Here is a 144,179-nt window from a genome sequence, read left to right as displayed (position 1 = left end):
GGGTACTGGCTCTCCTTAAAGAGACCAGCCCCATGTGGAGACTTGCTGGAAATCCATGGTATGGAAACTTATTGGCAATATCCCATGGGAAAACTATATGCAAAGAGGTGTTGCTTGATGACTCTAGTATACAAGAACTGGTTAGGACGCCTTCCCTAAGTTATGTTCCTAATCGCATTATACAAAAATTGCATGTACGATGAATAATTGTGAGGTCATTGCTTTACTGGGGAGCACTTGACATCTGCAACTCTGGAGTTTCCATAATAGTTACAGCCATATACAGAAGGTTTGCTGGTACAAATGATGGATGGTGTACATGTAGCTGAGAGTCAATGGATTATGAGCAAATGCCGGAACTCAAAACCTGAAACCAAAGCACTGATGTACAGTAGTCTAAGAGAGCCTAGAGAGTTTTATGTTTGTATCTATAGGCAGTGTATAACCCTGGTATTCTTTATTTGCAGAGCCTAAATAACACCTACAATGTCCTCATAAATGTTTTTAAGATCTTCCCTCAATTCTGTTTTGGATATGGGTTGATTTTACTGTCTCAGGAACAAGCAATAGCAGATCAATTAAAAATCTATGGAACTTATACTAAGCCGGATGTTTTTGGAATGGATATTTTGGGATATATGTATGTAGCCCTGGTTGTCCAGGGGACATTCTGCTTCATACTACGGTTACTGATTAATGATGAGATCATCTACAGTTTAAAGTAAGTATCTCTGATGAGTATTCCTATAATTGACAAAAAATTTGTTTTTTATGTGGTCTGTTACAAATATTATTCTTACATGGGAGACTATGTACAATGACACCAACAGTGTTCTATAGCAATATCACATACATCGGTTTTCCTTTACCTTCCATCAGAACCAGATACACTGGTGACTTATGAAGTAAACCAACCGTCAGAACGCTCCTTTTATGATTGTCAGTCAAGTCAGCCATTGCAGAGTCTGGTGGTCTGAACTGAACATAATAGACCACTATACTATAGCAACTTTGACTATTTCCACTTACTATTCATAAAGTAAAGTATTATAAGTCATAGTAAATATTTTGTGCTATTATGAACTCTTACACGAGATGACCTTCATATGTTAACCTTTTTTATGAAAAATATCATGTTTTCAAGTAAGATTCTTTTACAAATAAAGAGAGTTCCAGTAAGATTCTTTGAAGAATACTGATCAGGTTTGAAAATAAAAAAAACTCATTACTCACCTACACTGATCCCTGGTACTTCTGCTCCAATGCTGCTTCAGTCCCTTCTGCTCTTCACTTCCTATTTCTGGCTCTGTATGCCAGAAATGCCAGGGCCGCAGATAAGGTATGTGATTGACTGAGTGGGCCTTTCCTGGAATATTTGGTGTGTGAAGCTAGGACCAGGAAGAAAAGAGCAACGGGACTAATACAGCAATAAAAATCAACAGATGTGGAGATCGGTGGAGGTGAGGAATGATTTTTTGTTTACTCATTTTGATCAGTATTCTCGAACAAATTCTTACTGGAAAATCCCTTTAACATGTGAGAGAAGACATCATTTTAGGAAGAGTATGCAGCAATCTCAAGGATGAAGTGGGGGACTGAAAACCAGTACAAATGGGCAGCTGCATGCTTATTCAACCAGCCTGCCCTACTCATTTTGACTGGAAAACCTTTATAAGATTAAAGGGCCATGTGAGGAGGGCGGAATTCGATCCGAATTTCAGGATAAATTCGATTCGCCTCGAAGCCGAATTTCCGCTTTGTGTAAGCGAATTGACCAAACCTGAAATAGTGTAAAAAACAAAAAATGGAGGCGGTAAATTTGATTTATTTTTTTTTTATGTTAATTTTACACTGTTTTTACACTCATACAGGATCGCGGCATCTTAGGGGTACAATGACGGGGGCGGCACTATCGCTGCTCCCTGTCATTGCACCCACTACTTACAAAAGAATGTGTTTGTGACGAAGTAGATCGCCACAAAGCAAATTTTTTGGTAAAATTCGGCGAATCAGCCGAATCAAACTTTTTAAAAATTCATTCATCACTAGGAATAATGTTTAGATCATATTTCAGTTTGAAATAATACTTTATTATTTTAATGCACCAGGACATTCGTTAAGAAGACCTGCCTGAAGAGATACAATAGGATTCCATTAAAGAACCCTGAAGAGGATGAAGATGTAAGAGCAGAAAGAGAGCGGGTCGACTTTGGCAATGCTAATGATGATCTTTTGGTTGCGCAAGGCCTCACCAAAATTTTCCATCAAGTCAAGAGAAATTTGATTGCTGTAAACAACATGACCCTGGGTATTCCACCTGGAGAGGTAAATAGCAATGTTCTATGCAGTGATATAGAATATTCAGTAGAGTGGGTAATGCATGTACATACTTCAGAGATTGCCAGTAATCAGTTGGTTCATAGATACTTTCAAAAGTATGTCAGAACATATCAATAAAACTTTAAAATGTTGAATGGATATTAATATATTTTTTCTTCTTAGTGTTTTGGGCTCCTTGGTGTGAATGGTGCAGGGAAGACAACAACATTCAAAATGTTGACCGGAGAAATATCACCATCAAGTGGAAACATCCAAGTCAGAAATCATTTTGGGTATGTATCATTTGCCGGTGGAATACTTGCCAATATTCCACAGTTCCACCATAGGATCTTTGCTGACTGGCCAAAATAACATAATACCACATTGCTTACCAGCTTCTTATATCTTTCACACAGGAATCTGGTGAAGGTTTTAGGGTTCAACACAGACTGGTCTTCTTTTGGGTACTGCCCACAAGAAGATGCACTGGATGAATTGATGACAGGAGAAGAGCATTTATATTATTATGCCAGAATACACGGAATTCCAGAAAAAGAAATCAAGCGTGTAAGCAAGCAGTTTAAAAAAAAAAAAAATACTACTATTAAACAAGTGTTAAATAAGAGTTCTATGAGATGTCCTGATGTCAGACTGACCAACCCCTATCGAGGGACACCAAATTTTTTTTTTTTGCCGAAACATTTTTACTGTGCATTTTCATACCTTTTTTTACAAGCATTTTTTGGGTTGTGTCTTTTTTTTTGTCGCACATGGTTTTATTAGATTTTTTCATACATTTCTTTTTCATATAGAGAATACTTGGAAAAAATGCCACATCCAGAGCATGCTGCAATGCCTAGAAACTATCTTAAAACAAAACTACAAAAAAACTAAAACCTGCAGTGTTTGCAGGGTATTTAGTAATTTTCTATCGACCATGTGCTGATATAATTCTTTGCTTAAAATTTTAAAAAATTATGGAGTTTTTGAAAAAAAAATCCAGTGTCAAACAAACCTAACATTTGCTGAGGAGTAAAGAAATTTTGTGTGCGGATACCTTATATCGGGGTTTGTCACATTGATAACTTCTATTTGCTTGGCCTCCCAGCGTGAAGAGCATCTATGATCCACTTGTCTCTGAGGCTGGGTTCACACCTGAGCGTTTTACAGCGCGTTCCCACGCGCTGTAAAACGCTCAACAGGCAAAAACCAATGTTTCCCTATGGGCATGGTTCTCACCTGAGCGTTTTACAGCGCGTACGAAAGCGCTGTAAAACACCCTACACCCAAGAAGTACAGGAGCTTCTTTGGGGTGTATTGTCGCGCATAAGTCATTGTAGTCAATAGCAAGAACGCGTGTGCGACGCGCGTTTCCAAAATACAAAAACGCCCCAAAATACGCCTGATAAAAACGCCTGTAAACAGCGCATATCAAATACGCTCAGGTCTGAGCCCAGCCTAATGTGCTAGCAGAAATGGCATTGCTAAACCCTTTAATACTTGCATTTATATTTGTATCTTTTGTCTGTTGTTACAGGTAGCCAATCAGCTTCTTCAAAAACTACAACTGGTAAAATACAAAAACAGAATAACTGCCAGTTACAGCTGTGGCACTAGGAGGAAACTGTCTACAGCTCTAGCCCTTGTCGGGAAGCCTTCCATTCTTCTTCTGGTAAATATAATATATAAATGTCCTCTGGGTTATTTCATAGGTTGCTCAACAAATACGTTTTCCATTTCCAACTACATATTACTAACGGGACCTTATTGTTCACCTAATATTAATCTGTATATGATATTAACCACCTCAGCCCCCAGTGCTTAAACACCCTGAAAGACCAGGCCACTTTTTACACCTCTGACCTACACTACTTTCACCGTTTATTGCTCGGTCATGCAACTTACCACCCAAATGAATTTTACCTCCTTTTCTTCTCACTAATAGAGCTTTCATTTGGTGGTATTTCATTGCTGCTGACATTTTTACTTTTTTTGTTATTAATCGAAATTTAACGATTTTTTTGCAAAAAAATGACATTTTTCACTTTCAGTTGTAAAATTTTGCAAAAAAAACGAGATCCATATAGAAATTTTGCTCTAAATTTATTGTTCTACATGTCTTTGATAAAAAAAAAATGTTTGGGTAAAAAAAAAATGGTTTGGGTAAAAGTTATAGCGTTTACAAACTATGGTACAAAAATGTGAATTTCCGCTTTTTGAAGCAGCTCTGACTTTCTGAGCACCTGTCATGTTTCCTGAGGTTCTACAATGCCCAGACAGTACAAACACCCCACAAATGACCCCATTTCGGAAAGTAGACACCCTAAGGTATTCGCTGATGGGCATAGTGAGTTCATAGAACTTTTTATTTTTTGTCACAAGTTAGCGGAAAATGATGTGTTTTTTTTTTTTCTTACAAAGTCTCATATTCCACTAACTTGTGACAAAAAATAAAAAGTTCTATGAACTCACTATGCCCATCACGAAATACCTTGGGGTCTCTTCTTTCCAAAATGGGGTCACTTGTGGGGTAGTTATACTGCCCTGGCATTCTAGGGGCCCAAATGTGTGGTAAGGAGTTTGAAATCAAATTCTGTAAAAAATGACCTGTGAAATCCGAAAGGTGCTCTTTGGAATATGGGCCCCTTTGCCCACCTAGGCTGCAAAAAAGTGTCACACATCTGGTATCTCTGTATTCAGTAGAAGTTGAGGAATGTGTTTTGGGGTGTCTTTTTACATATACCCATGCTGGGTGAGATAAATATCTTGGTCAAATGCCAACTTTGTATAAAAAAATGGGAAAAGTTGTCTTTTGCCAAGATATTTCTCTCACCCAGCATGGGTATATGTAAAATGACACCCCAAAACACATTCCCCACCTTCTCCTGAGTACGGAGATACCAGATGTGTGACACTTTTTTGCAGCCTAGGTGGGCAAAGGGGCCCATATTCCAAAGAACACCTTTCGGATTTCACAGGTCATTTTTTACAGAATTTGATTTCAAACTCCTTACCACACATTTGGGCCCCTAGAATGCCAGGGCAGTATAACTACCCCACAAGTGACCCCATTTTGGAAAGAAGACACCCCAAGGTATTCCGTGAGGGGCATGGCGAGTTCCTAGAATTTTTTATTTTTTGTCACAAGTTAGTGGAAAATGATGATTTTTTTTTATTTTTATTTTTTTCATACAAAGTCTCATATTCCACTAACTTGTGACAAAAAATAAAAACTTCCATGAACTCACTATGCCCATCAGCGAATACCTTGGGGTCTCTTCTTTCCAAAATGGGGACACTTGTGGGGTAGTTATACTGCCCTGGCATTCTAGGGGCCCAAATGTGTGGTAAGGAGTTTGAAATCAAATTCTGTAAAAAATGACCTGTGAAATCCAAAAGGTGCTCTTTGGAATATGGGCCCCTTTGCCCACCTAGGCTGCAAAAAAGTGTCACACATCTGGTATCTCTGTATTCAGGAGAAGTTGAGGAATGTGTTTTTGGGTGTCTTTTTACATATACCCATGCTGGGTGAGATAAATATCTTGGTCAAATGCCAACTTTGTATAAAAAAATGGGAAAAGTTGTCTTTTGCCAAGATATTTCTCTCACCCAGCATGGGTATATGTAAAATGACACCCCAACACACATTCCCCACCTTCTCCTGAGTACGGAGATACCAGATGTGTGACACTTTTTTGCAGCCTAGGTGGGCAAAGGGGCCCATATTCCAAAGAGCACCTTTCGGATTTCACAGGTCATTTTTTACAGAATTTGATTTCAAACTCCTTACCACACATTTGGGCCCCTAGAATGCCAGGGCAGTATAACTACCCCACAAGTGACCCCATTTTGGAAAGAAGACACCCCAAGGTATTCGCTGATGGGCATAGTGAGTTCATGGAAGTTTTTATTTTTTGTCACAAGTTAGTGGAATATGAGACTTTGTATGAAAAAAAAAAAATCATCATTTTCCACTAACTTGTGACAAAAAATAAAAAAATTCTAGGAACTTGCCATGCCCCTCACGGAATACCTTGGGGTGTCTTCTTTCCAAAATGGGGTCACTTGTGGGGTAGTTATACTGCCCTGGCATTTTCCAGGGGCCCTAATGTGTGGTAAGTAGGTAAATGACCTGTGAAATCCTAAAGGTGCTCTTTGGAATGTGGGCCCCTTTGCCCACCTAGGCTGCAAAAAAGTGTCACACATCTAGTATCTCCGTACTCAGGAGAAGGTGGGGAATGTGTTTTGGGGTGTCATTTTACATATACCCATGCTGGGTGAGAGAAATATCTTGGCAAAAGACAACTTTTCCCATTTTTTTATACAAAGCTGGCATTTGACCAAGATATTTATCTCACCCAGCATGGGTATATGTAAAAAGACACCCCAAAACACATTCCTCAACTTCTCCTGAATACAGAGATACCAGATGTGTGACACTTTTTTGCAGCCTAGGTGGGCAAAGGTGCCCAAATTCCTTTTAGGAGGGCATTTTTAGACATTTGGATACCAGACTTCTTCTCACGCTTTGGGGCCCCTAAAATGCCAGGGCAGTATAAATACCCCACATGTGACCCCATTTTGGAAAGAAGACACCCCAAGGTATTCAATGAGGGGCATGGCGAGTTCATAGAAAAAAAATAATTTTGGCACAAGTTAGCGGAAATTGATTTTTTTGATTTTGTTCTCACAAAGTCTCCCTTTCCGCTAACTTGGGACAAAAATTTCAATCTTTCATGGACTCAATATGCCCCTCAGCGAATACCTTGGGGTGTCTTCTTTCCAAAATGGTGTTATTTGTGGGGTGTTTGTACTGCCCTGGCATTTGAGGGTCTCCACAATCATTACATGTATGCCCAGCATTAGGAGTTTCTGCTATTCTCCTTATATTGAGCATACGGGTAATGAGATTTTTTTTTCCGTTCAGCCTCTGAAAAAAAAAAATGAACGGCACAGATTTCTTCATTCGCATCGATCAATGTGGATGAAAAAATCTCTGCCAAAAAAAAAAAAGGAAGGGAAAGGCGTCTGCCAGGACATAGGAGCTCCGCCCAACATCCATACCCACTTAGCTCGTATGCCCTGGCAAACCCGATTTCTCCATTCACATCAATCGATGTGGATGAATAAATCATTGCCGGGATTTTTTTTTTTATATATACAAAGTGTTTGCCAAAGTATATGAACACCGCCACCTCCTCAGCTCATATGCCTCGGCAAACGTATCTTTTACTGCAGAGGAGAAATCTCGTCTTGCAGCGCCGCATACACCAACTTGCGTGTAATCTGAGAGCAGCGCAATGCTTCTGTCAGAATGCACATCAGTGCTGCAGCTAGTCGATCGGTTGGTCCACCTGAAAGGTAAAAAAAACAAAACAAAAAAGAAAAAACCAGGCCGCAACGCAATAAATTTATTAACTGTTGAACAGAACATAGAAACTTTTTTTTAACTTCTTTAACTGAACGTTTAACTTTTTTACTTACCGGTAATTTTTTTTTTGTTTAGTTTTTTTTACCTTTATAGAACAAACCTCTCCTTCCCCATGGGACAATGTGCAAAGCGCAAATCGCCCAAAGATGTGGCGAAGTACGTTATGCACTTTATCCCAGGTGAAAGGAGAGGTTTGCACCAGCTGTGAGTAAAAGGGCCCTAATAGCCCTGTGTGCCTGTCCTGTGAGATGCAATCCCTATGCTAGGTGTACCTGTGTGTGGTACTTCCGGAAACACTCACCAAAGCATAGGGCAGGGTGGTCAGGACAGTCAGGACAGAAATAGCGGGTGTCACGCCTTATTCCACTCCTGCTACAGACACGACATTTTTTTCGGGGTGGCGGTTGGGTTGAGGTACCAGCAACGACACTGGGGAAATGTCGCTCGTGTAGACGGCTAACTACACTGGTGGATGGGGCCACGGAACCTCCTGGGTAAAGGAGGTTCTCGATGATCTCTTCCTGGAATTTGAGGAAGGATCCTGTTCTCCCAGCCTTACTGTAGAGAACAAAACTATTATAGGCAGCCAATTGAATTAAATATACAGACACCTTCTTATACCAGCGTCTGGTTCTGCGGGAAACTAAATAGGAAGCCAACATCTGGTCATTGAAGTCCACCCCTCCCATGAGCGCATTATAGTCGTGGACTGAGAGGAGCTTTTCAATGACACGGGTTGCCCTTTCAATTTGGATTGTCGTGTCTGCGTGAATGGAGGAGAGCATGTAAACGTCACGCTTGTCTCTCCATTTCACCGCGAGCAGTTCTTCATTACACAAGGCAGCCCTCTCCCCCCTTGCAAGACGGGTGGTTACAAGCCATGGGGGAAGCCCACGCGACTAGTTCACGCGGTGCCACAGGCGCAAATCCGTTCTAGAAACAAATGCCTAAAGAGGGCCACACTTGTGTAGAAATTGTCCACATAAAGATGGTACCCCTTGCCGAATAAGGGTGACACCAAGTCCCAGACTGTCTTCCCACTGCTCCCCAGGTAGTCAGGGCAACCGACCGGCTCCAGGGTCTGATCTTTTCCCTCATAGATCTGTGGCCCTTTCACAGAGCTTATACAATTTGACCCCATACTGGGCACGCTTGCTTGGGATGTATTGTTTGAAGCCAAGGCGCCCGGTAAAATGTATTAGGGACTCGTCTACGCAGATGTTTTGCTCGGGGGTATACAAATCTGCAAATTTCTGGTTGAAATGGTCTATGAGGGGCCGAATTTTGTGGAGCCGGTCAAAAGCTGGGTGGCCTCTGGGACGGGAGGTGGTGTTGTCGCTAAAATGCAGAAAACGTAGGATGGTCTCAAATCGTGTCCTGGACATAGCAGCAGAGAACATGGGCATGTGATGAATTGGGTTCGTGGACCAATATGACCGCAATTCATGCTTTTTAGTTAGACCCATGTTGAGGAGAAGGCCCAAAAAAAATTTAAGTTCGGAAACTTGGACTGGTTTCCACCGGAAAGACTGGGCATAAGAGCTTCCCGGGTTGGCGGATATAAATTGTGTGGCATACCGATTTGTTTCTGCCACGACTAAGTCCAAGAGTTCCGCAGTCAAGAACAGCTCAAAAAATCCCAGGGCCGAACCGATTTGAGCCGTCTCAACCCGAACTCCAGACTGGGCGGTGAAAGGGGGAACTACTGGTGCGGCTGAAGTTGGTGACTGCCAATCAGGGTTTGCCAGCACCTCAGGGATTCTAGGGGCTCTACGGGCCTGTCTGCGCGGTGGCTGCGACGGGGTAACTAGTGCACGTGCCACCGTACCAGCTTCAACTGCCCTTCTGGTGCTCGCCACGTCACCATGTTGTACGGCAGTGCTGGTACTAGGTCCAGGAAGGGCTGCGCTGCTGGTGTATGCCTCACCACGTGATCCGGCAGAGACAGCCCCACTCTGCTGCTCTTGAAACGGATCCTGCGTAACCTGTGGTCTAGCGACACGGGGCCGGGTACGCCTGGTGCTGCCAGGGACCTCCACCTCCTCGTCCGAACTTTGGGTCAGAGAGCAACTGCTTTCCACAGGTTCATATTCTGACCCGCTAGATTCGTCAGATGAGGGTTCCCACTCCTCATCCGACTGGGTCAGAATCCTGTAGGCCTCTTCAGAAGAATACCCCCTGTTTGCCATTTGGACTACTAAATTTAGGGGTATTCCCTGAGACTACCCAAGAAAAAAAGCAAACTTGTTTTACAAAGGGGAGGCTAGCGAAGTACCGGAGGCTGCTGCGGTTGATAAAAAATATCAAAACTGATTTTTTTTATCGCCGCAGTGCGTGTAAAGTGAATGTGCAGTGATCAAAAAACAAAAAATTTTTTGTCACTGCGGTGGGGCGGGCGTGGGTGAACGCACGTGTGGGCGACCGATCAGGCCTGATCGGGCAAACACTGCGTTTTGGGTGGAGGGCGAACTAAAGTGACACTAATACTATTATAGATCTGACCGTGATCAGTTTTGATCACTTACAGATACTATAAAAGTACAAATGCTGATTAGCGATACGCTAATCAGCGAATAAAAGTGACTGCGGTGCGGTGGGGTGGGCGCTAACTGACGCTAACTACCTAACCAAGGGGCCTAAACTATCCCTAAAACCTAACAGCCAATACTAGTGAAAAAAAAAAAGTGACAGTTTACACTGATCACTTTTTTTCCTTTCAATAGTGATTGACAGGGGCGAGCAAAGGGGTGATCAAAGGGTTAATTGGGGTGCAGGGGGGTGATCTGGGGCTAAGGTGTGCTGTTTGGTGTACTCACTGTGAAGTCTGCTCCTCTGCTGGATCCAACCGACGAAAAGGACCAGCAGAGGAGCAGAGAAGCCATATAACAGATCATATTTACTAATATGATCTGTTATCTGGCTTGTGATTCGATTTTTTGAAAATCGCCAGCCTGCCAGCCAATGATCGTTGCTGGCAGGCTGGTGACGAAATACTTCTTTAACTTTTGCCGGCCCGCGATGCGCATGCGCGGGCCGGCAATGCACGAAATCTCGCGTCTCGCGAGAGGACGCACCGGCGCGTCCACCCAGAACAACAGGACCGCCGCAAAGACGCAATCCTGCATACGGCGGTCCTGAGGAGGTTAATAGCTGAAGGACCCGGCTTCCCTCGGGTATATTTCATCTTTTCCATTTAATGTTTGTGTGTGTTGTTAAAATATATCGACAGTATCCACTATAACAGTGACCTCCACAGCCACCCACCCCTTAATACTGACCCCCTCACAGTGCCCTGTCTCTTTAAAATGGGAGCTCCACAGCAGCCCACCCCCTTAACTTTGACCTTCACAGCATCCTGCCCCTTTAGAAATGAGTTCCACAGCACCACACCCTCTTGCCTGCCCCCTAAACAGTGACCTCTACAGCACTCACCCCTCAACACTGACCATAGATTACAGTCCCCTTAACTGTGACTTTCACCATTCCTGGCCCCCTTAACAGAGACCTCCTAAGCGACTGCCCCTTTAACAGTGACTGCCACAGTACCCCACTCCCTTACCAGTGACCATGGCCGGCAGATCTCTGCTGTTTCAAACAGCAGAGACCTGCGGCTAATTACCTTAATCGGCAATAATGCCGATTGTGGTAATTAAATGCTTTAGTTGCCGTGACCAAGTGAGATCACGGCATCTAAATGCACAAAAACCCGGAAGCGCGCTTCCTACCGATGCCCTGTTTAGCCAATTGTGGCATCGGTAGTTGCGCTGAACACTTTCAGCCTCACTGACGAGGCTGAAAGTGTTCATGCTGAAATTCTTATTGTGGCCACCAGATGGCAGGCCAGGATAAGAAATGAGCAATATTGAGTTTAAATGGCATTTTAAAAATCCCTGAAAGAACAAAATGAAAAATTCAAAAACATAATTTATAGGCTCATATATGAGACACAAAATCATCACAAAAAATAAAAAAAGAAATGTTAAAAAATATATAAAAAAATATAAAAGTTTAAATCACCTCCCTTTCCATATAATGAAAAAATAAATACCTAAATAACAAATATAAACATCATGACTGAATCACCGTGACTGAAAACGCCCATACTATTGAAATAGAAAAAAACATTTACAATACGGTGAATGGAGTAACGGAAAAAAGGGTCAAAATAGCCTATTTGCCCTTTTTTCATTGCTTCTCTTACCCCAATTTTTTAAATAAAATGTGATCAAAAAGTCACGCACACTCAAAAATGGTATCAATAAAAACTACATATTGTTCCGCAAAATATGAGACCCTAAACAGTTCAGTAGACATAAGTATAAAAAAGAAATAGGGGTCAGAATATAGTTAAATAATTTTTTTTTAAATCAAAGTTTGCATTGATTTTTACACTAATTAGAAATAAAGAACCTATACATAAGAGGTATCGTTGTAATTGTACTGACCCAGAGAATGAAGGGCATAGGTGTAACACACCAAGTTGATCAGTTAGGATCTCAACTGCGGAGGCAATGGACATCCACTATTATCCCACCGCCCTTGTTTTGGCTGTGAGAATCGCGGTTACTCAATATGTACCCCAGGCGGCTCTCTCAGTCTTGAGCGGAGAGTTTGGGGTAGCAAAATCATTTACCGCTATCTATCTAATTAATTTTACTGATGGAAAGGAAGAACTCCCAGTATTGCAGGAGTTACAAGTTAGTATATAGCTTCTCCTCAGTTCAGAGTTAGTATATAGTATGCCCTCAGTTCAGAGTTAGTATATAGCATGTCCTCAGTTCAGAGTTAGTATATAGTATGCTCTCAGTTCAGAGTTAGTACATAGCATGTCCTCAGTTCAGGTTAGTTTGGAAATACCGACTCTCACCAGCAGGGGACCTCCCCACTCTGAGTTCCAGGATGGTAATCAACCAGGTAACAGGTGTATACTTGCGGTTAGTTGTTCCAGGCTTGGGAGCCAGCAGTGGGGGAGCCAGTGGCACGAAGGTAGGCAGTCCTTCACGGCGTTGTTAGGGTTCCTGGTCTGGATATGGGGACGGAGTCCTCAGCTACAATGGAGCTAGAAGGGTGCGCACTCCATTAGTGGAACACCCTGCTTAGCTCCTGTCTCCTATTTAAGAGCCGGACGGTAAGTGGGCGGAGCCACAGGACGGCCCGGCGGCCACTGCGTTCCACGCTTGAGCGCAAGCCAGCGTAACAACACAGGTGGCCGCTGCATTCCACGCTGGAGCGTAAGCCAGCGTATCATCACAGACGGCCGCTGCGTTCCACGCTGGAGCGCAAGCGAGCGTATCGTCACAGGGAGCCGCTGCGTTCCACGCTGGAGCGCAAACCAGCGTACTGTTACAATAGGTCAGTTTTGCCGTAAACGAAATGCCGTGGGAACAAAATCCGTAAAATGTGTTTTTTTTCCAATTCCAACCCATTTGAAATTTTTTTACAGCTTCCCACTACAATTTATGCCATATTTATTGGCGGCACTAGAAAGTATAACCTGTCACACAAAAAATAAGCCCTCAAACGGCTATGTTACTGGAAATATAAAAAAGTTATTGCTCAAGGAAAATAGGGAAGAAAAAACAACAACTCCGGTATCCTAAGGGTTAACATGCCCACCCCTTTAATATTGACCTCCACAGTGGCCTGCCCCCTTAACAGTAACATCCACAACGTCCTCCCCTTTAAAAGTGACCTCCACAGCAGCCGCCCCTTTATTATTGACCTCTACAGTACCCCGTCTCCTTAACAGTGATTTACACAATAACCCGCTCCCTTAACAGTAGCCTCTACAGCAATCTGCCCCTTAACACTGACCTCCATAGTGGACCGTCCCCTTAATTGTGACCTCCACAGCAGCCTGCCCCTAGGTTGGCCAGAGGTCCGGTTTTAGGCCGAATAGTCCGGCTTTCAGACTCCCTGTCCTCCGTCCGGCGCAGGGCCTGGACGGACACAGGGATGTTTTTTTGAACAGCTCATTCTCAGACAGCAGCACTGTGCTGTCTGAGAGTGAGCTGCAGGAAGAAAGTCACCCTCCCTCTCACCCCTGCAGCTGACAGAAGTTGATTTTTACATCCCCGTGGGAGGGGCGTTGCCTAACCGGGTCAGGGGCGTGTCTTATCGGGACCTGGGGCAGGGTTTTTAAGTCTGTCTTTTGAGGGTGGCCTGAATGGCGATTAACTATGAGCTCCACAGCACTCCGCTCCCTTAACAGTGTCATCCACAGCGCCCTGCCCCTTTAACGGAAATCTGTCACCAGGATAATCGCTATTGAAGTAAAGCTATAGCCTAATAGCACTTAGTACCTTATTTCCAGATGTGCCTTTGTTTCAGCAATAGACGTTTTCTATTTTCTGAAAATCCAGTTTATTTGGTATGCAAATGAGCCAGTAAGGTGCCCAGAGTGGCGTCACTCTTGCAGGAAGGAGCCCAAGCCCACCCTCATTCTGGGAGCAGGGAAAAGGGGTGGGTGGACACATTGTGGCAGGAGGCGTGCCTGGGCTCCTTTCTGCAAGAATGACGCCAATTTACTGGCTTATTTGCATACTCAATAAACTGAATTTTCAGAAGATAGAAAACATCTATTCCTGAAACAAAGGCACATCTGGAAATAAGGTACTAAGTGCTATTAGGCTATGGCTTTACTTCAATAGCGATTATCCTGGTGACAGATTTCCTTTAAAGCTGACCTACAGCAGTGAAGAAAAATGGCTGGGTCGTTATGGAAACCTGGAGTAAAACTATGAGTATGTGGAGACTAAGGGCCTGCGAGCTTCTATTGGCTGATACGGGTCATGTGAACAGGCTTCTATTGGCTAATGCATTTTTTGGGAATATCTCAGAAACGGTATGTGCTAGAGAGCTGAGACCCAGTCTAAAACTTTCCCGGAAACCTGATGGACCTGTGTGCCAAATTTCGTGATTATAAATGCAACAGGGTGGATTACTTTAGCAGACATACACACTATGGGGTTTTGCTCTGGTAGACAGGATTAGCGGACGCAGTATAGAGGCAACAAGTTCTTTGGATCAAACAGTTCAGTGTTTTATTCGCACTTTAGGCAAGTGACAAAACAAGCAGTCATAATCAAACAAAAAGTCACCTTGCGGTGTTGGTGGTAATTCACACCATGCGGCAATTCTGCCTCAAAGAGTCCTTGACCATAGCAGCACCAACCTGTTTTCACGCCAAACAGGTAGCAAGCCTTCACCCAGACACAAGGCTCCCAGATCCCAACACAGAGACCTGGCTTCTGAGCCCAGCTGCCTATTTAAGGACAGCCAGGTGCTGCCAAAACCCAGATCGGCACTTAACCACTTCAGCCCCCAGTGCTTAAACACCCTGAAAGACCAGGCCACTTTTTACACTTCTGACCTACACTACTTTCACCGTTTATTGCTCGGTCATGCAACTTACCACCCAAATGAATTTTACCTCCTTTTCTTCTCACTAATAGAGCTTTCATTTGGTGGTATTTCATTGCTGCTGACATTTTTACTTTTTTTGTTATTAATCGAAATTTAACGATTTTTTTGCAAAAAAATGACATTTTTCACTTTCAGTTGTAAAATTTTGCAAAAAAAACGAGATCCATATAGAAATTTTGCTCTAAATTTATAGTTCTACATGTCTTTGATAAAAAAATAATGTTTGGGTAAAAAAAAAATGGTTTGGGTAAAAGTTATAGCGTTTACAAACTATGGTACAAAAATGTGAATTTCCGCTTTTTGAAGCAGCTCTGACTTTCTGAGCACCTGTCATGTTTCCTGAGGTTCTACAATGGCCAGACAGTACAAACACCCCACAAATGACCCCATTTCGGAAAGTACACACCCTAAGGTATTCCGTGAGGGGCATAGTGAGTTCATAGAACTTTTTATTTTTTGTCACAAGTTAGCGGAAAATGATGATTTTTTTTTTTTCTTACAAAGTCTCATATTCCACTAACTTGTGACAAAAAATAAAAACTTCTATGAACTCACTATGCCCATCACGAAATACCTTGGGGTCTCTTCTTTCCAAAATGGGGTCCCTTGTGGGGTAGTTATACTGCCCTGGCATTCTAGGGGCCCAAATGTGTGGTAAGGAGTTTGAAATCAAATTCTGTAAAAAATGACCTGTGAAATCCGAAAGGTGCTCTTTGGAATATGGGCCCCTTTGCCCACCTAGGCTGCAAAAAAGTGTCACACATCTGGTATCTCTGTATTCAGGAGAAGTTGAGGAATGTGTTTTGGGGTGTCTTTTTACATATACCCATGCTGGGTGAGATAAATATCTTGGTCAAATGCCAACTTTGTATAAAAAAATGGGAAAAGTTGTCTTTTGCCAAGATATTTCTCTCACCCAGCATGGGTATATGTAAAATGACACCCCAAAACACATTCCCCACCTTCTCCTGAGTACGGCAATACCAGATGTGTGACACTTTTTTGCAGCCTAGGTGGGCAAAGGGGCCCATATTCCAAAGAGCACCTTTCGGATTTCACAGGTCATTTTTTACAGAATTTGATTTCAAACTCCTTACCACACATTTGGGCCCCTAGAATGCCAGGGCAGTATAACTACCCCACAAGTGACCCCATTTTGGAAAGAAGACACCCCAAGGTATTCCGTGAGGGGCATGGCAAGTTCCTAGAATTTTTTATTTTTTGTCACAAGTTAGTGGAAAATGATGATTTTTTTTTTTTTCATACAAAGTCTCATATTCCACTAACTTGTGACAAAAAATAAAAACTTCCATGAACTCACTATGCCCATCAGCGAATACCTTGGGGTGTCTTCTTTCCAAAATGGGGTCACTTGTGGGGTAGTTATACTGCCCTGGCATTCTAGGGGCCCAAATGTGTGGTAAGGAGTTTGAAATCAAATTGTGTAAAAAATGACCTGTGAAATCCGAAAGGTGCTCTTTGGAATATGGGCCCCTTTGCCCACCTAGGCTGCAAAAAAGTGTCACACATCTGGTATCTCCGTACTCAGGAGAAGGTGGGGAATGTGTTTTGGGGTGTCATTTTACATATACCCATGCTGGGTGAGATAAATATCTTGGTCAAATGCCAACTTTGTATAAAAAAATGGGAAAAGTTGTCTTTTGCCAAGATATTTCTCTCACCCAGCAGGTAAATGACCTGTGAAATCCTAAAGGTGCTCTTTGGAATATGGGCCCCTTTGCCCACCTAGGCTGCAAAAAAGTGTCACACATGTGGTATCGCCGTATTCAGGAGAAGTTGGGGAATGTGTTTTGGGGTGTCATTTTACATATACCCTTGCTGGGTGAGAGAAATATCTTGGCAAAAGACAACTTTTCCCATTTTTTTATACAAAGTTGGCATTTGACCAAGATATTTCTCTCACCCAGCATGGGTATATGTAAAATGACACCCCAAAACACATTCCCCAACTTCTCCTGAGTACGGCGATACCAGATGTGTGACACTTTTTTGCAGCCTAGATGCGCAAAGGTGCCCAAATTCCTTTTAGGAGGGCATTTTTAGACATTTGGATACCAGACTTCTTCTCACGCTTTGGGGCCCCTAGAATGCCAGGGCAGTATAAATACCCCACATGTGACCCCATTTTGGAAAGAAGACACCCCAAGGTATTCAATGAGGGGCATGGCGAGTTCATAGAAATTTTATTTTTTTGGCACAAGTTAGCGGAAATTGATATTTTTAATTTTTTTCTCACAAAGTCTCCCTTTCCGCTAACTTGGGACAAAAATTTCAATCTTTCATGGACTCAATATGCCCCTCACGGAATACCTGGGGGTGTCTTCTTTCCGAAATGGGGTCACATGTGGGGTATTTATACTGCCCTGGCATTCTAGGGGCCCTAAAGCGTGAGAAGAAGTCTGGAATATAAATGTCTAAAAAATTTTACGCATTTGGTTTCCGTGAGGGGTATGGTGAGTTCATGTGAGATTTTATTTTTTGACACAAGTTAGTGGAATATGAGACTTTGTAAGAAAAAAAAAAAAAAATTCCGCTAACTTGGGCCAAAAATATGTCTGAATGGAGCCTTACAGGGGGGTGATCAATGACAGGGGGGGTGATCAATGACAGGGGTGTGATCAATGACAGGGGGGTGATCAATGACAGGGGGGGTGATCAATGACAGGGGGTTGATCAATGACAGGGGGTTGATCAGCGAGTCTATATGGGGTGATAACCACAGTCATTGATCACGCCCCTGTAAGGCTTCATTCAGACGTCCGGATGCGTTTTGCGGATCCGATCCATCTATCAGTGGATCCGTAAAAATCATGCGGACGTCTGAATGGAGCTTTACAGGGGGGTAATCAATGACAGGGGGGTAATCAATGACAGGGGGGTGATCAGGGAGTCTATATGGGGTGATCACCACAGTCATTGATCATGCCCCTGTAAGGCTTCATTCAGACGTCCGGATGCGTTTTGCGGATCCGATCCATCTATCAGTGCATCCGTAAAAATCATGCGGACATCTGAATGGAGCTTTACAGGGGGGTAATCAATGACAGGGGGGTGATCACCACAGTCATTGATCATGCCCCTGTAAGGCTTCATTCAGACGTCCGGATGCGTTTTGCGGATCGGATCCATCTATCAGTGCATCCGTAAAAATCATGCGGACATCTGAGTGGAGCTTTACAGGGGGGTGATCAGGGAGTCTATATGGGGTGATCACCACAGTCATTGATCATGCCCCTGTAAGGCTTCATTCAGACGTCCGGATGCGTTTTGCGGATCGGATCCATCTATCAGTGCATCCGTAAAAATCATGCGGACATCTGAATGGAGCTTTACAGGGGGGTGATCAGGGAGTCTATATGGGGTGATCACCACAGTCATTGATCATGCCCCTGTAAGGCTTCATTCAGACGTCCGGATGCGTTTTGCGAATCGGATCCATCTATCAGTGCATCCGTAAAAATCATGCGGACATCTGAATGGAGCTTTACAGGGGGGTGATCAGGGAGTCTATATGGGGTGATCACCACAGTCATTGATCATGCCCCTGTAAGGCTTCATTCAGACGTCCGGATGCGTTTTGCGGATCCATCTATCAGTGCATCCGTAAAAATCATGCGGACATCTGAATGGAGCTTTACAGGGGGGTGATCAGGGAGTCTATATGGGGTGATCACCACAGTCATTGATCATGCCCCTGTAAGGCTTCATTCAGACGTCCGGATGCGTTTTGCGGATCCGATCCATCTATCAGTGCATCCGTAAAAATCATGCGGACATCTGAATGGAGCTTTACAGGGGGGTGATCAGGGAGTCTATATGGGGTGATCACCACAGTCATTGATCATGCCCCTGTAAGGCTTCATTCAGACGTCCGGATGCGTTTTGCGGATCGGATCCATCTATCAGTGCATCCGTAAAAATCATGCGGACATCTGAATGGAGCTTTACAGGGGGGTGATCAGGGAGTCTATATGGGGTGATCACCACAGTCATTGATCATGCCCCTGTAAGGCTTCATTCAGACATCCGGATGCGTTTTGCGGATCCGATCCATCTATCAGTGGATCCGTAAAAATCATGCGGATGTCTGAATGGAGCTTTACAGGGGGGTAATCAATGACAGGGGGGTAATCAATGACAGGGGGGTGATCAGGGAGTCTATATGGGGTGATCACCACAGTCATTGATCACGCCCCTGTAAGGCTTCATTCAGACGTCCGGATGCGTTTTGCGGATCCGATCCATCTATCAGTGGATCCGTAAAAATCATGCGGACATCTGAATGGAGCTTTACAGGGGGGTGATCAATGACAGGGGGGTAATCAATGACAGGGGGGTGATCAGGGAGTCTATATGGGGTGATCAGGGGTGATCAGGGGCTAATAAGGGGTTAATAAGTGACGGGGGGGGGGTGTAGTGTAGTGTAGTGGTGCTTGGTGCTACTTTACTGAGCTACCTGTGTCCTCTGGTGGTCGATCCAAACAAAGGGGACCACCAGAGGACCAGGTAGCAGGTATATTAGACGCTGTTATCAAAACAGCGTCTAATATACCTGTTAGGGGTTAAAAAAAACACATCTCCAGCCTGCCAGCGAACGATCGCCGCTGGCAGGCTGGAGATCAACTCTCTTACCTTCCGTTCCTGTGAGCGCGCGCGCCTGTGTGCGCGCGTTCACAGGAAGTCTCGGCCATCGCGAGATGACGCATATATGCGTGACTCTGCGCAGGGCTGCCACCTCCGGAACGCGATCCTGCGTTAGGCGGTCCGGAGGTGGTTAAAATCTAGTCCGGTATTTGACCTCACCTGGCTGTAAATCAGCCCAGCAGCACATGCTGGGAGGAAAATACCTGCTTTCCCAGACAAAACCTCACTGTGTCACAACACACACATACCTACTGTCAGCTTTATATATTAGATTATGTGACAAACTAATAGGAATAATGTACCTGTACTATAAATTCTATTAAACTTTCCAGGTGGTCTCATGCAAATATTCTTATATAGTAAGTTACAATAGGGCAGCATTATCTCATATACAGTCAGGTCCTTAAATATTGGGACATCGACACAATTCTAAAATTTTTGGCTTTATACACCACCACAATGGATTTAAAATGAAACGAACAAAATGTGCTTTAACTGCAGACTCTCAGCTTTAATTTGAGGGTATTTACATCCAAATCAGGTTAACGGTGTAGGAATTAAAACAGTTTTCATATGTGCCTCCCACTTGTTAATGGGCAAAAAGTAATAGGACAATTGGCTTCTCGGCTGTTCCATGGCCAGGTGTGTGTTATTCCCTCATTATCCCAATTACAATGAGCAGATAAAAGGTCCAGAGTTCATTTCAAGTGTGCTATCTGCATTTGGAATCTGTCGCTGTCAACTCTCAAGATGAGATCCAAAGAGCTGTCACTATCAGTGAAGCAAGCCATCATTAGGCTGAAAAAACAAAACAAACCCATCAGAGAGATAGCAAAAACATTAGGCGTGGCCAAAACAACTGTTTGGAACATTCTTAAAAAGAAGAAACGCAGCAGTGAGCTCATCAACACCAAAAGACCCGGAAGACCGTGAGAAACAACTGTGGTGGATGACCGAAAAATTATTCTCCTGGTGAACAAAACACCCTTCACAACAGTTGTCAAGATCAAGAACACTCTCCAGTAGGAGAGAAAACTTCACCAGAGTGAATACAGAGGGTTCACCACAAGATGTAAACCATTGCCTCAAAAACAGGAAGGCCAGATTAGAGTTTGCCAAACGACATCTAAAAAAGCCTTCACAGTTCTGGAACAACATCCTATGGACAGATGAGACCAAGATCAACTTGTACTAGAGTGATGGGAAGAGAAGAGTATGAGGAAGGAAAGGAACTGCTCATGATCTTAAGCATACCACCTCATCAGTGAAGCATGGTGGTGGTAGTGTCATGGCGTGGGCATGTATGGGTGCCAATGGAACTGGTTCTCTTGTATTTATTGATGATGTGACTGCTGAAAAAAGCAGGAGGATGAATTCTGAAGTGTTTCGGGCAATATTATCTGCTCATCTTCAGCCAAATCCTTCAGAACTCATTGGACCCAAAGCATACTGCAAAAGCAACCAAAGAGTTTTTTAAGGGAAAGAAGTGGAATGTTATGCAATGGCCAAGTGAATCACCTGACCTGAATCCGATTGAGCATGCATTTCACTTGCTGAAGACAAAACTGAAGGGAAAATGCCCCAAGAACAAGCAGGAACTGAAGACAGTTGCAGTAGAGGCCTGGCAGAGCATCACCAGGGATGAAACCCAGAGTCTGGTGATGTCTATGCATTCCAGACTTCAGGCTGTAATTGACTGCAAAGGATTTGCAACCAAGTATTGAAAAGTGAAAGTTTTATTTATGATTATTTTGTCCCATTACTTTTGGTCCCTTAACAAGTGGGAGGCACATATGCAAACTGTTGTATTTCCTACACCGTTCATCTGATTTGGATGTAAATACCCTCAAATTAAAGCTTACAGTCTGCAGTTAAAGCACATCTTGCTCGTTTCATTTTAAATCCATTGTGGTGGTGTATAGAGCCAAAAATGTTAGAATTGTGTCAGTGTCCCAATATTTATGGACCTGGCTGTATAATCCAGCACTAGAAATAGAGAAGTACAGTAACCAAAAGGTTCACAAGGTCGGGGTGCAAAATTCTTTCATGGCTAGACTAAGTTCCTTTCCTTTAGATCGAATATACCATATAAAAAGTAGCAGCATTCTACACAATCAAGGCAAAGATGTACCTATAAGAACATGGCTGAATAAATCTACAATTCATCTGATTCTGTTGAGTGCTGCTTCGCTTTTATATATTAAATCTCATATATATAAATGGAGCTGCATATGTTCAAGCTTACAGGACCGGAGCACAAAACTTAGTTTTAGTATCTTTTCAGTACTGCAAATAACTTAAAATTAATTAAAAAACGTACATAGTTGTTATATACCGTAGTTGTTTTTTATTGTCCCTAGGATGAGCCAAGTTCAGGAATGGACCCAAAAACAAAAAGACATCTATGGAAAATTATCTCTGAAGAAGTCCGGGACAAATGTGCAGTCATACTGACATCTCACAGGTGAGAAGCCATATATGTGTACAAGTCCTTCATATAGCTTTTGTCAAAAGAATCATTATCTGCAAAATTCATAGGAAAATATGAATAATTGACTCGGTCTCACCGATGAAATTATAAGATATGTAAAGATATCTACAATTATTTCCAGTATACATCATTTTGGCTAATAGATGGTACCATAACATAAAAAACTTGAGCAATGTAATCCACTTTAAAAATATTAGTCAGGTTCTCTCAGGATTGATTTGACCTCCTTTCCCCCTGCCAAAAAGAAAATATCTAACAATCACTTTACAGAGCTTAGGAGCTGTAGCCATGTCCGAGTGCTGGTGGTACATATCGGTAGACACCATTATGTCTCACCATTATGTTAGGGTACTCCAACGACCCAAACATATTTGTATCTTGAATTTAGCGCAATTTGTTATTCGATAAAGGGGTAGTTATCCTAGCAATTCATGACAGCTATACCAGATCCATTTCTGGAAATCCTAGAAGGCCTGACTTTTTAAAGGGGTTGCCCAGTTGAGGAAAAATCTTTAGAAAGGGCTCAAAGAAGGGATATTGAACCTCACTGATCCCCCTGTCTCTCCTGTTCGAAAGTATAATGGCTCCCTGCTGGTCTCTACTTCCTGTTCCCATCTCAACACACAGGAAGTCCCTGGAGATGCTTGCTCAGCCAATCATTGTGGTGCCCCGCCTCAGCCAGTGATCGGCTGAGCAGGCATCTCCAGGCATTTCCTGTGTGTCTAGAGCAGATTGGGAAGCAGAGAACAGAGAGAACGGAAGAGGCGGGGGGATCTGTAAGAGTACCCCCTTCTTTTATTATTTTTTTTATCCTGCTTTGAGCCCTAGTCTAAAGAACTTTCTATCCCTAGTCATCCCTTTAATGAAGTCTGCTGTTGCAATATCCAAGCATAAAACTTTAAAAATAACTTTTCTAGATACGTGCCACAATAATGAATACATCCATATCAAATAGCAACTATCTGATTACTAGCTGCAATACGCACGGCACGCGGTGAATGGGGATATTTTTAAAACAAACAGTGCAGCTATTTATGAAGACGTGCCATTGATACAGTACAATGATGCATCAGTGGTTTTGTTTCAGATCTTAACATTATTAGTTATTGTGAGAACTGTGGATGCAGTGGAAACGAAATAATACCATTTTTTTTAAAAGTATATTTCTTTGTTAATCTTTTCTATATGGTTCTGATTCAGCTGCTTCTCGCTTTTTCTTATCTCTTGATTTTCATTTTATCACCTAATAAGCCTCTCCAGAATCTGAAATTAAAGATCTGGGATTGCATAGCCGATGTCTTCTGAGAGGATATGGAAGAGTATGTACAAGTGATAATAAATCAGATGGACCCAGCGCACCAGCTCTGTTTGATTTAGTGCTGTGATTCCATCACATAATGACTGCACATGTCTTAGTTTTCCCAGTATTTTGTGCGCCATATAAAATCCCTCTTGCTCTTTACTATAATATGACATATTGAGGTGCACATGTCAAGCTTAAGAAATAGAAAAGTGAAGCAGGAAGGCATCGCTAGGCTGTGTCAATAAATTAAGAGGTTTGCTTCAATTTGCTTTTTATTCTGCGTATGAGAGAATAGGTGGGAGAGCAATTCTTTGATCGGAGGTGAGGGCTACGGCACAAGGGAGAATACGAGACTGTGTGCACTGTAATAGCCTCTCATAACATGGGGCAATAGGCAGGGTAATTGGTTTTAAAAATGTGAAAGAATAGGATATGTGAAACGGCCATGAAGAAATAAGAGAGAGGTTAAGGGATTGTTTATGGAGGCAGTGTTGTACAGACAAAATAGAAATATATGGGCAAACACAAAATTTTGGTGCAAATAAAGTGTTATTTTCTGGAATAGTCTTTAGGTAAAATCTGTGCTCTCCAAGTAGTAGGTTGGCAAGTACACTGATGAATGCACAATGCTCATCTCCAGAATCGTGCATCTAACAGATAGAAATATACAGGCCTATTGTTAAAGGGCTTGTCTCATCTTTGACTTTTTTGGCATATCGTTAGTATATACCACCAATGCCAGATAGGTGCGAGTCCCACCTCTGGGACCTGCACCTATCTCCAGGACGGGTCCCCGAAAGTGAAGGAGAGTGTATGCACGGTGCGCTTTCGATTCTTTTCTATGAGAGTTCCAAAAATAGCGGAACGAGCCAACTCGGCTATTTTCGGACGTTCCATAGAAGTGAATGGAGAGAGCACCGTGCAAGCGTCGCCACCGCCTCATTCACTTCTATAGGACTGCCGTAGATAGCCTTCTAATTTCCAGGACAAGTTTAGTGTTTAGATCTTTTTTTATGACGCATTTACTATGTGCCACTTTTGCAAAAGTACCTCCATACCAGGCAACCCCATAGAGTATTTTCACTGACAGTGCCAAATTTAATAAAACCGAGCACCACTTCATAAATTTAGTGCAGCAACACAAACCAAAGATAGACACCAAAAACACTGCCAATGATAATTTCCCCTCCTTGGTGCGTTAATAAAGGAGTAGTCATTATTAAAGGAGTTGGCCCACAAACAATATTTATTACCTATCCACAGGATAGGTGATGAATGTATGATCGCTGGATGTCCAGCCCTTGGAATCCCCACTGATCATGAGATTGGGGGTCTCCGACTCCCTTGTGTGAATGGAATAGTAGTGCGCATGCGAGACCACCACTCCATTCACTTCTATGGGACTGAGATAGCCGAGCACTGGATTTGGCAGTCTCATTTTAGTCTGGTTGTTGGACCCCCAGAGATCATGTATGCTAATAGATTTGTATCATTTAACTCTATGTTTATTCAAATTTATCAGCACAGAATTTTGGGCATCTTGAGATTAAGAAACAAAATATGCTCTTCAAGGGTGGACGGCTACTGTTAAATATCTATATGCTGTATACACATGTCCTTATATACTGTATTTCAATGGTTTTCATATGCATAAGATAGTTATATGCATGGGGAGATTAAATGGCCCAAAGGCCCTGGGCTGTTTTTCAACCTTGGGCCCCACAGGTAAAAAAAAATGTATACTACACAGTACACCCCCCAGCACTACTGCTAATGCTGAAGACATATTGTAGTTAGATGAACATTATATTCAGCGCTATCACAAATCCAGGAGAATTCAACACTACATGCATCCCGTGATTTCTCCTCTGATTTAGATGTTCCATACCTTCTTCATTGGGATAAGACCATAATGACGACATCATTCACGTCTATTCTCTGCAGGGTTTATCACACAGACATCTTAGGTTTCCTGCTGCTACTCCCAAAACTGTGCCCGCTGTGCTCCCCAATCGCCCCAAATACTATACTGTAGAAATAATAGTGCCATATAGATAGTCCCCCCATAGAAATAGTGCTTCCATAAGTCCAATTAATAGTAATTCTCTCCCAGAATGGCTTCTTTAGTAATAGTGTCCGCTACAGTGATAATTCTCTCCAAGAGTGACCTTGTTAGTAGTGCCCTCCATATTGTGTACACTATTAATAATGCCCCACAGTACTGTCAGTACTCATAAGGCCCCTCTTTAGTGCCCTCAGTAGCTGTTATAATATACCCCCAGTAGCTGTTATAATATACCCCCAGTAGCTGTTAGAATAAGTTGCAAGTAGTTACAGTATGTGCCCCCACTAGTGGTGATTAAAAAAATCTAAATACTCACCTCACTCCAGTCCTATGCCACCATCTGCAATGCAGGCCACAGGCTTCTTCCGGCATGTGGCATGAGTTGCCACGGAGCCCACAGGCAATGTGACTGCTTGCGCCTCTCTAGTGTCTCATTGGCTTCAAGCCATTGACTCCCAAACCCTGCCGCTGTATTGAGATGCAGGGCCCAGGAACATTGATGATGCTTTGGGCAGCCATGGGCTCTTTAGGAGCCTCGGGCTCCAGGCAGCCGCCCAAAATGCCCTATTATAATCCACCACTGGTTATATGTCTATTATATATTAGACAGTTTGTGATGGTATTTTTTTTTAAATCATACTAATGTAACTCAATCCAAAATGTAATAACATATTGCAAATACTAATTTTCTTTCTATTATGTATTCCCAGCATGGAGGAGTGTGAAGCTCTATGCACCAGACTGGCAATCATGGTGAAAGGAAAGTTTCAATGTATTGGCTCTTTGCAACACATAAAGAGCAGGTCAGTGTATTTTAAGCTTATTTTACAGTCGCAATATAGATTTAGTTTAGGCATAATTGCCATTTGATAATGTCAGCAATGCTATAAAACTTTGTCTAAGTGCTATATTCAGTGAAAATGGGCAATGCATGTGTAACATGGACCCTTCTTCAATGGGAGCTAACACAGAACTGCCATTACCTAGGTTAGTGTTTAAGTATGTTACATTTGGTTTAGACATGAAGCAGATGACTTCAGAAGTCTTTCTAACCTCTTTATGCTCAGCATGGTACTATTATGTCGCTGAGTGTAGTAAGTTAATGCTTAGTGCCATAAGATTACAGAGCTGTGATGGTTTGGGCTTAGGAGCTGTGTCCGCCCATCACTTGAAGGTGCCATTTTGATTATACACTTGGCATCCTTTTCTCACTGCCAGGATTGGAGTTAACGAAGATCCTGGCAGTTTAGGTCCTTAGATACTGCTGACAATGGCTTTTAAGTGGATAAAGAGAGGGGGCTCCCTCTCTCACCCCATAGTACCGCCTGCAATCGAAACTGAGGGATTGCTATGGCAGCTAGAATCCTAAAAATCACATTTATGACTGCCATGTATGGATGCTATGCATGCCATGCCAAACAGGTATTATTTCAGTCTTCCTGTAACTGACACAATACACAAAAGTATTGCTGTGTGTGATATGAGCGATGAAAGGATCGTATGTCCAAGTTCCCTAGTTGGACACAAAGAATCATTTAAAAAAAGTGTTTGGTAAAATAAAAAAATAAAAATAAACAAAGTTGTATTTTCGATGCTTGAAAACATATTTACAGTACAGACCAAAAGTTTGGACACACCTTCTCATTCAAAGAGTTTTCTTTATTTTCATGACTATGAAAATTGTAGATTCACACTGAAGGCATCAAAACTATAAATTAACACATGTGGAATTATATACATAACAAACAAGTGTGAAACAACTGAAAATATGTCATATTCTAGGTTCTTCAAAGTAGCCACCTTTTGCTTTGATTACTGCTTTGCACACTCTTGGCATTCTCTTGATGAGCTTCAAGAGGTAGTCCCCTGAAATGGTTTTTACTTCACAGGTGTGCCCTGTCAGGTTTAATAAGTGGGATTTCTTGCCTTATAAATGGGGTTGGGACCATCAGTTGCGTTGAGGAGAAGTCAGGTGGATACACAGCTGATAGTCCTACTGAATAGACTGTTAGAATTTGTATTATGGCAAGAAAAAAGCAGCTAAGTAAAGAAAAACGAGTGGCCATCATTACTTTAAGAAATGAAGGTCAGTCAGTCAGCCGAAAAATTGGGAAAACTTTGAAAGTAAGGGCTATTTGACCATGAAGGAGGGTGATGGGGTGCTGCGCCAGATGACCTGGCCTCCACAGTCACCGGACCTGAACCCAATCGAGATGGTTTGGGGTGAGCTGGACCGCAGAGTGAAGGTAAAAGGGCCAACAAGTGCTAAGCATCTCTGGGAACTCCTTCAAGACTGTTGGAAGACCATTTCAGGGGACTACCTCTTGAAGCTCATCAAGAGAATGCCAAGAGTGTGCAAAGCAGTAATCAAAGCAAAAGGTGGCTACTTTGAAGAACCTAGATTATGACATATTTTCAGTTGTTTCACACTTGTTTGTTATGTATATAATTCCACATGTGTTAATTCATAGTTTTGATGCCTTCATAGTCCTAAAAAATAAAGAAAACTCTTTGAATGAGAAGGTGTGTCCAAACTTTTGGTCTGTACTGTATGTAAGTAAAAATTTATTCAAAACCATACATAATTGGTATTGTCTCATCTGTAATCACCCGTATGGTAAACAACGTAAAAAAAAAAATAATGAAATTTTAACAAAATGCTAAAATTGCTGTTGCTCATTCTACCTGACAATAAAGCAATAAAAAGTTATCAAAAGTTCATATGTACCGTAAAATGGCCCAAATAAACACTACAATTTGTCCTGTAAAACATAAGCCCTCACACAGCTCCATTGATGAAAAATAAAAATTTTATGGTATTTTAAATGCAGCAACACAAAATAAATAAACTTTCAAGAAAAAGTTTTAGCAAAAGTAGAGAAACATAAAAAACTATGTAAATTTTGTATTGGCGTACACGTAATGACCCACAGAATGCAATTTTTATGTTACTTATACTGCATAGTGAATGTCATAAAAATAAAACACCAATAAAAACCAATGGTAGAATTGCTGTTCTTTCCACTCTAACACTCCAAAAAAAGATATACCCCAAAATGGTGCTATTAACAAAACAACTTGTCCTGCTAAAATCTTTGGCTTTTGGAAACAAAAAAAATAATTGTCATGCCTTAAGAGCCAAACTAGGCTGCACCCTTAAGGGGTAAAGCATGCTCTCAGTTAGGCCTCCTTCACACATACATGATGTTATCCATGACAAGGTGGTCAGTGTCAGAGAAAGCCGCGTTTGGTCCTTGTGTCCGTTATTTGCCCTCCGTGTGTCATCTGTATTCTATGGACACTGATTCCATGGACAACTGAAAATTTGTTTCCAGAGCATCTCTTACCAATTGTCTGTGAAAACACCAAACCAAACACGGACGGCATCCGTGTTGTGTTTGTGGTTTTAATGGACCCATAGACTGTAATGTGGGTGAGGGACACGTGGTCACTGACAAAATAGGTCATGCTTTCGTGGTGTCACTATGGACCTATGGTCTGTGGAAAATCACGGATGTGAGAATACACACATCAAAGTCAATGGGTTCATGTGGTCTCTGCGGAGAACATGGACAGTACACGTCTGTGATTCACTGATGTGTTAAAGAGGCCTTAGGCATTTTTGGGCCAAATGTAGAAAAAGTTTTTGTGGCAAATTCATGCAGCATTCTATCAGAACAAAAAATGTACCCTTAACATGTCCGTACAATACATTTAAAAACATTAGCATCCACTGTGAGCAAGTAACTTTTCAATGACATGCAAATATACTGCCCACTTATTATGCTAGTGAGAAGTCTTCATAATCCACATGTAACTACGATTCACGGCAGGAGTGTGCGGGGCTTTGTAGAGGTCACAGTAGCTTATATTCATATTTATGATGAAGTGCTGGATGTTACAGTATTTCACTCACAAGGATATCCAGGAAATCCTTCATGTTTTTTTTTCTACTATTAAACTTTTCAACCTGAATTAGGCATCTGTGAAGGTCTCAAATTGAAAACACAAGAAAAAGACATGATTTTGATAATTCAGTAATTTAATTTTAAGATTTCAGCAAAATATTCCGTAAAAATAAGCATGTTGCATTTAAAAAACACCACTGCCCTAAAAAATGCTACAGTTGTATATGTTGCAAAATGCTGTATATGTGGAAATTTTAATCAGTTTCTTGCTGCCCAAATCATGGGAGCATGAAATCCCAACATCCTCCCGCACTACAGAGAGCTTCTGAGCGGTCTTACAGTTAGACCTTTTTTTTTACAGGCGTAGAAAATTATGAATGAGACGGGCCCACAATTTTAGACCTGGATCGAGCAGGGTGAAATCGCACACGATTAATTTAGGCGTATTTCAGCATAGTAAATAACCCCCATAGTTTAAAAAATTTGCCAGGCACAAGGAGAAGAGTCCAATATGCAGATTCCTCCTATCATATTTGGCTTAAGGAACTACTTGCATTTTCCAAGTGATAACAATTCTGGAGAATCCCTTCAAATAACTATATTGTGCCATTCCTTTATGCAAGGTTTGCAATGAAAGTCCTCATGGGTGTTACCAGTTGGGTTGACACTGGCAGCACTGATTGGATAGTGTCAGAACGTACAGGACACACCACCAATTGGTAACGCCCATCTAGACCTTCTGTAAAATGTAGTTGTTTGTAATGAGGGAACCTATCAGGATGTTATTCCGCCCATAGTCTGAGGAAGCCTGTCAGGATTTCAGATGACAGGTTCCTTTAAAACGAACATCTGGCACAGCTTTTATTAGAAATACAAAGTGCAAAATAACAGCACCCCAAACCCTTCAAAGCAAATTTTGCCTGGTGTTTTTTTACCAGTAAACAAACACCAAAATGCATGAGTTTTTGTGCGTCCTTCTTTCTGCCGTTTATTTTTTACAATACTGGGTTCGCCCAGAGAAGGTGATGTGAAAATTCCTGAAAAAAATGCCAAGAGCTGTTTTTCAAAAGAAGCTAGAAAGACATAAAAATGGCACCTAATGAACAAAACGGAAGTAGCCAAAAAACACTTGTGTGGCCTGGGTCCCATATTTTCCATAAACCTTCAGCTAACATCTGGAGCTGGCATTTTTATTGCAAAAAACTCTACAGTGCAGAAAAACTCCAGCAAAAATCTGTGTGAACCTGGCCTAATGGAGTTGTCCCATCACACTTGCTTTTCAATCTAGGAATTTATTGTTCATAAACCACAAACTCAATACTGCTAAATGGTTGTGGATGTATTGCGCAACTTAGTAAAATGCTTGAGGCAGTAGACAATATGACGTTATTAGGGGACGCACTGTGACCATTATGTGAACTCTTGACATTTTCAATTGTGGCTGTGACGTTCCCGTCACTCAGTTCTCTCTACAGGACTGGACTTGTTTCCTAGCTACAGAAAGCTCAGGCTGCTATAGGAACGAGTGAATAGTGCACGCTTTGATATGGTACAATCCGGTGATCCTCTTATTATATTTTCAGGTTTGGAAGTGGGTTCACGGTGAAGATGCATTTGAAGGACTCCTCCATCAGCATTGAGAAAATTACGAGCTTTATGCACTCACACTTTCCAAACACGTTTTTAAAGGTAGAGTTTAAGCAAACTTCATACTTTGGCTTATATTTTATTTGTTTACTGTGTTTAGTTGGCTATGTCAAAATATAAATCGCTGTGATATGTTGTAATTATACATATGAGTAAAGGGGTTAGCCCAATTTCTTTTCAGACCTCATATAGTGATAGTGGTGATCATACTTGCCTATTCCCTGCTGCTGGGTTCCGGCATCATCATTCCACCGCCGGCTATGCAGTTGCCATCTCTCTTGGCATTAACATCCTGCCAACTGGGGGGAACGGGACCTCTGCAGCCAATCACTGGTCGCAACAGTGACATGTCACTCGTGTGGCACGTGACCCAGTGACATGCTACATGGGTGACAGGTCCCTGCTACGTTCAGTGATTAGCTGCAGCGTTCATGTGCCCACGATCCACAGGATCCGTGAAGGAGAAGAAGAAAAGGGAACCTCTATATCGGCGCTGTCAGCAGGAGTCAGATACCAGGTAAGTTTTGGTGAAAGCAAATAGTAATTTTTATTTACAGTCGACACATTTCAAGGGCAGGGCGCCCTCTTCACCAGGACTGTCCTGATGAAGAGGGCGCTCCGTCCTTGAAACGTGTCGACTGTAAATAGAAAATTACTATTTGCTTTTACCAAAACTTACCTGGTATCTGACTCCTGCTGACAGCGCCGATATAGAGGTTCCCTTTTCTTCTTCTCCTTCTTCATGGATTAATTCATCTCGACGACCGCATCCACGGCAGCAGCGCAGGCACCCCGAATGCTGATCGGGCAATATTAGCCGTGCTCAACACAGCCGTTGTGACTTGTCACAACTAAATTTGGTAAGCGCAACTTATTTTATGTTATCCTTCTAAATGAAACAGCACCACACATGAGGCGCTGCCTCCTGTCTTTTTCTTTTGTTTGCACGATCCACAGGATGGGAGCTGCAGAGCCTCTTTGTTTCCTGACTATGAGTTCTGACTGATCTCTCAGTACATCAAGACTATTCCAAGAAGCAGTGGCCTGGTGGCTCCCCTGTAGTGAAGTTCAGATCCCTGTAACACCCTTAGGTCTAGCCCAAAGTTAAACCGGTTGGTTGGCGCTGTAGTTCCACACCCACTTCCCGTAACAATTCTGACACTAGATTATCAATATGTACTCTTATCTGTTCAGTTACAAGTCCCCAAGCGCTCATCTGGCAGAGGATCATGGGTGTTACAGCCCAACAATAGCCAGATACCGCTAGGATGTTGGACTGTTCAGCGCTTTTCTTTAGCTACTTCTCGTATTGATGCTCTCCAAGCACTTGCGGCCAAAACAAATATCCTACTTTGCTATCGCCTAGGGCTGTTTCTGTGCAGCAAAAGAGCAAAGTGAAAAAACCCTCTGCTGTGATACATCTTAATAATTCTGGATAGGTTTCAAAAGCTGATCGCTTAATTAATCACCCCTGATGTGGTTTTATTTGCTTTATATACCTATTAACATTCAGGAGAACTCTTGGATATCGGGCCCCATGCGGTTAAATGATTCATTATAGAAAAAGAGAATTGTAACATTATTTTTTTTTTTTGGAAAAAACATCTTACAATTACTCTTTTGAAACGTTAAGCTTTTTTTTTTTTTTTCTGCTGGTGGGTCGGTCTCTATTTTCAAGGACTAAAAGTCCTGGAAGGAAACAAGTTGAAAAAGAGTAACATTTTAATGTTCTGAATGTAAAAATGGGAAAGTATAGGGTTGTGATTCCTGGGAATGCAAATGGGTTATTGAGAATAAAAGATGATTGTTTGCTTTAAGCGTACTGATTCTCTGCTGTGTAAATAACATTTGTATGGAAGATGCTCTATTGTGTGTAAAGCAGTGGACTGTGAGAGCAGAGTATATGAGATGGAGCTGAAAGCACAGAGAAAAATGACATTTATTTGGAGTGGTCCCTCTAGCTGCATCTAATGCACTTTTCTCTGAAAATGTATCAATAAAGCCCAGTTCTTAACCACCCAATGCAACTTGTTTGCACTTCTAGGGCACTGGTACTGATGGGCATTAGATAGCTGCTTCAGCAGCATCTCTCTATGTCTAATGTCAGATTGGAAATGAGGGAAAGACTCTGGACAATCCCTTTAAGTTTTAATATAAGGGCATTTCTACTTGCCCTTCTTAGACACGGGCATGGCTCCTCATCTCCTTACCAGACCTAGAAACAACCCTCATCTGACACTTTACATAACATTACTGGAGATCATCGAGGAGGGCAGGTAACGGATTTGGGGGAGAGATGAGGAGCAGATGATAATGCATATACCGAGGAGCTTGAAGTGGGTAGGGTGGCCTCTTCAGGACAGGAGCGAAGGCTGGAGGAGGGAGTAACATCATTTAATGGTTCCTCCTGTTCTCATGTCATCTGCTGCCTTCTCTCACACTAAATGTGTGTCAGCTGTCTACTAGACCATCACAAATGTTCTGCTCTATTAAACAGCCCAGAGCCATAGAAGAGGGCCACACAAGCCATGGGTTGGGGACTCCTGCCCTAAAAGTCTTCTTGCTGTGAAGGGTTTTAATACTTTCCCAAAGTCTATAGGGTTCATGTAACTTTTCAGCCTGGTTTGAAGTTGCCCTACAGACATATCATCATATATACTTAAAGGGAACCTGTCATCAACTTTGTGCTGCCCATACTAACAGCAGAATAAAGTAGAGACCGGTGAGTTGATTTTAGCGGTCTGTCATTTAAGGCTACTTTCACACTCGTGTTTTGGGCGGATCCTGCAAAAATGGACCCGTTACAATAATACAACTGCATGCATCCGTCATGAACGGATCCGTTTGCATTATCTGTAACATAGCCAATATGGATCCGTCATGAACTCCATTGAAAGTCAATGGGAGACGGATCCGTTTTCTATTGTGCCAGATTGTGTCAGAGAAAACTGATCTGTCCCCATTGACTTACATTGTGTGCCAGGACGGATCCGTTTGGCTCAGTTTCGTCAAGCGGAAAGCAAAACGCTGCAGGCAACGTTTTGGTGTCCGCCTCCAGAGCAGAATGGAGACTGATCGGAGGCAAACTGATGAATTCTGAGCGGATCCTTTTGCATTCAGAATGCATTAGGGCAAAACTGATCCGTTTTGGACCGCTTGTGAGAGCCCTGAACGGATTTCATAAACGGAAAGCCAAAACGAGAGTGTGAAAGTAGCCTTAATGTTAAAAGTAAGTGGTTGCTGAGAACCAACATCACAATCATTGCAGACTGGGCCTGGAAAAGAGTCATGGCCACCTGAGAAGAGTCCTGGTTATTGATGAATTCCTGCTCTCCTGCCCACCTGCTGATGATTGACAGTCTTTCTTCGACCTAGTTTTCTCAGTTTCTCTCTAGGAGAGAACTGCCAATCATCAGCAGATGGACAGGAGAGCAGGAGATTAGGAATAACCATGACTCTTCTCAACTAGATTTGATTCTTTTCAAGGCCTGAGCTGCAATGATTATGATGCTGGTTCTCAGCAACCACTTACCTTTAGCTCAGGAGTGACACACCGCTGACATCAGCATTTCTGTCACTATTTTATGCTGCCCTCAGTGAGGTCAGCGAAACTTTGATGACAGGTTCCCTTTAAATGGATTGCATGAGATTAGAAAAACATGGCTGCTTTCTTCCAGAAGCAGTGTCACTCTTGTCCGTGGCTGTGTCTGGTTTTGTAGCTCAGTCCGATTCACATGCGGCAAAGCTATAATGTTTCTCCATTTCCAATACACAATATAGAAATAGACCTACCGATGTAGGATATACCCAAGGCAGCGGTCTACTTTACAGCAGGAGGAGCTGAGAAGATTGATATATAGTTCTGTGGGCAAAGATTCAGCAACTTGTATTTCATTCATTTAAATTCCTGCTCATTCTGGGCTTTGAAGTCCGGGAGGCGGTCCTATCAGTAAATGACAGCTATCTGTGTATACACAGTGATAGAGTGAAGGCTGTCAATCACTGATAGGACCGCCTCCTGGACTTCAAAGCCCAGAATGAGCAGGAATTTAAATGAATGAAATACAAGTTGCTGAATCTTTGCCCACAGAACTATATATCAATCTTCTCAGCTCCTCCTGCTGTAAAGTAGACCGCTGCCTTGGGTATATCCTACATCGGTAGGTCTATTTCTATATTGTGTATTGGAAATGGAGAAACATTATAGCTTTGCCGCATGTGAATCGGACTGAGCTACAAAACCAGACACAGCCACGGACAAGAGTGACACTGCTTCTGGAAGAAAGCAGCCATGTTTTTCTAATCTCATGCAATCCATTTAAAGGGAACCTGTCATCAAAGTTTCGCTGACCTCACTGAGGGCAGCATAAAATAGTGACAGAAATGCTGATGTCAGCGGTGTGTCACTCCTGAGCTAAAGGTAAGTGGTTGCTGAGAACCAGCATCATAATCATTGCAGCTCAGGCCTTGAAAAGAATCAAATCTAGTTGAGAAGAGTCATGGTTATTCCTAATCTCCTGCTCTCCTGTCCATCTGCTGATGATTGGCAGTTCTCTCCTAGAGAGAAACTGAGAAAACTAGGTCGAAGAAAGACTGTAAATCATCAGCAGGTGGGCAGGAGAGCAGGAATTCATCAATAACCAGGACTCTTCTCAGGTGGCCATGACTCTTTTCCAGGCCCAGTCTGCAATGATTGTGATGTTGGTTCTCAGCAACCACTTACTTTTAACATTAAGGCTACTTTCACACTCTCGTTTTGGCTTTCCGTTTATGAAATCCGTTCAGGGCTCTCACAAGCGGTCCAAAACGGATCAGTTTTGCCCTAATGCATTCTGAATGCAAAAGGATCCGCTCAGAATTCATCAGTTTGCCTCCGATCAGTCTCCATTCTGCTCTGGAGGCGGACACCAAAACGTTGCCTGCAGCGTTTTGCTTTCCGCTTGACGAAACTGAGCCAAACGGATCCGTCCTGGCACACAATGTAAGTCAATGGGGACAGATCAGTTTTCTCTGACACAATCTGGCACAATAGAAAACGGATCCGTCTCCCATTGACTTTAGCTCAGGAGTGACACACCGCTGACATCAGCATTTCTGTCACTATTTTATGCTGCCCTCAGTGAGGTCAGCGAAACTTTGATGACAGGTTCCCTTTAAATGGATTGCATGAGATTAGAAAAACATGGCTGCTTTCTTCCAGAAGCAGTGTCACTCTTGTCCGTGGCTGTGTCTGGTTTTGTAGCTCAGTCCGATTCACATGCGGCAAAGCTATAATGTTTCTCCATTTCCAATACACAATATAGAAATAGACCTACCGATGTAGGATATACCCAAGGCAGCGGTCTACTTTACAGCAGGAGGAGCTGAGAAGATTGATATATAGTTCTGTGGGCAAAGATTCAGCAACTTGTATTTCATTCATTTAAATTCCTGCTCATTCTGGGCTTTGAAGTCCGGGAGGCGGTCCTATCAGTAAATGACAGCTATCTGTGTATACACAGTGATAGAGTGAAGGCTGTCAATCACTGATAGGACCGCCTCCTGGACTTCAAAGCCCAGAATGAGCAGGAATTTAAATGAATGAAATACAAGTTGCTGAATCTTTGCCCACAGAACTATATATCAATCTGCTCAGCTCCTCCTGCTCTATATTATGCTGACTGCAGATCACACAGCATTTTCATGGTGACGGGTTCCTTTTAACTGTGAAAGTTGAGTTGCTAAAAGGATAAAATCTCTTTAACAAGTATTCTGTTTTTTTAAATGTTTACTGTGTATTTCTCTGCCTATAGAACATTGTGAAGCATTTCACAATACAAGATCTCAAAAGTGACCCAAATGAAGCTGAATGCCCTATGGACTAGAACTAGAAAAAAATAGTGCCCATTATTGAAATCTATTTGTCAATTGAAACTGTTTAAGGTCATATCTTAGCTCTACTAGCTCTTCAAGAGGGGCCTGGATGTATTTCTGGAGTGTAATAATATTACAGGATATAGCTACTAAAGAGGGGTCGTTGATCCAGGGAGTTATTCTGATTGCCTGATTGGAGTCGGGAAGGAATTTTTTATTCCCCTAAAGTGAGGAAAATTGGCTTCTACCTCACAGTTTTTTTTTGCCTTCCTCTGGATCAACTTGCAGGATAACAGGCCGAAGTGGATGGACAAATGTCTTTTTTCGGCCTTATGTACTATGTTACTATGTATGTTACTATGTTACTAACACAAGCACAAGTACACTGAATACTCATCTACAATATTCCTTTACAGGAGCAGCATTTCACTATGGCAGAATACCACGTTCCTCTTTCTGCTGGAGGAGTTGCCAGTATATTTGACCTGCTTGAATCTCAGAAGAACCACTTGAATATTATTCACTTTTCAGTCAGTCAGACGACTCTTGATGAGGTACTTAAAAAGATTTTGACATTATTTTTTTAACGCTTTATTGGCCTGAAAGGGGTATGCGACCAAAGTCTGATAGATGCAAGTCCCACCTCTTGGACCTATTCCTATCTGAAGAATGGAGCCCCAAAGAGAACAGTGATCACACCGCCTATGTGCAGCGTCATCTCCATTCACTGCTATAGGACATCTAAAAAAATAGCTGACCCAGCGCTCAGGTGTTTTTGGAAGCCCCATAGTGGTGAATGGAGGGTGACCAGGCATGACAGCTTGTTCTGCATTACACTTGTGGGCCCTGTTATTGACATAGGATTGGGTCCCAGAAATTGGACCCACACTTATAGGACATTTATGGCATATCCTATTGATATGTCATAAATGTCCCAAATGGGAATATCTTTTTACTTGCATTATCTCCATCTTTATGACTGTAATGAATACACTGACGAGCAAAAGGATAACAATATTTTGAACTTTTGATTTTCAGGCTCTATATCTCACCATCCACTACAGTTTCGAACGTGAGACTACCATCATTTTATAGACAATCATCTTGGTTATCTCATTACATAAATTGGACTTGCAACTATTTAGCATATGACCAGTTTTGCAGATTCTTTTATGTAACTGCATTGTTACTGTTTTGCTCCTAAAATTCTACATTTCAATTTTTATTATTTTGTATATTCACCTTTGGCTTTCAACACTGCCTGAATACTTCTGGGCATGCTTTCGATCAGATTCAAGCATGTCTTAACTTAAATCTGTTCCCAGGTCTCTTCTACATCTAATATTGGTGCATACTGGTCGACTCACAAGTGTTCGATTGGGTGGAGGTCTGGGGACTGTGGGGGCCAATTGAGCACCTCTACTTCATTTAACCATTTCTTCGCCAATCTCGACGCCAGAAGAGGCCAGTAGCACAAAGGTTAAGAAATGACAAGCTCAGAGTCTTGTCTACAAATGGTCGCAGTCTAGGGAATAAGATCAATGAGCTTGAGGCTATAATGGCATCTGAGAATATAGATGTAGTGGCTGTTACTGAGACGTGGTTCAAGGGGAGTAATGACTGGTATATATCAATACCAGGGTTCTCTCTATACAGGAAAGACAGAGAAGACAAGAAGGGGGAGGGGTGGCCCTGTATGTGAAAGATAGCATAAAATCTAATTTGATACAAGTTAGCGAGAACAATTTAGAGTCAGTTTGGGTTACCTTGCAGCTTGATAATCATAAGGTAACTCGTGTAGGTGTGATATATAGACCACCTAGCCAAGTCAAAGAATTAGATGATCTACTAGTTGAGGAAATAGCTAAAATGACATTGAAGGGGGAAGTTATCATTATGGGAGACTTCAATCTTCCAGATGTAAACTGGAAAACCAAAATAGCTAGTTCTGCCAAGAGTACAGATATTCTAAATTCCCTACTGGGATTACTCTACAGCAGGTAGTGGAGGAGCCAACCCGGAAGGAGGCCATTTTAGATTTAGTATTCACAAATGGGAATTTGGTATATGATATTACTGTAGGGGAAAGCTTAGGATCTAGTGATCACCAGTCAGTGTGGTTTACTATAAGTACAGTGACTGAGTCACACCACACAAAAACAAAAGTTTTAGATTTTAGAAAAACTGACTTTTCTAAAATTAGATTAGTGGTATACGAGTCCCTATCAGACTGGAACAGTTTAATTGGAGTCCAGGAGAAATGGGACTACTTAAAAGTGGCACTATTGAAGGCAACAGAAGATTGCATTAGGCTTGTCAGTAAAAGCAAAAAAAGGAAGAGACCACTGTGGTACTCAGCCGAAGTGGCCAAAATCATTAAAAACAAAAAGATAGCATTTAGGAATTATAAAAAAAAAAAAAACGAGGATGACAGACAAATTTATAAGATTAGGCAGAGAGAGGCCAAACAAGTTATGAGAGCTTCTAAAGCACAGGCAGAAGAGAAATTAGCTCAGTCAGGGAAAAAAGGCGATAAGGCATTCTTCAGATACATAAATGAAAAAAAGAAACTAAAACAAGGAATTACCAAATTAAAAACTAAAGAAGGAAGGTATATGGAAGAAGATAAAGAACTAGCTGACTGCCTCAATGAATACTTCTGTTCAGTTTTTACAAAGGAAAATGAAGGAGAAGGACCTCAGTTGGCAAAGAAGACTAATGAATCTTTTGACGCATGTGTCTTTACAGAGGAAGAGGTTCTAAGTCAACTGTCTAAAATTAATACAAATAAGTCACAGGGGCCTGATGGGATACACCCAAAGCTATTAAAAGAGCTCAGCGGTGAACTAGCAGAACCATTAACAGATTTATTTAACCAATCACTGGCAACAGGAGTCGTCCCAGAAGATTGGAAATTATCAAATGTTGTGCCCATTCACAAGAAAGGTAGTGGGGAGGAATCGGGCAACTATAGGCCAGTAAGCCTGACATCAATAGTGGGGAAATTAATGGAAACCATACTTAAGGAGAGGATTGTGGACCATCTAAAATCCCATGGATTGAAAGATGAAAAACAGCATGGGTTTACTTCAGGGAGATCATGTCAAACTAATCTTATTGATTTTTTTGATTGGGTGACTAAAATAATAGATGGAGGAGGTGCAGTAGACATCGCTTATCTAGACTTTAGTAAGGCTTTTGATACTGTCCCACATAGAAGGCTTATCAATAAAGTGCAGTCATTGGGCTTGGACTCCCATATTGTTGAATGGATTAGGCAGTGGCTGAGGGACAGGCAACAGAGGGTTGTAGTCAATGGAGTATATTCAGACCAAGGTCTTGTTACCAGTGGGGTACCTCAGGGATCTGTTCTGGGACCCATATTGTTTAATATCTTTATCAGCGAAATTGCAGAAGGCCTCAATGGTAAGGTGTGTCTTTTTGCTGATGACACAAAGATTTGTAACAGGGTTGATGTTCCTGGAGGAATACACCAAATGGAAAAGGACTTAGGAAAACTAGAGGAATGGTCAAAAATCTGGCAACTAAAATTTAATGTTGATAAGTGCAAGATAATACACCTGGGACGTAAAAACCCAAGAGCAGAATATAAAATCAGTGATACAGTCCTAACCTCAGTATCTGAGGAAAGGGATTTAGGTATCATTATTTCAGAAGACTTAAAGGTAGGCAGACAATGTCACAGAGCAGCAGGAAATGCTAGCAGAATGCTTGGGTGTATAGCAAGAGGAATTACCAGTAGAAAGAGGGAGGTGCTCATGCCGCTCTACAGAGCACTAGTGAGACCTCATTTGGAGTATTGTGCTCAGTACTGGAGACCATATCTCCAGAAGGATATTGATACTTTGGAGAGAGTTCAGAGAAGAGCTACTAAACTGGTACATGGATTGCAGGATAAAACTTACCAGGAAATATTAAAGGACCTTAACATGTATAGCTTGGAAGAAAGACGAGACAGAGGGGATATGATAGAAACTTTTAAATACATAAAGGGAATCAACAAGGTAAAAGAGGAAAGAATATTTAAAAGAAGAAAAACTGCTACAAAAGGACATAGTTTTAAATTAGAGGGGCAAAGGTTTAAAAGTAATATCAGGAAGTATTACTTTACTGAGAGAGTAGTGGATGCATGGAATAGCCTTCCTGCAGAAGTGGCAGCTGCAAATACAGTGGAGGAGTTTAAGCATGCATGGGATAGGCATAAGGCCATCCTTCATATAAGATAGGGCCAGGGGCTATCCATAGTATTTAGTATATTGGGCAGACTAGATGGGCCAAATGGTTCTTATCTGCCGACACATTCTATGTTTCTATGTATGCTTCAGGTTGTTGTCCTGCTGGAACACTATGTCATCCTTTTCATACCCGTAGTACTTGAGTGTACGAAGTAACTCGTCTTGTAGGATACTCACATATAGCTCAACATTGAGACCACCATTGATTCTGGTCAAGTATCCAATGCCTTTGGCTATGAAACAACCCCATATAATTAGGCGTCCCTCACCGAACTTGACAGTTCCTTCAAGTTCTCAATCTGTTAGCCCCCTTTTCCCTTGTTTCTTCCAGGCCCATTTAATCACTCCATATCACCCATTTCCAATCTTCTACTGTCCACTGTTTTTTTTTTTTGCAAACACGAGCTGAAGCTTCTTATGGCGATATTGAAGTTGAGGTTTCTTCACCTTTTTTTGGGCCACCATTTCAGGCTTTTGTAACATGCGTCGCACAGTGCTTGCATGAACGTCTGTGATCTCACTATTACGAAGCATACGAGCCACATCCACAGCCGTGTTTGTCGAACCAGAACTCATAGACCTGATGAGCTGACTGGTTGATTCAGATATTTTGCCTGGACGTCCACCTCTTGGCTTTGGAATGAATGGATGGACTTTATTTAGTATTCTTCCAACTGTCATGGCACTCACATGATGAAGTTTGGCAATTCTCTTAGCCGAGATACCACTATTGATGAGCTGGATGATGCTGTTCCCTTTTCTTGACAAATCTTCGTAATGACTGCTCCTGAATTCAAACCAGTGACCTTTCTCTTGGGAATCAACCTAATAACACATTGAGCAATTAGGGAATGTGAGAAAAGGTTGTAATTTGTAGTATACAAGAAGAAAAAGATTGTTCCACCACCAGGAGCAAAACAGTAACAATGCAGTTACATGACAAGAATCTGTATAACTGATCATATGCTAAATAGTTGCAAGTCTAATTTATGTATGAGATAGCCAAGATGATTGTCTATAAAATGATGGTAGTCTCACGTTCGAAGCAGTAGTGGAGCCTGAAAGTCAAAAGTTCCAAACATTGTTACCCTTTTGCTTGTCAGTGTATGTGTTTGTCCATCTGGCTATACGTTTTTCTGCAGAAGACACTCTTGTATAATGGCTCTGTGTCCTGGCTTATAGACAGGGCTTCTGAGTGGGCAGCTCCCCCAATGATGTCTAGATTCTATTATAATAAAATCATGACACAACTTCTTTCATAGTATCTAAGTACTGTACTTATGTGGTTTTGCTAAATTTTGCCTTCTTTTCAAATTAAACAGCAGTATTGTTGAGATTTTGCTGTGCTTCTTCTCCAGGTTTTCATCAACTTTGCCCAATCTAATTCAAGTCCTGACAACTCCAGGGAAAGTGGTCAAGAAACTCCACAACTGGTGGCTATCTAAAGAATTTGCCTTTGCTTTATTGTTTCTTCATTTCCAAGCACTTTTGAATACCTGATTACTTTAAAGGGGACTATATACTGTACAACATCGACACGAGGGTCAACACATTGTGTCAACAAGCAAAACAAGTGATACTTGTACTTCTTGCACTTTTATACCTCATAGTTATAAAGTAGGTTGAATAGGTCTGTGATGTTTTTTTTATTTACTGAAACTACCATAGATAATATGAGTAGCAATTCTTTCTATGATAGTGCCACAGGCAAACGACACCCAAACATATTCAAACACACACACACAATGCTTGCACCTAGCATGCAAGATGCCGAATCCACATTTAGTATGAATTTAGAATTTTCAGTGGCCAAAACATAGAGTTTTAAAAAATTAGCTAAACCCTAAATTCTGAAGACCATTAACACAAGACCTTGCTGCAAGACAAAAAAGTTTATGTATGTTTATACACATTTAATATATTAATAAAGGTAATGAACACATTTTACTATGTGCTGGCAACCACTAAAGCTGCTTTTCAAGTTCCGTTCTCTATAGCTGTGTGTGTGCATGCCTCTGTAACGTTCAGTACTACGCTGAAAAAAACTGCAAATTTTATTCTTGACTGCAGGAGGAAATATATGTGAATATTATGGAGGCCTGAATTACCTGTGCATATTACAATGCTAACGTCATTTAAAGGGTTGTCCCAAAAAAAGATATTCTACAGTTTTAAAACCAGCATCTGTATCTGAATACTTTAGTAATTGTGTGCAATTATTTAATGTAGCCAATGGGTTATTCAATGAAATTTATCTGTATAGTGCCACCTGCTGGTTGTTGTTTTTTCTAATTTCCCCTTTAACCTACAGAAGGAAACAATAATTTTCAAGCAAAACCATTTTTACAGCAATTACTCATTTTATGTCCACCTCCTATCAATGGATGCTCTTAAAGTTTACACTTAGTAGTTTAATATATTCATGCGCAAATGTCAAATTTATCTTTGTTGTATGGAAAGACTAATAATTGTGACCCTAAATTAAATTGGTGGACAAAGGATATGTCTGCTCTTGATGTTATACTGTGAAACCATAGAAGATCTTGTCAGCTTAGACAACCTCTTTGCCTATGCTCTGTTCTACTCAGGACCCTTTTATTGCCAATAGTCTCTAAATATTGCTTTACTTAGCAAAAACGTTATGAAGTTTCACTGTTACGCTACAGACCTTGTTTAATTTATGGTTGTATGTATGAGTTAATTTTTTCTGGCCTGTTAATTTCAATGGTTTGATGAACTGCCTGTAGAAGAAGAATGTTAGCATCTTATATGTGTACTCACTATTCTAGATGCTAACACTGCACTGTAAACTTATACTGACTACCCAGATTTCAAGTAACTCAAGATATTATTGCAACTGTTTCCAAAGAAAATATAAATTATTATTAGTTCGGTAGAGTGGAAGGACAGACCTGATTTAAGTGGACTTGTTTGTTAGAGTATTAGAACCTTTTTTTAGACATGAAAAGGGAACCATGCATGTGCGTTTTAACCATTATTTTTACTTCATTTGTAAATGATAAATGCGCTTATGGAAGGAATCTTTATGCGAGCTGCAACAAAACTTTTTACATAGGCGGTTATTTGATTATTTATGTTACTAGTGCTATTGTAACAAATCTGTTGCTGAAAAAGTGATTTTATGAACCAAAATGTTTACAATAAATCTTTACTATTTTTTATTTGGTGTGCTTGTGATCATTTTATGGACAATTTTGTTTAAACTCTATGGTCAGGATCACACAGGGCTTGTGTTTTAATGTCTTTTTTTAAACCAATGCTGTAGGAGTGGATCTATAGAGAGGATGCATATAAAGAAAGAAGTTCGCTTCTCCTGGTTCAGAATAAACATTACTTCTGTAGAATCTTTTTAAGTCTCTAACCCATTTCTTATAGTGTTAAATAGTTTCCAAGAAGAGCACTCAGTGACCTTGCAGTTTTTCTGGGTCACAGACCAACTGTTGACCTATTGACTGATAGATGATACATTTCTGCCATAAATTCTGAAAGTGTAGTTAAATGAGGAGAGGAAGATAATTTGCACTGCTGGTCAGCCTACTTTGCTTGGTAGGTATATATCATCATATCAGGGGTGTAACTTCATTAGTAGGAAATATTACAGTACAGTATGTACACAAATTCAGCTAGGCTCTGATAAAGATAACATCAGTGACGACACAAACATAGCAACATCAACTAGAAAAGCTACAATTTCTGGGGAAATTGTGTGAAGTGTTCTTGCCTCCACCAGTAGTCTACAACTCGAGTGGGTGGAGTGGCTTGAGTAACTGTTGTGTGGTTGGAGTGGCTGGCGTAACTGTGGAAAGGTTGGACTGGGCAGAGTAACTTTATGGAGTGGGCAGAGTAACTGTGTGGAGTGTTTGGAGTGAGTAAAGATAGTAAACATTACACTAACCAATTGATCAAATTTAAAAAGTGCACATGACAAGCTTGATAGAGTGAGAAATGCATTTCAACTTTTATTTATTTATATAGCACATTTAATTGCAATGTTGTTGCCCAAAGTGCTTCACAGTTACATTAAAACATACATTTATAAAAACATTAGCAGCCTAGCAGATGAAGGTATGACCACATGCATTTGGGGAGGTCTCAGCATCTTGACGTAGAATGAAGGTGATGGTGTGCTATCTGTTTGATGATAATCAGTGTTCACAACCACTGCTTCCTGGCAACGCTCATGCCCCGTTCATGCAGGCTCTAAGCGTGTTCACAACCATTGCTCAAAACACAATACACAGGATCATGATAGCTGTAATAACTGTGCAGTACTCCTGACTGGAGACAGTGCTGCACCCTGGAGATGTAAATGTGATCCAACAGTGAGTTTTTTCTGTGGTGGCTGCCCAGACCAGTTGGGTATATCCTCTTGAGTGAAGAAGGTCAGATATTGGCTTCTTTGCTCTGGACAGAAAATCTTCATTGAAATCTCCACAGAGTATTATAGGTTGGCAATCCATTCTTTCCAAAGATTTCAAGAGGCCTAGCAGGTTAGTAAGGAATTGGCCAATACTCTAATATTGCCCTTCAAATTTGAGGTGGCTAGAGTGGAGTTTCAATGAATGTCAATGGGCGGCGTGACTTGCAAACAAATGGTCATATTGTGAAAACTATCAGGACTATGGCTTAAGGATAGCTGAACGTTTTGATATAAGATTTGTGTAGGTGGTCTTGAAAATGAGGGAGTGGTGGCAGTTTAGAAATCATGTCCTGATTTTTCAGCTCACACTCTAGCTTTTGTCAGCTGCCACTCTAGTTTTGAACATTCCGCCATTCATTCATATGGGACCAATTTCACCACAAAAACACTGATATTTCGTGAACCATTCGGCAAAATGTTCCATAAAGTAATAGCACACCATCGGGAACAATCCGCACGTTTCGGTATATTACTGTCTATGTAGTGTAAAAACTGTGGGAGGAGTTAGGGTGGTAAATTTGGCTATAATAATAAGAATATATATGTGAGATAACAGTAAGTGGCCTTGCCATGCAAGAACACTTAATAAAATCCATCCTTCTCCTCCAGGCCTTTGATTCTCTGTTGGGCTCCCTCAGTCTACATCCGGTTCGACATGCCGCAGCCAATCACAGGCCGTGGTGGAGACAGGATGCCCTTGTGTCATGTGACCATTTGTTATGATGTAAGGGGAGCAAGTCGGCACCGCAGCCAGTGATTGAACGCAGCAATGCCAAACCGGATGTTGACATCAAGGGAGCCCAGCAGAACATCATAGGCCTGGAGGAGAAGGAGCAGGGAGCTAGCACCAGGAAGCAGGTAAGTAATCTTTCCTTTATAGGTATGGCCATGCTCATTGCACCTGAAGTTCCTTTCTATTCCATGCCATGTCCCCACCACTTTGGCTGACAGGACCATGCAGTGAAGATGTACTACAGGCTAGGGGATAACTATTATATTGGTGGGGGTTCTACCACTGGACGGCCACCAATCACGAGAACGGGGACCCCATACCCCACTGAGCCACCAGAAATAAGAGAAAGAAAGAGTGGCTGGTCGGGCATGCGTGCAGCTGCCCACTGATTTCTATGGGTGTTCCAGATATAGCTAAGAGCTATAGTATTTAAATTATATAAATGAATAGTATGGCTGTGCGCATACCCGACCGGTCACTCTGTTAATTTCAGTAGGCTCCAGAAAGTACTGGGTCCCAGTTCTTGTGTTTAACCACCTCCGGACCGCCTAACGCAGATTTGCGTTCCGGAGGTGGCAGCGCTGCGCACAGTCACGCATATACGCGTCATCTCGCGAGACGCGAGATTTCGCTCAAAGCCGGCCCGCGCATGCGCATCGCGGGCCGGCAAAAGTTAAAGAACAAGTTCGTCACCAGCCTGCCAGCAACGATCATTGGCTGGCAGGCTGGCGATGTTCAAAAAATCCAATCACAAGCCATATAACAGATCATATTAGTAAATATGATCTGTTATATGGCTTCTCTGCTCCTCTGCTGGTCCTTTTCGTCGGTTGGATCCAGCAGAGGAGCAGACTGAACTGTGAGTAGCACCAAACACCTCACTGTAGCCCCAGATCACCCCCCTGCACCCCAATTAACCCTTTGATCGCCCCTGTCAATCACTAGTGAAAGGAAAAAAAGTGATCAGTGTAAACTGTCACTTTTTTTTTTTCACTGGTATTGACTGTTAGGTTTTAGGGATAGTTTAGGCCCCTTGGTTAGGTAGTTTAGCGTGAGTTAGCGCCCAGCCCACCACACCGCAGTCACTTATTCGCTGTTTACCGTATCGCTAATCAGCATTTGTACTTTTATAGTATCTGTAAGTGATCAAAACTGATCACGGTCAGATCTATAATTGTATTAGTGTCACCTTAGCTCGCCCTCCACCCAAAACGCAGTGTTTGCCCGATCAGTCGCCCACACGTGCGTTCACCCACGCCCGCCCCACCGCAGTGACAAAAAATATATATTTTTTTGATCACTGCACATTCATTTCACACGCACTGCGGCGATAAAAAAATCAGTTTTGATATTTTTTATCAATCGCAGCGGCCTCCGGTACTTCGCTAGCCTCCCCTTTGTAAGACAGGCTTGCTTTTTTTCTTGGGTAGTCTCAGGGAATACCCCTAAATTTAGTAGTCCAAAATGTCAAACAGGGGGTATTCTTCTGAAGAGGCCTACAGGATTCTGACCCAGTCGGATGAGGAATGGGAACCCTCATCTGACGAATCTAGCGGGTCAGAATATGAACCTGTAGAAAGCAGTGGCTCTCTGACCCAAAGTTCGGACGAGGAGGTCCCTGATAGAACCAGGCGTACCCGGCCCCGTGTCGCTAGACCACAGGTTGTGCAGGATCCGCTTCAAGAGCAGCAGAGTGGGGCTGTCGCTGCCGGATCACGTGGTGAGGCATACACCAGCAGCGCAGCCCTCCTTGGACCTAGTACCAGCACTGCCATACAACATGGTGACGTGGCGAGCACCAGAAGGGCAGTTGAAGCTGGTACGGTGGCACGTGCAGTAGTTACCCCGTCGCAGCCACCGCACAGACAGGCCCGTAGAGCCCCTAGAATCTCTGAGGTGCTGGCAAACCCTGATTGGCAGTCACCAACTTCAGCCGCACCATTAGTTCCCCCTTTCACCGCCCAGTCTGGAGTTCGGGTTGAGACGGCTCAAATCGGTTCGGCCCTGGGATTTTTTGAGCTGTTCTTGACTGCGGAGCTCTTGGACTTAGTCGTGGCAGAGACAAATCGGTATGCCACACAATTTATATCCGCCAACCCGGGAAGCTTTTATGCCCAGCCGTTCCGGTGGAAACCAGTCCAAGTTTCCGAACTTAAATTTTTTTTGGGCCTTCTCCTCAACATGGGTCTAACTAAAAAGCATGAATTGGGGTCATATTGGTCCACGAACCCGATTCATCACATGCCCATGTTCTCTGCTGCTATGTCCAGGGCACGATTTGAGGCCATCCTCCGTTTCCTGCATTTTAGCGACAACACCACCTCCCGTCCCAGAGGCCACCCAGCTTTTGACCGGCTCCACAAAATTCGGCCCCTCATAGACCACTTCAACTAGAAATTTGCAGATTTGTATACCCCAGAGCAAAACATCTGCATAGACGAGTCCCTAATACATTTTACCGGGCGCCTTGGCTTCAAACAATACATCCCAAGCAAGCGTGCCCGGTATGGGGTCAAATTGTATAAGCTCTGTGAAAGGGCCACAGGCTATACCCACAAATTTCGGATCTATGAGGGAAAAGATCAGACCCTGGAGCCGGTCGGTTGCCCTGACTACCTGGGGAGCAGTGGGAAGACAGTCTGGGACTTGGTGTCACCCTTATTTGGCAAGGGGTACCATCTTTATGTGGACAATTTCTACACAAGTGTGGCCCTCTTTAGGCATTTGTTTCTAGAACGGATTTGCGCCTGTGGCACCGCGCGAACTAGTCGCGTGGGCTTCCCCCAACGGCTCGTTACCACCCGTCTTGCAAGGGGGGAGAGGGCTGCCTTGTGTAACGAAGAACTGCTCGCGGTGAAATGGAGAGACAAGCGTGACGTTTACATGCTCTCCTCCATTCACGCAGACACGACAATACAAATTGAGCGAGCAACCCGTGTCATTGAAAAGCCCCTCTCAGTCCACGACTATAATGCGCTCATGGGAGGGGTGGACTTCAATGACCAGATGTTGTCTCCGTATTTAGTTTCCCGCAGAACCAGACGCTGGTATAAGAAGGTGTCTGTATATTTAATTCAATTGGCTCTGTACAATAGTTTTGTTCTCTACAGTAAGGCTGGGAGAACACGATCCTTCCTCAAATTCCAGGAAGAGATCATTGAGAACCTCCTGTGTCCAAGAGGTTCCGTGGCCCCATCCACCAGTGTAGTTAGCCGTCTACACGAGCGACATTTCCCCAGTGTCGTTCCTGGTACCTCAACTCAACCGTCACCCCGAAAAAGATGTTGTGTCTGTAGCAGGAGTGGAATAAGGCGTGACACCTGCTATTTCTGTCCTGACTGTCCTGACCACCCTGCCCTATGCTTTGGTGAGTGTTTCCGGAAGTACCACACACAGGTACACTTAGCATAGGGATTGCATCTCACAGGACAGGCACACAGGGCTATTAGGGCCCTTTTACTCACAGCTGCTGCAAACCTCTCCTTTCACCTGGGATAAAGTGCGTACTTCGCCACATCTTTGGGCGATTTGCGCTTTGCACATTGTCCCATGGGGAAGGAGAGGTTTGTTCTATAAAGGTAAAAAAAACTAAACAAAAAAAAAAACACTGGTAAGTAAAAACGTTAACGTTCAGTTAAAAAAGTTAAAAAAAGTTTATATGTTGTGTTCAAAAGTTAATAAATTTATTGCGTTGCAGCCTGGTTTTTTCTTTTTTGTTTAGTTTTTTTTACCTTCCAGGTGGACCAACCGATCGACTAGCTGCAGCACTGATGTGCATTCGGACAGAAGCATTGCGCTGCTGTCAGATTACACGCAAGTCGGTGTATGCGGCGCTGCAAGACGAGATTTCTCCTCTGCAGTAAAAGATACGTTTGCCGAGGCATATGAGCTGAGGAGGTGGCGGTGTTCCTATGCTTTGGCAAACACTTTGTATATATATAAAAAAAAAAAATCCCGGCAATGATTTATTCATCCACATCGATTGATGTGAATGGAGAAATCGGGTTTGCCAGGGCATACGAGCTAAGTGGGTATGGATGTTGGGCGGAGCTCCTATGTCCTGGCAGACACCTTTCCCCTCCTTTTTCTTTATTTGGCAGAGATTTTTTCATCCACATTGATCGATGCGAATGAAGAAATCTGTGCCGTTCATTTTTTCTTTCAGCCCAGAGGCTGAACGGAAAAAAAAAATCTCATTACCTGTATGCTCAATATAAGGAGAAGAGCAGAAACTCCTAATGCTGGCCATACATGTAATGATTGCGGAGACCCTCAAATGCCAGGGCAGTACAAACACCCCACAAATAACACCATTTTGGAAAGAAGACACCCCAAGGTATTCGCTGAGGGGCATATTGAGTCCATGAAAGATTGAAATTTTTGTCCCAAGTTAGCGGAAAGGGAGACTTTGTGAGAAAAAAAATCAAAAAAATCAATTTCCGCTAACTTGTGCCAAAAATTTTTTTTTTCTATGAACTCGCCATGCCCCTCATTGAATACCTTGGGGTGTCTTCTTTCCAAAATATGGTCACATGTGGGGTATTTATACTGCCCTGGCATTTTAGGGGCCCCAAAGCGTGAGAAGAAGTCTGGTATCCAAATGTCTAAAAATGCCCTCCTAAAAGGAATTTGGGCACCTTTGCCCACCTAGGCTGCAAAAAAGTGTCACACATGTGGTATCTCCGTATTCAGGAGAAGTTGGGGAATGTGTTTTGGGGTGTCATTTTACATATACCCATGCTGGGTGAGAGAAATATCTTGGTCAAATGCCAACTTTGTATAAAAAAATGGGAAAAGTTGTCTTTTGCCAAGATATTTCTCTCACCCAGCATGGGTATATGTAAAATGACACCCCAAAACACATTCCCCAACTTCTCCTGAGTACGGGGATACCAGATGTGTGACACTTTTTTGCAGCCTAGGTGGGCAAAGGGGCCCACATTCCAAAGAGCACCTTTCGGATTTCACAGGTCATTTACCTACTTACCACACATTTGGGCCCCTAGAATGCCAGGGCAGTATAACTACCCCACAAGTGACCCCATTTTGGAAAGAAGACACCCCAAGGTATTCGCTGATGGGCATAGCGAGTTCATAGAATTTTTTATTTTTTGTCACAAGTTAGTGGAAAATGATGATTTTTTTTCTTTTTTCTTACAAAGTCTCATATTCCACTAACTTGTGACAAAAAATAAAAACTTCCATGAACTCACTATGCCCATCAGCGAATACCTTGGGGTGTCTTCTTTCCAAAATGGGGTCACTTGTGGGGTAGTTATACTGCCCTGGCATTCTAGGGGCCCAAATGTGAGGTAAGGAGTTTGAAATCAAATTCTGTAAAAAATGGCCAGTGAAATCCGAAAGGTGCTCTTTGGAATGTGGGCCCCTTTGCCCACCTAGGCTGCAAAAAAGTGTCACACATGTGGTATCTCCGTATTCAGGAGAAGTTGGGGAATGTGTTTTGGGGTGTCATTTTACATATACCCATGCTGGGTGAGAGAAATATCTTGGTCAAATGCCAACTTTGTATAAAAAAATGGGAAAAGTTGTCTTTTGCCAAGATATTTCTCTCATCCAGCATGGGTATATGTAAAATGACACCCCAAAACACATTCCCCAACTTCTCCTGAATACGGAGATACCACATGTGTGACACTTTTTTGCAGCCTAGGTGGGCAAAGGGGCCCACATTCCAAAGAGCACCTTTCGGATTTCACAGGTCATTTACCTACTTACCACACATTTGGGCCCCTAGAATGCCAGGGCAGTATAACTACCCCACAAGTGACCCCATTTTGGAAAGAAGACACCCCAAGGTATTCGCTGATGGGCATAGCGAGTTCATAGAATTTTTTATTTTTTGTCACAAGTTAGTGGAAAATGATGATTTTTTTTCTTTTTTCTTACAAAGTCTCATATTCCACTAACTTGTGACAAAAAATAAAAACTTCCATGAACTCACTATGCCCATCAGCGAATACCTTGGGGTGTCTTCTTTCCAAAATGGGGTCACTTGTGGGGTAGTTATACTGCCCTGGCATTCTAGGGGCCCAAATGTGAGGTAAGGAGTTTGAAATCAAATTCTGTAAAAAATGGCCAGTGAAATCCGAAAGGTGCTCTTTGGAATGTGGGCCCCTTTGCCCACCTAGGCTGCAAAAAAGTGTCACACATGTGGTATCTCCGTATTCAGGAGAAGTTGGGGAATGTGTTTTGGGGTGTCATTTTACATATACCCATGCTGGGTGAGAGAAATATCTTGGTCAAATGCCAACTTTGTATAAAAAAATGGGAAAAGTTGTCTTTTGCCAAGATATTTCTCTCATCCAGCATGGGTATATGTAAAATGACACCCCAAAACACATTCCCCAACTTCTCCTGAATACGGAGATACCACATGTGTGACACTTTTTTGCAGCCTAGGTGGGCAAAGGGGCCCACATTCCAAAGAGCACCTTTCGGATTTCAGTGGCCATTTTTTACAGAATTTGATTTCAAACTCCTTACCACACATTTGGGCCCCTAGAATGCCAGGGCAGTATAACTACCCCACAAGTGACCCCATTTTGGAAAGAAGACACCCCAAGGTATTCCGTGAGGGGCATGGCGAGTTCCTCAAATTTTTTATTTTTTGTCACAAGTTAGTGGAATATGATGATTTTTTTTTACATTTTTTTTTCCTTACAAAGTCTCATATTCCACTAACTTGTGACAAAAAATAAAAACTTCCATGAACTCACTATGCCCATCAGCGAATACCTTGGGGTGTCTTCTTTCCGAAATGGGGTCACTTGTGGGGTGTTTGTACTGTCTGGGCATTGTAGAACCTCAGGAAACATGACAGGTGCTCAGAAAGTCAAAGCTGCTTCAAAAAGCGGAAATTCACATTTTTGTACCATAGTTTGTAAACGCTATAACTTTTACCCAAACCATTTTTTTTTACCCAAACATTTTTTTTTAATCAAAGACATGTAGAACAATAAATTTAGAGCAAAATTTATATATGGATGTCGTTTTTTTTGCAAAATTTTACAACTGAAAGTGAAAAATGTCATTTTTTTGCAAAAAAATCGTTAAATTTCGATTAATAACAAAAAAAGTAAAAATGTCAGCAGCAATGAAATACCACCAAATGAAAGCTCTATTAGTGAGAAGAAAAGGAGGTAAAATTCATTTGGGTGGTAAGTTGCATGACCGAGCAATAAACGGTAAAAGTAGTGTAGGTCAGAAGTGTAAAAAGTGGCCTGGTCTTTCAGGGTGTTTAAGCCATAGGGGCTGAGGTGGTTAACCACCTCCGGACCGCCTAACGCAGGATCGCGTTCCGGAGGTGGCAGCCCTGCGCACAGTCACGCATATATGCGTCATCTCGCGAGACGCGAGATTTCCTGTGAACGCGCGCACACAGGAACGGAAGGTAAGAGAGTGGATCTCCAGCCTGCCAGCGGCGATCGTTCGCTGGCAGGCTGGAGATGTGATTTTTTTAACCCCTAACAGGTATATTAGGCGCTGTTTTGATAACAGCGTCTAATATACCTGCTACCTGGTCCTCTGGTGGTCCCCTTTGTTTGGATCGACCACCAGAGGACACAGGTAGCTCAGTAATATGTTGCACCAAGCACCACACTACACTACACCCCCCCCTGTCACTTATTAACCCCTTATTCACCCTTGATCACCCCATATAGACTCCCTGATTACCCCCCTGTCATTGATCACCCCCCTGTAAAGCTCCATTCAGATGTCCGCATGATTTTTACGGATCCACTGATAGATGGATCGGATCCGCAAAACGCATACGGACGTCTGAATAGAGCTTTACAGGGGCGTGATCAATGACTGTGGTGATCACCCCATATAGACTCCCTGATCACCCCCCTGTCATTGATTACCCCCCTGTAAAGCTCCATTCAGATGTCCGCATGATTTTTACGGATCCCCTGATAGATGGATCGGATCCTCAAAACGCATACGGACGTCTGAATGGAGCCTTACAGGGGCGTGATCAATGACTGTGGTGATCACCCCATATAGACTCCCTGATCACCCCCCTGTCATTGATTACCCCCCTGTAAAGCTCCATTCAGACGTCCGCATGATTTTTACCGATCCACTGATAGATGGATCGGATCCGCAAAACCTATACGGACGTCTGAATAGAGCCTTACAGGGGCGTGATCAATGACTGTGGTGATCACCCCATATAGACTCCCTGATCACCCCCCTGTCATTGATTACCCCCCTGTCATTGATCACCCCCCTGTAAAGCTCCATTCAGATGTCTGCATGATTTTTACGGATCCACTGATAGATGGATCGGATCCGCAAAACGCATACGGACGTCTGAATGGAGCCTTACAGGGGCGTGATCAATGACTGTGGTGATCACCCCATATAGACTCCCTGATCACCCCCCTGTCATGGATTACCCCCCTGTCATTGATCACCCCCCTGTAAAGCTCCATTCAGATGTCTGCATGATTTTTACGGATCCACTGATAGATGGATCGGATCCGCAAAACGCATACGGACGTCTGAATGGAGCCTTACAGGGGCGTGATCAATGACTGTGGTGATCACCCCATATAGACTCCCTGATCACCCCCCTGTCATTGATTACCCCCCTGTCATTGATCACCCCCCTGTAAAGCTCCATTCAGATGTCTGCATGATTTTTACGGATCCACTGATAGATGGATCGGATCCGCAAAAGGCATACGGACGTCTGAATGGAGCCTTACAGGGGCAAGATCAATGACTGTGGTGATCACCCCATATAGACTCCCTGATCACCCCCCTGTCATTGATTACCCCCCTGTAAAGCTCCATTCAGACGTCCGCATGATTTTTACGGATCCACTGATAGATGGATCGGATCTGCAAAACGCATACGGACGTCTGAATAGAGCCTTACAGGGGCGTGATCAATGACTGTGGTGATCACCCCATATAGACTCCCTGATCACCCCCCTGTCATTGATTACCCCCCTGTCATTGATCACCCCCCTGTAAAGCTCCATTCAGATGTCTGCATGATTTTTACGGATCCACTGATGGATGGATCGGATCCGCAAAACGCATACGGACGTCTGAATGGAGCCTTACAGGGGCGTGATCAATGACTGTGGTGATCACCCCATATAGACTCCCTGATCACCCCCCTGTCATTGATCACCCCACTGTAAAGCTCCATTCAGATGTCCGCATGATTTTTACGGATCCACTGATAGATGGATCGGATTCGCAAAACACATACAGGCGTCTCCCTGGAGCCTTCCGGGGGGGTGATCACCCCATATAGACTCTCTGATCACCCCCCTGTCATTGATCACCCCCCTGTCATTGATCACCCCCCCGTCAGGCTGCATTCAGATGTCCGTATAATTTTTACGGATCCACGGATACATGGATCGGATCCGCAAAACACATACGGACATCTGAATGGAGCCTTATAGGAGGGTGATCAATGACACGGGGGTGATCACCCCATATAGACTCCCTGATCACCCCCGTCATTGATCACCCCCCTGTCATTGATCACCCCCCTGTCATTGATCACCCCACTGTCATTGATCACCCCTCTGTAAGGCTCCATTCAGACATTTTTTTGGCCCAAGTTAGCGGAAATTATTTTTTTTTTTCTTACAAAGTCTCATAGTCCACTAAGGCTACTTTCACACTAGTGTTCGGAGCGGATCCGTCTGATGTTTCATCAGACGGATCCGCTCCGATAATGCAGACGTTTGCATCCGTTCAGAACGGATCCGTCTGCATTATTACTTAGAAAATTTTCTAAGTCTGAAAGTAGCCTGAGCGGATCCGTTCAGACTTTACATTGAAAGTCAATGGGGAACGGATCCGCTTGAAGATTGAGCCATATGGTGTCATCTTCAAGCGGATCCGTCCCCATTGACTTCCATTATAAGTCTGGACGGATCCGCTCGCCTCCGCACGGCCAGGCGGACACCCGAACGCTGCAAGCAGCGTTCAGGTGTCCGCTCACTGAGCGGAGCGGAGGCCGAGCGCTGGCAGGCGGATGCATTCTCAGTGGATCCGCCTCCACTGAGAATGTATTAGGGCCAGACGGATGCGTTCGGGGCCGCTCGTGAGCCCCTTCAAACGGAGCTCACGAGCGGACACCCGAACGCTAGTGTGAAAGTAGCCTAACTTGTGTCAAAAAATTAAATCTCACATGAACTCACCATACCCCTCACGGAATCCAAATGCGTAAAATTTTTTAGACATTTATATTCCAGACTTCTTCTCACGCTTTAGGGCCCCTAGAAAACCAGGGCAGTATAAATACCCCACATGTGACCCCATTTCGGAAAGAAGACACCCCCAGGTATTCCGTGAGGGGCATATTGAGTCCATGAAAGATTGAAATTTTTGTCCCAAGTTAGCGGAAAGGGAGACTTAAAAAAAAAAATAAATAAAATCAATTTCCGCTAACTTGTGCCAAAAAAAATAAATTTCTATGAACTCGCCATGCCCCTCATTGAATACCTTGGGGTGTCTTCTTTCCAAAATGGGGTCACATGTGGGGTATTTATACTGCCCTGGCATTTTAGGGGCCCCAAAGCGTGAGAAGAAGTCTGGGATCCAAATGTCTAAAAATGCCCTCCTAAAAAGAATGTGGGCCCCTTTGCCCACCTAGGCTGCAAAAAAGTGCCACACATGTGGTATCTCCGTATTCAGGAGAAGTTGGGGAATGTGTTTTGGGGTGTCATTTTACATATACCCATGCTGGGTGAGATAAATATCTTGGTCAAATGCCAACTTTGTATAAAAAAATGGGAAAAGTTGTCTTTTGCCAAGATATTTCTCTCACCCAGCATGAGTATATGTAAAAAGACACCCCAAAACACATTGCCCAACTTCTCCTGAGTACGGGGATACCAGATGTGTGACACTTTTTTGCAGCCTAGGTGGGCAAAGGGGCCCACATTCCAAAGAGCACCTTTAGGATTTCACAGGTCATTTACCTACTTACCACACATTAGGGCCCCTGGAAAATGCCAGGGCAGTATAACTACCCCACAAGTGACCCCATTTTGGAAAGAAGACACCCCAAGGTATTCCGTGAGGGGCATGGCGAGTTCCTAGAATTTTTTATTTTTTGTCACAAGTTAGTGGAAAATGATGATTTTTTATTTATTTATTTTTTTCTTACAAAGTCTCATATTCCACTAACTTGTGACAAAAAATAAAAACTTCCATGAACTCACTATGCCCGTCAGCGAATACCTTGGGGTGTCTTCTTTCCAAAATGGGGTCACTTGTGGGGTAGTTATACTGCCCTGGCATTCTAGGGGCCCAAATGTGTGGTAAGGAGTTTGAAATCAAATTCTGTAAAAAATGGCCAGTGAAATCCGAAAGGTGCTCTTTGGAATATGGGCCCCTTTGCCCACCTACGCTGCAAAAAAGTGTCACACATGTGGTATCTCCGTATTCAGGAGAAGTTGGGGAATGTGTTTTGGGGTGTCATTTTACATATACCCATGCTGGGTGAGAGAAATATCTTGGCAAAAGACAACTTTTCCCATTTTTTTTATACAAAGTTGGCATTTGACCAAGATATTTCTCTCACCCAGCATGGGTATATGTAAAATGACACCCCAAAACACATTCCCCAACTTCTCCTGAGTACGGTGATACCACATGTGTGACACTTTTTTGCAGCCTAGGTGGGCAAAGGGGCCCACATTCCAAAGAGCACCTTTCGGATTTCACCGGCCATTTATTACAGAATTTGATTTCAAACTCCTTACCACACATTTGGGCCCCTAGAATGCCAGGGCAGTATAACTACCCCACAAGTGACCCCATTTTGGAAAGAAGACACCCCAAGGTATTCGCTGATGGGCATAGTGAGTTCATGGAAGTTTTTATTTTTTGTCACAAGTTAGTGGAATATGAGACTTTGTAAGAAAAAAAAAAAGAAATCATCATTTTCCGCTAACTTGTGACAAAAAATAAAAAGTTCTATGAACTCACTATGCCCATCAGTGAATACCTTGGGGTGTCTACTTTCCGAAATGGGGTCATTTGTGGGGTGTTTGTACTGTCTGGGCATTGTAGAACCTCAGGAAACATGACAGGTGCTCAGAAAGTCAGAGCTGCTTCAAAAAGCGGAAATTCACATTTTTGTACCATAGTTTGTAAACGCTATAACTTTTACCCAAACCATTTTTTTTTTTACCCAAACATTTTTTTTTATCAAAGACATGTAGAACAATAAATTTAGAGCAAAATTTATATATGGATGTCGTTTTTTTTTGCAAAATTTTACAACTGAAAGTGAAAAATTTCATTTTTTTGCAAAAAAATCGTTAAATTTCGATTAATAACAAAAAAAGTTAAAATGGCAGCAGCAATGAAATACAACCAAATGTAAGCTCTATTAGTGAGAAGAAAAGGAGGTAAAATTCATTTGGGTGGTAAGTTGCATGACCGAGCAATAAACGGTGAAAGTAATGTAGGTCAGAAGTGTAAAAAGTGGCCTGGTCTTTCAGGGTGTTTAAGCCATAGGGGCTGAGGTGGTTAATCCATACAAAGCACATCACAGTTAGCTGTGGCTGTAATCCTAGTAACAGGCTCTAGGTGAGGTACTGACTCTGGTCACACTCAGGCTGTGGTAACTTCTGGCTGACTATCTTCCAGGTGTGGAGTATACATCAATAAACTGCTTCACATGGCCATTATACATATGTCTTGCCTTCCTGGCTTAATCACAATTTCCATAAGTATTGTCCAAACTGTCCATAGAGAAATATGGCTCTAAATAGAGCTTGTACTTCACTGTAGAGTGTGAACAGTCACTGTGGGCTAAGTCCTGTCTCACAATAATTACTAGTGGGGTCCATAGGCTGAGGTAACAATCTCACCTCCACTAGCCTTTCCTTATACTCTCTCAACACACTGGGATTCTTGTACTCTTCTGTTCAGGCTTACCCTTGGTCTGCGCACAACTCAGAGGGGTAGCTAAATGACAGCTCACTTCAGGTCCAGGAGGCCCAGCCCTAGCTTTGGTTGTCCACTTCCTTAATATGTCTCTTTCAGTCTGGTTCAGGTGAACTTGAAGGTTTTAGGTGCAGGGAAGGCAGGGTCCTTGAGGTTCGTGACGCCAGCACCCTTGGGTGCAAATATCCCTTTCAGTCTGGCTCAGACGTCTGACTTCTTTATTCTGGAGGTAGCCTTCCTTTCCTCTACATGCTAGACTAACTTCCCCATCCCCCTGCTCTATATATATATATATATATGTGTGGTAACAGCACCACCTTGGGGTGATTGGCTGTAATTACATGCAATGTGTAAACAGCCTGTTAGAAGGAATTACAGCAAGATACATAAAGAGCATAGAATGACATTCTGCAAATTTCCTTAAACATACAGGGCCCCACTACTGATACGGAGTGGGACACTGCAGGTTGTAGCTCTTTGCTCTCGAAGCCTGACACTTCATCCATGTACAGAACGTGTGCAGAACACGCTGCCGCAAAACCTTTGGGCCAGGAGTGAGTACGTATTTCTCTTGTTGTGAGCTCATGCCAAGGTTCACTATCATGAAGAAGCTCTATGAACACTTAGGCCTCTTTCACACGAGCGATACAGATTGTGTCAGGATATGTTCAGGGAAAAACTAAAGGTTTACATGTAAGTTCAGTCAAATTTGTCGATGACTGTGTTCAGTGTTTCAGTTTTTTCTTCGTGGGTGCAATCAATTTTGATGCGTTTTTCACTCGCTTAGAAAAAACTGAAGAATTACAAACTACATCTCCTTGCAACCATCAGTGAAAAACGCATTGCATCTGGATGCAGTCTGTTTTTCATGCAAGCCCCATTCACTTCTATGGAGCGAGTAAAAAATGTAGAACATAGAACACGCTGCGATTTTTCCCGAATGCAAAAATAATGCATGAAAAACATTATTAGACCCATTGAAATGAATGGGTCAGGATTCAGTCCGGGTGCTATGCGTTTGCTTCACGCATCGCATTCTGATGGAAAACTTGCTTGTGTGAAAGAGGCCTTACAGCCTAAAAAAAATGCATTTGTAACACCCCAGTGCATCACATAAAGAATATAAAGCCTACAGGCAACATTTACATCATAATCATTCTAATTTTATTACCCCAACAGCTAGTATAATCAGCATATATATAACGGCATCTGCACTATTAATTATATGCATGAGCATGTTGTCCCTAGGATATCCGTAAAATGTCTGCGAATACAGGACGATATTTTGCAGCCCCCTGACTGCCACTTTGGGGTGCTGTTTAGTACACCTGCTACTTTTCAGTTATTATGGAATGTAATAAATATCCTGTTCAGAGACAGGTTACATTTAAGGATATCAGAAAACCAGTCACTTGTATCTCAGGGAAGGGTGCAGATCATATCTTCGGGTATTTAATTGCAGCAAGGGGCATACTTTTTTGTTAGGTTTATTCATGTTCACATCTGGAATAGCAGAGGTTACTCTTGCAGTTGGTAGGAACATCATTCTGTTAAAACACTTTACCGTCAGATGTTTTGTTAAGCAATTTTGACTGCTTTGCATCTGAAGTCTTTTATCCTTAAGTTCCTGCAAGAATACCGAGATCTCTTAATCACATTTGCTTCTAGATTTATGGCAAGATGCTGATTTGCTCTGAGACATAAAATGTCAAAGGATGTATTATAAATTGTGTCTGGCGCTGACACTTTTCTGTTTGGTTAGGGGGTTTTGCTACCGAAACCTGAAAGAGATACATTTTTCTTATAACCATTTTATGCGCTTCAGTAATTGCACCACACACACACACAAAAGAAAGAATATTCCTGGAGAGGTATCTTCAAGACAGCCTGAGATAAAAACGAAAGGAATAGATTGAAAAAAAATGCCCAGGAACACATCAGCCACAGCGAGCGTGTGATAAATGGCATTAAATATATCTGAGGAGCACAGAGGTAGGGCGCTTCATCACTTCTCAGAAACAAAGGAACTAGTACCAGAAAAATCTCCGCACAACACACAAAGACAGAAATAGTAAAGAGTAGAACACAGACAGGCTTTGTAATACCAGGAAAGGCATAATATCTATTTGCTGCTGTATCATTCTTCATTTTCACCTTCCGTAGAGCAGATACAACAGTACAACACAGCCTTTTATCGCTAGGCCATATTTTAAAGGGAAAAAAAAAAAAGTAATTCTTACCTTCGTCGAGAGAACCAAAAATGATCAATAATCGCTTCATTTTGGCAGTGGAGGCTGATATGAAATTATAATTTCAATTTCCTTCTATTTCCATGCTAACTCTGGCCCCTAATCTCATTTTTCATGGTCCCTAAATTCATTACTCACTTTATGTTTTCAAAAGGAAACCTAAAGGTAAAACTAAAATGTTAAGTCTATTCTATCAGAAAAATTTAGGACCTCGGGATGTACTTGTACTTGTCACCCATTGAGCATGTTTGGGATGCTCTGGATCGGTGTATACCACAGCGTGTTCCAGTTCCTGCCAATATTCTGCAACTTCACACAGCTATTGAAGAGGAGTGGACCAACATTCCACAGGCCACAATCAACTGATCAACTCTATACGACGGAGATGCGTTGCACTGCGTGAGGAAAATAGTGGCCACACCAGATACTGACTGGTTTTCTGACCCTCCCCCAGTAAGGCAAAACTGTGCACATTTCAGAGTGGCCTTTTATTGTGGCCGGTCTAAGGCACACACCTGTGCAATATTCATGCTGTCTAATCAGCACCTTAATATGCCACACCTGTGAGGTGGGATGGATTATCTCTGCAAAGGAGAAGTGCTCACTAACACAGATTTAGACAGATTTGTGAACAGTATTTGAGAGTAACGGGTCTTTTGTGTATGTAGAAAATGTTTCAGATCTTTGAGTTCAGCTCATGCAAAATAAGAGCAAAACCAAAAGTGTTGCGTTTATATTTTTGTTCAGTGTATATATACAGTACAGACCAAAAGTTTGGACACACTTTCTCATTCAAAGAGTTTTCTTTATTTTCATGACTATGAAAATTGTAGATTCACACTGAAGGCATCAAAACTATGAATTAACACGTGGAATTATATACATAACAAACAAGTGTGAAACAACTGAAAATATGTCATATTCTAGGTTCTTCAAAGTAGCCACCTTTTGCTTTGATTACTGCTTTGCACACTCTTGGCATTCTCTTGATGAGCTTCAAGAGGTAGTCCCCTGAAATGGTTTTCACTTCACAGGTGTGCCCTGTCAGGTTTAATAAGTGGGATTTCTTGCCTTATAAATGGGGTTGGGACCATCAGTTGCTTTGAGGAGAAGTCAGGTGGATACACAGCTGATAGTCCTACTGAATAGACTGTTAGAATTTGTATTATGGCAAGACAAAAGCAGCTAAGTAAAGAAAAACGAGTGACCATCATTACTTTAAGAAATGAAGGTCAGTCAGTCAGCCGAAAAATTGGGAAAACTTTGAAAGTAAGGGCTATTTGATCATGAAGGAGAGTGATGGGGTGCTGCGCCAGATGACCTGGCCTCCACAGTCACCGGACCTGAACCCAGTCGAGATGGTTTGGGGGCGAGCTGGACTGCAGAGTGAAGGCAAAAGGGCCAACAAGTGCTAAGCATCTCTGGGAACTCCTTCAAGACTGTTGGAAGACCATTTCAGGGGACTACCTCTTGAAGCTCATCAAGAGAATGCCAAGAGTGTGCAAAGCAGTAATCAAAGCAAAAGGTGGCTACTTTGAAGAACCTAGAATATGACATATTTTCAGTTGTTTCACACTTGTTTGTTATGTATATAATTCCACATGTGTTAATTCATAGTTTTGATGCCTTCATAGTCATGAAAATAAAGAAAACTCTTTGAATGAGAAGGTGTGTCCAAACTTTTGGTCTGTACTATATATATATATATATATATATATATATATATACACACATACACACTAGCAGAAGGACCGGGCTTCACACGGGTATATTTAATTTAATGTTTTTGTGTGTCGTTAATAGATATCGACAGTATCCCCCATAACAGTGACCTCTACAGTAACTCGCTCCCTTAACAGTGAACTCCACACCCCCCCACAGTGCCTCGCCTCCTTAAAATGGGACCTCCACAGCAGCCCATCCCCTTAACTTTGACCTTTATAGCAGCTCGCCCCTTTAACAGTGGGTTTCACAGCACCCCACTCCCTTGACAGTGACCTCCTCAGCGGCTTTCCCCCTTAACAGTGACCTCCATAGTACCCCGCTGCCTTAACAGTGACCTCACAGTACCCTGCTGACTTAACAGTGACCTCCACAGCAGTTGCCGCTTTAAAAGTGGCTCCTGCCCACTTAACAGTGACCTCCACAGTGTCCTCCCCTTTAACAGTGACCTCCACAGCATCCTGCCGCCTTAACATTAACATCCACAGTGAATGCCTCATTAACAAAGACCTCCACAGTGCTCGCCTCTTTAACAGCGATCTACACAGCAGCTGCCCCTTTAATAGTGGCCCCTGCCCCCTTAACAGTGACCTCCACAGCGCCCCCTGCCCCTTTAAGACTAGGGCTACATGATGACATGTGTCGCACAACATTTTGTCGTAGCAATGTCGTGCAACTATTTTTATAATGATAGGCTATGGTGTCACACTGGACTGTGACACGACAGTCGCAAAAAATCCATCCAAGATGGATGCATGTAGCAGTGTAGTTGTGCCCTATGTGTCGTGCGACTTATTGTCGTCGTGTAGCCCTAGCCTAAAGCTGACCTACAGCATTGAAGAAAAATGGCTGGGTTGTTATGGAAACCTGGAGTAAAACTGTGTGCATGTGGAGACTAAGGGCCTGCAAGCTTCTATTGGCTGATAAGGGGCATGTGACCATGTGGATGGCAGTTGGAATATGAAAAGAAAGACTTGCGGGCTTGTATTGGCTAATGCAGATAATTTTTTGGGAATTTCTCAGGAAGCAAGGGATGTGTATACCAAGTTTCGTTGAAATCGATGGTTGCGTTTTTGAGTGATCGCGGAACATACATACATATATAGATATACACACATAGTTGAGTCACATTATTATGACCACTTCCTTCTTTTGATGTCGACAATGTGTGGCTCATGAAGGAAGTTACATGACATGAGCTGGCTTGGTGGGAATATAAGGTGCATGATGGACGGTCTCCATACATATCGCTCACTGCTGTGATGGGTAAAAGGGGTGATTTATCAGAGTTGCAAAAAGGGATGATTATTGGCTTTCAGGCCAAGGGTGCCAGTATTTCTGGACCTGCGCAGTTTGTGAACTGTTTTCTTGCTGCTGTGGTGAAAGCATATCATGAGTGGACAAATGGTACCAGCTGCGAATAAGCGATGTTGAAATTGTGGAGCACCACATGCCATTGATATAATAGGTGAATGTCAGTGACAAAGGTGCATGAGGGTGGACCGACACACTTCTGTGGAGCAGCTTTCCACCAGAATGAACTAGGAGGCTACCAAACGTGTGTCTAAAACAGTTCTCCGAACCGTACTGCATATGGGGCTCAGAAACAGATGGGTGGTAACTGTACCTTTGCTAAAGTTTCAATGTCAGAAAAGGCTTAAATTTTCGCCACAGTATCGGAATTGGACCTCCTCTGATGAGTCACGTTTTCTGATTCACCGAACAAATGGATGTTGACCTACCAGGTGAGAAACATCAGAGTTCAAACACCCTGCAACCATTGCTGGAAGAACACAAGCTGGTGGTGGCAGTGTAATGGTCTGGGGAATGTTTTGCTGGCATTCTCTGGGCCCATGTAGAAGGCACTCTCAGTGCTCCAGACTAAAAAAATAACCAAATAAAAGTTTTTAGTCGCCAAATTTCAAATGCATATAATTAAAAAAAGGACTTGACGGAGAAGATGAGACGCAGGTGACAGTAGTGAGCCAGCACTACATATAGGAGAATACAGCACCACATACCTCTCACATCCAGTGACATCTTTTCGGGGACGAGGTGACTAAAAATGGCGAATTGTGCGGTTTAGATTTTTTTTTTCTGTTACGGCCTTCACCAGAGCGGAAATATTTTAATAGCTCACACTTTTTCGGATGTGGCGATATGTATATGTTTATTTTTTGTTTGTTTGTAAATTTTATATGTAAAATTGGGAAAGGGGGCGATTTAAACTTTTAGTATTTTGGTGTTTTTTAAACTTTTTATTTAATAACAATTTCCCCCCTTAGGGGTTATAACCTGGATCTTTTAATCCCTTGTCCCAGGGCCTCAGTAGCGTCCTAGCTGCCATGGTAACCGATCGGAGCCCCAGCAGTGTAATCTGCCAATCTGCCACCAATACAGAGGAGGGGACCCTGTGGCCACCATATTACAATGGGGGAGGGGGGGGGGGGCTGTGGCCACTGCGCCACCAATGATACTAATAATATGGGAGGGTAAAACCTTCAGCTTGTGGCTTTTGAGGTAGTTTATTGTGGATTTTGAGGTGGTTTTAGGATCATTTGAAGTCATCCTCTTTTCACAACTCAGCTTTTTTACAGTTGGTGTTATGCTTGCTTCCAGAATTCTTCCCTCTACCCTTGAAATGTTCCCTCGTGCCATTGGCTGCAACACAACCACAAAGCATGAATGATCCATTCTCATGTTTAATGTTGGAGAAGTGTTCTTTTCATGAAATGATGTGCCCTTTTTACGCCAAACATAATTTTGCTTGAGTTCAAGCTTGTTTAGATGTTCTTTTGCAAACTTCTGCCACTGAATTTTGTAATGAGGACACAGGACTTTTCCATGAAGGTCATATTTGTGCAGGTGTCACTGAACAGTAGAACAATGTACCACAACTCCAGAGACTGCTAAACCTTCCTGAAGGTCTTTTGTAGTAAAGCGTGGGTTCAGATTTCCTTTTACAATCCTACAAGCAGCTGTCTCTAAAAAATGTTTCTTGGTCTTCCATACCGTCTGTTGACCTCCACTGCTCCTGTTAACTGCCATTTCTTGATTACACTTCATACTGAGGAAATGGCAACTTGAAAATGCTTTGCTATCTTCTCTTAGGCTACATGAACACGACGTGCCATTTTTTGCGGTCCGCAAAAAACGGAAGCCGCCCGTGTACCTTCCGCAATTTGTGTAACGGAACGGGCGGCCCATTGTAGACATGCCTATTCTTGTCCGCAAAACGGACAAGAATAGGACATGCTATATTTTTTTTGCAGGGCCACGGAACGGTGCAACGGATGCGGACAGCACACGGAGTGCTGTCTGCATCTTTTGAGGCCCCATTGAAGTGAATGGGTCCGCATCCAAGCCGCAAAAACGGCGGCTGGGATGCAGACCCAAACAACGGCCGTGTGCATGAGGTCTTATCCCTCTGCTGCTTTGTGGACCTCAATAATTTTCATAGTCTTAGGCCCCTTTCACACGAGCATGATGGATTAGGTCTGGATGCGTTCAGTGAAACTTGCACTATTTTGCAAGCTAGTTCAGTCAGTTTTGTCTGCGATTGCGTTCAGTTTTTTCAGCGCGAGTGCAATGCGTTTTGATGCGTTTTTCAAAGCTAAAGGTTTACAAACAACATCTCTCAGCAACTATCAGTAAAAAACGCATTGCATCCGCACTTGCTTGCGGATGCAATGCGTTTTTAACTGAAGCCCCATTCACTTCTATGGGCCAGGGTTGCGTGAAAAACCCAGAATATAGAACAGGCTGCGTTTTGCACGCAACGCAGAACTGATGCGTGAAAAAAACGCTCATGTACACAGACCCATTGAAATGAATGGGTCAGGATTCAGTGCAGGTGCTATGCATTCACGTTAGAAGAACCCATAGCTGATGTTTTTTGGGACAAGGTTAGAGGAGTCTGGGTGTTTATAAAGCTTTGACATTTGCATCACCTGGCCTTTCCTAACAATGATTGTGAACAAGCCTTAAACCTAACAGGCTATGCAAAGTCTGAGACCTTGGTCAAAGTTATCTGAGCGCTCAAATCTCCTTAGGTTCCCATACTTTTGCAAGGTACTCCTTTCCTTTTTCACTCTAAAATTGTAGAAAACCAAAATAATACACTAATATTGCTTAACATGTTGAAAGGTGTGTTTCATCTTTAACGTTAGGCCTTTTAGAGATCATCTTTAACTTGCTTAACCCCTTAAGGACACAGCCTTTTTACACCTTAGGACCAGGCCATTTTTTGCAAATCTGACCATAGTCCCTTTAAGTGCTGATAACTTTGAAACGCTTTGACTTATCCAGGCCGTTCTGAGATTGTTTTTTCGTCACATATTGTACTTCATGACACTGGTAAAATGAAGTCAAAAAATTATTTTTTTTTGCACCAAAAAATACCTAATTTAACAAAAATTTGGAAAAATTTAGCAAATTTCAAAGTTTCAGTTTCTCTACTTCTGTAATACATAGTAATACCCCCAAAAATTGTGATGACTTTACATTCCCCATATGTCTACTTCATGTTTGAATTGTTTTGGGAATGATATTTTATTTTTTGGGGATGTTATAAGGCTTAGAAGTTTAGAAGCAAATCTTGAAATTTTTCTGAAATTTACAAAAACTAAATTTTTAGGGACCAGTTCAGGTCTGAAGTCACTTTGCGAGGCTTACATAATAGAAACTACCCAAAAATGACCCCATCTAAGAAACTACACCCCTCAAGGTAATCAAAACTGATTTTACATACGTCGTTAACCCTTTAGGTGTTGCACAAGAGTTATTGGCAAATGGGGATGAAATTTGTGAATTTCATTTTTTTTGTCTAATTTTCCATTTTAACCCATTTTTTCCACTAACAAAGCAAGGGTTAACAGCCAAACAAGACTGTATCTTTATTGCCCTGACTCTGCCGTTTACAGAAACACCCAATATGTGGCCGTAAAATACTGTACGGCCACACAGCGGGGCGTAGAGTGAAAGGTGCGCCGTTTGGTTTTTGGAGGGCTGATTTTTATGGACTGGTTTATTTACACCATGTCCCATTTGAAGCCCCCTGATGCACCCCTAGAGTAGAAACTCCCTAAAAGTGACCCCATCTAAGAAACTACACCCCTCAAGGTATTCAAAACTGATTTTACATACGTCGTTAACCCTTTAGGTGTTGCACAAGAGTTATTGGCAAATGGGGATGAAATTTGAGAATTTCATTTTTTTGTCTAATTTTCCATTTTAACCCATTTTTTCCACTAACAAAGCAAGGGTTAACAGCAAAACAAGACTGTATCTTTATTGCCCTGACTCTGCCGTTTACAGAAACACCCAATATGTGGCCGTAAACTACTGTACGGCCACACAGCGGGGCGTAGAGTGAAAGGTGCGCCGTTTGGTTTTTGGAGGGCTGATTTTTATGGACCGGTTTATTTACACCGTGTCCTGTTTCAACCCCCCTGATGCCCCCCTGGAGTAGAAACTCCCTAAAAGTGACCCCATCTAAGAAAGTACACCCCTCAAGGTATTCAAAACTGATTTTACATACGTCGTTAACCCTTTAGGTGTTGCACAAGAGTTATTGGCAAATGGGGATGAAATTTGAAAATTTCATTTTTTTGCCAAATTTTCCATTTTAACCCATTTTTTCCACTAACAAAGCAAGGGTTAACAGCCAAACAAGACTGTATCTTTATTGCCCTGACTCTGCCGTTTACAGAAACACCCAATATGTGGCCGTAAACTACTGTACGGCCACACAGCGGGGCGTAGAGTGAAAGGTGCGCCGTTTGGTTTTTGGAGGGCTGATTTTTATGGACCGGTTTATTTACACCGTGTCCTGTTTCAACCCCCCTGGAGTAGAAACTCCCTAAAAGTGACCCCATTTTGGAAACTAGGGGATAAGGTGGCATTTTTTGGGGGACTATTTTTAGGGTACATATGATTTTTGGTTGCTCTATATTACATTTTTGTGAGGCAAGGTTACCAAAAATTGAAATTCTGAAATTTCATCTCCATTTGCCATTAACTGTTGAGAAACACCTAAAGGGTTAATAAAGTTTGTATAATCAGTTTTGAATACCTTGAGGGGTGTAGTTTCTTAGATGGGGTCACTTTTAGGGAGTTTTTACTCTAGGGGGGCTTCAAAAGGGACATGGTGTCAATAAAAAAGGCCATCAAAATCGGCCTTCCAGAAACCATGTCGGTCCTCTCCTTTTGCGGCCTCCCTTTTACTGATACAGCAGTTTACGACCACAAATGTGGCATTTCTGTAAACTGCAGTATCAGGGTAATAAATTTTAACTTTTGTTTGGTTGTTAACCCTCGTTTTGTTACCGGAAAAAACGGATTGGAATGGAAAAGTGCCAAAAATTTCGTTTTTGGCACCGTTTTTTTAAAAAATTTTTAACCGTGTTAATCTGGGGGGTTAGGTCATGGGATATTTTTATAGAGGAGATTCTTACGGACGCGGCGATACCTAATAAGTCTACTTTTTTTTTACAATTATTTAGGTTTTTGACTATATTATCCTTTTTGATACAAAAAGAAAATTTTGGGATCTCTAAAGTCTAGGTGTCATTTTTTTATTTATTTTTTATCCGATTATCTTATGTGGGGGCTCATTTTTTGCGGGACGAGCGGACAGTTTTATTGGCACTATTTTGGGGGCTATATGACTTTTTTATCGCTTGCTATTAAATTTTTTGTTATGTTTGGTGACAAAAAATAATCGTTTTTTGGACTTTTTTTTTTTTGACCGTGTTAATCTGGGGGGTTGGATCATGGGGTATTTTTATCCAGGAGATTCTTACGAACGCGGCGATACCTAATAAGTCTACTTTTTTTTACATTTATTTAGGTTTTAGACTATATTATCCTTATTGATACAAAAAAAAAATTTTTGTATCTCTAAAGTCTAGGTGTCATTTTTTTATTTTTTTTTTATCTGATTATCTTATGTGGGGGCTCATTTTTTGCGGGACGAGCGGACGGTTTTATTGGCACTATTTTGGGGGCTATATGACTTTATGATCGCTTGCTATTAAACTTTTTGTTATGTAAGGTGACAAAAAAAAATCTTTTTTTGCACCTTTTTTTTTTTTTTTCTTGACCGTGTTAATCTGGGGGGTTAGGTCATGGGGTATTTTTATAGAGGAGATTATTACCGACGCGGCAATACCTAATATGTCTACTTTTAATAAATTATTTTCATTTTTTTGGGTGTCTCAAGTCTGAGAACCAGTTTTTTTTTCCGATGTCAGTGCTAAATTGGGATATAAATTTAGTACTCCATGGAAGTGTGATACTCCCTGAAGCAACCAATAATGCAGAGGCCCGGATGATCGGGGCACGTGTCACATTGAGTAGTGGTGTCCTTCCGTATCCCCCTCCTGTGACACACTCTGCACCTTTTTTGGGTTCGTCCCTTCTTTCCAGTATGGGGGACCACACCTGGAAAGTGTTGGCCAGGGACGATCCGGGCACCTACAGTTCCCGAGGTACTCCGGCCTGCTCTTTCCCGGTCCGAAAAGATCAGGGCCTTGAGGACTGCCTCATAGAACTGCAGGAATGTCCCTGTGCTGCCAGCGCTTCGGGATAGTACAAAAGAGTTGTACATGGCAACCTGCACCAAGTAGACCGCAACCTTTTTGTACCATGTCCGGGTTTTGCGCATGGCGTTATATGGCTTGAGGACTTGATCCGAGAGATCAACTCCTCCCATATACCGATTGTAGGCGACGATACAATCGGGCTTGAGGACCGTTGCCGCGGTACCTCGCACAGGGACAGGGGTGATGCCGTTACCATGAATTGTGGACAGCATAAGGACATCCCTCTTGTCCTTATACCTGACCAGCAACAGGTTTCCAGTGGTAAGGGCACGGGTCTCACCCCTGGAGATAGGTACCTGGAGGGGGAGGGCAGGGAGGCCGCGTTGATTTTTCCGCACGGTCCCACAAGCGAACGTGGATCTGGCGGCAAGGGACTGGAACAAGGGGATACTGGTATAAAAGTTATCCACGTACAGGTGGTAACCCTTATCCAGCAGTGGGTACATAAGGTCCCACACAAGTTTCCCGGTAACACCCAGAGTGGGGGGACATTCTGGTGGTTGAATCCGGGAATCTCGCCCCTCGTATATACGAAATTTGTAAGTGTACCCTGAGGTACTCTCACAAATTTTGTATAGCTTTACGCCATACCTTGCCCGCTTGGAGGGCACATACTGGCGGAAAATGAGTCTCCCCTTGAACGCAATGAGAGACTCATCAACTGCGACCTCCCTTCCAGGTACATAGGCCTCCATGAATTTGGCCCCAAAGTGATCGATGACCGGCCGAATCTTATACAGACGGTCATGGGCAGGATCACCTCGGGGTGGACATGCTGCATTATCGGAATAAGTGGCAGCACCCCTGGGGGGTCTAGGGTCACACAGCTGTGCTGTGGACCCCAGACACCCTAACTTAGGGTGATGCAATAAAAGTTCACAAACTAACTTTCCCTTTTTTTCCCCTGCCTAAACCAAACTTTCCCTGTGCTGTCCCTATGTACCTGATGGGGGGTGCTGGGGCACAGATCGGGTCCTGGGGGCACAGATCGGGTCCTGGGGGTGCTGGCAGAGACACGTGCAGGCAGCTCCTCTCTCCTCCGGCTCCGGAACACAAAAGGAGGAGGAGAGGAGCGCCTGCCTCTTTTGAATTTGCCGCCGGACCGCCCACAGACCAATCAGAAAGCGATCCTGAGTGGTGATGTCACCATCACCACTCAGGATCGCTGGATGGTGATTGGTGGAGTGAAATCACACCACCATCACCATCCTGTTCCGGGTTATCGGGTCTTCAGAGACCCGAATATCCCGGAAACGCAGAAAACCGCAGGTCTGAATTGACCTGCGGTTTTCTGCGATCGCCGACATGGGGGGGTCACAGGACCCCCCGACGCATTTGCCCCAGGTGCCTGCTCGATGATTTGAGCAGGCACCGGGTTCCGATCACCGCCGGCCGAGCGGCAGTGATCGGAACCATTCATGACGTACCGGTACGTCATGTGTCCTTAAGTACCAGGACATCATGACGTACCGGTACGTCATGTGTCCTTAAGAGGTTAAAGGGAACCTGTCATGTGGATATTTGATTATAATCTAACTAATTATATACAATCATTAACTACTAAAAAGTACCTTAGATGTATTTACGTACTGGTGTGACAGATGGTTACCTCATAATATACACACAAAGATGCCGCATGCTAATGAGATGATTTGAGTCCAGCATGATGTCATTGAGTCCAGCGTTTTTTTAATTCAGAGCTATAGCCACTCCCCTGCCCACCTGCTGCTGATTCATATGGAAAAAAACTGTCATTCAGTAGCAGGTGGGCGGGGAGTCAGGAGCTCATGAATATTCAGGACTCATCATTATCAGCTGGAGCTTTTCAATACAAGATGTTGGCAGATTGACTGGGTCAATTAAAGAAAGTGACCCAGCATTTTGCTAAGAGAATCAGTCACTTATTTATGTTGCCCTTAGTTAGGACACCATAAAACTGGTGACAGGTTCCCTTTAACTGTTCACAGTAACAGTAATTTTGACCAAGGGTGCCCTAACTTTTGCATGCCACTATAGCAGTGAATGGAGAAAGCTGTGAAAGCACCATGTCCTCTCCATGGCATCAATCTTTGTCTGACCCCACTGGAAGGTTCTTTCCCCAAATCCAGTCATTGTTAGTGAAAAATGTTGAAACCAACATCTTGTCTAAGAAAATTGTGGAAAAATTAAACCCCCCCCTGCTCAAGGAAACCAAACTATTTCCTGCTACAGATTCATAAAACCCTACAATGTCTTGCAGGCTACCCGATAGTAGCTAGGATAAGCTCAATAAAGGAAACTTTGTCAAAATATACTTATTGGCTCTTGCACCCCCTATTAAAGGTTACACCTTTATTTTTAAAAGATACAAACAACGTCTTAAGGGCTTTACAGGTTTTTACCTAGGAGGATGGTTATAGTAATGTCTATACATAAAGAGTTTATATACATGTACTCCAGGCAGCAAGGAGTTCATATGTAAAAGGAAGCTCCAGCTTACCTGTACCTTTTTTGTACCACACGTGCAGGGTTATAGTCCGATTCCCGACCTTTGGTAATCCATAAAGTAAAAGCCAGCATTGTTCTTAAAGGCTATGACGAAACTTTATTTTAAAGTACAGCAAGTATTTTGCTGTACTTAAGAATAAACTATCGTCAGAGCTTTTAAAGAGGACCTTTCATGGGTTTGTAGTAGGTGAGATAAATATCTGTACCTGCGGGGTACCCCCCGCTGATGCTGCCACCCTGACTGTTTTTTTAAAATAGCACTCCTGCGCCTCGTTATGGCCCCCCGCAAATTTCACACTCAGTATGCTAATACTGAGCATCGGAGCAATGAGGAGGAGACGCAGTCTTTTACTGTGGGCGTCTCCTTCGGTGTAGCGCTGTCCAATCGCAGCGTATCACAGCCAGGGAGGTTTATTCTCCCTGGCTGTGATGCTCTGCGCTGCGATTGGACAGCGCTACAGCCAGGGAGAAGGAGACGCCCACAGTAAAAGACTGCGTCTCCTCCTCATTGCTCCGATGCTCAGTATTAGCATACTGAGTGTGAAATTTGCGGGGGGCCATAACGAGGCGCAGGAGCGCTATTTTAAAAAAACAGGCAGGGTGGCAGCATCAGCGGGGGGTACCCCGCAGGTACAGATATTTATCTCACCTACTACAAACCCATGAAATGTCTTCTTTAAGAATGGTGCTGGTTTTTACTTTATGAATCCAGAAAGTTCTTGGTTTTGTATGTCATGCTTTGCATTTTAACACATTATGCACCTAAATACGGAGAGAGGTGCTTTTTCCCCTGAAGAATGGTACCCCCGATGCATGCACATATACCAATATATTTTTAGCAGTTTTTGAGGATACCTATATTTTTACAGCCAATAATCCCTTTGATCAATACATGAAGTTGTTTTTGAGATTTATAGACTTTAGCCCAGATTTACTAATCCTGTAGATGGCTTAAATTTAGACAGGCTGTCTAGACCTACACCAAATGTATCACAGTGGCTCAGGCTGGAGCCATGCCATATAGACATTTCATTCACCTTAGAGGCATTAATAGTGAAGACAGCACCTATTACCACAGGCTGGTGAACTACGGGAAGACTCTAGTAAGCTTTTGCAGAATAAAGATAAAGAATTAAAGAAAGAAGTAAAAGTATTTCTCGTTAAATACAGCCCCTCCTAGCTTCAGTAATGAAATCAGCCATCCATGAGAACTGTTTTTTCATTTAGAATCACCCCGATAGAACAAATATTGAAAATTGACAGCCTAGGTAGGGCAATATACCAAGAGTGAAACATCATACCTCACACTAGAGGATCTGTGGTGCTAGTTACATCACTCTGTCGCTACCTAGTGCTTTCAGGTTCTGGCGATACACCTGTGTCAGAGAATCTGATTACATCACCAGTGGTGCAAGCCCTCAACCTTGGTTAAATATACAACCTGGTTAGACTGGGCTGCACTAGCTGTGGTGTCTATGTTCATGGCCTCTGCCAGATACCCATGTCAGAGGTCTGGGCTATATCATTTATAGTATACGCTCACAACCTCGGTTAAATGTACAACTGAGAGGTGGTGGCATGTACTACTTATGGTGCTTGTGCTCCTGATGAAATGCATACCCAATGCATGGAAACGCGTAGAGCTTAGACCATCTGCATAGGGGAGGGCTCTTCACAGCTCCATACTTATCTTGTGGAGCCCACCGTGCTTGCCCGCACCCTATTTTGCACCTGTACTATATCAGTGCAGTGAATGTCTGCGCGCTGACATTCACTGTTAGGTGAGATACCTGGCGTTTTGCACTAGGCATCTACCTTGTTAGTACCTGGAACCCAGGTTCAACACCTTGCACCTGTGGTTACCTAGCCCCCTCAGTGTTGGTGGGTTTATTGTGTGGGACCCACTGTTCGCCATGCGGTGGCTGTTTTGCCGCCTGCACGGCTGTTCCAGGTGAGGCCCCACATATGAGTCTTGATTGTTTACGCTGTGGATGCAGTGACACAGTAATTACCCCTTATTTTTACAAAATAAATTAATAAAGATTTATTATTTTGTTTTAGCGTCCCAATTTCACTTATATTTGTTCTATTGTGGTTAAGGACGCATACCCTACACACTCTATTTAGTTTTTTGTTAGAATCACCCCGACCTGAAAAGACTGTGAAGAAAAAAAACTCAGATCTTATTCAGACAGTGCCACACTTTGGAAGACACTCTGATCCACAGCCGGATGGCAGGCTCCAGGAATACATAGCAAAGCAATTCTTCAGCTGCAAAACAAATTTTGTGGTATACAGTGCCTTGCAAATGTATTCACCCCCTTGGCTTTTTTCGTATTTGTTACATTACAGCCTTAAATTCAATGTTTTGTTAATCTGAATTTTATGTGATGGATCAGAACACAATAGTCTAAGTTGGTGAAGTGAAATGAGAAAAATATATAAATAAAACTATTGTTTAGAAATTGAAAACAGAAAATTGCCATGTGCGTATGTATTCACCCCCTATGTTAGGAAGACCATAAAAAGCTCTGGTGCAACCAATTACCTTCAGAAGTCACATAATTAGTGAAATGATGTCCACCTGTGTGCAATCTAAGTGTCACATGATCTGTTATTACATATACACACCTTTTTTGAAAGTCCCCAGAGGCTGCAAAACCTAAGCAAGAGGCATCACTAACCAAACACTGCAATGAAGACCAAGGAACTCTCCAAACAAGGGACAATGTTGTTGAGAAGTACAAGTCAGGGTTAGGTTATAAAAAAAATATCCAAATCTTTGATGATCCCCAGGGGCACCATCAAATCTATCATAACCAAATGGAAAGAACATGGCACAACAGCAAACCTGCCAAGAGACGGCCATCCACCAAAACTCACGGACCGGGCAAGGAGGGCATTAATCAGAGAGGCAGCACAGAGACCTAAGGTAACTCTGGAGGAGGTGCAGAGTTCCACAGCAGAGACTGGAGTATCTGTACATAGGACGACAAAAAGCCGTACGCTCCATAGAGTTGGGCTTTATGGCAGAGTGGCCAGAGGAAAGCCATTACTTTCAGCAAAAAACAAAAAGGCACGTTGTGAGTTTGCGAAAAAGGCATGTGGGAGACTCCCAAAATGTATGGAGGAAGGTGCTCTGGTCTGAAGAGACTAAAATTGAACTTTTCAGCCATCAAAGAAAACGCTATGTCTGGCGCAAACACAACACATTAAATCACCCAAAGAACACCATCCCCACAGTGAGACATGGTGGTGGCAGCATCATGCTGTGGGGAGGTTTTTCAGCAGCCGCAACTGGGAAACTGGTCAGAGTCAAGGGAAAATTGGGTGGTGCTGAATACAGGGATATTCTTGTGTGATTTGAGGCTAGGACGGAGGTTCACCTTCCAGCAGGACAATGACCCCAAACACTCTGCTAAAGCAACACTTGAGTGGTTTAAGGGGAAACATGTAAATATGTTGGAATGGCCGAGTCACAGCCCAGATCTCAATCCAATAGAAAAGTTGTGGTCAGACTTAAAGATTGCTGTTCACAAGCACAAACCATCCAACCTAAAGGAGCTGGAGCAGTTTTGCAAGGAGGAATGGACAAAATTCCCAGTGGTAAGAAGTGACAAGCTCATAGAGACTTATCCAAAGCGACTTGGAGCTGTGATTGCCGCAAAAGGTGGCTCTATAAAGTATTGACTTTAGGGGGGTGAATAGTTATGCACATTGACTTTTTCAGTTATTTTGTCCTATTTGTTGTTTGCTTCACAATGAAAAAAAGCAAACATCTTCAAAGTTGTGGGCATGTTCTGTAAATTAAATGATGCAAATCCTCAAACAATCCATGTTAATTCCAGGTTGTGAGGCATCAAAATACGAAAAAAAGTCAAGGGGGTGAATACTTTTGCAAAGCACTGTATAGAATATGCTGTCTCTGTGACCAGTTTTAACCCTTTTCCGACTGCCCAAAGTAAACTTACGTTTGTGGCGTCTGCAGCCAGTATGAAAAGAAAAAGGCTCAACTCTTGCGACTCTCCCGGCCTGAAAAAGAATGAGGGGGGAGCGAGCTATCAAATCTTCAATGGGCGAATGTAGAGAAGGAGAATGTAGTTAGGAGAATGGGCAGTTTAACCACTGATTACCAGTTTTGAGCATCGTTCCCTGGAATCACTTTAAGTGGCATTAAGTTTCTCATATAATCCAATGTGATTAAAGTGTAACTGCTATTTTACTACCAAAAATGAAATTCCTAACATATGTGATGCTGAAGGGAAGCTATTCATGAAGCTGCATTTTTCAGCTAATTTTACCTTTCTGATGTCTGTATTCAGCCCTTAGCAACCATATTTCTCTGTGCCTCTATTTCAGCAACTTCCTAAGATGGCCTCTGCTGCTCTTCTTGTAATGATCTGTGCCCTTCCTTTAAGGCCATCCTGTATTTCCCTCACTTCCCATAAGCCCTTGTTCTCCTCACATGAACTAGCAGGACCAATCAGAATGCAGATAACTTCCCACAGTACCCTGAGCAGTGTTTATCCTCACATACAGCTAACCAGAGACAAGCCCTGCAATTACATTAAATCAGTAAGCATTTATTTTAACCTCTAAATAGCCAGCTAGCTGTCCCTCATTCTCTTCCAGACTGACAAAGGGGGGGGGGGGGGGGGGGAATACCATTAGGGGGGGGGGAAGGAAACCGCAGTTACACTTTAACCCTATGAATTAACTGCCGATACAGAAAGTGAGGGAAATTCCCCCTGGATGCAACATGAATCCTCGCGGACATCAGGATATATTGTAGAGGCTTATATGAAGTGTTAATAAATGTCGGTGGTTTAAGCCCCAGCAAATATACAGGTGCTGACAAACAGAGATCTCTCCCAAACACTTCAAATAATCCTCTTTTGATGTTGGTCCAGAAAACGATGCTACCAATTTCTTGGCAACCACTAAAGCATAAAGAGGAAACCATTGGATAAATGAGGTGTAATCTAGAAGGTACCATATATACTCTGTGAAGCATCTTTAAAGAGGACATTTCACCCATTATTACACTATGAACTAACTATACAGACATGGAGAGCGGCGCCCGGGGATCTCACTGCACTTACTATTATCCCCGGGCGCCGCTCCGTTCTGCCCTCCGGTATCTCCGCTCACTAAGTTATAGTAGGCGGAGATTTCAGTCACTAAGTTATGGTAGGCGGAGTCAGCCCATGTTCTGCTGTAGCGCTGGCCAATCACAGCGCAGAGCTCACAGCCTGGGAGGTTCTTTTCTCCCAGGCTGTGAGCTCTGCAATGCGATTGGCCAGCGCTACAGCAGAACAAGGGCAGACTCCGCCTACCATAACTTTGTGAACGAAGATACCGGAGGACATAGCAGAACGGAGCGGCGCCCAGGGATGTATACTTAGTTCACATTGTCATAATGGGTGAAAGGTCCTCTTTAAATATATCTCCAGGGTTATCCCATCTTTTGATGTCTGCTTAATTGTGTAGTTTTTGACACAAGTATCAACTTAGCCAATATAAGTGATTACCGATTCGTCCTCCCTTCTATATTTGACATTCTTTTGTAGCATTGTTTACAGCCACTTGTTATTGGTTACGGCCACCCCAGCGACATCGGAGCATTGGCCGCGCTTGCGCGCTATCCTCTTCTTTTTTTTCTACGCAGCCCGACCTGACTCTTGGGCTTGCGCATTTTCGCGCAAGTGCGTTGGATTCCTGTCGTTCGTCCTTTTTTTAAAAAATAGAACTCTCTGCGCGCTTGTTAGTTCTCCTGCGCAAATGATTTCCTGCTCACACGGAAGCACGCACGGCAAGTAGACGGAGTCTGTAGATCAGCAGACCGCTGAACCTGCCGTCAGTCATAAGAAATCTAAACGCCGCCTGACTGAGCAGTTTAGCGAACATGAGAACAGCCACGGCATGGAAAAGAGAAGGTGGGATAACCCCTTTAAAGGGGTTGTCTCGTCATAGACAATGGGGGCATATCGCTAGGGTATGCCCCCATTGTCTTATAGGTGCGGGTCCCACCGCTGGGATCCACACCTATATCGAGAACGGAGCCCCGCAAGGTGGTGGCTGTAGGACCACTCCGGTCCAGCCACCACCAAGCCGGCTTCCCATAGAAGTGAATGGGAGCGCACCGCACATGACCAGCCACCGCTCCCATTCACTTCTATAGGCTTGACGGAAATAGCTGAGCCAGCGCTCTGGGCAATTTTCGCCAGCCCGAGGAAATGAATGGAGGGCGGCTAAACATGCGCAGTGAGGATCCACGGACATGAAAAAAAAAGTTGTTTTGGTGTCCGCCTGGCCGTGCGGAGCCAAACGGATCCGTCCTGACTTACAATGCAAGTCAATGGGGACGGATCCGTTTGACGTTGACACAATATGGTGCAATTGCAAACGGATCCGTCCCCCATTGACTTTCAATGTAAAGTCAGGAGTTAATATACCATAGGATCGGAGTTTTCTCCAATCCGATGGTATATTTTAACTTGAAGCGTCCCCATCACAATGGGAACGCCTCTATGTTAGAATATACCATCGGATTTGAGTTACATCGTGAAACTCATATCCGACAGTATATTCTAACACAGAGGCGTTCCCATGGTGATGGGGACGCTTCAAGTTAGAATATACTACGAACTGTGTACATGACTGCCCCCTGCTGCCTGGCAGCACCCGATCTCTTACAGGGGGCTGTGATCAGCACAACTAACCCCTCAGGTGCCGCACCTGAAGGGGTTAATTGTGCGTATCATAGCCCCCTGTAAGAGATCAGCGGCTGCCAGGCAGCAGACCCCCCTCCCTCCCCAGTTTGAATATCATTGGTGGCCAGTGTGCGGCCTCCCCTCTCCCCCCGATCATTGGTGGCAGCGGAGAGTTCCGATCGGAGTCCCAGTTTAATCGCTGGGGCTCCGATCGGTAACCATGGCAACCAGGACGCTACTGCAGGCCTGGTTGCCATGCTTACTTAGCAATATTACAATATTAGAAGCATCATACTTACCTGCTGCGCTGTCTGTGTCCGGCCGGGAGCTCCTCCTACTGGTAAGTGACAGGTCTGTGCGGCGCATTGCTTAATGATCTGTCACTTACCAGTAGGAGGAGCTCCCGGCCGGTCACAGACAGCGCAGCAGGTAAGTATGAGCTAAGTAACCATGGCAACCAGTAGCGTCCTGGTTGCCATGGTTACCGATCGGAGCCCCAGCGATTAACTGGGACTCCGATCGGAACTCTCCGCTGCCACCAATGATCAGGGGGGGGGGGGAGGCCGCACACTGGCCACCAATGATAATACAATAGAGGGAGGGAGGGGGGGGCGCACACTGGCCACCAATGATAATACAATAAAGGGAGGGAGGGGGGGCCCGCACACTGGCCACCAATGATATTACAATAGAGGGAGGGGGGGCCGCACTGGCCACCAATGAAATTAAAACTGAGGAGGGAGGGGGGTCTGCCCCCTCCTGCCTGGCAGCACCTGATCTCTTACAGGGGGCTAAGATAAGCACAATTAACCCCTCAGGTGTGTAACCTGAGGGGTTAATTGTGCGGATCACAGCCCCCTGTAAGAGATCGGGTGCTGCCAGGCAGCAGGGGGCAGTCATGTACCCAGTTCGTAGTATATTCTAACTAGAAGCGTCCCCATCACTATGGGAACGCCTCTGTGTTAGAATATACTGTCGGATTTGAGTTTTCACGAAGTGAAAACTCAGCTCTGAAAAAGCTTCGGATCCGTCTGCATGAAAGTAGCCTACGGCCACGGATGCCAATCTTGTGTGCATCCGTGTTTTTTCACGGACCCCCTGACTTGAATGGGTCCGTGAACCGTTGGTCGTGAAAAAAATAGGACAGGTTATATTTTTTTCACAGCCAGGAAACACGGATCACGGATGCGGCTGCCAAACGGTGCATTCTCCGATTTTTCCACGGACCCATTGAAAGTCAATGGGTCCGCGAAAAAAAGGAAAACGGCACAACGGCCACGGGTGCACACAACGGTCGTGTGCAGGGGGCCTAAGGGTCTCACCCAAATCCACCTCCCAGCCATGCATAAAAGCCAGCTTGGTGTCAGAAAGTGGGGTTTTAAAATTAAACAAAGAAGGGAAAGAATACGCCTCTCCAAGGCTCTATATTTGCAGAGTCGTTCAAATGTTGTGTATTCTACTGAGCCATTTGCTGGGACAAGGGAAGTTAAGAAGTGGAAGACTTGACTGGGCTCTTTCTGATTCAATTTACAAAAGCCAAAATCAAATTAGGAGTGGCTCATAAAAGGGAAGTATAAAGTACAGGTACAAATTCTCCTCTAATTTTTTTTTATTCATTCCTGGTTTTGGCTTCCAAAACTGCATCAGGAAACCTGACCATGTGGCCTGACCCTAAGGCCCCTTTCACACGGGCGAGTATTCCATGCGGATTCGATGCGTGAGTTGAACGCATTGCACCCGCACTGAATCCCGACCCATTCATTTCTATGGGGCTGTTCACATGAGCGGTGATTTTCACGCATCACTTATGCGTTGCGTGAAAATCGCAGCATGCTCTATATTCACGCAATGCAGGCCCCATAGAAGTGAATCCATGCAGGCCCCATAGAAGTGAATGCTATTATTTTCCCTTATAACCATGTTATAAGGGAAAATAATAATGATCGGGTCTCCATCCCGATCGTCTCCTAGCAACCGTGCGTGAAAATCGCAAGCATCCGCAAGCAAGTGCGGATGCGGTGCGATTTTCACGCACGGTTGCTAGGAGACGATCGGGATGGAGACCCGATCATTATTATTTCCCCTTATAACATGGTTATAAGGGAAAATAATAGCATTCTGAATACAGAATGCATAGTAAAATAGCGCTGGAGGGGTTAAAAAAAAATAAAAAATAATTTAACTCACCTTAATCCACTTGCTGTCGCTGCCGGCATCTCGTCTGTCTCCTTCTTTGCTGAACAGGACCTGTGGTGAGCATTCATTCCAGGACCTGTGGTGACGTCACTTCGGTCATCACATGATCTTTTACCATGGTGATGGATCATGTGATGACCGGAGTGACGTCACCACAGGTCCTGGAATGAATGCTCACCACAGGTCCTGTTCAGCAAAGAAGGAGACAGACGAGATGCCGGCAGCGCCAGCAAGTGGATTAAGGTGAGTTAAATTTTTTATTTATTTTTTTAACCCCTCCAGCGCTATTTTACTATACATTCTGTATTCAGAATGCTATTATTTTCCCTTATAACCATGTTATAAGGGGAAATAATACAATCTACAGAACACCGATCCCAAGCCCGAACTTCTGTGAAGAAGTTCGGGTACCAAACATGCACGATTTTTCTCACGCGAGTGCAAAACGCATTACAATGTTTTGCACTCGCGTGGAAGTACCCGTAACGCACCCGCACATTTTCCCACAACGCCCGTGTGAAAGAGGCCTAAAAGTGGTTCAGATTAGGCCTTTGGTGCAACGACCCAAGCACCATTGCTCTGGTTGCACCCAAGCTCTGGTCATTTCTGGGGTCAGCCCCTCCCTTATAAGTTCACACGGGTTGCATGGATAACTTGTGATTTGCCACGATAGAATATCTAGTAACAAAAGCAAGAGAGGATCGGTGTAAGATCCTTTTAAAGCGGTTATGTCACCAAGATCAACCCTAATAAAGCAGACCTACTGCCTGGTAGAGCTCATCATGCTGATTAGCACTATGGGCCAGATTTATTATTACACTTCCATCTTACTCCACTTTTACATATGCCCAAAGTCACTTTTGGTTAAGTCCGACTTATCAGTGGTCCTTTAATACTGTGATAAATGTGGTTTGACGGTAGCAGTTTATCCCTCAGTAAGCGGCTCTACAAAAGTCGCATAAGATAAGCATGGTCCTTACTGAAGTTGCAATAGTAAATCTGTCTAGAGATTCATTTACATAAGAAAACACGCCCAATTTCAGAAAACTGGCGAGCATAGCGCAGAGCCAATAAAAGTCACACATTTTTACGCAGTTTTAGCGATTGCGCAAAAATTTTCGACTTTTTCACTCCATTATTTTGACTTGAGCTAATGATAAATCTGGCCCTATATCTTTCTTTTTATCTGTATGCTAAACAGTTGCAGAGATATTTTGTTTGTATTCATATGCAAATGAGCAATTGGAGCACCAGGAGGCGGGGCTGAATCATTTCAGCACTGCTTTGCAACACCCCCTGTGATCTGCAATTTGCGGTCCACAGCACGGGCATGGGCTTCACATGGTCGTGTGAATGCTCCCTAAGACTGGTGTCTTCGATGCTTTGCTGTCTTACATTTAGAGCATTTTTACGCCTGCCGGCCCGTCCCCTTCCCCGCCCACAGTTTTGGACCTGGCGTGAGCAGGGGGAAGTCGCAGCTAACGGCACAACTAACTGGTGCGCCACTATCTACGCCTGAAATTTGGCTAATTAAGGCGTATATTAATATAGCAAATGACCCCCAAAGTATCTAATCACTAATAAGGTCTTCCAGCATTTTTATACTGAGGGTCTATCATGCTGATCAGCTGAAACTTCACAGCTCCTGGTTATCGCAGCACTACTCCATCCAGTAACCTGCCCTGAGGATAGGCCATCTATATACAAATCCTATAAAACATTTTCAGGCCTGTTCAAGGGATTAGAAGCAGAAGACAAAAAAAAAAAAAGGATCCAGGACGTAACTGAGATATATACATCCACTTTGTTTTCTACTTCATTAAGATATTTTTGAGCATAATGCAACTGAATGCCTTGGCTGCCGGCACAGTATTTTTCAGCAGGAATGCTTGGCAGCAAAAGGTATGTAGTTGGCAGTTACGGGACTTACCGTATTAAATATTAATCATATTACGCTATAGTATGCCTATACATGGGAGAATTACCCATTTAAATATTAAAGAACTAGAATTAATATCTAAAATGTGTTTTAGTGTAAACAATAACCTGAAAACAGTGATTGTTTTTTCAATGCTCCAGTTACCGGAGCCCGCAGTGTTTGTACACTATGGCTGGGGCCCTACGCGTTGTGTGACCAATGATTCTTGAGTAGTAGCGCAGCCATTGAACTGAAAGGGGTTCTAGTGTATGGGTACTTTCACACTTGCGGCAGGGGATTCCGGCAATCCGGACGCATTTGTGAGACAGATCCGGATGCGGATCCGTCTGACAAATGCATTGCAATACCAGATCCGTCTTTCTGGTTGTCATCCGGAAAAAACGGATCTGGTATTTTTTTTTCTTCTCATCTTTAAAGGTCTGCGCATGCGCAGATCGGGAAACCGGATCCGGTTTTCCGGAACACTTAGTACCGGATCCGGCATTAATACAAGTGTTCAGGATTTTTGGCCGGAGACTGAACTGATGCATCCTGAACGGATTGCTCTCCATTCAGAATGCATTAGGATAAGGCTAATTTCACACTTGCGGCAGGACGGATCCAACAGGCTGTTCACCCTGTCGGATCTGTCCTTCCGCTATTTCGCTGTGCCGCCGCTCCGTCCCTATTGACTATAATGGGGACGGGGCGGAGCTCCGGCGCAGTACAGCAGTTTGCGGTAAGAGGCCGCCGGACTAAAAAGTCAAACATGCAGGACTTTTAGTCCGGCGGCCTTTCGCCGTGCTGCGCCCCTGTCCCCATTATAGTCAATGGGGACGGAGCGGCGGCACGGCGAAATAGCGGAAGGACGGATCCGTCAGGGTGAACAGCCTGTCGGATCCGTCCTGCCGCAAGTGTGAAAGTAGCCTAAAACAGTTATAATTTTAAAAAAAAGTACTTGGAGAAGATGAGACGCAGGTGACAGTAGTGAGCCAGCTCTACATATAGGAGAAAACAGCACCACATACCTCTTACATCCAGGGACATCTTCTGGGGACAAGGTGACTAAAAATGGCGAATTGCGTGGTTTAGAGGTTTTTTTTTCTGTTACGGCCTTCACCGAGCAGAAATATTTTTTTATATTTTAATAGCTCACACTTTTTGGGACGTGGTGATATGTAATATGTTTATTCTTTATTGTTTGTAAATTTTTTATGTAAAATTGGGAAGGGGGCCATTTAAACTTTTAGTATTTTGGTGTTTTTTTAAACTTTTTATTTAATAACCATTTCTTCCCTTAGGGACTAGAACCTGGATCGTGTCATCCCTTGTCCTATTACCCCTGATAGAGCTCTATCAGGGTGAATAGGAGCTCACACTCTCCCTGCTGCCCTTGGCATAGTGCACACAGCAGCAGGGAGCTGAACATGGCAGCCAGGGCTTCAGGAGCGTCCTGGCTGCCATGGTAACGATCTAAGCCCCAGCAGTGTAATCTGCCACTGCCACCACTGGAGGGGATGGGACCCTGTGGCCACCATATAACAATGGGGGGAAGGGGACGACGACTTGTGGCCAGTGATAATGGGGGGGGGGGGAGGCTTTGGGGGGGCGCACTGCACCACCAATGAATGTAATTAAAGAGGGCCTTTCATGGGTCCAAAGAATATGAACTTAGTAGCAGGCTGCATAGAGCGGCGCCCAGGGATCTAAGTGCACTTACTATTATTCCTGGGCGCCGCTCCGTTCGCCCGCTGTGGCCCCCGGTATTTTCAACATTCAGAGGAAGGAGGAGGAGACGCCAGTGTCTCTCCATCTCCATGACATCAGCGCTGTCCAATCACAGCACAGAGCTCAGAGCCAGGGAGAAAAAAAAACTCCCTGGCTCTGCGCTCTGATTGGACAGCGCTGATGTCATGGAGATGGAGAGACACTGGCGTCTCCTCCTCCTTGCTCTGAATGTTGAAAATACCGGGGGCCACAGAGGACGAACGGAGCGGCGCCCAGGAATAATAGTAAGTGCACTTAGATCCCTGGGCGCCGCTCTATGCAGCCTGCTACTTAGTTCATATTCTTCAGACCCATGAAAGGTCCTCTTTAACTCATTTATACAAGTGTCTGCAGCGGTATCGCAGACCCGGCCTCAATAACAGGGCATGCGATCTGTGGCACCTGAGGGGTTAATTGCTGCGTATCGCATGCCCTGTTATTGAGGCCGGGTCTATGATACCGCTGCCTATACTTATGTTTTACATTCATTGGCGGCGCAGTGGCGACAGCTCCTCCCCTTCTCCCTCCCCATTGGTGGTAGTGGCGGCCGCGTCACAGTGGAGAGGGAGGGACTCCTTCCTTCTCCACTGTGCTACTAAAGAGAACTTAGGCTGCGCAGGAGCGCGGCGGTACAGTCACAAATGGCAACAAGACTAAAAAGTCTTGTCGCCATCTGCAAATTTTAAGTCGCATTGGCGACCATTTTGGTTGCCATCTGGAGCCCTGAGACGGCCGTATGAAGGAGTCTGGTTGCGGAACCATTCATTTCAATGGGGCTGCAAAAGATGCGGACAGCACACAGCGGCTTCAGGGAAAAGAGAGAGCTTGTCCTATTCTTGTCCGCAATCACGAACAATAGGCATTTTCTATTATGATTGCGGCCGTGTGCGGTCTGCAAATAGCGGAATATACTTACCTGGATACCAGCACCGCCACTTCTACCCGTGCGTAGACGAAAACATCTGTTGTTGGGGGGTGCAGCCAATGGCAGGCGGACATATGCCTCCCTATCATCGCTGGTGACGCTAGGGAGGCTCGTCCCCGTCTGCCATTGGCTGCTCCCCCCAACACCGGATGCTTTAATCCGTGCACAGGGAGAAGCAGCTGCGGCGGTGGGGGGACCAGGAGCGGGGCCCGGCATGTTGGAGAGCTTTCTATAGGATTGGATAACCCCTTTAATGCCCAGTCTTCAGACTTTCATTAATCATTCAATGATTTTCCAAGGACCATCGATCATCATACGGCTACTTTTTTGTGCGCTCACATCACCGTTATGGTTTCCGTTTTCTGTTATAACACATAACGAGAACCAGATGGATCCGTTAAGATTCCCATATAAGTCTATTATGACGGATTAAAACGGAATGCCTCTTAAAGGCTTCCGTTTTGACTTCCGACTTATGGGTTCCGTTATAACGGAAAACAAAAACGCAATCCATAACGCTGATGTGAACTCGCCCTAGTTAGCACATCCATATTCCTGCTCAGCGTATTATCAGCTTTCTTATAGCCAAATTGCTTAGCATAATTAAGGTACATCTCTGATAAAACTTAATATTAGGGTTTTATTTCATCTTTCTTCTGCCATTGAATATCCTATGCTCATTTTAGAGCCAATTAATCCCACCCACCCCCCTTTCACGTGTTTAACCAATGTGGGCATTACCTGTACCACTATACACTTGTGCCCGTCACTTCGCTCCATTCCTACCTTTATTACTTCAGACAATTACTCCTATTGTTAGGTTTTTATTTCTGAGGCGTCAGGTCCACATAAAGCTTACAGGACCACAGCCAACCAATCAGAATGGAGGTCTCATCGTACAGCGAGGACTACATGATGAAAGCAGTGATGTGATTGGCGGCAGCAGTCACCTGTCCCGCCGTTATGAATACGATGTATGACCTGCTCTATCCTCCTCCCTACATTAGACCGGGCCGCGCCTACATCTCTCTGGCGCCATTTTTGAGTTCCCGCCCGGATCTCAGAAGAACTTCAGGCTCCTGCGTGTTTTCCTTCCCACCATGCCATTGAGGGTGCGCTCGGGAAACCGTCCAGCAGGCACCGCGGCCGACTCTACGATGAAGGAGCTGCCGGACTGGAACCGGACGCGAACGGCGCTGCTGGAACTGGAGGGAAGACTGCGCTGCTCAGTATGGTGAGTATTGAGCTGCTACGGCGGTATCCGTGTGTAATAAGGGCCACGAAGCGTCACGTGACAATCCTCCTTATTACTGCACCGGTATACACATATCTGGGGCCGGGGGAGGAGTATACGGTGGTGGGCGGGGCCAGGGCTGCTTGGTAATTTGAGAGGGGGAGTTGTCTTTACTGTATGGTAATTTGGAGGCGGGGTCAGGGCTGCATGCTAATGTGGAGGCGGAGACAACACTAAGATGTGGTGTAAATGGGGGAGGGCTCTTTAGTGTCACACAGTCTGTCATTTGATCAGTAATAATGAGTGAAGGTCATGTGACCAGGGTGGCACCCGGAGACACTTCCCAGTAAATGTCAGTATTATGCACACGACCGTATGTATTTTGCGGTCCGCAGAAAATACGAATGACGTCCGTGTGCATTCCGTATTTTGCAGAACAGAACAGCTGGCCCCTAATAGAACAGTACTATCCTTGTCCGTAATGCGGACAATAATAGGACATGTTCAATTTTTTTGCGAATCGGAAATACGGAAACGGAATGCACACAGAGTAAATTTCTTTTTTTTTTGGGTACCTTTTGGAATGAATGGTTCCTCATAAAATTGAACGGACACGGAAAGAAAATACGTTCTTGTGCATGAGCCCTTAGGCTAGGTTCACACAGTATTTTGGGTGAGGAAAAAAACCTGATGAGGAATTTGCATCAGTTGTTTTATTATTTTATTTTTTTTCTGACGTTTTCTAATGTGGTTTTGGGTGCCGTTTCTGCAAGGTTTTTCATTCCTGGCCATTTTCAATGGAATTCCATACCAATATTTTTTGATCATCCAATATTGTACTTTTTGGGGGGAAAGGTGACCCAAAAAAGTTTTGGCACTTTTTTTAGGTCATGTGATATTTTTATAGAGCTGCCAGTTACGGACATGGCGACATCTAATGTCTTTTTTTATTTTTATAAAAAATCGCTTGATGAAGGGAAAGGAACCCTTTTTTTTTTTTTTAATACTGTAAACTTTTTATTTGTGTCCCAGTACAGGCACTTTAACACTTCAGGGTCTGATTGCTGTTTCAGTGTGGTACAATACATGCTGTGCTGTACTGCATTCACTGACAGTGTATCTGGGGGCTAGGCCTCACAGGCTTCTCTACATGGCAGACCCTGAGGCTGTGGCAACAATCGGCCCCCTGTTACTGCTGCGCCCTCCCTCTGCGATGCTCTTATATGCCGCATTGATTGTGGCATATATACGGGGTTAACAGCGATGCCGGCGGATACTGTAGGGTCCTGGCTGTCAGTCACAGGCTACACGTCCGCAAATGGGTACGCAATTTTGCGGAACGGGTGCGGACCCATTCATTTTCTAAGGGGACGGAATGGATGCGGACAGCACACAGTGTGCTGTCTGCATCCGCATTTGCGGAGGGCGGCCCCGATCTTCAGGTCCGCAGCTCCGCAAAAGATAGAACATGTCCTATTCTTGTCCGCAGCTTGCGGACAAGAATAGGCATTTCTATAGCGGTGCCGGCCGGGTGTGTTGTGGATCCGCAATTTGCTTAGAAGGCTTAGAAGGCTTAGAAGTTTAGAAGCAAATCTTGAAACCACCCAAAAATGACCCCATTCTATAAACTACACCCCTCAAGGTATTCAAAACTGAATTTACAAACTTCGTTAACCCTTTAGATGTTGCACAAGAGTTATTGGCAAATGGGGAAGAAATTTGAGAATTTCATTTTTTTGCCTAATTTTCTATTTTAACCCATTTTTTCCACTAACAAAGCAAGGGTTAACAGCCAAACAAGACTGTATCTTTATTTCCCTGACTCTGCCGTTTACAGAAACACCCCATATGTGGCCGTAAACTACTGTATGGCCACACAGCGGGGCGTAGAGTGAAAGGTGCGCCATATGGTTTTTGGGAGCCAGATTTTGCTGGACTGGTTTTTTGACACCATGTCCCATTTGAAGCCCCCCTGATGCACCCCTAGAGTAGAAACTCCATAAAAGTGACCCCATCTAAGAAACTACACCCCTCAAGGTTTTCAAAACTGATTTTACAAACTTTGTTAACCCTTCAGGTGTTGCACAAGATTTAATGTAAAATAGAGATACAATTTCAAAATTTCACTTTTTTGGCAGATTTTCCATTTTAATATTTTTTTTCAAGTTACAAAGCAAGGGTTAACAGACAAACAAAACTCAATATTTATGGCCCTGATTCTGTAGTTTACAGAAACACCCCATATGTGGTCGTAAACTGCTGTACGGGCACACGGCAGGGTGCAGAAGGAAAGGAATGCCATACGGTTTTTGGAAGGCAGATTTTGCTGGACTGTTTTTTTTTTTGACACCATGTCCCAATTGAAGCCCCCCTGATGCACCTCTAGAGTAGAAACTCCAAAAAAGTGACCCCATTTTAGAAACTACGGGATAGGGTGGCAGTTTTGTTGGTACTAGTTTAGGGTAGGGATCGACCGATTATCGGTTTGGCCGATATTATCGGCCGATATTGAGGATTTTGAACGTTATCGGCATCTATTTTGCCGATATACCGATAACGTTTTGGGAACACAGAACGCGCTGCTCTCAGCGCTCTCTGTGTTCCCTCCGCAGCACAGGGGAGAAGGAAGCAGTGTCTCCTCCCCCTGTGCTGCTGCTGCTGCCGCTGCCGCCAATGAGAGGAGGGAGGACAAGAGGAGGGGCTGTGGCCACTGCGCCACCAATGAAGATAAGCCTTTCATTCATTCATATACAGGAGGCGGGAGCTGGCTGCAGAATCACATAGCCGGCTCCCGACCTCTATGAGCGATAGCTGCGGTCCGCGGTAGTTAACTCCTCAGGTGCCGCGGATCGCAGCTAACGCTCATAGAGGTCGGGAGCCGGCTATGTGATTCTGCAGCCAGCTCCCGCCTCCTGTATATGAATGAGAGACTTATCTTCATTGGTGGCGCAGTGCGCCCCCCACCCCCATCCCAACCCCGGCCAATAGTAAAAACATTGGTGGCGCAGTGCGCCCCCCCCCCCCCCACCCAGTATTACTCATTGGTGGCAGTGGCCACAGGATCCCCTCTCCCCTCCTCCTCCGATCGGAGCCCCAGCTGTGTAAGCCTGGGGCTCCGATCGGTTACCATGGCAGCCAGGACGCTATTGAAGCCCTGGCTGCTATGGTAAGCTCCATGCTGCTGTGTGCACAAAGCACAGATTAGCAGGGACAGCGTGAGATCCTAGTCACCCTGATAGAGATCTATCAGGATGAATAGGACAAGGGTTCTAGTCCCTAAGGGGGCTAAAAGTTAGTTAAAAAAAAAAAAAAACACACAAATATTAAGTATAAATGAAAAAGATTTATAAAAAAAATACACATTAACAATAAACAAAAAAAATACACATTAACAATAAACATATTAATTTTCAGCAGATTTGTGTAGAATTTTTTTTTTTCTCAAAAATGAAAATTCCCAGAATATCGGTATAAATTATCGGCTATCGGCCTGAAAGTTCACAAATTATCGGTATCGGCCCTAAAAAATCAATATCGGTCGATCCCTAGTTTAGGGTACATATGATTTTTGGTTGCTCTATATTACACTTTTTGTGCGGCAAGGTAACAAGAAATAGCTTTTTGGCACCGTTTTTTTTTTTTTGTTATTTACAACATTCATCTGACAGGTTAGATCATGTGGTAATTTTATAGAGCAGGTTGTCACAGACGTGGTGATACCTAATATGTATACAATTTTTTTTTTTATTTATGTAAGTTTTACACAATGAATTAATTTTTAAAACAAAAAAAAGTTTTAGTGTCTCCATAGTCTAAGAGCCATAGTTTTTTCAGTTTTTGGTCGATTATCTTAAGTAGGGTCTCATTTTTTGCGGGATGAGATGACGGTTTTATTGGCACTATTTTGGGGTGCATATGACTTTTGATAATGACAAAGATTGCTTTTTTTACACCGTTTTTTTTTTTCCTAATATGTATACTTTTTTTTTATTTATGTAAGTTTTACACAATGATTTTATTTTTGAAACAAAAAAAATCATGTTTTAGTGTTTCCATAGTCTAAGAGCCATAGTTTTTTCAGTTTTGGGGCGATTATCTTGGATAGGGTATGATTTTTGCCTGATGAGATGACGGTTTGATTGTTACAATTTTGGCGTACATACGACTTTTTTGATCACTTTTATTACCTTTTTTGAGAAGTAAGGTGGGCAAAATTTCTATTTCATCATAGTTTTTTATTTTTATGGCGTTCACCGTTCGGGTAAAGTTACATGACCGTTTTATAGATCAGGTCGTTACGGACGCGACGATAGCAAACGTGTAGGGAATTTTTTTTTTTTTCATTTTTAATCAGTGATAAATGTGTTTTTTGATTTTTACTTTATTTTCACTTTTTTTCACTTTCTTTTTGACTCAGACCCACTTGGTTCTTGAAGATCCAGTGGGTCTGATGTCTGTATAATACAGTACAATATATATTGCACTGTACTGTATTTTACTTACACTGAACAGATCTATGCCTTTTAGCACAGATCTGTTCAGCACCATGGACAGCAGGACGCCTGAGAAGGCGTCCTGTTGCCATGGGAACCTTCCCCGTCTGCTCAGTAGTGGTCAGAACTTCGCAGACGGGGAAGGGTAAGGACGGGGATGTCTGGAGGCTCTCTCCCTCTCCATCGGGGGGCTGCAAAGGCACAGCAGCCCCCCGATGGGAGAGGGAGGGAGCTCCCTGCGCTGTTAACCTTTTACATACAGCGGTCCGTACGGGTTTTAAACGGCTGACATCGCAGCAGAGATGTCAGCCGTTTATACCAGGGTGCCAGCAATGTGCTGGCACCCTGATATACCCACTAGACGCCAACGATTATTCAAGGGGAGGCGGGCGGGGGATCGCAATCCCGCCTGCCGCACCGCCCGCAACCCTCCCCCTGCACCTCCCACCGGGCTAAAATCACTCAGGGGTGAGGGGGGGGGGGGGGGGGGGAATACAGATATATTTTAGGAATACTAAAGTTTCTGATCCCCGCGGTCCCTGACCGCGGGGATCAGAAACTGCAGAAATCGCAGCAAACCGCAGGTCTGAATTGACCTGCAGTTTGCCGCGATCGCCGACATGGGGGGGTCACGGGATTCCCCCGCGCATTTAGCCTAGGTGCCTGCTCAATGATTTGAGCAGGCACCGGGTTCCGACCACTGCCAACCGCACAGCAGTGATTGAAAATACATGTACGCCCTGTGTCCTTAAGTACCAGGGCACAAGGGCGTACCTGTACGCCCTATGTCCTTAAGGGGTTAATGATTGCATTTTACTCATTTTGGGCTAAAAATATTTTTTTTAATTGGCCATTTAAAAAATATTGAGCCGTTCTGTCACAAAGGGTTAACTGTTTTTCTAACTGTGGGAATGTCCTTTTTTTACTGTTTTCCTTTCACTATGTGGTCTTCTAATAAACCTTATCTCTAAATTACTAAAAGGTTTTAAACACTTATTTTAAGGGCTCATGCACACAACCGTATGTATTTTGCAGTCCGCAAAACACAGGTCCACCAAAAATACGGATGACGTCCATGTGACATCCGTATTGCATCCGTTTTTTTTTCTTTTTTTTTTTTTATCCATTGTAACAATCCCTGTCCTAGACATGTTCTATGTATTCTATGACATACGGATGCAGACAGCACACAGTGTAATGTCCCCATTTTTTGTGGACCCATTGAAATGAATGGATTTGCATCCTATCCCCCCCAAAAAAATGGAACGGACAGGGAAACAAAATACGTTCATGTGCATGAGCCCTAAGCCTCATTCTTATCAGTAACATAAGAACTGAACTGTAATGAGTGTTTATAAGGTCAGGAGATCAGGGACAAGGAGCCGTCAGCTGAGCTGCCTGGTGGATTACAGTGAAAATTCAGGTCCTGCTACTAGATAAACTCAAGGCTGCACAAAGACAGTGGTTCAAAATTTTTAATAAAGACCAATTGAAAAAAGTATTTTTAGGTCATAATGAGTACAATGCAATAATAAAACAAAAAGTGAACCCAAAGGTGTCCATAGCCATTGAAGAGCATCTGTGTGCAGATTTGTACCTGTTACATATGCGCTTGGCAGGTGAAGGCATCTGAGTTGGTTTCATGTTCATATGTGCCCGCATTACTGAGGAAAATTATATTTTAATAAATGCAAATGAGCCTCTTGGAGCAACAGGGGCGTTGCCATTACACCTAGAGACTCTGTTGTCTCTGCAACTGCCGCACTTTTTGCCCTTTGATTGTTAGGGCCAGGAAGTGAAAAAGTCATCATACCTGGCCCTGTCAATCAAAGTGCAGAGAGAGAAGAGCCTCTAGGTGTAATAGCAACGCCCCCGTTGCTCCTAGAGGATCATTTGCATATATTAAAACCAAATTTTTCTCAGCAGTGCAGGCACATATGAACATGGGACCAACACAGATGCCTTCAGCTTCCAAGTGCACATGTAACAGGTGCAAATCTGCTGACAGATGCCTTTAATGAGACCGGTCCTGTACGGAAACTTACTGGACGTACCCCAGGGTATGGAGACTTATTGGCAATGCTCCATGGGGAAATAATGTACAAAGAGGCATCTCCCAAGGAAGAGGACCATCTTGCCAGCATCACCTCCACTTCCTAGAGATGTCGCTGGTGAGCCCGGTCTCAGAAGGACAAGCGTCTGGTGTGACAGCGAGTATCACGTCTGCCGCTGCTGTCCGCGATCACGTGTTCAGTTCTGCGATTGAATTGCTTATTAAATGTCCCTTCTTGTGCTGAAATAGTAGGACACGTAGAGTGCCTGGCTGTAATCTCTTCTGCATCTCCCATACCTGCTTTCTTGGTAAATTCTCTTCAAGCACAATATGGACAAATGAAAATTGATGGCGAGGCGCTGAGAGTGTCAGATGTGTTTTGTCAAGAAGCTCCGCAAATTGGCAAATGAATATGTTTCTCTCTTTTGTAGAGATGATGGGAAAAAAAGAGCACAAATGAGCTTCACCGATGCTGATTTAGAGAGCGGGTTTAACGCGACGTCTTTTGTTATCCGCCCCGCTGTTTATCTCTATCATTACATGATTTACATGCTCTTATTCTTTTTTCTTGCAGTTTGTCACTTTTAAGGGGGCCGGTGTGTTTGGGCGGCTGTGAGCACGTCTTCTGTAGGTGAGTATCTGCTCTGAAATCCCACTTACGTGACTAACTGCATGTCTTAGGGAGCATTCGCATGGCTGTTTGCTGTCCGGGAAATGAGGTCCACTCGACGGCCATGTTTCCCGAGCCGACCTCACAGCATCATAGTGATCTATAATGCTGTGACTTCTCAAACACCGAAATACCGGGACGCTGATGCTGAATGATATGTGACCATTCCGTTTTTAGGGTCACCCAAAGATATATTTGTTTTCTGTTATTTAGTTTTTTGAAGGGGTTCTCTTCGATGAGGTTAGAAACATATTGCGGCACTCAATAATGATGCTCAATTCTTCTTTAAAGGAAATCTGTCACATGGATTACCAATATAAAAATGCAACTGTTGCCATGTAGAATAAAATACCTTATTTCTTGATGTACCCTTTTATTCTGTGCTTCTGGCTTTTATTTTCATGTAAATCCACTTTTTGTATTATGCAAATTAGGGAGTAAGGTGCCTAGAGGGGCGTTATTATGGTTCCAAAGTGCACAGGAAGGTCCCTCTCCGGTGCCCAGCCCGCCCTCCATCAGAGCCCAAGCACGCCTCTCCAGGGCCGAAACTAAACGCCTACACCAGCACTGTTAGCCCCCACCCACCTCCATGACGTAGCGGGGTGATGTAACGCCGTCCACATGTGCCTCCTACAACGCCCCACATATTGCTCATCGAACGCCGAGAAATCTCCCAATGGCAGTCCGCGGTACTGCGCCTGCGCAAGATTTATCGTCGCCCCACTACGTCATAGAGGCGGGTGGCGGCTAACAGTGCTGGTGTAGGCGTTTAGTTTCGGCCCTGGAGAGGCGTGCTTGGTCTCTGATGGAGGGCGGGCTGGGCACTGGAGAGGGGCCTTCCTAGGCACTTTTGAACGATAATAACTCCCCTCTGGGCACCTTACTCCCTAATTTGCATAATACAAAAAGTGGATTTACGTGAAAATGAATGCCAGAAGCACAAATTCCAGATTTCAGTAAACATAATGGGGTCAATTATTAAAGGGGTTTTGCCATCTCAGAAAATGGGGGCATATCGCTAGGATATGCCCCCATTGTCTGATAGGTGCGGGTCCCACCTCTGGGACCGGCACCTACAATGAGAACGGAGCAGGGAAATGAACGGAGGGTGCACTGCGCATGCGCAGCCCCCCTCCATTCATTTCTATGGGGCCGCCGAAAATAGCCGAGCGCTGGCTCGGCTATTTCCGTCTGCCCCATAGAAATGAATGGAAGGGGGGGCGTGTGTGTTTTCGGTGCACTCCTATTCACTTCTGTGGGAGCAGAGCTTGGTGGTTGACGGACCCCGTGGTCCTCCAGCCACAGCTCTCCCCGCTCCGTTCTCATTGTAGGTGCGGGTCCCAGTGGTGGGACTCGCACCAATCAGACAATGGGGGAATATCCTAGCGATATGCCCCTATTGTATGTGATGTGAATACCCCTTTTAGCTGAAACACACCTATTAAGAGTATATCAGGCGCAGATTGTGGCACAACAGCTAGTTGCGCTGCAATCTGCAACTTCGCCCCACTCACTCCATGTCTAGTGGGCATGACGTGGGTGCGGAAGGAGACGGGCCTGTCTCATTTTACCATCTTCTGCCCCTGTTTCAGGCGTAGAAAAAAAGTCTAAATGTAAGACAGCTAGGAAGCTGTCTTACATTTAGAACTAGCTAACGATCCTCTGAAAAGTTATGAAGAGGCCGGTGCCTCTTCATGACTTCGGCGGATCCACCGCCAACTTAGGGGTTTATTAAGACCGGCATCTAAAACGCTGGTCTTAAAGGGGTTGTCCGGGATTTGGGACCTTTGTCCTATAGTACTGCAGTGTCACGCACATCAACACCCATGTCCTACCTGATAAACTTACTTCTAATGCCCCCTTTTGCTCCAATAAATTCTCTGCCGGAAGTGAAGGTTTTCTTTCACTCAGTGACGTACCAGGTCCCTTGCAGAGGAGGAAAGCTTCCTCTTCCGCTGTTCAGGGAGCCCGGTGACGTCACTGCCAGCCTAGCTAATTATGCAAAAGTGTTGGAGGGGCGGTAACTAGCCTGGCCGAGATCCTGCTAAGCTCCGCCCCCTCCAGTCCGGTGATGTCACCGGGTGCCAACAAGGGACCAATCAGAGTGGTCCCTTGCCCACGCTCACTTCAATTGGTTGGTCTATGCAGACCAATTAATTGGAGCGCAGTACTGTGAAAATGCTGGTTTCAGGCTGCAATCTCCACTCAGAGTGGAGATCGCTGCCTGAAAGCGAGTAAGTGCCCCCAGTTCCCTTTATAAAATAAAAAGCCCCCTCATATGTGCCCCAGGTCATCAAATAAATCCCCCCTCATGTATGGGCCCCCATTGTCCTCGATCGCCCCCATGTTCCTCCGCTCCTGCTGCCCTGGAGCCGCTGACATCTGCAGAGAGTGTTAGCTGTAATTTACAGCTAACACTCGTCTCCAACGCACCGATCTGGGGTGTTTAACCCCGTAGATGCATACGGACTTTCGCAACAACGTCCTGGTTGCCATTTTCAAGGAGGAGTTTATGGGGGAGGAATATGAGGCTGGAGGATGAATATGTATGAGGAGGGCGGATCTATGGAGGAGTGAATAATGTGCAGGAGGCTGAATATGTATGAGGGGGGCGGATCTATGGAGGAGTGACTAATGTGCAGGAGGCTGAATATGTATGAGGGGGGCGGATCTATGGAGGAGTGACTAATGTGCAGGAGGCTGAATATGTATGAGGGGGGCGGATCTATGGAGGAGTGACTAATGTGCAGGAGGCTGAATATGTATGAGGGGGCGGATCTATGGGGGGGGAGTGAATAATGTGCAGGAGGCTGAATATGTATGAGGGGGCGGATCTATGGGGGGAGGAGTGAATAATGTGCAGGAGGCTGAATATGTATGAGGGGGCGGATCTATGGAGGTGTGAATAATGTGCAGGAGGCTGAATATGTATGAGGGGGGCGGATCTATGGAGGAGTGAATAATGTGCAGGAGGCTGAATATGTATGAGGGGGCGGATCTATGGAGGAGTGACTAATGTGCAGGAGGCTGAATATGTATGAGGGGGTGGATCTATGGGGGGGAGGAGTGAATAATGTGCAGGAGGCTGAATATGTATGAGGGGGGCAGATCTATGGGGGGGAGGAGTGAATAATGTGCAGGAGGCTGAATATGTATGAGGGGGGCGGATCTATGGAGGAGTGAATAATGTGCAGGAGGCTGAATATGTATGAGGGGGCGGATCTATGGAGGATTGAATAATGTGCAGGAAGCTGAATATGTATGAGGGGGCGGATCAATGCAGGAGTGAATAATGTGCAGGAGGCTGAATATGTATGAGGGGGGCGGATCTATGGAGGAGTGAATAATGTGCAGGAGGCTGAATATGTATGAGGGGGGCGGATCTATGGAGGAGTGAATAATGTGCAGGAGGCTGAATATGTATGAGGGGGTGGATCTATGGGGGGGAGGAGTGAATAATGTGCAGGAGGCTGAATATGTATGAGGGGGGCGGATCTATGGGGGGGGAGGAGTGAATAATGTGCAGGAGGCTGAATATGTATGAGGGGGGCAGATCTATGGGGGGGAGGAGTGAATAATGTGCAGGAGGCTGAATATGTAAGAGGGGGTGGATCTATGGGGGAGTGAATAATGTGCAGGAGGCTGAATATGTATGAGGGGGGCGGATCTATGGGGGGGAGGAGTGAATAATGTGCAGGAGGCTGAATATGTATGAGGGGGGCGGATCTATGGAGGAGTGAATAATGTGCAGGAGGCTGAATATGTATGAGGGGGCGGATCTATGGAGGAGTGAATAATGTGCAGGAGGCTGAATATGTATGAGGGGGCGGATCTTTGGGGGGGAGGAGTGAATAATGTGCAGGAGGCTGAATATGTATGAGGGGGGCAGATCTATGGGGGGGAGGAGTGAATAATGTGCAGGAGGCTGAATATGTATGAGGGGGGCGGATCTATGGAGGAGTGAATAATGTGCAGGAGGCTGAATATGTATGAGGGGGCGGATCTATGGAGGATTGAATAATGTGCAGGAGGCTGAATATGTATGAGGGGGGCGGATCTATGGAGGAGTGAATAATGTGCAGGAAGCTGAATATGTATGAGGGGGCGGATCAATGCAGGAGTGAATAATGTGCAGGAGGCTGAATATGTATGAGGGGGGCGGATCTATGGAGGAGTGAATAATGTGCAGGAGGCTGAATATGTATGAGGGGGGCGGATCTATGGAGGAGTGAATAATGTGCAGGAGGCTGAATATGTATGAGGGGGTGGATCTATGGGGGGGAGGAGTGAATAATGTGCAGGAGGCTGAATATGTATGAGGGGGGCGGATCTATGGGGGGGAGGAGTGAATAATGTGCAGGAGGCTGAATATGTATGAGGGGGGCAGATCTATGGGGGGGAGGAGTGAATAATGTGCAGGAGGCTGAATATGTAAGAGGGGGTGGATCTATGGGGGAGTGAATAATGTGCAGGAGGCTGAATATGTATGAGGGGGGCGGATCTATGGGGGAGTGAATAATGTGCAGGAGGCTGAATATGTATGAGGGGGGCGGATCTATGGAGGAGTGAATAATGTGCAGGAGGCTGAATATGTATGAGGGGGGCGGATCTATGGGGGGGAGGAGTGAATAATGTGCAGGAGGCTGAATATGTATGAGGGGGGTGGATCTATGGGGGAGTGAATAATGTGCAGGAGGCTGAATATGTATGAGGGGGGTGGATCTATGGAGGAGTGAATAATGTGCAGGAGGCTGAATATGTAAGAGGGGGCGGATCTATGGAGGAGTGAATAATGTGCAGGAGGCTGAATATGTATGAGGGGGCGGATCTATGGAGGAGTGAATAATGTGCAGGAGGCTGAATATGTATGAGGGGGCGGATCTATGGAGGAGTGAATAATGTGCAGGAGGCTGAATATGTATGAGGGGGGCGGATCTATGGAGGAGTGAATAATGTGCAGGAGGCTGAATATGTATGAGGGGGGCGGATGCAGGGAGGTGATCTTGCACTGTAGAAACCACCTGCTGCTGAGCTGCACTGGGACACACAATGCTTTGCAGCAGGAAGTGATGTCATACATAAACAGATATGTAAACAGTCTGTTGGGGACTGTAGGAGCAATGCAGCAGTGTAAAAGTTACCTAAAAACATCTTGGGAACATAAACTTGGCTACTAATGGTGAGTAAGCTACTTAAAAAAAAATGAGTTTGATCCCGGACAACCCCTTTAATAAATGTGCCCCAATATGTCCAAAATGATCCATGATCATAAGGTAACACCACATAATATCCTAAATTCCCGGATGTTTCAGTCCAATAGGACCTTCCTCGGCAGTGGGATCTGTGGTGCAGATGTGTAAAGGGGTGTGGCTGGAGGATCGTCGGTTATGTAAATAATTTTAATTTTTTTTAATTTTTTTTTGGGCATTACATGTAGCTTTATCTTTATCTAATTTTTATATTTAGTATTTTTGTTTTTTATACCCAGGAAAATTGAAACTAAATGGAAAAAATAGTCTCACATTTATCATATTTTTTTGTTAATGGCACAACATTAAACTAAAATAATTCAACTTTTAGATTATGCTCCCCTTCCATAATGGTTATTTTGATCTATGGGTTATGGTTGCCAGGAGAGGAGCTAGAACCTGTGGTGTAGTATGTCGTCGTCTTTTTTTACTACAGTTTTATTTTTTAATTTTGTCTGTATTTTATTTTTTACATTATTTTGCGACCCCTATAAGGTCATATAAGACCTTAGGGTACATTTAAATTAACATTAACTCCTTCCTCTAGCTGCTGGTGTTTTTGACTTTTCTGAATTTGACATACATCTGTCCTGCTCTGCTCATGTTTCTGACATGGCTCTCCCTTTCCCTTCTATGTTAGAGAAAGCAGCAGAGAAGGGAAATATTTCCTGTACTGCAGATCAGAGTGTGGAGAAGAGATGAGCATCTAAATAGGGCAGTGCACAAACGAGGCGGTTCAGGTGTACAGAGGAAGCAGGACAACCACAGCAAACTCTGCAGGGGGGGGAATCAGACACTCCTCAGTATAATTGACTGCCAGGACAAGTGAGAGGAACTGTAGAAGGGAAAATCAATCCAGCTTTGTTGATGCATGAGAGCTAGAGAAGGCAGTAGCATCCTGGACGCACAGATCTAGCACATAAGGGACACATGTAGGTGAGAAAAGCCTGAATTTGAAGCAGGTTGCAAACTGCATATCCGGTCTTTGAAAAAGAATGTAGGAATTAAGATTACAACGTAACCTTAAAAGGGTATTCCCATCTCCGACAATGGGGGCATATCGTTGAGAGGTGGGACCCGCACCTATCTTTTAAGTACAGCTGAAAACAAAGCCGGCAGAGTGGTGGCCAGGAGTGCCGGGTCCGTCTACCACTAATGGTTCCTATTGGCCTGCCAAAATAGGCGAGCGGCGCTCTTGGCTATTTTCAGATTTGCCGTAGAAATGAATCGGAGCACACCGTGCTTGCATTCACTTCTATGGGGCTGACAGAAATAGCCAAGCCAGCCCTCGGCTATTTTTGGCGTCCCCATAGAAATGATTGAAGGGCAGCCATGCATGCGCGGTGCGCCCTCCTTCATTTTGCTGGCTGTGTTTATGAGATCCAAGAGGTGGGACCCGCACCTATGAGACGATGGGGGTCTATACTAGTGAATACCCCTTTAAGCTCAGGTTACAATCTTCATTCTTGCGTCCCTTTTCAAAGACCTGATATGCAGTTTGCAACAGCTAAACCTCTGGGGAGAATCAGAGGGGTTTCGCTAAATTGTTCTCCGTTTCAGTGGGAAGCAGACTGCTATACGCAGACTAGACGGATTTGCTCACACTTAATTGTCTCTAATCCTTACTAAGAAACTGGTTCTATAACTGACCATGTTTCCTTTTTTCTGCTTTATGTAGCTTGCCCACTGAGCCAGATATGTGAAATGAATACGTGCTAACAGTTCCCTTTTGAAGCGTTTTATAAAAATTCTTTCCTCTGTTTTTTATTTTTATTTTTTTTATTTCTAAGGACATGTGTAGATGGGAGTGTGGGTAATGAATGCCCTGTATGCCACACACCAACCTGGGTAAAGGATGTGCAGATCAACCGGCAGCTTGATACCATGATTCAGCTTTGCAGTCAGCTGCATAACTTACTGGATAAAGGGAAGCATAATGGTAAGTGATCTGTTAATTGTCTGTTAATTACGATGACCTACACAACAGAGCATACATATTAATGAGAATGCATTGATAGAATAACCCAGTGCACACTCCTCAGCACCATGTGTCAAAAGAAGTCCTATCCGCTCATGGCCCTCCATGAATTACTATGTTAATACTCTAGCAGGGATGCCCAATCTGCAGCCCTTCAGCTGTTGCAAAACTACAGCTCCCAGCATGTCTGGACAGCCGGCAGCAGGGCATAGTGGGAGTTGTAGTTTTACAACAGCTGAAGGGACGCAGGTTGAGCATCCCTGCTCTATAGCGTTGCAGTAAAATACTCTTCAAGGGCTTTTCCCGGGACCAACGTATTGATGACCGTAGGATAGGCAGGGGTCCAACACCCCCGCCGATCAGTGGTTAGCAGTTTCGGAAGAAGGCACAGAGGCTGAACACCACAGCTCTGAACACCATGCAGTGGCTGTTCTTGGCTCCCATTCACTTGAATAGGAGTGGAGCCGCAGTACCCGAGAACTGTCGCTACACGGTGCATGGCGCTGTGGTGTTCCGGCTCGGTTTAGGCTACTTTCACACTTGCACTTTCCCTTTCCACTATTGATATCCGTCATAGGATCTCAATAACGGGGGAAAACTTGGTTGCGTCCCCATCGCAGACAGAATAACACTGCAAGCAGCGTTTTTCTGTCCGCGATGTGATGCGGAGCAAGACGGATCCGTCCTGACACACAATGTAAGGCCTCATGCACACGACAGTATTTTTTCACGGTCCGCAAAACGGGGTTCCGTTGTTCCGTGATCCGTGTCCGTTTTTTCTTCCGTGGGTCTTCCTTGATTTTTGGAGGATGCACTGACATAAAAAGTCAAGTTTGCCTTTAAAATGATTGAAATAAACAGGACACGGATCACGGATGCGGATGACAATCTTGTGTGCATCCATGGTTTTTCACGGACCCATTGACTTGAATGGGTCCGCAAACCGTTTTCCGTGAAAAAAAATAGGACAGACACGGATCACAGACGCGGATGAAAAACTGTGCATTTTCCGATTTTTCCATGGACCCATTGAAAGTTAATGGGTCCGCAGAAAAACACGGAAAACGGAACGACGGCCGCGGATGCACACAACGGTCGTGTGCATGAGGCCTATGTCAGTGGGCATGGATCCGTCATGACACACCATGTAAGTCAATGATGCTGGATCTGTTTTCTCTGACACAATAGAAAACATATCCGTCCCCCATTGACTTTCAGTGGTGTTCAAGACTGATCCGTCATGGCTATGTTAAATCTAATACAAACGGATCCGTTCATAACGGATGCTGACGGTTGTATTAGACTTCTTTCACATGTCGTCGTTTAACTCCGGCCGCCTCTCGGCATGTTTGCCGTGCTGCGGATGGACATCCTGCCCGCCCCCATTATAGTGAACGGGGCCGGAGCGGACTTCCGGCGGCACGCATGCACTAGCAGCAGCATGGATCTGGCAGGCTGTTCCGGCGGCAGAAGGCTGCCGCTAATGTGAAAGTAGCCTTATCAGAACGCAAACGTTTTTGCTGATCCATGACAGATGTGAAAGTAGCCTTACTATGATGTTGATGACCTATCCTATGGCTAGGTCATCGGTATGTGAGTCCCAGAAAACCCCTTTAAAGGGTTGTCCAGGAGTTTTAGTGAACCTAGCGCAGGAAATGTTGTAAAATAAAAAAAATACAATAACCATAACTCGCCGGTTACATCGCCTCCATGGGTCGCCTCAGTGGTGATGCTACCATGTACGACACAAGACCACTGTGGCCAATGACTGGTTGCCGTAATGACGTGGATAAACAGCATGTTATCACTGCTGGAACACGACGACCACAAGAACGGCTGAGTAATGGTTGTGGTATTTTATTTAATTTTTTATCTTTATTACATTTACTGGTATTAACTCCTTAAACTCCCAGGCAGCCCTTTTAAAGATGCCAATACACAGTAGATAAATGACACCTCCCCCAATGATAATTAAAGGACATCAATCAGCAGATTTGCACCTATGACACCGGCTGACCTGTTACATGTGCGCTCGGCAGCTGAAGGCGTCTGTGTTGGTCCCATGTTCATATGTGCCTGCATTACTGAGGAAAATTAAGTTTTATTATATGCAAATGAGCCTCTAGGTGTAATGACTTAGAGGCTCATTTGCATATAATAAAATATAATTTGCCTTCAGCTTCCAAGCGCACGTGCAACAGGTCAGCCAGTTTCATGGGTACAAATCTGCTGACTGATAAAGGGGTTGTGTCACCTCACACATATGGTGACATATCGCTAGGATACCTTTCTCTAGAATAAAACCGCCAAAGAAAAAGAGAGCGCACCCGCACTCTGCGACTTTCAAAACTCCCAAAGAGATGCATGGAGAGCACCTGCTCAAGCACGGCCACCTCTCCATTGACTTCGATGGGACTACTGGAAATGGATGAGCTATTTTTGGAAGTTCCATAGAAGGGAACAGAGCGAGCCGCACATGCTTTCACCAGAGATGGGTGCGGGTCCTGCACCTCTCTGACATTGGTATATCCTAGCGATCTGAGGTGAGACGACCTTTTTTATGTGTATGGATGCTGGAGAACGAGGATGGAGCTTGCTGTGATTTCAGTACGGCTGATTCTTTCTTCCTTTGAGAGATGAATGGCATCAAAGATCCGGCTGCATTTGATGCCTGTATGGCAGCATGCACATTGTGGTGTCAGTTATAACAAGTAAATAAAATGCTGCCATGAAGAAGTGAAGGTTCGTGTCTGATTGTAATTGCTATAATAGAGAAGTGCGCAGCGCCCGGCTCGGCAGTACCTCTTGTTACACTTCATTTACTCACAAGAAGGTAATTAAGGCGTTGAGTAAAAATGTGCTTAGATGGTAATTATTATGGCTTTACTTATCTCTTTTTTCGATGGGCATTTTCTCCCGTAATGAATGTTGCTTTGTGTTTGTAAAAAAAATCCACACGAGATCTAAGGGTCCTTTCTGTGATTTGGAGAGACAGATAACCGGCCAGCAGGCGCGAGGACATTATTTTTGCTGTTTGGCGAGCGTGTTTTATTTTTTATCCTCCTTATTTTCTACAGCGCGTGCATCTCTCATCAAACCAATAACTTCCGTCACATGTCTCTGCTGCATTCAGATTGCATTGATGACATACATTCAGCATATGTGCTGGGAACAACAAATGTATCTATAGGGCTCCGTTAGGGCTGGGCAATTAATTTGATTCATTTGCCGTTTCAGTGAAGGGCGATTCTAATTCTCATCAGAATAATGAAATAGATTTTCATCCCTGCCACTGCATACGGGTATAATCGTGCTGCACAAACACCATGGGACCGGCCGACTGTTTCTGGAATTGGCGATAACAGATCCTGACCGTTTAAAGGCATTTTCTGGGAGTAAAATATTGATGACTTACCTTGAGGATAGGTCATCAGTATCTGACCGGTGGGGTTCCGACACCCAGCACCCCCACCAGTCAGCTGTTTGATGAGGCCGTGGCGCTACGGTGAGCCCTGCAGGCCTTTTACAGCATACCATACACAGCGCTGTACGTTTGATAGTGGCTGAGCATGGTATTGCAGCCCAGGGCCGTTCATTGAATGGGACTGAGCTGTGACGTATGATCAATGAACCCACTGGATCGCCGTGGCCTCTTCAGACAGCTGATCGTCAGTTGTGCTGGGAGTCAGACATCCACCGACCACCTGAAGATAGGTCTTCAATATTTTACCCCCTTTTTTTTTTTTTTTTAATCCTCTAGATCCCACTGTCAACCACTACATTAGACAGGGAAAACTCCCCCTGTCCTGATCGCCCCCGGGCACAACCTGTCAGTCCTAGGCTCCATTCACACGACCGCAATTCCGTTCCGCATTTTGCTGAACGGAATTGCGGATCCATTCTATGGGGCTGCATGATGTGCGGCCCAGATCCAGAAATGCGAACCCATTAATTTCTATGGGGCCGCACTTCCGGGTCCGCAATTCCGATCCCTAAAAAAATAGAACATGCCCGATTCTTGTCCGCAATTGCATATTCTATTAGTGCCGGAACGCACATTGCCGTTGTCCGTGTTTTGCGGATTCATGGATCCGCAAAACGCACACGGATGTGTGAATGGACTTTCCAGTGACAGCCGATAATACATTGTTACACAAGGTGATGGAAGAAGGAGTCCAGCTAGCTGCGAAGGCCATGGCGCCCGCTGTTCATATAGAGGGCAATCATGAACATTTGCTTGGTTATATACAGCTTGTTTTCCTTGTGCAGCATTTCACATAATGGCCAAAGACGAGTTTTTGAACGGCTGCCTTTTTCTTTTCTTCTGTAAAGCAAAGTAATCATTCCACAGCGAAGGCTAAAATTGTTACCCAGATGGCACCGAACCATTTTCCTTTGATTTTTTTTTTTTAATAAGAGACGCGTTTATCAAAGAGATTTCTCAACTTCTGTTGGTAATGGGAAATAATTTGAAAGGCACACAACGTGGATCATTATATTTCTTTGATGCAGATTAATGGCAGCTAAAGCAGCGTTTTGTAATTGCTTCATTTTGCCGTCGAGTTTTTGTAACATTAAGATGGTAGGAGAACGCCGCTTCTTATAGATTTTACATACATGAAGGGGAGGTTTGGATGTCTGCCAATTCTGAGGGAAAATCCTATCGTCTTGAAAATGGGACTGCTGTTTTATGTCTCTGGCTTTATTAAGTGTGTATGATTTTCCTAAAAATGGGAAATTTCAAATTAAAACTAATGAACACAATACATACCATGTGACCACTTTTGTCTTAAAGGGTTTTTTCGAGACTTTACTACTGATTGGTGGGGGTTCGACACACGGGACCCCTACTGATCGAGCGCCATTGCCTTCACAAACAGCTGAAGTAGGGCCGCGGCCATCTCGGCTTAGTCTAGGCCATATGACGTCATGTTCGTCGGTCACGTGGCCTAGGCGCATCTCGCCCCTATTGAAGTGAATAGGGCTGAGCTGTGATGACCAGCAATGTACCGCACTGTGCTTGGTGAGCAGAGAGAAGGCGGTGTTTTCTCAAGCAGCTGATTTGCAGGGATCCTGGGTGTCGGACCCCCACCGATCAGATACTGATGACCTATCCAGCTCACAGAGGGCCAAACTTGATTTTGACTTGTGTCTTTGTGCCGTGTTCTGTATTACCTTATAGAAGCCGCTTAAATGGATTCTTTGAGCCAGTCTGCCTTTCCTCCTGTAGCTCTATGGGAAGGTCACGCGGGACACTTCAATAACTGTGCAACGATATTAATATTTCATACAGCACAGATTCTCCTCTAACCGGCGCGCACATATTGGGTCCAGTCAGAAGCAAAACTTGTATTTAAATATTAATCCATTTCTGCCAATAACAGCTGATGTGGGGCTTTACGGAGCCAGCGGCCGCCCCTACCTGGCAGGTGGTGTGCTCAGAGACCTAGTGCCGCCAACAAAGTGACGGGTGCACACTCAGCATCATTTCTAAGCAGGAGGACAGTTGGTTGTGTCTTCCAACATATGCAAAAAAAACTTTTATAGGGATGGACAATCAAAATATCAGCATGGGCAGCGAAAAGTAGGTAATGATTCAAAATGCAATGAGTACAGTACAGTGACTTATGTATTGACTACATGGCTTAAAGGGGCTGTCTAGGCTTTATCAATAAAATGAATGGCACTGTGCTTGGTGAGCTATGAGGAGGTCACAGCCCTCAGCAGAGCACTGTAACCCCTTCAAAAAGCTGATCGGTGGCGATACTGGGTGTTGGACCCCACTGATCAGATATTGATGACCTATCCTGAGGAGAGTCGTATATTCCTCAGTCAGAGTGTGTGTGTGTGTGTGTGTGTGTGTGTGTGTATATGTGTGTGTATATAATATATATATATATATATATATATATATAATTATTGGAAAAAGTGGCGGATTGAGATGAAACGCATCATAAAGAAGCAGCATATTTCATTAACAAGAGAGTGCTGGGCTGTTTCTCCTATCCGGAGGACAGGTCATTAATATTCTTCTCCTGGGAAACCCCTTTTAAAAGAAATCTGTCAGCAGATTTGCACATATGAAAGCAGGGTGGATTTGATTTAAATCTCGATTTAAATCACTAGTCAGTAAGGCTTGATTTAAATCATAGTTTTCTACAAAAAGACTAATTCTTGCTGGTATAACTTATGCAAGTAGATTAAGATTTTTAGAATAACAACTTTTCATATTAGTTTGATTAGGTTGATTCTGCATTCATAGGTTTGTAGAAGTTAGGATTAAGGTCTTTTTCTCAACTCTGTTCATGTTATAACATTTTTGCTGTGAAGAAGAGGCATGTGATCTCTGCTGAGTCAAATTCAGTTTTGAGAACTGCAAAAGTAAGCCAAGCATCTGTGATAATATCTTGTAGGCAGAGAAACTGCCCAATAATCTTACAAAAACCTCTGGAAGAGCATGACATTGTGAATGGATTAATGGAATTTATTTACCAAACAAAATTACACATATACAGCCTTATTCTATATAATTAAAAAAACTAATCTTTATTTCATGATGGAATAACCTTTGGATGGTAATATATTTTGCTCAAAAAGCATTTTATATAAATAAAAAAAATCAGATTTAAACAAAAAAAATCAGATCGGCAGCTGTAGGTATGTATGTTAATCTCATGTTCATATGTGCCCGCATTGCTGAGAAAAATGCTTTTAAAATATGCAAATGAGCCTCTAGGAGCAATGGGGGCGTTGCCGTTACTCCTAGAGGATCAGCTCTCTCTGCAACGACCACTCCCTCTGCACTTGGACAGGGCCAGGCAGTGTAAATGTCATCACACCTGGCCTTGGACTTCTCCTTAAAGGGGTTCTCCAAGAGTATAAAATGTCCTCTCATGTGCCGGGCACCCCACATGGAATATACTTACCCTGGTCCCCGCACCGCCGCTGCTGCTTCTCCCATCACATCCAGTGTCGGGGAAGGAAGGGGGGAGGAGCAGCCAATGGCAGGCCAGGGATGGGGACAACCCTCTGTAGCGTCACCGGCGATGCTAGGGAGGCTCATTCCCCATCCCCGCCTGCGAATGGCTGCTTCCCCCCAACACCGGATGTTTTCATCCATGTGCAGGGAGAAGCGACGGTGCGGGAACCAGGTGTGGTGCCAGGAGCGGGGATCGGAGTAAGTATATTCCATGTGGGGTGCCCGGCACATGAGGGGACATTTTATACTCTTGGAGAACCCCCTTAAGTCTTTGAAAGTGGGGGTGCGGAGAGAGAGCTCCGTTGCTCCTAGAGGCTTATTTGCATATATTAAAACATCCTATTTTTCAGCAGTGTGGGCACATATGAACATGGGCTGCCATCTGCCTACACACAGATGCCTTCAGCTGCCAAGCACACATGTAACAGGTCAACCAGTTTCATAGGTACAGATCTGCTGACGAATGTCCTTTTAAAGTTTACACATAAATATGGAGGACCACTTCCTTGGCCACGTTTGAGTGTCCTCTGTCTTGTACCATGTGTTTTTCTATTTTAATACTTCATAAAAGTTCTACAACCGTACTTGAAAATTGCCAAATCAAGACAATCCTCTCCTAGCAGGTAAAATATATTCCCGTGAGTGCCCTATTTTACCACCATTTAAAAAGAGTAACATTTCAAAACAATTGCTTCTATTAGGGACTAATGCTGCTTACATAAACCGCAGAGAGTGACTTGTAATTTTCACTTCTCTTGTAGGAAGTAAAGTGGATTTATGTCAACACGCATCACTCAAAGAGAACACCGCAGAAGGAGAATCTAAGAAAAAACAGATAAAGATGTGGTTTAGTCCCCGGAGAGGCAAGGTGAGGTATGTCCTGGAACGTGAAGAAAACGACCAACAGATTCCATCAAACTGCGAACAGGCGCCAATGTTGTCAAGTTATGATTTTGTCTCTTCTTCACCCATTGTGGAGCATGCGAAAAAGAAAACCGTGAAACGTGGGAAAACGAAGAAGAAGCAACTGGAGGACATAAACCAAAAATGGGGGATTGGGACACCTAGTGAAAATACTGCTAGCTTCAAGGTGGATAACCAGGAATCCAATAGATCGGTGTCCTTTTGCAGCCCTCCACATATTCTTCAGACGCCTGATGATAAAGTACTAGAAAGCGGTGATGAATGTAATGAACTGATTGAAAATAGCCCAGAGAAGATGGAGCTGGGGTTAGAAAATAATAGCCCAGAGAAGATGGAGCTGGGGTTAGAAAATCATGGGGATATAAACACTACTGAGAACAACACCTCGAAAGAAAATGATATTCTGAAGTCTGGCGAGTCTGCTCCTGGTGCTGGGCAAGAAACTGACTACAGCTTTGAACCGAAACCACAAGAAAATGGACAAAATAAAAGTCAGCTAGAGGAAACTGTGGAAGATCGACCTAGTCCTAAAGATTTGTGTACACAGCTAAAGAATGAATCTTCTGGAAAAACCAAGCGAAGAAGAACTCCTCTAAAACGCAAACCTCACCCAACTCCATCTCCTAATTCCCGTGCCTCAAAATGCCCCAAAAAAGAAAAGCTGGCTGATGATTCCAAGTCAGAAGATGATACAGGTCTTGGAAAAGTCCGAAACAATGAAGTAAAAAATTCTCCAAAAGCAGAGCCAAAACCTAAGCCCTTTTCAACACCCAGAAGAAAGAGCCAACCTGGAACCAATCTTCAGACTTCAGAAATCAGTCCTTATCAGTTTACAAAGAAGAACCATAAGGGTGAGACAATGCTACATGTTGCTTCCATAAAGGTAAACATTTTTTCCTGTATAGGTATACCTTGACGTTGTTTGTGTTTTTTGTTTTTTTAATTTTGTAATGGTTGGGGCTGGTTCTTGTTCCGTGGTGCACTGGCCAGTGGAGATGACAAACCTACATTGATCTACGGCCAATACGTATATAATATAGACAGTCATTAAACCACATGACGGGGTGCTCATAAATGTGTCAACCACAAAAAACACTACTACTACTAAATGAACACTACTACTCAATTGCAAGAAATAATATATTTATTGAATAGAAAAATATATTAAAAGCACTGGTGAATCACGTGGATGGTGCGGTGTGGAGCTGCGGCAGGAACTACATTGATATATGGACAATTCAGGTCTGTATATATGAATTTTCTAGGCATGAGACTTGTGAGATTTAGTACACTTATTAGCTTTAAGGCTCTGTCAGACAACCGTATGTGTTTTGTGGTCTGCAAATTGCGGATCAGCAAAACACGGATATCGGCCATGTGCATTCCTCCTTTTCGGAACGCACACGTCAAGCCATAGGATAGAAATGCCTGTTCTTGTCTGCAATTGTGGGGCCATGGAATGGAGGCGGACACATAAATACGGTGAATGAGCCCTCAATGTGGTGTTTGTTAAAGCCTTGTCCACTTTGGCTTAAAGGGGTTGTCCCACAAAAAATATTCTACAGTTTTCAAACCAGCACCCAGATCTGAAAACTTTTGTAATTGCATGTAAGTAAAATTTAGCATAGCCACTGAGTTATTCAATAAAATGTATCTGTATAGCGCCACCTACTGTTTTTTTCTTTTTTTTTCTTATTTCTTTGTCCTGCTCAGTTTCATCCTTTAATAGCCTCCTGAGCTGTGATAGGTAGAGAATGGACACGCCCCTGAGCTGCAGCAGAAAAGACACTACCCTTGAGCTGTCAGTATAAAGGGGTTCTGCACTTTGTTTAAACTAATGATTTATCCTCTGGATAGATCATCAGCTTCTGATCGGCGGGGGTCCGACACCCGGGACCCCCGCCGATCAGCTGTTTGAGAAGGCAGCGGCGCTCCAACAGCACCGCGGCCTTCTTACTGTTTACCGCCGGCCCAGTGACGTCACGACTTGTATCAACTGGCCTGGGCGGGGCTAAGCTCTGTTCCCTTGAATGGAGCTTAGCCCCGCCCACGCTAGTTGATACTAGTCGTGACGTCACTCGGCCAGCGGTAAACAGTGAGAAGGCCGCGGCGCTGCTGGAGCGCTGCTGCCTTCTCAAACAGCTGATCGGCGGGGGTCCTGGGTGTCTGACATCCACTGATCAGAAGCTGATGATCTATCCAGAGGATAGATCATCAGTTTAAACAAAGTGCAGAACCCCTTTAATATAAATCTGGCAGAGCAATGAATGAGGAGATCTCTGGATCCGTGTGAAGTACAGGACTGGTTCTAGCTTTGCAAGAGAGAGATTGTCATGTAATATATGACGTCTGATTTCCCATTAGTCATAGTATAACCCCTTTAAATATGGAACATTTGCTTTTTCCTGCTGTGTCCCCCCCTGCTTATTATTGGTGCTATGGTTTTAAATGTCCTTTTGTGCTATTTGTATTTGTGGAGCTGTTACCGGCAGTGCTTTTAATATATTTTTCTGTTCAATAAATATATTGTTATTTCTTACAGTTGAGTAGTAGTGTTCATAATTGTTTTTTTTTTTTGGTTGACGCACCAGTGGAGATGAGCCTGCAGCTGGCCATGCAGATAGATGTGTTCTGCCTGTAAACATTTAGAAATGCTCTCGGAAAGTGACCTCAACAACGTGGCACATCTGCGCATCAGTCGCTAGGCCATGCCATCAGTGTCAGAGAGGTGCAGGTTCCACCTCTAGAGAACAGGGTCCCCCAAAGTGAAGAGGAGCACACCGCACCCTACACTCTACAGGTGAGCGTGCACGACTATTTTCGGGAGACCTATAGCGGTGAATGGAAACCGCCACCTCTGCGTTCGCCTCTATGGGACTGCTGAAAATAGCCAAGCCAGTGCTCAGCTATTTTCAAAACGCCCATACATCTCTTATTTTGAATCCACTCTTGGTTTGGGCTTCAAAAACTGCATCAAAAAACATGGGACTGTACCCTCACAGAGGATTGCTGGGACTTGGTACAGTTGTAGCAAACTTTCAGCATTGGGTCTATACAGGTTTTCATCTTCTGCCTGTAACCAAGAATGTTCCTATTCACACACAGCAGAGATCTTGTAAGGCTTAGTTCACATCAGCGTTCAGCCTTTCCATTCTCCTGCTCCGTTATAGGAAAGGACGGATTCGGCACATAACGGAGCCTATAGACTATAATGGGGTTCGTTAGGTTTCCGCTCAGAAGATGATTTTGGAGCGGAGACAAAAGTTGTGCATGCAGGATTTTCACGCATGGTTGCTAGGAGATGATGTAAGTAAATTGATAAAAGTCAATTTACTGTATTATTTTCCCTTATACCATGGTTATAAGGGAAAATAATAGCATTCTGAATACAGCATGCATAGTAAAATGTGGCTTTAGGGGCTAAAAAATAATTAACTTGCCTCATCCTGTTGTTCGCGCAGCCGGCATCTTCTTCTTTCAGGACCTGCCAAAGGACCTTTGATGATGTAACTGCGCTCACTACATGGTGAGCGTGGTGACGTCGGCGCAGGTCCTGCTGAATGAAGATAGAAATCCGGACACGCTCGTCTGCAAGGGGCCTTAGGCTTTTCCTGTCCTGGTGAGGCTTCAGCTTTTCATTTTCAGTGATATCCTACAAATGTGAATCTGATTTGTTTCTATAGATCACAACGGGTTAAACAAAATATCCCCAATGAAGTTTTTATCGCAGAGCTTTAGTGCTGCAGTTATTCCCAGCTGTCAGATCTAAAGTTCTTTTATGTGCGGCAATAGTTATCACGTTTTATGACCGTTCTTGGATGCCTATTAGTTCCATTTTTGGCGTCTGATTTGAGTTAATTTAATCTTTTGGAAGGCGATGGGAGCTGTGCTTGATTATTGCGCGATTTCCAGGAAATGCTCCATTGGTAAGAAAATTGGTCTGGAACTGCTCAGAGTCTCCAGGAGAATACTAAAAACGTTAAGCTGCCGCAATTAAGCTATCTGCCACTATTGTGTGACTGACAATAACCGCGCAAGAAAGATGAATGAAAGTTGATAACCTGGCCCACAAGAGCATTTCCGTGCAGACTGATTTCCAGAAGTTTGAAATCTCATTTAATAATCTTTTCTTAGCAAAGACCTTGCTTCTGGCTAAAAAAAAAACTGCCAAATCTGCAAATGCCACATCTTATTTATAGCCAGTCACCAGAAATATATGTTGGCGAAGGGAATCTTGCCTAAAAAAGGTGCAGTAATTGCTCATCTCGGAAAATTCACAGAAAGTCGGATGAGTGTTTTTGGCTTTGACTCTTTCGTGCACATTCTAGTATGTAATCATAACCAGTGATCTTGGTTGGCTTTTAGCTACTAAAAAAAATGTAATATGAAGCAAGACAGTGATCGGTCAAATGTTTTGGCGTTAAAGGGATTATCCTAGAGTATAAAAAGCCCCCCCCCACACTGATTATACCTACCCTGCTCCCTGTGCCGCTCCGGGTCCCCGGGCTGAGATTCTGCAAGATAATTACTAATGAGCATACATAGGAACGCTACATAGAGCGTTTATCTGGCGGTGTAAAAGTTATGCTATTCATGCAGACACAAAAATCGTTTGCTGACAGCAGACAATACTGTGTAATCAGCGCTCTGCTGCCGGCAAACAATGAGTCTCTATGGGGACAAGCAATGGCATTACCGATCGCTCCTCTGCATACTGTGGAGGAGATTGCTGATTCTCTCAATCGTGATTTTTTTTTTGGGAAGAAACGCTTCCTTCCCGACAACCTGCTACTGTGTCAATCCGGTGTAAAGGGACCTTTAGGGTCCATTCACACGTCCGTATGGGTTTCGCGGATCCGCAAAACACACAGCCACCGGCAATGTGCATTCCGCATTTTGCAGACCGCACATCACCGGCACACTCTTAGAAAATGCCTTTTCTTGTCTGCAATTGCGGAGAAGAATAGGACATGTTCTATTTTTTTGCGGATCCGTAAATGCGGATGCGGATAACACATTCCGGCCCCATTGAAAATTTATGGGTGCGCACCTGTTCCGAAAAATTGCGAAACGGATGCGGACCTATTTTGCGGACGCGTGAATGGACCCTTGGTGTGGTAAAAGGAGTAAAGCTGCACTACACATTGGATGTACATTGGCTCAACCTCCCAATATCGGCCTAAAGGCCCGTTTACATGCGCCAACTCAGCGGGCAGTTATTGGGGATGAACTGTTAATTCCCGATAATTGCCTGCTCATCAGAGGAGATGAGAGCGGCATTTGCATGCAGCAATCTTTTCCTCTGTGCAGGGACGAGTGATCATTCTTGTGATAGTTTGTCCCCCAGACTACATAAATATCATGTATATTATCCCCTACGGTGAACGCCGTAAAAAAAAAAAGCCCCCACACAACTCCATAGAAAGAAAAATAAAAAAGTTATGGGTCTTGGGAAGCGGCAATGCAAAACTATTCTTTTCCTTTTAGAAAAAGGGGTTTTATTGCAAAAAAAGTAGTAAAACGTAAAAAAAAAATATATATATGTATTTAGTATCACTGTAATCGTACTGACCCAGAGAATAAAGATATTATGTTATTTATACCGAAAAATTAACTCCGTAAAATGTATAACTTAAAAACACTGGCAGTTTTGCTGTTTTTCCCATCTCGAGTTAATAAAAGTTAATCATAAAGTTATGTGTACCCCAAAATGGCGCTATTAAAAACTACAACTTTTCCCACAAAAAACAAGACCTCATACAGCTATAAAGACAGAAATATTAAAAGGTTATAGCTCTTGGAAGGCAAAGATGAAAAAAGGAAGAAAAACGCTTTGTCAGTAAGGCCCAAAACACTCACTAAGGGGTTAAACGTCAGTCTTGATAAATGTCGCCCAATGTCTTCTTTTAATGCACCATATTCACTAATGCAAAGAAAGAAATGGGGATTAGTCAGCACATCCCAGTGTGCAGGTGCACATCGCTATGGCTGGAAGCACAAAAGCAAAAACCAACACAATGCAACAGCACTCTGCAAACCTAAATAATAAAGTAAATACAATCATTCCATACTCGCTATAGAAAATGTACTTATAATGCTAATGCTACGTTATAAATGTGAGATTCTTGGCAAATACGTTTTGTACAAAACTATTGTTAGGGACCACTCCATAAAGGCGACCTTGACGTGGTGAGTGGCTTATTACGCTTTGGCCAAAATGTACAGTCGTGGCCAAAAGTTTTGAGAATTACATAAATATTGGAAATTGGAAAAGTTGCTGCTTAAGTTCTTATAATAGCAATTTGCATATACTCCAGAATGTTATGAAGAGTGATCAGATGAATTGCATAGTCCTTCTTTGCCATGAAAATTAACTTAATCCCCAAAAAAACTTTCCACTGCATTTCATTGCTGTCATTAAAGGACCTGCTGAGATCATTTCAGTAATCGTCTTGTTAACTCAGGTGAGAATGTTGATGAGCACAAGGCTGGAGATCATTATGTCAGGCTGATTGGGTTAAAATGGCAGACTTGACATGTTAAAAGGAGGGTGATGCTTGAAATCATTGTTCTTCCATTGTTAACCATGGTGACCTGCAAAGAAACGCGTGCAGACATCATTGCGTTGCATAAAAATGGCTTCACAGGCAAGGATTTTGTGGCTACTAAGATTGCACCTCAATCAACAATTTATAGGATCATCAAGAACTTCAAGGAAAGAGGTTCAATTCTTGTTAAGAAGGCTTCAGAGCGTCCAAGAAAGTCCAGCAAGCGCCAGGATCGTCTCCTAAAGAGGATTCAGCTGCGGGATCGGAGTGCCACCAGTGCAGAGCTTGCTCAGGAATGGCAGCAGGCAGGTGTGAGCGCATCTGCACGCACAGTGAGGTGAAGACTTTTGGAAGATGGCCTGGTGTCAAGAAGGGAAGCAAAGAAGCCACTTCTCTCCAAAAAAAACATCAGGGACAGATTGATCTTCTGCAGAAAGTTTGGTGAATGGACTGATGAGGACTGGGGCAAAGTCATATTCTCCGATGAAGCCTCTTTCCGATTGTTTGGGGCATCTGGAAAAAGGCTTGTCCGGAGAAGAAAAGGTGAGCGCTACCATCAGTCCTGTGTCATGCCAACAGTAAAGCATCCTGAGACCATTCATGTGTGGGGTTGCTTCTCATCCAAGGGAGTGGGCTCACTCACAATTTTGCCCAAAAACACAGCCATGAATAAAGAATGGTACCAAAACACCCTCCAAAAGCAACTTCTTCCAACAATCCAACAACAGTTTGGTGAAGAACAATGCATTTTCCAGCACGATGGAGCACCGTGCCATAAGGCAAAAGTGATAACTAAGTGGCTCGGGGACCAAAACGTTGACATTTTGGGTCCATGGCCTGGAAACTCCCCAGTTCTTAATCCCATTGAGAACTTGTGGTCAATCCTCAAGAGGCGGGTGGACAAACAAAATCCCACTATTTCTGACAAACTCCAAGAAGTGATTATGAAAGAATGGGTTGCTATCAGTCAGGAATTGGCCCAGAAGTTGATTGAGAGCATGCCCAGTCGAATTGCAGAGGTCTTGAAAAAGGAGGGCCAACACTGCAAATACTGACTCTTTGCATAAATGTCATGTAATTGTCGATAAAAGCCTTTGAAAAGTATGAAGTGCGTGTAATTATATTTCACTACATCACAGAAACAACTGAAACTAAGATCTAAAAGCAGTTTAGCATCAAACTTTGTGAAAACTAATATTTGTGTCATTCTCAAAACTTTTGGCCACGACTGTACACCAATGCCTCATCCAGCATAGAGGCAGGGCAGAGTGCTGGTTGCAGAGTGCTATTGCATTTGTGTCTTTTTCTTTACAAAACTATTTGTGCCTGTCCGTCAAGGACAAGGTGATCTCTTTAGGACAGGAACCTACACTAAATACTACCTCCTCTGGTGCCATACTGGCCTCCATTAAATTCAGGGAATGCAAGTTCCACATCAAGCTGAGCCCACTCTGTATTTTGGCCTCCAATAAATGCAGTGAGAGCAGGCTACAGCTTTATATTTCCACTAATTAAAATCGGCCTATGGAACAGACAGGTTAGTTAGGATCCGCAAAAAATAAGGATGACGTCCGTGTGCATTCTGTATATTGCAGAACGGAACAGCAGGCCACTAATAGAACGGTACTATTCTTGTCTGTAATGCCGACAATAATAGGACATGTTCTATTTTTTTGCGGAACGGAAATACAGGCAAACGGAATGCACACTGAGTACCTTCTGTTTTTTTTTTTGCGGACCCATTAAAATGAATGGTTCCGTATACGGTCCGCAAAAAAAAAACATACGTTTGTGTGTGTGTGTATATATATATATATATATATATATATATATATATATATATACTGCCTGTCCAAAAAAAAAAAAGTCGCCACCTGGATTTAACTAAGTAAATAGTTATGAGCCTCCTATTGGATAATTACTGCATGGGCGACTATCTTTCAGCCGGCAACAAGTTATTTAACCCCAACTGGTGCAATGAGTTTCTTCTCATTTCTTAAACAACCATGTCGAAAGACACATCTTGTGGTCGTGGAAAAGATGTTAGTCTGTTTGAGAAGGGTCAAATCATTGGCATGCATCAAGCAGAGAAAACATCTAAGGAGATTGCAGAAACTACTAAAGTTGGGTTAAGAACTGTCCAACGCATTATTAAAAACTGGAAGGATAGTTGGGACCCATCGTATTCGAGGAAGAAATGTGGCGGGGAAAAAATCCTGAATGATCGTGATCGGCGATCACTTAGACATTTGGTGAAATCAAATCGAAGAAAAACAGTAGTACTCAGGGCTATGTTTTAATAGTGAAAGTAAGAGCATTTCCACACGCACAATATGAAGGGAACTCTAGGGATTGGGACTGAACAGCTGTGTAGCCGTAAGAAAACCACTAATCAGTGAGGCAAACCAGAAAAAAGGCTTCAATTTGCTAGGGAGCATAAAGATTGGACTCTGGAGCAATGGAAGAAGGTCATGTGGTCTGATGAGTCCAGGTTTACCCAGTTGCAAAGCGATGGGCGCATCAGGGTAAGAAGAGAGGCAGATGAAGTGATGCACCCATCATGCCTAGTGCCTACTGTACAAGCCTGTGGGGGCAGTGCTATGATCTGGGGTTGCTGCAGTTGGTCAGGTCTAGGTTCAGCAACAGTATGTGCTCCAAGAATGAGGTCAGCTGACTACCTGAGCATACTGAATGACCAGGTTATTCTATCAATGGATTTGTTCTTCTCTGATGGCACGGGCATATTCCAAAATGACAATGCCAGGATTCATCGGGCTCAAATTGTGAAAGAGTGGTTCAGGGAGCATGAGACGTCATTTTCACACATGGACTGGCCAACACAGAGTCCAAACCTTAACCCCTCTTTGTGATGTGCTGGAGAAGGCTTTGCACAGCAGTCAGACTCTACCATCATCAATGCAAGATCTTGGTGAAAAATTAATGCAAAACTGGATGGAAATAAATCTTGTGACATTGCAGAAGCTTATCGAAATAATGCCACAGCGAATGCGTGCTGTAATCTTTTTTTGGTGGCGACTTTTTTTTGGACAGGTGGTGTGTGTGTGTGTGTGTAAATAAAAAAAAAAATATATATATATATATATATATATATATATATATATATATATATATATAAATCCAAGAAAATCCACAGCACTTCCTTACGTAAAATAAGTAATTTATTCACCAAACAGCAACGTTTCGGTTCGCACACTGGAACCTTTCTCAAGCAGTGATACAAAAAGAGGGGGTGCATATAGTGTGTGTGTGTGTATATATATATATATATATATATATATATATATATATATATATATAGCATGTTACAGCTCAATTAATCAGTGAACATAATTAAGTATAAAGCATGATACATTTCATAAATTCATGTGTAAAGCCAGATAAACATGATTCAAAAATCAATGTGATACATGTGCAATCTGTATGTGTGACACAAGTATATATCCCAAAACATATTTTAGACAAAAATACAACTCTAAATCCTATTTCATTCTAATTGAGGTATTCAACAATACCCAGGTGATCATATACATACATAATTAAAAACAATAGTTGAGCGCTTATGACCTGATGGGGATCTGGCGTGGTGCCTCGATAACTGCGCCTGCGCGTCGCTGTTGCGCATAAGTCAGTGGTATGAGTCATCTTCTACGGACATTCGTATCACATGATCACCAAGTCAGCTGATCGCAGAGTCATGTGACCGGAATATTGTGGTCACATGTGGACTGTTTGTAAGCGTTGCTGTGGAGACGATCACATGTCTCAGGTCCTGTAGTTTCAGGTAGAGCTTTTCACAGGATCTCTATCATTTATTTAGTACTTAAGACGATGAGGCCAGCTCAATACAAGATAGAGCTGGCACTCATCACCCCAAGTTCGTGCTCTCTATCCTCCACCACAGGGTCTCGGACCACAAAAAGGAATATCAATTTAAAGTAATGTCTACCGAAAGAGTGTGAGTGGCAGATCGCAAATTTGCACGAATGGAGTCTTCAACATCTGAAGACATCGCTAGACATTACCAGTTGTATCAGTAGGGCTATACCGCACTTGTCCCCAAGCGTAGGTATCGTCGTGCCTGCCAACCCCCTATAAAAGCGCTGGGTTAAACTGTAAGAACAGAGCGGATTTGCCCCCATATCTATCCCTCTGAACAAGTTCAGCGCGGATATCAGGCGGCCTTATCGCAAACTGTCTAAAGGGGATTACTTAAAGTGCGCAAGGCTCCCATTGCTAGGCGCTCCTGCCAACTTCATTTACATCCACCTATTGCTATAGTAATTGTCTGCCACTCATCCCAGTCAGAACTGGGTACAAACCGTACAGAATTAAGTCCAAGATTCCAAGTGAAGGAGGAGCACCCATATATAGAAAATGGTATCATGTGTATGATCTTGTCAATGCCATGCGGTTGTCCAGCATCTTCATGTGTTGCGGGGATCCCAATCACTATTTCTTATCATCCCAACGCCCAACTGTACATCATCTGTAAGTAAAACAAAGGAAACCATTTAGAAAATATAAATGGCCCCCCACATATAGTTAGCAGGTAGATGTAGCAGGGCAAAGGGTAACAGCCAACTACGTACATATCCAAGGTCTGAACTCAACATTCAACCCTTCTGGTCTCAATGTATTATGAGGATTTCTCTCTCTTTATGTAGTAAGCCTCTGTTACCACCTCTTCTCGGCATTGGAACATGATCAATGAGCATCCATTATATCTCTCTCACTATGACCCATTTCTGTACAGTGTTTTGATACCGGTAAATCCATCCGTTTTTTTATAATACTGTCTAAGTGTTGCTTGGATGCTACTAAATGTCCATGTCCTTTTTGGCTAGAATTCTTGTTTTTCCTCTGTTTTGAAGGTGATTAATGTGTCTTTTAACTGCACACAGGGTGAGGTGCGCGCGGTGGAGGAGCTCCTGAAGAGTGGTGCTAACCCCAATATTAAAGACAATGCTGGATGGACTCCTTTGGTAACTCCTTGTTGCTTTTACATTTTCATTTGAGTATTAAGAAACTAACCATATGTCAGAGGGCAGCTCCACAGAAACATCTACCACGTGTTCATAGGGGCCAGTAGATGTATGGACGCTGTACTATAGTGATCATTAGCTGTGGTGAAACTACGACTCCCAGCATGCACACTTGCTTGGCTGTTCTCAGAACTCGCATAAAAATGAATGGAGCATGCTGGGAGTTGTAGTTTCACAACAGCTAAAGTGCAGGGTGCTGCTGACCCCTTATCTATACAATATCTACTTGGAAAAATGGGGAATGTGCCCGATTCTTACTTTTTGTTTCTTTATGGTCATGCTTGTCATATATGGTGAACGTATAGCTCCTACATATGTGGCTGTATACCCTACAGTAGCATGCGGCGCATTGTGAAGACCGTGTGCTACGCTAGATATATACTGTGCTCCTCAAAACGGTGCGAACATAGTGTAATAATGACGGAGTCCTTATATGCTTGGTATGTTGTTGTCTTTGTGACCTATAGGGAAGATCGGGGTTGTCCATGAGTACCTACCTTATTACAGCTAAACAGTCTCTTCGCTGGCAGCAGTTTTGGGATTATGAGTCTATACAACTGAATGTAGGAGAAGTGATCGCAACTGGATCTTATTTTCTGAGGACCATGTTTGACCAAACCTGCCATGAAATATTACTTTCTAGGAAAACTACGTACACTGAAACATAGATTTTTTTCGGTTCTGCTCCAGCTGTCCTCATCTTGCATCCGTTCTTATGCTCAACGATCTCAAAACGATGGACTTTGTTCCACAAGTAAAATGGTTATTTTGGAAATCAGATGATTGTATACCATTAAAGCGGTTTTCCCATGTATAATGTAAAAAATGAAAACCAGACATCATATAGTACATGACCATCTCTTTCTAACAAGGCTAGAACCAGCCCTGCACCTTCCTTGTTCCAATTGCTCTGCTGGATTTATTTCAAGCTGGCAGCTTAGGGGGCATGTCCTTTATGCTGCAGCTGGTGGCAGTTGATGGACGGAACTGAGCACTTGCTTCCGTTTCAATGAGCAGGACAGAGAAATTAGATAACGTGCAAACAGCAGGTGGCGCTATACAGAGAGATTTCATTGAATAACTCAGTAGCTAGAATACATTTTTAATTACATGCAATTACAAAAGCATTCAGATCCAAGTGCTGGTTTCAAAACCGTAGAATATTTTTCGTGGGACAACGCCTTTAAGGCACTTATATGATCTTATATTGTAGATCTATTCCTTAATGCCTGAAGGCTAATTTTTGATGATACCATATTTTTTTTTTTATGCATCTAGCATGAAGCCTGTAACCACGGGCACACTAATGTGGTAGAGGTGCTGCTTCGACACCAGGCCCTAGTGAATACTACGGGGTACCAGAACGACACGCCTCTTCATGACGCTGTAAAGAACGGTCACGTAGCCATCGTCCGGCTTCTTCTCCAGCACGGGGCTCTACAAGATGCGGTGTAAGTATACCGAAATCCTCCAGCCTGATTACATAGGGTTGCCAGTTGCGCGCCTGTCGTAGGTAGGATTGATCTAGTTTGCACAGCTTGTGAGATTTCTGTATGAGTAAAGACACATACTTATCAGGTAATTAGACTTCCTTCTGTGCAATTATATCAGAAAACGTGTTTTTAAAACTGTCGGAGACGTGAAAGCGTTCATAATTGTTCTGTACTTTTACCGTACAGTTGAACATAAATTGATTTAATCATTAGTTTCTTGCCATAATTGTCTCTTGAAAAGGTTTGTCTCTGCGGCAAGTTGAAGAAGTGGCGAAATGCAAAATACTTGAGTAGGTTTCCTAGGAAAAGGGATTATTGTTTCCGTGAAGTCTTGTGTCCCAAGGGTATTGCACACATTATTACATTTCTTGCATTCATGTCATGCAAACATAAAATTGTCAGATGCTGTATTCACATAGAAGAAGAAATAGTAGTAGTGATCCCGCTGCATGATATAGAGATACCACCACCTGCAACATTTTCTTTATCCAGGGCATGATTGATTTCTATATGGGCGAGCTAATGCAGGGAGGGGGGGGCACACATCCCTCATCATCCTGGAGGAGACGAGCGTGCATTTTGGAGCAAAGTGTAATTTCATGGCCATTGTCACCCGGTGTGCCCTGTAGATTGCTGGCTGATCTGCGTTGCTGCTTAGGTATGCAGCTGGTGTACCGTCACTTGGCTGCTGCAGACTCTACTGCAGTGTAACTGCGCGAGGCAATAGTGAGCAGCGCTTTCTGCTCGGCCGGATCTCACTGCTCCTGCATTTCTTCCTATGTATCCTTGTTTCTTATAGACCAAGAAAAAAAAAATGGTGTTTTGAATATTATTTCTTACTACTTTCAGTCTGGAACTGGGAGACCCTAAGTAAAGCGTCAGTGAAGCATTGGCCCCGGCTGAAGCTTTTTGTGCCCGGCATCTGTGAACTTATAGTGTTTTCTGCTGTGAGCATTAATACAATAATGTGCTGTTAAAGGGAATGTGTCATCAGAAAATGACTGATTGAAACAATCAAATTTTATGTTAAAAATATACTAAAAGAATTTTGGGGGTCATTAATTAAGACCGGCGTTTTAGATGCCGATCTTAATACCCCTTTAGCTAGCAGTGGATGCGCCGAATTTTTGTAGAGGTGCTGGCCTCTACGTAACTTTGTTGTATCTACCGCCTGTCTAACTCTACGCCATCTCCCTTAGACCATTTTCGGCGCCTAAATAGAAAATGATAAATGAGACTGGCTTGCCGGTCTGCTCCTTCCCCGCCCCCGCCACCCCCTTCCCTGCACATGCCACCCCCCTTCCCCACCCACGCCATTCCCCCCTTCCCTGCGCATTCCACACCACCTTTTTTAGACCTGGCATGAGCAGGGAAAAGTCGCAGATTGCGGCGCAAATAACTTTTGCGTCGCAATCTGCAACAGATATACGCCAAAGTGTTCACCCCCTTTATTTTTACATTTTCCATGATATACTGTATAAAATATATATATATATATATATATATATATATATATAAATATATAAATAAATATAAATTACACTGCTCAAAAAAATAAAGGGAACACAAAAATAACACATCCTAGATCTGAATTAATTAAATATTCTTCTGAAATACTTTGTTCTTTACATAGTTGAATGTGCTGACAACAAAATCACACAAAAATTATAAAATGGAAATCAAATTTTTCAACCCATGGCGGTCTGGATTTGGAGTCACACTCAAAATTAAAGTGGAAAAACACACTACAGGCTGATCCCACTTTGATGTAATGTCCTTAAAACAAGTCAAAATGAGGCTCAGTAGTGTGTGTGGCCTCCACGTGCCTGTATGACCTCCCTACAACGCCTGTGCATGCTCCTGATGAGGTGGCGGACGGTCTCCTGAGGGATCTCCTCCCAGACCTGGACTAAAGCATCTGCCAACTCCTGGACAGTCTGTGGTGCAACGTGACGTTGGTGGATAAAGCGAGACATGATGTCCCAGATGTGCTCAATTGGATTCAGGTCTGGGGAACGGGCGGGCCAGTCCATAGCATCAATGCCTTCGTCTTGCAGGAACTGCTGACACACTCCAGCCACATGAGGTCTAGCATTGTCTTGCGTTAGGAGGAACCAGGGCCAACCGCACCAGCATATGGTCTCACAAGGGGTCTGAGGATCTCATCTCGGTACCTAATGGCAGTCAGGCTACCTCTGGCGAGCACATGGAGGGCTGTGCGGCCCTCCAAAGAAATGCCACCCCACACCATTACTGACCCAATGCCAAACCGGTCATGCTGGAGGATGTTGCAGGCAGCAGAGTGTTCTCCACAGCGTCTCCAGACTCTGTCACGTCTGTCACATGTGCTCAGTGTGAACCTGCTTTCATCTGTGAAGAGCACAGGGTGCCAGTGGCGAATTTGCCAATCTTGGTGTTCTCTGGCAAATGCCAAACGTCCTGCACGGTGTTGGGCTGTAAGCACAACCCCCACCTGTGGACGTCGGGCCCTCATATCACCCTCATGGAGTCTATTTCTGACCGTTTGATCAGACACATGCACATTTGTGGCCTGCTGGAGGTCATTTCGCAGGGCTCTGGCAGTGCTCCTCCTGTTCCTCCTTGCACAAAGGCGGAGGTAGCGGTCCTGCTGCTGGGTTGTTGCCCTCCTACGGCCTCCTCCACGTCTCCTGATGTACTGGCCTGTCTCCTGGTAGCGCCTCCATGCTCTGGACACTACGCTGACAGACACAGCAAACCATCTTGCCACAGCTCGCATTAATGTGCCATCCTGGATAAACTGCACTACCCGAGCCACTTGTGGGGGTTGTAGACTCAGTCTCATGCTACCACTAGAGTGAAAGCACTGCCAGCATTCAAAAGTGACCAAAACATCAGCCAGGAAGCATAGGAACTGAGAAGAGGTCTGTGGTCACCACCTGCAGAACCACTCCTTTATTGGGGGTGTCTTGCCAATTGCCTATAATTTCCACCTGTTGTCTATTCCATTTGCACAACAGCATGTGAAATTGATTGTCACTCAGTGTTGCTTACTAAGTGGACAGTTTGATTTCACAGAAGTGTGATTGACTTGGAGTTACATTGTGTTGTTTAAGTGTTCCCTTTATTTTTTTGAGCAGTGTGTGTGTGTGTATATATATATATATATATATATATATATATATATATATATATATATATATATATATATATATATATATATATATATGCACAAAAAACTTTCCGCGGTTTTTGCACTGCCAAAAATTGTACAGATCACTTTTCAGCAGTCATCTGCTTAGCATTCCAGGCATATTAGAATGACACATCTATATAGATAACACGGTGACACATTTCCTTCAAATATAACCATATAGCCCAATGTCATAAGCGGGTTTGTAATAATGGAAAGAAGTGTGTATAAATTACCCAAAAACTGATGGGAAGTAACTGTGATTTACCTGAGATCTGCACACTTTGGAATGCTAGGATGATTATGTAAGGCTACTTTCACACTCCCGTTTTGGGCGGATCCGACATGGATCTGCAAAAACGCTTCCGTTACAATAATACAACCGCATGCATTCGTCATGAACGGATCCGGTTGTATTATGCCTTCTATAGCCATGACAAATCCGTCTTGAACTCCATTGAAAGTCAGTGGGGGACGGATCCGTTTTCTATTGTGCCAGATTGTGTCAGAGAAAACAGATCCGTCCCCATTGACTTACATTGGCTCCGCTTCGTCAGGCGGACAGCAAAACTCTGCAGGCAGCGTTTTGGTGTCCACCTTCAGAGCAAAATGGAGACTGATCGGAGGTAAACTGATGCATTCTGAGCGGATCCTTTTCCATTCAGAATGCATTAGGGCAAAAGTGATCAGTTTTAGACCGCTTGTGAGAGCCCTGAACGGATCTCACAAACGGAAAGCCAAAACGCGAGTGTGAAAGTAGCCTTATCTGTCCATTCCTCTCCCTTGCTTACTAGATTTCCACATTTACGTGTATTGTATGCTGGTTTTATTTCTGTTTTATTTTAAACTTGATTTTATTACATGTTTTGCAATTGCTTTGACATTGCAAAAAAAAATGTAATTTTAATGATACTGTTTGCATATGTTTAGTAAAGGGGAAAGAAAAATGATGTATTTGTGTACCATGTGGGTTACATTATGTTGCTGGCAAATTTTGCATGCATGCATGTGAACCTGCAAGTTCAGAGCTCAGAAAGCATCCCTGTGGAGCAATGTCCTGTCCCTCTGCTCCCTCTCTTAGTGACATGGCTGTGCAAGCTGTGAGAAAATGCAGTTTTGGGAACGTCTAATAAGCTGAATAATCCTGACCTGCTCCGACTGCAGATCACGCTCCAGTGTTCAGGAGAATCCTGCAAGAGGACAGTGACTGTAATCATTCCTGACTCTTACCTCGCACATTGCTGGGTTTGTCGTCTGTAAATAAGGAGCAGGAGTGTCGGTGAAGGTTCTCATTCATCCAGGTCATGGTATATGTGTAGTCAAACCAACTGAACGTATTTTTATTTTCTTGAAGACGTTCTACTAGTCATCTGACTGTAGATTACTCAGTCTTCAGTCAGCATAATCAGCATTATCATAATCAACACAAGGTCAAGTATCTCATGGAGGTTGACCTCCCTTGGCACACGTCATAATCATCAACATCTTAAGGCACATTTACACTATCCAAAGAGCAGCCGGTTTCCGGGAAGGCAGCATTCCGTCCGACAATCAGCTGCTTGTGAAGATGAAGAACTGCATTTACATCCAGCGATCCTCTCCACAATATGCGAACGAGTGATCGCTACTGCTATTGCCCTTCCCCATACAAAATCAATGCTCCTGGACAGCAGAATCCTGTTTTGACACCACAATCTGCTGCCCGGGAATGATTGTTGAGTTGTCCACACCTGAGATCATTTCACCCGATGAAAGAGCAGGTGATCTGCGGCACCTTTAGATGGGCAGATTAATGGGAGCAAGTGTTTGTAGGAAGTACATTTGTTTACGATCATCAGCCCTAATATCGGGTCGTGTAAATCCAGCATTACCTCCATGAGGTCCTTGATTTCATGTATTGTGATAAGCAGAATGAGCTGATGGAAACATGAGTCGCTAGTATTTAATGTTGGAGATTCTTTGTACAAGTTATTCTAATTGAGAACACCAGTCTGATGAATATGAAGGGTCTTCAAGAAGACAAAAAGTCCAGTTGCCTTGATTTGACATGGAGCAGGAGCTGCCTCTACCTGGTACACATCGGGGCCAAATGGCATCAAACATGGTCAGACTCAGCCCACTTTGGGAGCTCTAGCCGCTGAGCCGCTTTGATAACATAATTCCTTTCTGTTTTCAGTCACAGCGTTATTCACTCGTAGATTCGCGATGTAATGCTGGACTGAACGAAGCATAGGCACCATGGATGATGATGATAAGAATTCTTTGTAACTACAGATGCATACTTGTCACATAATTACACTTTATTGTTCCCGCTTAATCGGGGTAACTATTATCAGAAAAATGGAGTGAATATTTAAATATTTGTATCAGTAACCTTACACTAAATATCACAGCTTTACCTGTGAAGGGGAAATATCACACACTGATGTGACCCCTTTTGCTGCCACACTGCTTATATTGTCTCAATTATTGCCATAATTACAGAAAACACTGAAGGGTTGTCACATCTCTGCCCCCATCCTGTATTAAAGGGGTTATCTGACACTTACAAATGCTCCCCCATATGTCGGGTGCTCACTGACGGTGATGGTCAGTTCGCAGTGTTCGCCAGCAAACACATGCAGGCTGCCATATTTAGTAAGGTAGACTCACCCCTCCGGCAATGCACAGGTAAGCCCTTACCTGTGCCGGGAGCCGGTCTGAAATCAAATGCAGTCACCGGGAGCAGGCAGTTCTGAGAACAGCCGCCGGGGGCCTTCATCGGGGTGTTCTCAGAACTGCCTGCTCCCGGTAACTGCATTTGATTTCAGAAGGGCTTACCTGTCCATCGCCGGACGGGTGAGTCTACCTTACTAAAGATGGCAGCCCGCATGTGTTCGCTGGCGAACTCTGCGAACTGACCATCACTGCTCGCTGATTCTACTTACCTGGCTCCCTGCGCCGCTCTTGGTCCCCGCACCACCGCTGCTGCTTCTTCGTGTCCGGGGGTGGGCGGGTCGTTATTCACGTCACCGCCTGCCATTGGCCTCTGGCCAAGTACAAAATGATGTGATTCTCTCAGCGGTATTTAACAGGCACTCATGTATCCGGCCGGTGGCTGCAGATGTCCTCCCGAATTCAACTGTATGGCTGTCCTGAGGACGGTGATACAATTGAATTCTGCAGTGGGGCGTGGTTGATGATGGCTCCATATCTTGTTTAGAGACAACTGGAGGAGGCCACAACGAGGGACTGCTTCTGGGACAGTATCTAGTGCTGCACTGTATTAGTTCTGATGGAGATGTATTTTTTGACCTTTGCTGACCTCTCCTACTTGTGTTGGCCCCAACTACTTGTCTTGGCCCGACTTCTATCAATTTGGACCTGCCTACAACATAGGGGGCCACATTTACTTTTTCCCACGGCCACTTTAAATTCCCAGTCTGCCCCTTCAGTTCTTCATGGGTCTCAGCTGGTCTGTACTTCCTGGTCTCAATTGACGCACAGAAAATCAGCGCTCATCCAATTACTGGCTGTAGCGGTGATCCACCTCAGCATGGGATTGGCTGAGCAGTGACTTCCTGTGTGTTGAGAAAAACAATAGAGTACAGATGGGCCGGGGACCCAGAAGCATCAGGCGCAGCGGGGGATTGGTGAGTACCATCATTTCTTCTGCATCTTATTTATTTTATTCATTCTGGCTGTTCCCCCTCCTCATCCATATACCTTGTTATCAAGCTTTGGATTTGAGTGAAGGTGGCCCTTAAAAGGGTTGGCCACATTCTGGTTACTGTTAACCAGTGTATTTGTAAGATAACTATATGGCACTTACTAATATAGCCTTTTTTTATTTTTTATTCTGCACCATTTTCTATATTTTATAATAGATGCCCTCTTGTTGGCCAGGTCTTTTGTGCTGTCCACCCATGGTCTTGTCCATAACATGGATGCTGATGGAGGGTCACCTGAAAGGGGTGGGGGTGGGGGGGGGTCACCCGAAAGCTTTTATTCATACCACTTATAATACTGGGTGTGACACAAAGCAATGCATAAAAAAGCAAGCAAAATCATAACCTCAGGATCATCATCAGGAGAGTGCGGATGTCTTTAAACAATTAGGTAAATCCGACAGCATAAAATCTGTTCTGCGGCAGGTTTCAATTAAGCGCTTAATGGCATTCTCTAACGTTAGTCTTCTGAAATTGCTTTGGCTTTCTTAATGAAAAGTATGTCTAGATATGTTTTGTGTGTAGATCTTCACATAAGAGACGGGGAGGTGTCCTCTTCAGGTGCCAAGTCTGAAATCTCTGAGATTCCACAGCCTCGCTGCTCTCCCCTCCTTTCAGAGCATTCCCCCTGTGTAGGCAAGATAGCAAACTGCAAATGGAAAATGTGATCTGGACCATTGGACCTATTAATTGCCCCGCTGGTCTAGTTAATTTTTTTCCCTTAAGTTAATCTTCTGCACAGAACTAATTTATATTTTTATAGCGGCTTTTCTTCGTGTACAGTCTCCAGTTCCTGCGCCTCCTCCTGGCCTAGGCACAGCCAGCCAAGTCATTGACAAATTAGATCTGCACATTTTGCAATTTCACAGTTGTTCATAAACACTTCAGCTGAAATGGACTGTCCTGCCTGCTTTTCATGCCCAGCAGGACCAGTATTAGCAAAAGCTGTTTCCATTCTCCACTTTTCACTAAGGATATGAAATTCTGGTAGGTGTGTGTCGGGATTTACTTATTCCACACAAATTGGAGCTTTGCATCAAGCACTTCATATCTAAGGGCCTGCGATTCAGTTCTTTATCCGTCACACCGTACCTCTCACCAACACCTAAACGTCTCCAGAGTAGTGAGTTTCTGCAGGCACACTGATCTGCCATGATATTAAAGAGGACCTTTCATGGGTTTATATGTTAGAAACTAGTATGCTTTTTTAAAATTTATTTTTTTATTATAAATACCCCTCCCGCTCCGTCACAACCGAGGGGGACGTTTTTTTCTTCCTGGCTATGACGCTCTCCGATGCAATTAGACCGCGCTACAGGCAGGGAGACACCCATTGAGAAGCCCAGCTGTCCTCCTCCCTGTACCGATACTCTAAATTAACATATAAGGTTCCAAAAACAGCGGGCGCCCCTCAGCTTACAAGAATTAAAGGATATGCTGCTTATTTGTGTCAGATAGGACACCTTCGGAAGTATTGTGAAGTCTGTGTGTACCATATTTTTTGGACTTTAAGGCTACGAATTGTATCCGGATCTGTTCAGGAAAACCTGATGGGTTTTGCACGCAAGTGCAGTCAGCTTTGTCTGCGATTGCTTTCAGTGTGTTTTAGTTTTTTTTCGCACAGGTGCAATGAGTTTTGATGCCTTTTTCACTTACACGTAATAAAACTGAAGAATTACAAACAACATCTCCTAGTAACCATAAGTGAAAAAGACTTTACAGCCGGATGCAATGTGTTTTTGACAGAAGCCCCATTCACTTCTATGGGGCCAGGGCTATGTGAAAAGCGCAGAATATAGAACATGCTGCGATTTTCACTTAACGAAGAAATGATGTGTAAAAAAAACAAAGCTCAGGTGCACAGACCCATAGAAATGAATGGGTCAGGATTCAGTGCGGGTGCAATGCGCTCAATTCACACATTGCACCTGTACCGAAAACTTGCTCGTGTGAAAGGGGCCTAAGACGCACTTGACCCTAACACACCCTCAGGTTTAGAAAATATATTTTTAACATTATTTTTCTTATGAAAAGTGGACCACCCTGACTGCAGACTATAGGATGCATGAACAAAAATTGCCATATATAATGTATGTATAGGATACATTTTTTTCACCCAGCCTAGACCGTAAATTGTACCTAAGAACGTTGCTGGCTTTATGAAGGACCAAATACCTGCCCCTTTGATGCATGCCAGAACAGAGCAGCGTGACAGTATTTAATGGGCTGGAACTCCCCGGATGCCGCGCTGAGGCTGAACCAATTATCCGTTAATCTGGAGCATTTGTAAAGTGCCAGCTTCCAGCACATTATTAATGCAAGAGAACCGGGGACTTCTATTAGTGCAAAATTAATCAGGGTGTCCCAGAAAGAGCTGATCCAAAAGTTCCTTTGTTTGCTGCTGGCTTGGATACACCAGGTAAATAAATCCAGTTGTTAGGTGCACAATGTCTAAGGGCTCATGCACACAAACATGTGCCGCCCGTTCTGTGCATTGTGGACCGCAAATTGCGGTCCCCAATGCATGGGCACAGTCGTTGTGGCGGGCGCAGACGAGGCAAGGAGGTGAAACCACAGCTCAGCTAAATAGGAAAACTGATCAGCACCGTATTTAGCAGCTGGTCAGGGAGGCAGAGGAAAGGATTAATGCCTCATTCACACATCAGTGTTTATTCAGTGATTTCCATCAGTGATTGTGAGCGAAAACCAGGATTGGAGCCTCCACAGACATAAGGTATAAGGCTCCATTCACACGTCCGCATCCGTTCCGCAATTTTGCGGAACGGGTGCGGACCCATTCATTTTCTATTGGGACGGAATGGATGCGGACAGCACACAGTGTGCTATCCGCATTTGCGGAGTGCGGCCCCAATCTTCGGGTCCGCAGCTCCGCAAAAGATAGAACGTGTCCTATTCTTGTCCGCAGCTTGCGGACAAGAATAGGCATTTCTATAGGGGTGCCGGGCGGGTGTGTTGCGAATCCGCAATTTGCGGGTCCGCAACACACCACGGACGTGTGAATGGAGCCTAAGGGAAAGATCTTAACCTGTTCTGTGGTTAGACCCGCACCTGGTTCTGGCTCAAAAACACTGACCGAACACTGATGTGTGAATGAGGCTTAACTCTCACAGTGCTGAAAGGAAATTCACTGAGCACCAGTCCCAATGCACACAGGGAGAGTGGAGCGACACCCAGGACAGCGGGTCGCCAGCCTAAGGAAAGATGTCCTTTTTGTGGTTTCTGGATTCTTGATGTAGTTGTAGTCTAATAAGGAATAGACGGTGAAAAGTAAATAACCTAAAATACTGGATTTTCTAGGGCTTGACCGTGACGGAACCTTTTGGAAGAGAGAATACAAGACTTTACGTTGTGAGATTTGCACTGTGAAATGGAAACTTGAGCCGTCTGCTTGGATGTGGGCAGGAGGGTTTCCTAAGGCTGCTTGGTTCATGTATCACCAGAAAACAGAAGACATTGGTGTGATAGGAGAGAGACGTTGGCTTCTGTCTTTCATGCAGCAGCTTGTCCGCCTGCGGTCCATCTGTCTTGCCTGCAATTCCAAGGCTTATGTTTTTGTGTGTGTGTTGAAAGTCCAATCTACAGAGAAACAAGACACGGGAAATAAAACTTGATTCTCGCTAATGTACCTAGTTAGGAGTCTAGTCACATATTGTATTTACTTAAAACCCATCTGTGCTTGTTTTACCAGTAATATATTCGGTCTGCAGCCTGTAGACTATGCCGAAACCGAGGCGATCAAGTCGGCTTTGCTGCAAACGCGGACAGACAAGAAGCTGCACAGTCCGGGCCCTGCGGTAAGTCGTGAAATCTGCAAGTACAACAGGTTGCGGTGTCATTGTACATCTAGTAGTTCATCATTTGATGCTATTTGACCTTTTTAATTCTAAAAACAAACCATTACGAAAGGGTTGCCGCTTGGTGGTGAATGAAATGTATGCTCTTAAAGGGGCTTTTTCCCGTTCTATAAAGTCATGGCCCGTCGCCAGGATATGCCGTCACTTGATGGTAGTCAGACCTTTGGGAGGCGAGGAGCACCACACACTTGGAAAAAGTCTGCACTGCAGTTCCCTTCACCGCTCCACTGTCAGGGAAAACAATGGACAGGATGCAGCGTTACACCGGTGGTGTGGTCCTACAGGTCTGACCCGCACCGATCATCATGTGATGGCATATCCTAGCAGTAGGTCTTGGTAATTAATATTGATGACCTATCCTCAGGATAGATAAATGCAGACGGTGTCAGCAGCATCTCACATCATCGTCTTTTATTGGGACTTCAAAGCAACAATATACAAAGCAGCAACATTTCGGCTGATATACAGCCTTTGTCAAGCCTATTCACATTGTGTTACATCCATCTATTTATGGTGAAAACAAGAAGAATGGCAGATCCTACATAGAGGTCGGCCAACTATCAAGGAATTTGAATTGCCTCCCATGACGGCATACAAAAGGGGCCCGAATATTCCTGATCGAGTTGTGAAGGCAGATGTTGGAGGGAAAGATCTAGATAGACAACTACTCCTGGCCCCCCCCAAAATGTGGGAATTTTCCTTGTCTCTCATGCTGCTTCCCACATCCATACAGTGGTAGAATATACAAGTTGAAGGGATATTATACGTGTAGATCTAGAGACGTCTTTTATGATACAGTGCCCATGCAGTCTTATTTATGCTGGGGAGACAACTATGTAATTAAGAGAGCGGATTAATAAACATAGGAGTACAATAAGGAAAGGCTTGAGTGTGGACACTATAAATCAACTACGTTTTCGGGCAATAGTTGGTGTAGGGTATCTCAGAAGGGGAGGTGATAAGAATAAGATTCTGAGGAAAGAAGAACTTAAATGGATACATACTCTGAAGTCACTTCAACCTTCTGGATTAAACATTGAGTTCAATGTTTCCACAACTGATTGAGATATTGTTAGGTATTGTCTTTATGGGTGTACAACTCTATGATTGTTTTTACATACAGTGGCCTTTTCCCCATCCATGATCATCTGAGGGGGGGGGGTATATGGTAATTCTGTCCTGCTGGGACGGCTGAGCAGATGATTATGCCCGCAAGTTCTTTTAGTGGTACAGAATTAAGACATAGGTAATCTATGTGCAAATGAATGTAGACATTGCCTCTTGAGATTTTGATATATATAGTGCCTCTTGATATTGGGACACATATCGGGTTCCCTGATCATACTGATCTGAGTCTGCTGCTGTCCTACAATCTATACTATTGAGTGTGGAATGTTATACATAGGATGCTGATCCAAGTTTATGTGTATGGGGCAGTTGTAGTAATCTAGATGCCGCCGATGGCGTCGTGGGTTGCCGTGGCAACCGTGGGCCGCCCTCTGTGAGGCCAGATGGTTGCGCGTCGGCGTTGTGGTTATGTAGCCGGGAGCGCTTGGCGCGGCCCGATGACGTCAACAGGAGCGGTATGATGCTGAGAGGCAGACCCACTGACACAACGTAGGTAACATAGACGGTGACGTGGTTGAGAGGGACGCTGAACGCCTTAATGGACGTGATGATCCACATACGGTATACAGCGATGTCTGACGTCAGGTAGTGAGTGTATGGTCTTGTGGTGTGATTGACTGACTCAGGTGAGGCATGGAGGTATATTAGGCTAAAGAGGGGCTTGAAAAATGTGCACATTTATTGGTCAGATTTTGCCATTGCCTACAATTGGATGATCTGGATGGGGTGACGCACTTGTTTTTACTATAAATATATGGATGTAACACAATGTGAACAGGCTTGACAAAGGCTGTATATCAGCCGAAACGTTGCTGCTTTGTATATTGTTGCTTTGAAGTCCCAATAAAAGACGATGATGTGAGATGCTGCTGACACGTCTGCATTTATCCATATATTCTGGCCATTGGATCCAGGGCCACTGGTGAGGCTGTTGCATCTACAAGTATACATCAACAAGGACCGAGTGGTGCTGCTTCTACATTTAGTTTATTGCTATCCTCAGGATAGGTCATCAATATCAGATCAGCGGGGGTCCTACTCCCAGGACCCCTGCCGATCAGCTGTTAGAAGAGGCTGGGCACTCTGAGACATGTGGCCACCTGACCTCACCGTACATCGGTCACATGGTCTAGTTGCAGCTCAGCCCCTTTCAAGTCTTTGGGGCTGAGCTGCAATACCATGCACAACCACTATACGATTTACGGCCCTGAACTAGGTGAGCTTCCGGGAGCCCGCCACACTCTCCAGAGCTCTGGTGAGCACCGCAGGCTTCCTGAAACAGCTGATTGATGGGGCTTCTGGGACTCGGACACCCACCGATGTAATAATATCCTGAGGATAGGTCATCATTATCATTTCCTGGGTAACCCCTTTAACCTTATAAAATGAGAGTTCTGCTTTAGGAAGTGATGCCATACTCCACGGATCTTCAGTCACTTTATGATGAGAGAGGGTCTAACCTCTGGGACCCCAGCTGATCAGGAGATCGAAGCATGGGAAGCTGTTTTTCTGCAGTTTCTATGCACAGAGCAGCTGAAGCATGGCTCCATTTGGCAGGAGGGGCGCTATGAAATGAAAAAACTCTGGTGCCAAAGTGGGAGAGAGGCACCAGAGAGGCGAAAGTCACTGCCAGACGCCATGGATTATCTCCAAGGAGAACAATATGATTGGGCAAAAAAATCTATTTACCAGATCGTTCTCTTCCCCAACACAACCAGTCATGGGGAGTCGGGAGCTCCTGCTATAAATGATGCGCTAATGTGTTTGTTTGTTTTTTTTTGTCGTTTTGACCATGATTTTTTTTTGGATTGGTGGTTATCTTACAGGAAACCATGTGATTATAATGGTGTATTTTCACGTTCTCTACTTCACAGCCAAAGGTAGCCCAGTGCAGAGAAGGATCCCTCATCATTTTAGCAAGCGGTTTGTCTACTTCTCAGAGAACTGATCTCAACAAGCTTGTGTCATTATTCAAGGCAGAAATTTGTACCAACTACAGCAGCTCAGGTAGGTGCCCGGCATGTGTTATAGTAGCAGAAGATCATTCCTCATTTTACTTGAAGTAAAAAAAAAATTTTGCTTTGTCCTGTACATTGGCAGTATTCGGTTTTAGATTTGAGAAAGTAGTAATGTAATGTGGTGAGCATGGAACCCTATCCTTCAGTAGCAGGTCCAGAAAAGATTAGTTTTACATAATCCTAAAACTGTTGCTTGTCTCCTTGATTATTAGTTACTCACGTTATAGTTGGAGAAGAACCTATGCTACGTACCATGAAGTGCATGATGGGAACATTATCTGGATGCTGGATCCTCCGATGTGCTTGTAAGTCTGAAGTCCTACACCCCAGTGAGACTAATTGTGAAGTAGCGTCTGGTATGATGTGCAGTGTATTTCTAGACATACAATTACCCAATTGCCGTTTGCATCTTCTAGCATCATTGTGACTTTCACTATGTCATATTGGGGTGGGGGGCCGTCATTGAAATGAATGAGTCCACACCAATACACAAAAAATGCAGATTGGATGTGGACCAAAAATACGGTCATCTGAATGAGGCCTAAACCCAGACCACCAGGCAGCCAAATCAATTAGTGACCTAGTGGGTCCTACTAGGCCGGTATGGCAAAGACAACCTTTTCTTAAAGGGGTTGTCCGGGTTTCAGAGCTGAACATGGACATATCCGCATTTTCACCCAGGCAGCCCCCCTGACAAGAGCATCGGAGCAGTAAATGCTCCGATGCTCTTTTTTGCCCTGTGCTGAATCGAGCAGGACAAAGGCATTTTCTGGAGTTCAGGTGACGAACCGGGCTCTCCTTAGGGCTGCCAGACGGAGGCTTCCGCCCAGCAGTGAGCCCGGTGACGTCACCGGCACTGATGGGCGGGCTTTAGCGCTGCCCTAGCCTGTAAAACGGCTAGGGCAGCGATAAAGCCCGCCCATCAGAGCCGGTGACGTCACCGAACACACTGCTGGGCGGAAGATCCCTTGTCCTGTGCGATCCAGCGCAGGGCAAGGGAGAGCATCCGAGCATGAAATGCTCCGATGCTAACATCAGGGGGGCTGCCTGGGTGAAATTATGGGTATGTCTGGCATCAGCTCTGAACCCGGACAACCCCTTTTAAAAGATGACGGCCTCTGCAATCCCCAGAAATCAGCAGTTGTGCCAGTAGAAGCTCCCGTAATATGGTGACTGCTCCTACGTGGGGGTTCTTCTCAGTTGGGGGTTCTCCTCTATGATGTTCATATACTCTAAGGAAGCATACAGATGTTTTTGAATCAACTCCTTTTAGCGCTTCTGTTTAAAGGCTATGGTCCCCTTCGGGGCCATATTCTTTATGATTGCATTTTACTCATTTTGGGCTAAAAATCATTTTTTCAATTGGTCTTTATTAACAATTTTTAACCATTTTTGAGATGCTGTTCAAACAAACAGATTTTTAACCCTATATCACTTCTCAGTCCCTTCATCTGACAGCTCACATGTAGCTCTTATCTCTGATCTCCTGACCTCATTATTATCAGTTTCATAAGAGTTAACCTATTTTAAATGTTTTATGAGGTCAGGAGATCCAGAGATAAGACTTCACATGAGCCGTCAGCTGACGGGAATGAGAAGTGAAACTCTGCAAACAGACTGATTTTTTTAAACCCTGTAACTCAAAAACGACTGAAAATTTTTCATAAAGACCTTATGAAAAAATTAGTTTTAGCCTAAAATGAGTAGAATACAAACCTAAAAATAGTCTTTAAGTGTACAGAAGCTACATTGCAATAAAATAGGTTTCACACTTGTAGATTGCTAAGTGAACAAAGTGTGGCATTTACACCTCCTAATACAAGGTCTATCGTGTGAGAACCCCTTTAAGAATGCAGCATCTCGCCAGTCTCTGTTCATTAGTATTTCCACTGATTGTGTATTAGGCAGTTTTATAGATTCATGTTACCTGAGATAGTACTTACACTAGAGCAGGATCATACTTGTCTATCCAGTAACAGCTAGCTAAATGTTCACAGTGCAGTCAGCTTCTCAAATGAGCGCTCTGACTGTGGGGATCTCAATTACTTCAGGATATACTGCTAAGTTTTAATGACTTTGGAGACTCCGTACCTCTAAATGGAGCCCAGTAGAGAACCATTAACTACCCGTATATTTATGCAAAATGCTTAAAGCCAACACATTAGCTGAGTACAATGCTGTGTTTTAATCACTTGTAGGTTTTCAGCACACAGTATCCCAGTTCACGCTCGGTGTGTGCGTTGAATCCTGATCTCATTGTTTGGTATATGTGGCATGCCCAGACACTGGCGTATACAGGTGAAACTCTAAAAATTAGAATATCGTGCAAAAGTCCATTTATTTCAGTAATGCAACTTAAAAGGAATTGCATTAATGCAGCTTCAAATTAGAATTTTGTGAAAAGGTTCAATATTCTAGGCTCAAAGTGTCACACTCTAGTCAGCTAATTAATCCGTACCCCCTGAGCAAAGGGGACCTCAAAATTGAGACTTTGGGGTTTCATAAGCTGTAAGCCATAATCATCCAAATGATAACAAATAAAGGCTTGAAATATCTCGCTTTCCATGTAATGAGTCTCATGTATTAGTTTCACCTTTTAAGTTGCATTACTGAAATAAATGAACTTTGCACGATATTCTAATTTTTCGAGTTTCACCCGTATACTCCTGTATTTGCATTTTGTAAGAACATTGCATGATTCATAATCTGTGCCTCTTGTGTTTCAGGGGTAAAGACATGCCTGGAGACAAAGAGACGAGAGGCAGAAGAACTTCATGAAGTAGCCGGCGGGCCTCGCCGAGCTCGGCTCAACAGAGAACAGATGGTAAATTTTTAGTCTCATCCACGTCTCTAAAATCAGAAACTCTTACTTGAGAGGGGAAATGTAATCTTTTCTGTAAGTCGAGTGTGTTTCTGCTGGCTTCTGTATTACTATTGCGGTACTGAGATCATATGGGCACAACTGCACAGTAATACACCAGGAGTGATCATGGAAGCGTGACTGCGGACTAATGAGATCAGTGTACAGTGAAGATAGCGGAGACCCTAACCCTTTGATCACATCACAGGTCAACTGTGTGATATCATTTGTGTTCATCTCTTTATTTAGGAAGGCAATTCAGGATTGATTGAAGGACCCCAGGGCTATATTTTCCTAATTCATGTTGTTAGAGCATAGTTGGGTATGCCATAATGACCGCCTGTAACTTACATGGCAGTCAGACATATAACAATAAAATAAGAACTTCTGAACTTCCTTAATTTACATGTGGTCCCTGCTAACCATTACAGAGTTAAAGGGCATCTGTCAGCAGATTTGTCCCCATGGAGCTGGCTGACCGGTTACATGTGCGCTCGGCAGCTGAAGGCGTCTTTGTTGGTCCCATGTTCATATGAGCCTGCATTGATTAGAAAAATGAACTTTTAATATATGCAAATGATCCTCAAGGAGCAACAGGGGCGTTACTGTTACACCTAGAGGCTCTGCTCTCTCTACAACTGCCGCGTCCTCTCCACTTTGACAGGACCAGGCAGTGTAAACGTAATCATGTCTGGCACTGTCAATCAAAGTGCAGAGGGCGTTGAGAGAGCAGAGCCCCTAGGTGTAACGGCAACGCCCCCGTTGCTCCTAAAGGCTCATTTGCATACATTAAAACATCATTTTTCTCAGCAATGCGGACACATATGAACATGGGACCAACACAGATGCCTTCAGCGGCCAAGTGCACATGTAACAGGTCAGCCAGTGTCATAGGTACAAATCTGCTGACTGATGCCCTTTAAGACCTTGCACAATTCCTTGCTCTCAGGGCTGCTCTTCAAATTTCCTATAAGTGTAGGTACATTTTTGAGTTGGAGAACCCCCTGTCCATATGCTGTGTTAGGGATGCTTGGGGTTGCCCTATATTAGAAAAACAACAACATTCCATGTGCTAAGTGTTTGTCCAAACTGTAGTAAATTAAACCAATCCGGGCATGTCTGATTAACCACTTAATTATCGGAGTGTTTATTCCCCTTCCTTACCAGGCCAGTTTTTCAGTTGTAGCAATGCGTCTATCTAACTGCAAATAACTGATGAATTTGTGAGCCAGCCTACATGTATTTGATGTTATTTTTCTCGGGACACCTTAGACCTTTCTTTTGTTCCATTAGATGATGAATATAATATTAAAAATATATATTTAAAGGGAACTTTTCACCGGGATTTTGTGTATAGAGCTGAGGACATGGGTTGCTAGATGGCTGCTAGCACATCCGCAATACCCAGTCCCCATAGCTCTGTGTGCTTTTATGGTGTAAAAAAAACGATTTGATACATATGCAAATGACCTGAGATGAGTCCTGTACGTGAGATGAGTCAGGGACAGGACTCATCTCAGGTTCATTTGCATATGTATCAAATCGTTTTTTTTTACTCAATAAAAGCACACAGAGCTATGTGGACAAAGTATTGTGGATGTGCTAGCGGCCATCTAGCAACCCATGTCCTCATCTCTATCCACAAAATCCCGGTGAAAATTCTGGAAAAAAATTAATAATTTTTTTTCTTCTAACTATTGCAAACTGTTTCAAGACAAAACATTTCTGAAACCATTCCCGTACGCTTGTACCCTGAAAATGGTTGCTATTTATGTAATTTATCCACTGGCTGGGCCCGCCGCAAGACTTGACTGGAGCGCATTTTGGATTTTGGCGGCCTATTTTTCTATTGCTGGTTCTATAGCACCGTACTGCCAGAAAAATCTTGTACAGCGCCCAAATGCTACAAGCCCCTTCAAAAGGGACTTTTTGTATGCTATTCATCTTGGGGAAAATTTTAAAGCCAGCAGGTGGCGCTCTTACATAAGAAAAAGCGCTCCCTAACGGCTTTCAACTTCTGCAATGTAATACACGCTTGTAGCAGAGTGCTTCAAGTGTGTATTACTGCCTGACCGCACTAGCTGGCCACGGCACACCTCCCTGTGACAGCGTGGCCACAGCGATCTGCGGCAGCCCGGGCCGCCAGCAGATCGCAATGTAACCCGACTCTTTTATACATCGGGTTACAGATAAGAGCCTACCGCCGCGACGTAGAAAGTCGTGCCACGGTTGGCAAGTGATTAAACAGAATGGCGGGTTGAAGGCCCTCATCCAAATGTGGCTATCTTTAGAAGCAGACTTAAAGGGGATGGCCAATTTCATAAATCTACGGGCTTTAGCATAGCCAACCCCAAGCACCCTCATTTCTTAGCACAGCACCACGGTTCAGTGTTCCCCACTGCCCATGGATTCTCCTCTCAGTAGGTGTCCAAGTGATTTCATTACATCTTTGGTTTATGTTGTTTCTTACTTAGCTGCCAAGCCTGTTGGACGGATGTCATTTTTACTTCCTTGGATGTTTCAAAGAACACAGAAAGGAAGACCTAATTGAACTGGTCAAAGCTGCTGGCGGCCAAATCCTAATTCGCCAACCAAAACCGGATAGTGATGTGACCCAAACTATCAACACCGTAGCATACCATGCGGATGCCGATTCTGACCAGAGATTCTGTACCCAATACATCATTTATGATAAGTCTTCCAAATTCATCCCGGGCAGGGTGCGCCAAGGGAAAGTTTGGTTTGCCCCCTCAAGTTGGCTGATTGAATGTATCACCAGCTTTCACCTCCTGCCAGTGCCTCAAACGTAGTAGATCCTGGATCATTCAAGATATCCTGAAGATACAGCATTTGTTTAGACCTGCTGCCATTCTATATGCTTTAGCATGGAAAAACCAGTACAGTTGGCTGTGTTATTCTTTTATCTTCATTAACCGAGCCGCTTTTTTCCCCTCATTTGATGTGGTTTTCCGTTTTTCTGTTCTCTTTCAAATGCCTACCATTCGGTGTCTGTCCATTCTTGTCTCCAGCTATCGTTTGTTAACAATCAAATAAAACGTGCCTATGTGCAAGTATATGAACCATTGTCTTTAGAGGATTGAATCATTTACAGACATTGTCACTAGGATATGCCATCAGTGGGGGTCAAACTGATTCATATATTTTATATACACATTCAGAATCGATTAGAAAAACCTCCTTATGAGATTGGAAGCGATCGGAGGATATGTGGGGTCACATGGACCTTGTAAGCCTAAAGGTCTCCCATGCCTGGTAGAGGTTGTTTCTATCACAAGAGCCGACATCGGGTAGTACAGGTGTACTTTATTTCTAATTTATTTCCTAGAACATTCCCGTCAATTTATTGTATTTTATATCACATTTATCTTTCTATACTGTTTAATGGAAATCTGTCACCAGCGTCGTCTCTATCCAACAGTTTGCATAGCACATAGATGTGGTTCACCTGATTAAAGCACTATTTTTCTTTTGTTGATCCGAGGCTCCGTTCCCGAATTATGATACTTTTTCTTAATATGCAAATTAGGCCTTTGGTGCAATGAGGGCATCAGCATTGCCCTTGTTGCAGCCAAGCTCCTCTCCTTTCTGTGGCTTTGAGTGACAGTCAAGACAGTCGTAAAGCCGCCAGGGAAGGGTTGG

The 144,179-nt window shown here is 43.7% G+C and overlaps 1 protein-coding gene across 2 annotated transcripts; it reads left to right on the top strand.

Moving 5' to 3' along the window:
• Window positions 1-87,994: 87,994 nt before the first annotated feature.
• Window positions 87,995-143,583, top strand: BARD1 (BRCA1 associated RING domain 1). 2 transcript variants are annotated; one of them, XM_040441182.1, is made up of 11 exons: window positions 87,995-88,309; window positions 95,430-95,486; window positions 102,565-102,713; window positions 110,493-111,538; window positions 122,126-122,206; window positions 123,545-123,717; window positions 134,348-134,453; window positions 137,516-137,648; window positions 137,872-137,964; window positions 140,386-140,483; window positions 142,994-143,583. In XM_040441182.1, the coding sequence occupies exons 1-11, from the start codon at window positions 88,176-88,178 to the stop codon at window positions 143,327-143,329; spliced, it is 2,406 nt and encodes an 801-aa protein (XP_040297116.1). In that variant the 5' UTR covers window positions 87,995-88,175; the 3' UTR covers window positions 143,330-143,583. The 2 variants fall into 2 exon arrangements, with proteins under 2 accessions (XP_040297116.1, XP_040297117.1); XM_040441183.1 differs by lacking the exon at window positions 87,995-88,309 and adding an exon at window positions 88,634-88,661.
• The last annotated feature ends 596 nt before the right edge of the window (window positions 143,584-144,179 follow it).

The sequence above is a fragment of the Bufo bufo genome, chromosome 7, assembly GCF_905171765.1.
Source record: "Bufo bufo chromosome 7, aBufBuf1.1, whole genome shotgun sequence".
Taxonomy (NCBI): domain Eukaryota; kingdom Metazoa; phylum Chordata; class Amphibia; order Anura; family Bufonidae; genus Bufo; species Bufo bufo.
The sequence above is the reverse complement of the archived record's forward strand: the minus strand, read 5'-3'. Positions and strand labels throughout refer to the sequence as shown.

Excerpts from the sequence above, each read along its gene's own strand:
- BARD1 (XM_040441182.1), top strand. The coding sequence starts at position 88,176 with ATGCCATTGAGGGTGCGCTCGGGAAACCGTCCAGCAGGCACCGCGGCC. Across the intron at positions 134,454-137,515 it reads TGCACAGTCCGGGCCCTGCG|CCAAAGGTAGCCCAGTGCAG; the intron begins GTAAGTCGTGAA and ends TCTACTTCACAG. Across the intron at positions 140,484-142,993 it reads GGCTCAACAGAGAACAGATG|CTGCCAAGCCTGTTGGACGG; the intron begins GTAAATTTTTAG and ends TTTCTTACTTAG.